The sequence below is a fragment of the Brachionichthys hirsutus genome, unplaced genomic scaffold (genome assembly GCF_040956055.1).
Source record: "Brachionichthys hirsutus isolate HB-005 unplaced genomic scaffold, CSIRO-AGI_Bhir_v1 contig_698, whole genome shotgun sequence".
Classification (NCBI taxonomy): Eukaryota; Metazoa; Chordata; class Actinopteri; order Lophiiformes; family Brachionichthyidae; genus Brachionichthys; species Brachionichthys hirsutus.
The window spans coordinates 1-127,704 of record NW_027180377.1 but is presented as its reverse complement, the minus strand read 5'-3'; the positions used below and the strand labels follow the sequence as shown (position 1 = coordinate 127,704).

Sequence of the window (127,704 nt, the reverse complement as noted above, 5' to 3'; positions counted from 1 at the left end):
TGCTGGCCTCCTTCACATAGACAGCCTGAGACCCAGAGGACGGAACATCTCTTAGTAGTCAAAGGTTGTTCAGTGGGCCGATTTAAATGTGTTTAGTTGATCAATTATGCATTCACCGTTGCTGAATAATGCTTCATATATTTAGAGAATGTTATAAATAATGTTTTCTTCGACAATGGATTATTTTTTTTTGTGGCAAATTCTAGAACTTGAGGAAAAGTACTTTTTTTTTTTTTTTTTACTTTGAATTGACCTCCCTTCATCATACAAAAACACTCCTGAGGCACTGCCTTTCCTCTTTTGTGCTTCTCTACCCTCTGAGGTCTTCATCCGTGCTCAAAGCCTCAAGGTCTGAAGTTCAGAAGAGGAGCCCAGCCTGTTAGAAAGGAAAAAAAAAAAGCAAACCGCTAACCAGAAGTAACCAGAGGGCCAAAATACATAACATCTCTCCAAAAAAAGAAGTTCAAACAATCTTCACCGACAGGCTTTTATCATATCAGATCTTAGAAAGTTCACAGGTTTTGTATTTCATACTCGAGGCTAACATAAAAATAGATCGAACCTCTCAAGACATTCAGATAAAAAGCAGGTCTCCGGACACCCCCTATATTGAACATTGTGCTGATTGGACTCTCTTGGACCAGCATTCATGCTCCCTTCAGGGACAAAACCACTGACATCAATCGCCGCTAGAATCTTTCTGTTCTACAGCACTGACGATTGAATTATTTTCAGGACAAAAAAAAGAGCAGAGTGTGTCGATCAGAGTCAAATTAACAAAACGGTCGTTACCCGATACGACGGCCACTTCCATTCTGCGGATATTGACTCCCAAACACTATTTGATCAATAGGACAACCAGCCATGAAAAGCCAAGTGAATATAAGTGACCTTCCGGCCTTCTTCAGCTGGGCTACGAATTGTGTCTATTCTTAAATCCTAGCAGCTCGTCTTCCGTTCTCACTTCAGCCCTCTGATCGCCGTCAAGTAGCATTTGCATTAGTTACCTCCTCTCCTCTTAATCCCTTTGTCTCAGCAGACGCCTGCGCCTCCAGATGATGAATGAGATGATATTATCACATTAGGTCAGCATGCATCCCCCCCCCCCCCCTGCAACATGCTTCCTGTGTTAGTCTCCTGTCCCTTTTCATTTGCCCCCTGTTTTCTGTCTTAACGGACAAAGCAGGAAAACAGTAGAAAAGAGAGGAGGAGCGGCGACTGAATAAATCATTTCAACCATTTATTATTAATTATCAACTGTCTGAGACCGGATTCTCCCCGGCGAGCCCCTACCGACCCCCCCCCCCCCCCCCCCCAGTGTTATACCCTTGCTCCTGTGCTACAACAGTTGTGTCCTACGGTGCTGTTTTTCTTAAGCCGCTTGTCTTGCTGATCTTACTGACTCTTCATTTGCCAATTTTTGTTTGTTTTGTATTTTTTGTTTTGTTTTCTTTGTTTGATCCTTGTTGGGTCTCACTGTCCCCCACCCTGCTCCGTCTCCGATTGGTTTAGCCGGATGTTCTTAGCCCAGCTCTAACCAACCAGTGAAGGGGTAGATCTAGTCAAAATAGGCAGTGGGATCCATCATAATGTGCACATTGTACGTATGAATCTCGTTGCAGATGCAGAATTGAGCCTCAGACACATTATAGCAGAAGCACCTCAATAGTCTACTTGAATTAGTCGCGGTTTGAAGCTTTGTGATGAAGTGGTCCGAGTTATCTGAGAGTGAAAAATGACACTGAAATAAAATGTTCGTCCTCCACGCATCTTTCGTGATTTTCCCTTTGAATAGCAAAACTACTCACTCGATCTTAACTCTCCACTGCGCCTCACTGAGCGTTACTCTGAACGCTTCCTGCATGTGCAGCATCATAGCTCGGCTGTTTCTAAATGGGGGAGAATTCACTAAGAATCAGCGGACGGTTGGTTTGATGGGTCTGCCTCTCGCTGCAGATGAAGGCTGCAGCTCGGCACTTGTTACAGCACATTCTTCTTCTTTATTTTTGTGATTTGCTGCGTCATGCTGCAGTGGAGCCTCTCGGATCCACAACGTGACACGACTTGCCGCGCCAGCTTTATTTAGAAGGTCTGAAGATGTGAAATAAATCCTTGCCCGGTCATCACAATAAATACCGTAACAATTAATATGATGGGATTTATTTTTTCTATGACTGGTTGAGTTTTTGAGCCCAGATAACAATGTAAATAAATGATTAATATGTAACTTGTATTATGCAAGTGCTCAAGATGAAATGTTTACAGCTGCATCCGTGTGATGGTTAGAGGAGGTGGGTGGACAAATGTTGATATATGATGTTAAGTACTTCAGCTTAGAATTTGCGGACAGTACATTTGAGTCATGCTTGGCGGTGCGTTGTGTTTATGATGAATAAAATCACCTACGTTTTGCAGCTATTCTGGTGTCTGTGTTTTTACATCAGGGTATCAGGATAGAAACACCTTTATATCGCCCTGGATTTGGATTTCACTCTCCTAATGCCTCATGTTTTTCATGTGGATAAGTTTCAGAGGAATTACATTTTGTTGATGAGAATTCTTGTCTTTTTGTAGATCAAACATACCTCGTGTGAAATTTACTGCTGCTCCTCAATGCCTTTAATGAACGAGCCCAAATGTTCATTAGAAACAAGCGTCTCGTGGTCGCCGATATTGATGACTGGCTCTTTTTGTTGGTTTTGTGTTGTAACTAATCAGACCAAGATGTTATTACAGGTAAAACTGAAACTCAAAAGGTTCTGTTCTTGTAGGAATTAGATTACATCCGTCCTTGCCATGTCTGTCCTGAGCCTAACCTCACATCCCACATCTGTTAGGTCACGTCTCCGTATTCTTTACCCACACAGATGAAAGCAGCCAAGATCAAACTACATATTTTTTTTATGGAAAAGGAAGGTAGTCACTAATTCGGGTGTGATGACCACGCACCATCAGAGTGTCGGCATAAAAGACCACGCTCCAGCTCCTTTTATGGTCGACTCTGGGATTCAATGACTCAGAGCCCTAATTTTAGCTTCAAAGGTGGCAACTGGTCAACAGTTTTCTGCATTGGCCTTTCATTTTATAAGACAGTTTAGATTAGTTATGCTCTACAGAGACACAGTCTGATTATCTTTTTCTTCGAGGTCAGTAAATAAATAATAATACCGGTAATACAAAAACGAAAAGGGAAGGGGAGTTGCATTGAACACAGATGCTAACAATCACACAGTCCCACCTGGGATCTGCATGGCAGAGTCTGTCTCCAGTTTCGGCGCTGACGCGGTAATCCAAGACAATCGCAGTCCAGTTCCACACACGGATATCCAATCTGGATGTGGAGGGGATTACAATTTAAGCACAATATTAAGATGCGTCACAATTAATAAATGTTATTTTATATATGTATATAAACTCTGGAAAATGTGGGATTGGCTCTGTGTAAGTAAGACTTTGAATGGAGACACATGGCAGTAAAGTATTTAAACAGAAGAGTTCCATGATTAAAAATAAATGAAAGTAAAAACAACCCAGAAAGGCTTATAAATGTGAGTACAGCCTCAGCAACCAGAGGCTCCCTTGACAGCCGTGGCTGCAGCTGTTGGGCTTCCTTTTTTTGGGGGGGGGGGGGGGGGGGTTACTTCTCTGATCAATGAGCCTTGTACACCTGTGGCACCTCACATGTAACCTTATACAGGATCACCCTTCATGAGGAGAGGCTGAACCGAAGGAAACAGTAAAAAGATCAGAATAAATGGGAAAAATTGAAAAATAATATACAAGAGAATGAAATCTAAGAATTCTAATTAACCAACAAGTTCATTTTTGAGGCATGACACAGAAGAATTGTTGTTTCCTAGGATTTTATGAAGACGTTTCTTGCATTAAGCTACACAACAAGTGCACGAGTACTTTATGCTTTATGCTATGGTTTAAATCATGCGGCTCAGTGAGTCACTTTTATTGACTCCAGGCCCTCGGGGACAACCTCTGTTCTTCACTGTTATTTATTGTGAATGATTTCTACTTAGCAGAACATGTTAATCAATATGTTCTATTGATTAGTGGAGAAGTAGAGAATGAGGTTTAGTTCTGTGTGTTTTTATGGGGCATGCCAGGTGTCTGTTCCAATGAGTATTATAATGCTGCATGAGAACAGCAAACCTTAAGAGGCGCTATTTATTCATTCTCCTATCTGCATCAGTTCAGGAGGTTATAGATTATAGATGGTTCATTTCTGCAAGGAGGATGGGTTTTCAGTATCGTGTTTGTTTTCCTGTATTGCAGGATTACACACACGTACACACACGTACACACACACAAAAAACACTATGTATATTTTCATAAAACTTGGAGGGTTATGTATTTAGACATTAAGAACACCGTTCATATTGGGATGGATTCAGAGACAGATTTAAGGAGTTTTTCTACATCTTTGAACAGCGAGGCATGAATTTAGTTTTATTCTGTCAATTGCACATAAACAACTTGTCTTGCTTCAGATTCGTGTTACTTGCATAATCTGCTCTAGAATAGAATTAGATATGTATATAGATGTGAAACGTTGTGTTTTTAAACATTGTCTTTTGGCACCAACACGTTGCTCAACAGGATAATTGATTATATTAATTTACATCAGTGTTATTTATTATTATTATTTTTATACAGTGATCAGTCTGCGAGCTCTTTGTTTGTTTTGTCACGCACTGTTTGGCTCTGGAAGAACAGACCGTTTATCTCCCTTTCCCGTGCGTGAAGCCATGAGGCCCATCTGGTGACGCGGAACAAGTGGCAATGCCAGAACAATTAATAACGTGCATTTAATCCGGCTTCACATTCACACATGCAGACATTAATCCGGCTTCACATTCACACATGCAGACATTAGTCCATATAAGAAGCGCAGGCAGGCAGCCATGCGCGTAATGTTCAGATAGAGATGATTATAATACATGTTATAACATTTGTGCACGGACCGATGTGATAATAACCCATAATGATAATAATAATAATACAAAGAGCTCTCGTCGCCGCTGAGGGATGACGTGGAGAGAAGGAGGCGGGGAGGGCGAGGCTTCCGAAAGAAAGCAGAAGAAAAGCGGCTTCTTGCAGCCGGCGCATGCACCGGAGATGTACCGGGGACGCACCGGGAGGGAGGGGGGAGAGGGAGGAGGTCTGAGGAGTGGCGCTTCTACCCCCCCCCCCCCCCCCTCCTCACGCCGCTGCTCCCGCTTCTGTTTCTCTGCATTCCTGACATCATTGTTTGCTGGTCTGTCCGCGGACTCCACATCCATCATCGCCTGCAGCCATGTCGGACTCGGAGGACATGACGGAGTTCGCCAGCATCGTGGAGCGGATCGAGCGCGGAGAGGTGAGTCTCATCCGGATGATCTACGATCCTCCGACAGCCGCGGTCTGCCTGTCAGAGCGGGGCGACGGCAGCAGCGCGGGGTCGGCCTGCACCGCGGTCTGTCTGTCTGTCTGTCTATCTGTCTATCCATCTATCAATCAATCATCGATCTATCTATCTATCTATCTATCTATCTATCTATCTATCTATCTATCTATCTATCTATCTGGTGCAGATCAAGATTTTTTTCTTTTTTCAATTTATTAGGAACTTGATAATAATAATAATAAAAAAGAAATTCAAAAATATATTTCGGGGTATTGCTTGATTTGATGTGGATCCAAATAACAATCCTGATTTAATTTGGTGGCTGCTGCAAATCCATGAACCTTAAGATACAGTTAAAGGCAAATATCTTGGTTTTTGAATGAAGCTTAATTGAATTAAAGGGGACTGTCGGCCGGCTGAGCAGCCTAACAGACTGATAGTTCCCCATGACTCTGATGCAGTAAAAATCGCCTCTGTTATGAGATTCTTTTCTGCAGTCTATGAACATCCCACACATTTTGTATTGTATTCTATTGTGCTGGATTCTGTGTCATGGCTTCAGGCTTAGGTTCACCTATTTTTAGAAGAAGAAACATAAAGTGTTTAATTAGAGGCCTCGGTGTTTGTAGTGCTGCAGGCCGATCACAGACTCCAGTCAATGCTGTATGTGGGACACTTGGCAGCAGCTGTATGGTGATACGGAGGCACTGGGTTACTCACTGAGGTGTGTGTTCCTGCATGCGTGTGTGTTTCCAGACTGACAGACGAGTTAAAACACACTCGCTCCAGCATGCACGATCTCCGGCACGCATCCATGCGTGAACTGTCTGCGTTTCATATGTCTGATGCAAAAAAGACTGCGCAGTCAACCGAATCGTTTAATTCAGATGATTCAAAATATAATCCGGCCTGTCTGCCAGAAAGAGAACTTTCACTTGTATCTTTGCAATGTCTAAACGATGGGAAACAAGTCAACATGTAATACTAATGAACATGGCTAACATCACATAGGAGCATTATGGTCCCTTGGGCATCCTTTTTGATCACATGTTGTCGACCATCCATCCATCCATCTGTCAAAAAGTGAAAAGAACGGGTCACTGATCTTTTTTAGAAGCTGCATGTTTCAGGCTTACGCGGTCTCTGGAAATTAACCACACATCGTATAAAATGTTACACAGACAAAAACTGGTTGTTTATACAATTTTTCAAGCCTCATACTTACTGTTGAAAAATTGAGAAATCCTTTGCAATGCAAATGATGCATCCATTTGAATTCCTAGCTGGTACCATCCCCTCTCCTGTGTTTTACAGACGTGGAATAAACCTTTTTCTTTTTACCTCTAGTGACTGAGTGGGTTTCCTGCCAACATGTGCAGGTGGAAAATAGAATGACTTGGCAGAGTCCTTTTAAATGACACCCCAAAAGCTTTTTATGGTCTTTGGTCGTTAACCAAATCACTGTGGAGCTGACATGCTAGCCCCCCCGTGTACCATAAAAGGAACTGCAGACCCACTGCAGCGATTAGCACGCCGTAAATTCCCTTTACTAATGCAGGGGTGCTGACATTAGTACAGGCTGTACGTTGAATAGGTTATATCGTACGCAGCCCCTTTTAATAACCAATGAAACCTAATACGACCGTTTTAGTACCTTACAGGTAATCCCCCCGACACCTTAACCTTAGACTTCTTTAACAGGATCTGCATCATTAAATGTGAAATTTGAGTTTTGTTTTACATGCATGTGCATCTACAGTAAGTACTGATATATGTTTATAGAACCCAACAAGTAATTGACTATAACTAAATCACTCTGCCATCCTCTAGCCTAGCGCTTCTACCTTTTGTACTATAAAACACAGTGTACGCACTTTCGTTTAGTGGAATGGCCGTAATTCATTCCCCATGGAGTTTCTGCTTTCATTTCCCCTTGTCTCATCACATTTTGTTTCTCAGTCGTGTTTGTACAGTAAAAAAAAAGGAATATAGTATGACAGTGTATTTACCTTCACAGTTAAGCTGATGCACAAGACCTGAAGACAACATAACAATGTTCAGTTATAGTGACAGTGCCCCCTACTGGCGGTTTTATGCTTTGATGGAGCCCTCAAACATTAATCATCACGTATTGTAAATCAACATTGGGTGTATACATTGAGGTTTTGGCACTGTCTCTGCAGCACGATGTATAAAGTGTACGTGCTCTTTAGGGAAAAGGGAATTACGCTTTAATTCATTGGCACAGTGTTCATCGCTGCTCTGGCTTAAATTCTAAACTGTTTTTACACTTTGTTCTGCTTTTACTTCGGTGAATGATCTGAATACTTCCCCTCCTAATCTGATGGAAAAAGAGTGATGATTGGATCTTAGCATGTGAAAGCATATATTTGCCATTAGTAGTTTAACAGATAAAAAGTTTCCATGATGGCAGATCAGTTTTTCATCTCTCTCTGAGAAGTCTTGACCTTTCTCAACTCACACCCATTTACCTGAAGCTGAATCTTTATCATCTCAGCTCCATGGAGAGTGCCATGTCTTTACCACTTTGTTTCTACACTGTGACCCGACACACGTTGACCCACGTTTTAATAACCCAGCACTGAATCTGTCTCTTGAATTATACACAACATATCGAGCTGCACCCGCTGTGCATTTCTATCCTGATTGATCTTTTGTTATTTTTAATACATTAGTACTTGGATCCACCTCAAAAATGGAATCGTCTCCTCCTCGGCTGTAGATTCATTTTTACACGAAGTTTCATCAAATTCCTTCCACAACGTTTTGAGATGTCATCACGCACTCTCACCAACTCTCAATGGTGGAGGGGTTAAAATTACGACGCGCATGAAGGCAGCAGCAGTTGCTATGGAGACCCCCCCCCCCCCCACACCCCTCCTCCTTGCGTCGCAGCAGAGCGTGGCAGGCTGCTGATTCACCACGGCAGCGTCACTATTTAAATCCATTCCGCCGTCGCTGTCGGCATCTTTCTCTTCTGCGTGCGTCCCAGAAGTTGAATAAAAAACAAAAAGCTAAAAAGCTCGGCCGGATTTGTTTTAGGTCTGTTCCCGTTTACTTTCTCCCCAGCATGTCTGCAGAGACGCGCCGTGGAAGCGGAGCCGGGGTGAGTGACTGGGGAGGGAGTAAGACGCCGTTTGGCTCGTTATCGGTGACCAGCGCGCAGCCCCTTCTCTGCGCGCCGAGGAGGCGAAACGTACAGAAAGTTTCGGCTCCTCTCGGGAAGCTGCGCGTCCTGCGGCGTGTCTCTCCGAGTCTGAACAAACAGCGCTGCTCGTCTCGTTTCTGTTTAAACCTCCTCCTATCCTTCGGGCTATCGCCTTTTATTCGCGTCTGGATGCGCTTCTTCTTGTTTTTTAGAGTTTACGCATGCAGAAGGAGGATACGGCTCATTGGGGGGTTTCTGACGCGGCACCTGAACTAAATGATCTAATCAAGTCGTGTTTGTTCGCACGTGCGTCGTTGGAAACTTTTTTTTTTTTAAAGGTTTTCTATATTTAGCCGAACTTAATCCTGGCTTATGTAATGCATCTGTAAGGACCGCTTGGCTTTATTGTGCGGGACATTATGCGGGATGAATATTTACCTGAGCCTGCCTACGGAAGCCCAGTTTGTGCGCCCCCCCTCCCTCCCCGCAGCAAAAATACAATAGTCGCATTAGAGGTCAGACAATGGGTCTGATTGGGCTGCCTTTGAAGCGTCTTATAATAGAAGAGAATGGGCCATTGTTTCTGGACAGCTGCGTCCTTTCTGAAGATGGGCATGCTGGTTTCAGACCAGTGGCCTCACAGAAACTATTTCGGAGTCGCCCACACCATCGATACCGTTTGCTATTATCGGTGTTTGATTATTAAAGCCTATTCCAGTTGACTTGCAAGGCAGCATGCAGACTCCACACAAAGGTGGATTTGAACCCAGGACCCTTTTGATAACGAATTGGGTATGTATATATGAGCAGCTGTAACCAAACAAAGGTTTGAATGATCGGGGACCTTCTAAAACGACTACCCCATTGGGTAAGGGGTAAAATGGGAAGTTACTTAATTACTTTTGAAAAGTACATGCAAAATGTGGAACATTCCAACATGAACACATTTCAACAGTGGCTCATCTTAATAAATTCTATTACAAATAATCTGTTTTTAATTCATTACTGCGAAGTATTAGACGACCTGCTTCTATTGCTGTTGGTACTAGTTAATGAAATTCCGCGCAGTCTGTCTTGTGCCGTATTTAAAAAATAAATTCTTGGAGGTCCCTAAACAGCCTCTTAATTTGCTTGTATGCCAACAGCAGAGCCATGTTGGCAGTGAAAAAATGTCAGGTTTGTACAATTTAAGTGTATTTATGGCAAATTTTGATAATCGTGTCTCATCACCAGGTCCCGATCAGGAACATCGAGCGGGAGTTGATCTGCCCCATCTGTAAGGAGCTCTTCACCCACCCGCTGATTCTGCCCTGCCAGCACAGCATCTGCCACAAGTGTGTCAGGGAGCTGCTGATGCTGAACCACGAGGACTCGTTCGATGGCGGTTCCGAGTGCTCCCTGCCGGGCAGCCCCAGGTCCCGGGTGCCTTCCCCCTCCATGGAGAGGCTCGACAAGCTTGTGAGATCAGGTGCGTCCCAGAGGAACAAAAGCTTTCTCTGGATTGAAAAGGTGTTTTCCTGGGATTTTTCTCATGTACAGCTCAGCTCGGCGCGTTTAATCCGGCTCGTCTCGTCAGGCGAATCGATATTTGAGGTAATGGAAGCTAACAGTCGGGTTGCACAGGAAATGCAAGTATCAAGGCTATTTGGAGACAGTAGTACGAGTTTGGCATGCAAGTCATGCCAACTTCCTGTAACTTGAGTCCGAGTTCAGTTTTTGGCACGGAATTCAGAAGGTGTCATCGGCTGCAGCCTGAGATTTATCTCCATAAAGAAGAGAGAAGGCTCGAAAATACGTCTGCAATGAGGATGCGTTCGGCTACGAGTAGAAACTGGAGAGGATTTCGGGACCAAATCATTGGCCAACGTTGAGGTTAAGGTTGAGCAAGCATAATTTTGGGACGTCTGCGAACATGCCCCAGACGAGCAAGAGCGAGCGAGACGACGATTTAACTTTAAACGCTAATTCTGCTTCTGCAAGCTTCATTAAGAAACCGCAGAGGAAATCTACAAGCTGTTGCTCCTCAGCAACATAAAGGCAATGTTGACAAGTGCTTCAGTCCTGATTGTGTTCACCATCTGTGTCTAATGGCCCAGAGGCATCAATTGCCCCCCTTTGATCATGTTAAGGGCTCAACAGGAGCGGAGAAGCCATCACTTTTCACTCCACTCTTAATCAGATAAGTGCATATTTTGTTCGTGAGTGAACAAAGCACAAATCTGTGTCCGTTTAGAGCCGTTTAAACTCTTAAAACCGAGCTGAAGAAAGAGTGTGGGTGTTCAGGGAGCTAACGTGTCACAACGTCTTTATGCTTTTGTGCTAAATGCGTGGCACTGCAGCAGCCAAGCTTGTGCAGGTCAATGTCTAACCCTTACACAGCCTGGCGAGACAGAAAGCTGCTGTTCTGATGTGAGAGAGCTCTGCGTACCGGCAGCGTCTGTAATGATGTAACTTTTGGTCACTTGTCAAAGCTCAGTAAGAGTTTGCGTTGCCCGACTTGACATCTTCAAGCTGTAGAAGCTATCGAGTGTAACTCTGTGTGCCACACAAATATGAAGATTTGAAATTCACACTGGGTTCAGTCAGGTCTTAAATCCACACCTTTTATTCTAAGCATGTCTGCAGGAGCTACAGTGGGGTGAAAACGGTTCTGGGAACCATTCTGCCTCTGTAAACACAGCCTTCCTTCTTCAGCCCCCCCCCTTCCATTACAACCTGAATGAGTTCATTCTTTACTGGCTGGTCTGCATCGGTTGATGCAGAAAATGATCAGATCCTGCTTTAGAGTAAATTTCATGCCTCGATGAGAGCACAGGCTGATTTCTGTATTCTCAGTCAGTGATTGTGAATAAGACATGGTTTTCAAGTTCATTCAGTGGCTGTGACTCATTCCCAGGTTTTGCACAATTGGAGCTCTCTTCAGGATTGCACAATAACATTTGCCGAATTAATCACCAGATTACGAAGCGCAAAATTCTCCGTTAGAATATTTAGAAAGTCTTAAAGTTCATTGTGAGCATACGACTTGAGCGACTTGCCCGACCAGCCTCGACACCGATCAGGTCATTGGTGGCCATGGTGACGCAAACCGTCCTTTAAGGAATGAACCAGGGATTAGGTGAAGGGAGAGAAAGGAAAGACTTAAGGGCTATATTTATCATGTGCAGCTCGGACAGGCCTGCTGTTCTTGGACTGAGGAAGACTTCATCACCGTTTTCTTCACTTCATTTAATTTTACGTTCCCAGGACTCAGAGTCATTATGCCTTGATCTTCAACAGCAGACTCTTGAATAGTGCACCCTATTTGTGCTGTGTAACTGCATGAACATTAGCCAACTGCTACACTAGTAGAAGGTAGCTTAGCTTAGGAGGTTATTGATGGCCGGAACGCAAAAGCTCCTATCTGCAAAATGATCCGGAAAGAGTAGTGGAAAACGTTCTCTCTGCACTTTGCAAGGCATCAATACTGAGTCGGTATCGTTTACACATGATACAGTATTAAAGTCTTAAATCAGTGGATTGGGCATTAAGTATCCTTAAATAATGGCATTCTGCAAGAAAACAACACATTTTCTTTTACTTTTCTCAAAAAAGATCCCGAAATGTCGACTTTAATAGAATTAATATGAAGAGCAGAGCACGATGGCTGCGTGACGAGTGCCACCAGAAGGTGTATCGTCCCCTCCCCAAAAAAAGTGTTATTCCTGCTATTTGGTCAATGGATTGAGCTCAGATTATTTGTTCATGAATGCACCAACTCTTGAGTGTATGTTCACGCCCAGTTTACAGGTTCGCGTTTCACTCGGAGCTACATTATTTATTCATTTTGTCCTTTGGTGTACTTTTTGAGTTGCCTTTGTCCCTGCCATGTCATAATGTTGAAAAGAAAAACAACCGAGCTTCACTTCACATGCTGCTGTTTCATTTTTATTGTTGGTCTCACCTCACTTCTCTGTTCATTGCTTGCAGCCACAGTGCGAAGGTCGTTTGGAAGTCGAGGTAGACGTGGGCGCCGTGTTTTGACTAGCTGTAGTAGTGAGTACAGTGTTACTAGAAACCCTAAAATACCTGCCTTTCCTTTGTTAGCCCCGTCGACACAACCATACAAACTCACACCACAAATAAGGTAGACAGAATTATTTTAGGATAGTTCTTCTGGGAACTTAAATTAATATCCATTTGAATAATATTTATCTGAATATTCACAAGCAGAGGGTCTAAAAATGTTCAGAGAATTAAATTGAATTAAAAAAAGAAAATGAAACTGATATAGAAGACTTTGAAAGATAAGCTAAGAAGAGGCAATGTTATATTAATCCATTTAATTTGGTTTGCATGTTTGGAAAAATTAGTAAAAGGGAATGATTTTAAAATATTTTTTTTTTGAAAGGATTAGTTCCAAAAAGGAAGGGAAAGAATGAAACTGGTGAGAAGGCGGTAAGGAAAGGACATGTCCTAGGATTTGAAGTGGGACAGGAATGCATGTCCTGTGCAAGAACACAAACCGGTCAGCCTACCACTGATCATTTTAGGCCAATGAAATGAGAAACGGCAGATTGCTGGCCAAGTAAAACAAAAGACTGACGACTATTATTTATTGACAACTTATTTTATACGTTCTCTAAATGTTTTTCAGAAATGAGCTTTCTATAATATTCTCTACAAAGATACGAGCAACCTGGAAGTTAAAGAGAACCTGAAAATTGGGTCAAACTAATTTAAATAAATTCAAAGTAACTTACTCAGAAAATTTCAATTGTATAATTTTATATTTTGATGCAAAATGAGCAAACGTTCTTTATTTAAATCTGCAGACACTTTAGAGAACAAAAATCACCATCATGACGAGTTGGTTAAAAACATTAGTGCTCAAGCATCAGGCGCTCCGTATATAAAACCTTTATCTTTACAATCACTCATCAGTTTCTCCAGATCCATAAATCAACGCACCTAAATACAATTTGCTGCGGGCATCACCTGTCTGATTTTTATTTTTTTTGCTCTTGACCAGAGAAGTGGAGTCGGCATGCACATTAGAACAGTTGATGACACACAAGAATAAAGACACACACACACACACGGTTGCACAGCCTTCACAGTACCTTTCTGGATACCAAGGTCAGATTTCCCCCTCGCATCCAACGACCGTTTCACCTTCATCGCCATCGTCGGATGACATTTCCCATCACGTTGTCAGACAGTTGGGTTCAGGTAAGAACGATAACGGATGTGTGGCAGCAATGCTCTGGAGTGCAAATTGTCAGATCAGATAGAATCAACCTCCAAGTATTAAAATGAACTTTACTGGAGTCATCGGCTGAACTCGCGTCACACAGCAACACATAACGCCTCAGTTTGTTTGCTTTCATTCCACTGCCCCCCCCCCCCCCCCCCCCCTCACAGCTGTACCGGTACATGTTTCATACCAAAATGCTATGTTGAAGTTATTTTGCTGTACCTGAGGAGTGTTTGATTTAATTTCCAGGTCCTCGGAAGAGAAGTGGAAATTCTGGCTTGCAAACTGAGATAAATCCAGCACTCCTCGTTTCCCCTGTCCCCCAAAAACGTGAAGCAATATTTATGTCTCTTTTGCCGTGATTTCAGTTTGTTGGCTGTGTTTCGTGTGGGGAAAGTGTTTGCGGCCCCCCCGTTGCTTGCATCTGTGATGAGCCCCTGTGTAAATGTTCCTTTCTGTCGGCTCCGTGTTACTGTTTGCTGCCTTGTTATGATGCCGCTGCATCACTAACAAGCAGAAACTCTGGAAAGCATCTTCGCTTGCAGAGGAGTTGTGTTGATTTTGGTGTTGATGCATTGAACTGGACAAGTGAAATTTAAAGATCCATTGCAAGACATTTCTGTTCATTGCCTTGGTTCTGCTTCTCACACCGTTCAGCTGCGTCGCTGGACTTCATGAATGCCATTAATTTTTTTTTTGATGGCCCACTTCTGTAAAATGTCATTATTTCCCTTTTTGTCCAGATCATCATGAGCACTTCAATACTCCTCACTCCTGTGGTAACTGTTAACTGACATTGTGCAAAGTATCTCTCTGTCAGCGCCATGGACCCCTTACTCTTTAATTTGCCCCGGTACATTTGGCAAGTCTCTCCCCCTGGACTTATTCCCCTGTACGGCCGCTGCTTGATAAATTGCCTGCATTGTGTAAGATTTGTGTCTTTATGGAGCAGTGGCCGATGTGGAAATGAAGCTCAAAGGGAGACGTATTAAAGCCCCCTTTTGTGATGCCATTATCAAATGGCAAAGGCATTTTTGGGCCTAAGATCATACTTGGCAGGCCACGTAGATGATGTAATACTGCTTTTGTGAATACTGACCCGAGATCTGTTGAACACAAAGGGGGGAATTCAAATTTTAAAAGCCCCTTTATTTGGCTTCCGTGGAAATAGACATGATTGGAAACTGGATGATCCAAGGCTTTGAATCTTTGTTGCACACAATCTTTTCTCACTCATCCTCTGCTCTCCTCCAGGCTCCATTTCATCCCAAGGGTGGCGCAGAGGTTCTGTGACTCCCCGTGTCACCACCATCCCGTGCCCCGGCTGCCAGCATGACATCGACCTCGGCGAGCGCGGCATCAGCATGCTGTTCCGCAACTTCACCCTCGAGAGCATCGTGGAGCGCTACCGCCAGGCCGCCCGCGCGGCCGTCGCAATCATGTGCAACATCTGTAAGCCTCTGCAGCAGCAGGAGGCCACAAAGAGCTGTATGGACTGCAAAGCCAGTTACTGTAACGAATGCTTCAAACTGCACCACCCCTGGGGGACACCCAAAGCTCAGCACGAGTACGTTGGTCCCACCACAAATTTCAAGCCGAAGGCAAGTACAGTCACTGCTGTGGGGAACGAGTAATATCAGTTTTAACCTAAAGAGACTCAAATGGTTTCCTCCAGTTGGACCTTGAACGTCTCTCACCTTGTCACAGGATAAAAAAAAAAAACGGTTAGGTAACTTTGCTTTAAATGGTTAAAAGTAGTAAATGATGGAGCAGGATGAAGATGATTAAGAGGAACACAAGCAGCTGGAAGATCCTTCTGTGATAGGTCAGCTTGACTCGCAGAACATTCTGTTGTAATCCCATAAACACATATACAGTATGTGTAAATCGATACTGTATTTCCTTGTGTTTCTGACTGAGCATAAAATACTATTAACATAAATGGGTTTATCGGTGGAGTGCTTTGTCACCTCCAGGCCATTTGTTGTTCAAAATGCTGCGTCAGTGAAGCTGAGTTAAAGTGCTGATTTCACATTCCATTAGCAGACGCTTAAGGAAATGGCCCACAGATACGTTTCTGTTTGGCTCATCTTCCTGTTTCAATTCACTTAGTGTTGATCAGCAAAGGCTCCTAAACATGCATCAGAGTGGTGTTGTGTGTGGTGTTGTGTGTGGTGTTGTGTGTGGTGTTGTGTGTGGTGTTGTGTGTGGTGTTGTGTGTGGTGTTGTGTTGTGTGTGGTGTTGTGTGTGTGTGAGAGAGTTTTAACTCCTTGCTCTGTAAATATCACAGGTGCTCATGTGTCCGGAGCACGAGATGGAGAAGGTGAACATGTACTGCGAGGTCTGCAGACGACCTGTTTGCCACTTGTGCAAGCTGGGAGGATCCCATGCCAACCACAAAGTCACCAGCATGACCAGTGCCTATAAGATCCTGAAGGTACCAAATGTAGAAAGTGATACTGTTTGTGGGGGGGGGGGGGGTGCAGCTCTGTGTTTGTGTACCTGGTCTTAATTTGTACAGCTGGCTTTGCCTTTGGATGCCAAAGCCCAGGAGATGAGTAATCTATCTGATTACTCGTCTTAGTTCCCATTAGCATCCTTTAAAGGCAGACGGATCCTCAGAGGTTCAGTGTCTGCATCTAAAAACCTGAACATTAGTGAAAGCTTTCTGATGAGGACCGTCTTTCCACTCGGTGAAGTTAGTGTTCAGTCGCTGTGAGGCTGTTTCACAATGAACCTTAAAGAGCTGTTTCTTTGTGCTGCGTCACCCACTGACTGGACCTCAACTCTCCATCTCCTGATGCGATATAGGTGTGTGACCTGTGCCTGTGCTGGCACGCTCCTGACATGGATAGCGCTTCTGTTTGGAACCTGAAACGTTGCCCTGTTGACACTGATTCACTCGTGTTCCACTGGGTAGAATTAAATTTCAATCCGTTTAAGGGTTTGGTTTAGCTTATATGGAGACACGCATTGTATGTCAGGCTGCTATGAATGCTCCAAGTGTTGCAAAAAAGCATGTCAATCCTTGAAAATGTATAACAACTAGTACGGCAATTAAATGTTGTCGCCATGAACACGATGGACGTGGAGCGAGTTGCAGCAGAATCGGTGTGAGATTCGATCTGCTGGTTTGATTTGACCCACAAACCACTTTAATATTTGATGTTTACGTTTTGCTCCCCATGATTTTCTCTGCATTGTTCTGTATCTTCAAATTGTCACATTGGATGCCATGAACACTCCTGGAAGGCTGTATCAGCCAGGAAGTGGTGTGGGTTTCGTTTGCTTTGAACCGTATCGGTTACATTGTGATACTAAGTCAGGGTTTGGCAGATCTAACAGCCCACACCCTGCGTCAAACATGCCCATGTCCATACATCCTCAATGTATATTGCATGTAGAAGTTTTCCGTCGTCATAACGCGGTGTCATTGTGGACGTATCGGAGCATCAAGAGCTTCCGAAACTCATTCACATTTAAACGCTGCTGTTCTTTTCTCTCACCAGGAGAAGCTTTCCAAGAGTATCCATTACCTCATCAGTAAAGAGGACCGGGTCAGGGCTCAGATTACAGATCTTGAGCTGCTCATCTCTCAGACTGAGGTGAGAGAGCTGACTGGCGCTGCTGCAAACCAACATCCCTGTTCACTTTATTCCAACAGTTGTGCAGTGCTCTGTGAAATGGAAACCATTTTCCTTTATATTCATTTTTTTAAAGTCTCTTTTTTTTTTCTTAAAACTCTCAACTGTAAAAACATACAAATTAACGTATTTCTCAAAATTCTTCTTGAAGGAAAATGGCCAGCTGGCAGAGCGTCAAGCCAGTGAACACTTTGAGCGTCTCTTTGAGACGCTGCAGGAGAGGAAATCTGAGATGCTGAGTTCTATCGAACAGTCACAAAATCGACGAATGGATCAGCTCAAGGCCCAGGTATTTATTGGGTACCTCCACCCATGATCACAACCATTCTGACACGTATAAATATAATTGATACTTGATTCCAACTCATAAAGACAGTATTCTAAGGAACAGGCCTGCTGTTCAGTACACAAAGCGTTCTGTTTTACTGACTGGAACTATAAAACGCTCCCCAGGTGGAGGAATACCAGGGCATGCTGGAGAACAGTGGCCTCGTGGGCTACGCTCAGGAGGTGCTGAAAGAGACGGACCAATCCTGCTTCGTACAAACTGCAAAGCAACTCCACATCAGGTAGAGCTAATTTATTACCGACATCTTGGCTGTAAATTTCAGTTATTTGTCAAATGAATTGACAACTTTAGTAAACATTCCCAGTTAAAATTACAAAGTCCAAAAGCTAAATACGATGTGTAAGAATGTGTTTTGTTTTGTTGTAATGAATCAAACTGAAATATTGTTACCATTTACAAGAGCAATGTCTTGGTGGATTTCGCAAATGGGAGTGAATCTGACGCTCTCTAAAATAAAAAATATAAAAACAATCTGATTATGGGGGTTAGACTGTCAGGAATACAAAGAAGTAAAGGTTCACAAACTTGATAGCATTTAAATTGTCATGCCACAGCATCCAGTCAAGTCACCAGAGTAATCTGATCTAAGTGGAATAATTGATCCCCTTGAGCAGCTTCGGATAACCTGGATACCTTTATTCTCTTGCGCATAATCCACTGAGGGAAAGCAGTTGGTGATGGTCCTGCGTTCGTTTAATGAAGTGTTTTTCTGTGAAGACGAGCCTCCACTGATAAATACAGTTTTGCTATTTTATGTCCGTCCCCTTTGTTTCTCAGGATCCAGAAGGCCACAGAGTCTCTGAGGACGTTCCACCCTTCAGCTGACCCCTGCTTCGATGAGTTTGTGCTGGACACATCAAGAGAAGAAACACTCCTCAAAGAGATATGCTTTGGTGGAGGTACAGCCAATCAAAAGTTCATTTCTCCAGATGCACCCATTCCTAAAAATGCGATGAATAAAATGGCAAGAATAGTTTAGAAATGTGTCCGGTTTCCACACATGGTGTCTCAGATGCTATGATGGGATGAGATGTGTGTTTTGTCTGTGCCCTGGAGCATCGAGCTCTGAAAAACAAAATAATTATCAGCCTAAACCGTCATTAACTGTCTGTGGCGTTTTCAAAGCCGATCATCTGAGCAGATACTATTTACACGTAGCACACAAAGGATTATCGTAAAACAGGGCGAGAATCTCTCTCATTACAACGAACATAGCAAAGCATGCATCTCCAGAACCAATTTGTCTATTGTTCTAAACTGCAGAGCATGTATTTCCACTCGCACCGATTCGATAGATTCAAGTCTGTTTGTGATTAAACTTTGAACCAGAAAATAGAAACTTAATAGAAACAATGTTTTATTTGAGTTTTTGGTTTGAATCTATAATACCTGGACATAAACATGATTCTGAGAAAGATTACTCAGTCTTCTTTTGAGGCTTCCAGTCTGATCTATTAACTGATACTAGTAGTTTTCCTTCAGACCATCTTCTAATCCCTGTGCCAGAGGAAACTAGCTAGTAATCTAACAATGCACCCTAAATTAAATCACCGCTGCAATGCTTTGGGAAAGTGCTGCGTACAGCAATTGGGCGGTCATATTGATGTGTTCTTAATCAAAGCATGAGGGATGCCCTTTGATTAGAGGAAGGATATAAGATGAAGGGCACTTACTGCAGTGTGTAATTAAATGAAACTCTTGACAGATGATGCTCTTGTATAAAATCCCTATAGCATAATTTATAAAGCCGTTTCGGCTCCTATACTGTACACCTGAAAGCTATGTTTCATAAAAAATAAAAAAGAGGCTGCATTTAGCTATAGGTCACATATTCCACTCACTAGAGAAAAGCATAATCTCCTAATTTCAAATTTGGAAAGTATATAAAACCTTTATTTTAGCTTTTTGTTCATGTTGCTTTATCTTCCGCCATGGAATAGATCCCATGTTATCTCAGCTGTGGGCTTTGACCCCATGCTCTGGTTCTTCAGAGGCTGTGGAAGACTGGGTTTGTCAAGTCTAAACCCCATTTGTCTTCCAATGCAAATTAGTTTCCTAAAATACAAAATTGATAACCGAGCTATTTTCCCATCTCCTCCAAAGCCAGTGCAGGAAAGAATGTGTTTTTGAGAAATCCGGCCGAAATAGACGCAAGAGAAACACGTTCTTGTCTTTGGGAAATGGGTAAAAACATGTTATTTCTTGCTACTTGTTCATTGATCAAGGACTTATCGGCGTGGTCACTCACTGCTGTTACTTCTCCCTACTTGTACAAGGGTGTAACAGTGGTTTAAGAAGGGAAGGAATTAAAGTCATGAGTATACTAAAAAGGAAAATATTTGTTTCTTAGAGACTGTCCGTTCGAGGATTAGGCAAACTCTTTTAGCCAGAAATTATTTTATGATTATTTTTCCTCCATGTCCCTGGGCAAAGCAATAAAAGGCACCCTTATAAAAGAAAAAAAGAGAAACATCCACAGATACAGGGTGTTTCTATCATGGCAATGGAGTACAAGAACAGGCGGCGAGCTGAAAGAGTACAACTCGTGTGCCTGGGAGAACAAGACTATAGGGAGACTCAGGATTAGTAAAGTGACTTTGTAAGTGTAGAAAGTACTGCAGCACCTGGTAACGGCTTCCGTAAAAAGACTGAGAAATATGAAATGCTACAAAGGGACAAATAATTTTCACGAGAACAATGAAGTGTATAAAAAACAATTCACGATCCTTGCGTGCAAAATGGTCTTTGGCGGTTCCAGTTGATGATGAATTTAACTGAATCATTCTAGACTGGCTGCTTTTCTTTTTATACAGAAGGACAAATAACAAGTGGTGGTGGAGTTATGTAGATGGATGGAGAGTCGGGTCAGTGCTTCGCCAGAGAGTGAGCTTCCATCAATAGGAGAAAAGACGATTCATAAAAATATAATGGACAAAGGGGAAATTAGAGGCAAAGGTTGGAGCAAAGTAGCGTTGGTAGTACTTTACAAAGTGCATCTCCGAGCAGCCAGTCGATGTGAAAAGCTCTTAACAGTCTCCGTTATGCGAGACAAGGTTTTCCATTGTTCCAAGTAGGCAGACCTGATCCTGACAAATCTGATCTTTACCACACTTATGCTACTGCATTGGCTAAAACCTAAGCTGCTGCGTTTAATTACTGTACTAATTATGCTTAAGATGTTTGCTTTAACTTGAATCTCCTTTGTGTTACGATTAATTTTCCATGTTTCTTTAGGATCTGTTACATCTTGCTTGTACCTAATTTAGCAGCATTAACATTAGTTGTGTGCTTTCCGTTCGCTCCAGACACTCTCACAACAGGAGGGCTGTCCTCTTGTTAACCCATGGCTCCTGCTACGTTGAAGGGCGACCTGTGTCACTGGCCTGTTTTACTGACTGGTTTTTGTGGTTTTGTTTCCTCCTTTCTACCCGTGTCTAGTTCTCGACCCTCCTCTGATTGACTTGTCTAATAGCAAAGTCTATAATGAAGCCTCCATCTGCTGGAGGCTCTCGGATGACCATCTACCTACTGATCACCAAGTGCTTGAATACTGCAGGTGGGTACAAACAGAGATGCACAAACGAGCTATAGACGAACCAACACGATTGGATTTTATCCTCCTTCTTCTTCAGACTTGGAGACCCAAGCCAGCCGCCATCCCTGGAGGACTCTGAGGACAACAGGGTCTGGAGGGCCACAGGCAGCGTTTACGGTTCCAGCGCTGTGGTGTGTGACCTGGATCCTAACAGCCTGTACTCATTCAGGGTTCGGAGCTGCAGGAACTCCATGTTCAGCCCTTTCAGCCCCGAGGTCACCTTCCACACGCCGCCGGCACCTGGTGAGTCTGGGAGGCACTGCGGCACAGCAAACGCGTACAGACCACTAACTTGCACTGACTCATCATATCAGCATCGCGTGCTGCGAGTGGTCCATCGGCATTAGCAGTAATTATTCAAGATTGTCATTGCATGGGTGTTTTATGTTATTTTATTTGCTCTCATGTTCGTTGACATTTTTTCCTCACAGGCTACGACATTAGTAGACATGCTTTTTAGCACGGTGGAGGTGTTGTATAGGGATACTGTATAAATGTCACGAGTCCTTATCAAAGGAACCCTTAGTCTAATGTAGCTATTGGCTATGAAGATTCCAGGTCAACTGGACTTGGAGAAAGAGCTTGAGCTTGTTTAATAATTTCTATGAAATTTCAACCCCAATATATTAAGAGGCAGAGATGGGGCCTATTGTATCAGAGCACTGTGCAGTGTGTGTCACAGCCCAGCTGAGGGGTGTGGCTCCCCCTCGCATGCCCTGAGGTTTAGAGGCCGTCTGAAGATGTTGGATAAGGGCCTGAAAAGTGTTTCGTCTTTATTTTTTATAAAAAGGAGCATGAACTTGTATTGCATTTTTCTCACAGCCTCCTTTTTATTGAGCTGTTTTCCCCCCCAAGGCGGCGGCTGAGCTCCGCTCTCTCCTTCATGTCTCAGAGCACATCTGAGTGTTTTGTTTTGGGCTTGAATGCAGGATGATTAATCAATGACAGATGCTCTGTTTTCAAAGCTTGTAGCACACACAGGGGAGGTAAAGAAACAACAAGTCTGTTTTTGTTCATCACTGTTAATATACTGTAGCCTTTGATCGTTGAAGGGGATTGCTCTGTATGGCTCGTGTGTGTGGGGATAAAACTGCATCTGTTCCAAATAAATTTTAGTCTTGCATGACGAGGTGAGATTCCGAACGAAATGATCATCACCCCCAGCCATCTGTTGAACTTGAATTGAAATCGTATCCTCCCTGAGGAAGCTGGCTTTTTGTATGTAATCACTACATTATGCATTGAGTGTAGGAGTGTCAGTTTTGGACCGGCATTGGTTAGCGTCTGTGGGTCTTGGCACACTTGCCTCTTGTTGTTTTCCCCTCCTAATGGCAACATTCAAAAATCATCGAACATGTGCATACATGAAGCACCAGTCTGTGCTAAGAGTTCTGAACAAGCCTCGTTATTGAATCTCCCACATTCCTGGACTCTAGTTTCCGTGGGACTGCGTGGTTTATTTCGGCGTGCAGCAGTGATGGGGTGACAATTCAGGCCTGGATGAAATGCAGGGGACAAAACACACACACAGCTTCTCGTGACACAGAATGAGGGACAGCTGCAGACAACAAATGTTTATTTTTCACAGCTGTGCTTTAACCTACTTTCACTCTTGATGAGGCATTTGGTACTGAGCAGTGCATTATTGAGTCCCTTGCATCTTTTCGTGGAACCAAAATGTTGACTGGATGATATGAAGCTTTTTTTTTTGTTTGATCCCATGGCTGCAGAATCTCAATGCCTGGTTGTGATCAGTAATGTTGTCTCTCTTGCAGTGATTGCCAATTCAACACAACGTAGACAAAATATTCTTTACAACACAATAATGGTAACACTTGGAGGGGATAGGCACAACCATCCAGTTACCCCCCTGATGGGGTTATAAGAGGCATTATATTGCTAAACCTGGTTTCCAGTTAATCCTGATGCAACTGCTGTTAATATCTCTGCACCACTACTACACAACATGTTAAACTGCAAAGATGTTGTCTGGTCACCCCAGAGGCAACCTTATAATATTATAATGATCATGGCCTAGTTGTTGGAGGGTTTTCAACATGCAAATTAACTGGTCTTTTCAGTGTGCATCTCAGACTGCATGAAATGCTTGAGTGGACAGACATAATCATGTCGGCCAACGGTTCATGCACCCCGGATTATGGTAATTGTGGTCGCATAAAATATTAATAGAATGGCGTTATAAATGTAAACGGTCGTTGCGCGCACAAAATGTGGATTGCAAGGTCTCGTATCCTTTCTGGGGTTGTGACAATGGCAAGTCGGTTATTGTGTAGGACTTTAAGATTGAGCGAGAGCGCCCTCGTGTGTCAACACCTCAGATCCACACCTGCTTAGTCCCCTTCAGAGGGAGGAAACCTCTTACAAGTGATTTATATTTGGTCTGTTTTCCCCCTCTTTCTGCCTCTTTTGTCTTCTCTAACTCTTCTATCCTCACATACAGCATTTGGTTTCCTATTCAGTGATCAGTGTGGCTTCAGCACTGAGAGGCTCATTCTTAACAAGAGACGGGACACTGTGGAAAATGTAGCAGGCATGGCTTTTCTCCTCGCGGCTGATCGTGTGCAGACGGGCAGCTACGTCGCTCTGGACTACATCATCGGGGACACTGGCATCACTCAGGGAAGGTATGCCGAAAAATGACACTGGAACGTTCTGTAAAGGGGTTGTCCAGTGCGCTTCAATAAGTTAATGTGTTCTTACGGTAAGACACGGGCAGTGCAACACACAATGTGGAGTCTCATGCTATCTGGATATCAACCATTTATTTGTTTGTTCTAATCCTAATCTTGTAGGATGAGTTGCCTGATTGGTGATTATGGGAACTACTGGGTGGGGGGGGGGTGCGCACAGAAAAGTACCGTAGTGCCATTGGTATTGATTTCCAGTTCTGAGGTGAAATGTGTGAATTGCTCTGTCCTGCAGACACTATTGGGCCTTTAAGGTGGAGCCTTCTTCCTACATGGTGAAAGTTGGAGTCGCATCAGATTCCAAACTGCTAGAATGGTTTCACAATCCCAGAGATACCAGCAGCCCAAGGTAAGCACAAGCATATGTCTCTGTACATACAACACAATTCTTACAATATTTATTTACTCTCCTGCGTCAGTCAAACAATCTCGGAGCAGCGCTAAGTGTGTTTGAGTCATACCTAATCCTGTGATGTAAGAGGAGAACCAGTTTAAACTCGTAAAGCGCTTAGTCACAGAGTAAGCTTGCCTGGGATGAAAACCGTTGAGCATGTTGGGAAGCCATTTTCTTCATGCAGCACCAGCTCATAAGTGTCATCCTATTTATGGCCGTCTCCTCCCAGGTATGACCATGACAGTGGGCATGACAGCGGCAGTGAGGACACGTGCTACGAGCTCTCCCAACCCTTCACCCTCCTCACCCTGGGCATGGGCAAAGTCTTCATCCCCAAAGCTTCTTCATCTTCCTCTGCTTTTGCAGCAAGTGCAACCGCACACGCCGACTATGGAAACCGAGTGCTTCCCATGCCCCAACGCTTGGGTGTGTGTCTGGATTATGACACGTGCCGGGTGTATTTTTACGACGCCGACACCATGAGGTGCCTTTACGAGAGGCAGGTGGATTGCTCAGGAACGATGTATCCGGCTTTTGGCTTCATGGGCAGTGGCAAGGTTCAACTGGAAGATTTCATCACTGCCAAACGACTGACCCTCTGAGGAGAGATGGCGAGTGTTCTTGGAAGAGTGGGTTTTATTGACTGTTGGGATAAGAACCCATTGGCTACTGGAGAGAGGAATGCTTATCATCAATGCACACATACGGAGGTCTTCAGAGGCTGGTATACTGCATGTAAAAGGTCTTCTCTACCTACCAAAGTCAAAGCTCCATCTTTTTAACATGGAACGCCTTCAAGCTTACACTCACTCTCTTTGCCATGTAGGTTTATATTCATAGATTATTTTATGTGAGTTAATGATGGGATAGTCTTTGTTGCTTTCACTTTTCTGTAACTGTGTTGAAATGTAGCAGCATATGTTTTTTTTTTTTGGTATTGGTGGACCTGACAGAGCCTTGGAGCTACTTTTTTTTTTTTAAAAGCTTATACCTTTGTGCCTTTATTAGGGAATGGCTTGCTGAGTTTGATCTAGCAGACATTGGTATTATGCAAAAGCATTGTGGAATTACTGAAAAGCGTAAATGCTGTCCGTGAGTTTTTACTGTTTGATCACTTTCACTGGTGTCACCGTTAATACTATCTGTAATGACCTATTACTCATTTACTCTTCAGCACTACTTTTCAACCTTGTCACAATTTTGATCTGCTGCTTTTGCACATGGTTAAAGAAGCCTCACGCATGATAATCTTTTCAATCACATTTTGATCACTACCTAGTTTGCTTCTTGACCTAAAGTTTTTGTAGACATGATCGGCACGTTGATTTCTCACTCTGGTAGTCGCGTGAAATTTACCTTTTTAACATGCAGCACATACTCCCTGGAGTAGTTCCTTTAATTTGAAAGCCTCTCAATTTTTGCATGACACTGAATGTGACTTTTTTTTTATCGTGAAACCAGCTTGGTATCAAAACACGGTTTTTAGAACATCAGTTTGACAAATGCAAAGTCATTAATAACCTAATTCCCTTCGATTCTGGTGCTTACGTAGGTGCGCAACTTGGCTCTGGGTCACTAGCAGCCTTTAAACATGTACACAGAGTGCTATCGTAAGACACTACTCGGTACCTTTTTTACTATCGAAACTACAGTTTACTTGCAGTGCAGGACACGGGTGTAGCACATTACTTTGTCTTTGGTGAGTTTGGCTGTCAGACACCTAAATGGTTAATTTTCTTTGATTAGTATATTTAAATTATTGGTGTGTCCTTTAAATGTGCCTGCAAATGGGCTCATTTCTACATTCATTTCTGGTTTCTGCAGGCTAAGAGTAATCGGTGTGTGTTTTCTCGGTTTTCTGGCCCAGACAGGGTCCCAGTCTGTCCTACCTCTATCTGCGGGGCCTGGAAAATCTTAACTGCTGTATGCTTCCTCACAGAAATGTGTTGGGTTAGTTTTGCAGCTTTGTGCATAATGGTTGGTTCAAGATCCCTGCCTTTTATTTAATGGCGGATAGTAAGCTGATCTTCACAAGTGTTTATTTTTACTTGCATGTACATATCAAGTCGAATAACATTCATTTTATTTGCGTAAAGCGAATCTCAATGTTGGCTTGTGTTTGACTGAAGGATTTGTTTTACAATTGGTGGAAACCGCAAATTGTTGTTCCTTATAGTACAACGTTTTTCTTATTTGTGGTGTCGGTTTGATGTAGAACAGATCGTGTGCTTTGTTTTTTGTTCAAACATTAAATAAATCATGACCTTTTGGCGGAGCATACATTTCCTGCAGGTTCAAAAATCAATTTAATTTATGCTCAAGTATAGGTTTTTTCTTCCCCCCCCGGTTTCTTCCTATTGGAGTCAAAACACAGATGTAGGTATTTATAGAAATGTGGTTTAAGGGTTGTAATCTCAAAGTACACAACTGCTTCACACATCAAAGCCTGCATTTCATTGGCAGATTAAAAACCAAATAATCATCAGAATTCTAAAATGGCACTTTAAAAATAATCTGGAGCATGTTGGTAACAGTTTGGCTCTGCAGGTGTATATAATAGGTGTGTGCAATATTTTTAAACAGGCTGTAGCATAGATGGACGTAGGCTTAGCAAGACAATTTGCACTGTTAAAAGTAAATTTTGTGTTTTCCAAATGGGGTTTTCCTTAAAACAAAGTGAATTGTTAACTTAGTTACATTTCTAGAACCTATAATTATGTGAAATCTGTTTCTCCCTGTGCATTTCCTCCAGAGGATTTGGATGTGGTGTGTAAGTGGGGTTCTGTATGTTTATACGCAAAGATGTGGATTTTTTTTTTTTTTGCTGTGCTACTTTCATTTTCTGTGAGTTCGTCAAATAAAACTAGTGTTTTTCAATCAATCTTGGCTCCAAATATTATTCAATTTTGTGCAGCTGTAAATTTATTTCCTGATCATTTTAGATTAAATCCTTATCTGGAAGAAATTGAAATGTATAAAAATGACTGCAAGTTAACACTGTTCATCTACTGAGGTTTCTTTAACTGTTTTCAGATAAAGCGAGAATCGGACAGATTCAATTACCGGTGTTTGTAATTGACTGACAGAATTATCAGTAACTGATACCAGATCTATGGCACATTGTGGCGAGGGTAAGCAATTGTGTTGCAGACAAATATCCTCCCGCAAAACAAAGTCCTGCAACTTGGGACGGCCGGTGACTCTAAATTCCCTGTGAATAATTGTGTTGGCCCTTTGATGAACCGACACCGAAGAGCATACAAAAGGAAAATTCACCCACTACGATGGGTTTCTATTGATCAGACGCTGATGATCAAAATCCGCTCCTTCGCCTGCTGGGGGATGCTATTGGAGGAGTGGGGGGGTGGCGTCACGCGGTGATCAAAGCGGAAGCGACGAAGGAGAAAAAGAAGCGAGTCCACGTCACTGAGGTGTGATAGCGCAGGACGGCTTCCGTGGGTTGTCCACGCATTCCCGTGTTGGATTAAATATTTAAATAATTTGACCACAAGTCGGAGATGCTTTGAGCGGCTTCAACAGAGGCACCGGGAATACGCTGAAGGTTACCGGCTTACGGTACGTGAACCTCCGCCTGCTGCTAGCCAGCCCGGCTCAAACGCCGGACGGTGCCCGCTGCAGTGCGTCCTCCGGGCATTCGCGGCTTGTATTACGTTTAATTTCTGCCAGGCTTCGTGGAATATCACCTCCAGTATGTGTTTGTAGGCGCAGCTAGCTCTAGCTGGGCTCCGTTCATCGGCGCGTTGTTGACATGCTGGTTGCAGCGCAGCTGGTAACGAGCGACAGCTGATCAATGGACGGAGCAGGCCCGGTGAACAGCTGCTGCTACCACCAGGGTGAAAGCCAAGTCATAGCTGTCATTTTACCGCGGTAAATACAAAGGGTAGATTAATTATTATTACATATGTGCAACCATTACTATTCTGTATTATTGGATTGTATGGCGTTTTACACAATTGGTAATTAGTGTGCCCCATCAGCATGTAACAGCAGTAATCCTGCACCTAATGGATTGCCACAGCCTGCGGGGCGGGCAGCCACCTCAGGCTGTGGACGATGCTTGTGCTTGCTCGAATCAAACCAGCAGGTAGTTAGGTTCAGGTCAGAGGTCAAAGGTAAGGTGACTTTATTTGTACCCAAAGGTAGAACTGGTTTACAGCAGTTACACTTTCTAACTGTAGTCTGCCGCTGGCCGCCGCGCGCCTGAGCCGGGGATCGAACCGCCAACCTCTCAATCATAGGACGACCCTCTCAACCACCGCGCCGCCGCCGCCCACCGTCACCTTACCTTTACCTTCACCGGGTCATCAGCGGCCCTTCAGAACTGCCTCCAGAATGCCAGACTCACAGTCCTGGTCGTGTTGCCCCGGCGGTGGGATTCTTTCGCCTGTCTTTTTCTCGTGCCTTTTTATATGAGTATAGGTTAGATCAGGCATGGGCAAACTACGGCCCGGGGGCTCTTTAATCCGGCCCGCCAAATTTGTCCAAATTCGCCGAGGTCTACATTTGGAGCCTCCAAATGACTTTATCTTTGTTATGTGGATTCATTTAATAGCACTCTTCCCTCATGAACTTCCGGGTATGCTAACGCTATGTTCTGCTCAACCTCACGTCTTCGCCTTGTCCTGTTTGCATTTGCTCAAAATGAAGAAACAAAGCAGCATGCAGGACATGGATGCAAAAACGGAGCAAACAAATAGGTCCCGACCAGAGGAGCGTAGTACTTCAGTATAGTTACAGCACAGAGCTTGCCAGGCAGTGGACTCAAATACTATATAAAATATTAATAATTCACCAATCAGAGTTTAAAATGGTGGAGGTCATATTGCCCATGCCTAATCTCGGTAGAGGACGTTGTTCTCCAGTCAACCATGTTACCTAATATGTGAAATCCACTTGCATGAAGAAGATTATTGCTTTCAACATCTGGTTACTGTTGTTAAATACCAAAATATCAACAGGCCGTTTGATGAGTTATTCACATCAGGCTGATATGTATCTTTTAGACTTGTGATATATTCTTAGGATAGCACTTTATTATCATTTCACGCAGTGATGCAATGAAAGTAAGTGGTGTGGTAAACGTTTTAGGTGCACGGTACATGCAAACATCCACATGAAGCCAGCATTAACTGACATTGCATTGTTAATTCATGATAAATATTCCTCACCTCACCTGTCAGTGACTTTGTTATTCGATTGGTGATCGTGTTAAGAGTTTGTCAGAGTTTTTTTTTTTACTGCTCACAGAGCCTGGCATGGAGAAGGCATGGGCTCAGAATTTCCTTACGAACCTTTTTATAAGGTAAACGGGCGCTTTCTATCTACTTTAATCTCTGTCTAATTAGCTGGCTGTTTTACTTTGTTTGAGCGAGGTCAGAATGCCATGACCTGGTCAAACGGCCGTATGGTGGTGATAAGAGGCGAAACAAAACCCAAGTACTGAAGTATTTGAATTAGGAAGTCTAACCTGCTGTATGCTTTTACTTTTCTTGCATGGACAGCATGAAGTGACCAAAGAGGGATCACGATATGACGTAATCTGTTTATTTGTGTGTACTAATATAGCATGAGCTAAAAATGAGCAAACGGCATTACTGTTTTAGCACGTGTTCACATTTACTTTCAAGGAGGCGGCATGCTTCTAAGCCAATTCAGTAAAGGGTGTTAAAGTAAGCTTATTACACAGAGATCGAAAACAAGGCTTCAGCGGCTCTAACAGGCAGATCCTGCAACGTTATTTCAGACTCTGTTTGGCTAATTGAGCGCGGAAACACTGACCAATGTGAGTATCCCATGCATTATTTAAATCTGCATCTTAATGTGTGGAACTTGTTTGTTCTCATAAGCAGGGGCTCAATAGTTACATTCAAGTTTTGCTAATTGTAAAACTGTAGAAGAAAATGTAAGTGAAGATCTTGTGAAGATCAACTTTTACACTCGGTGTTGTCGAGGGTAGAGAGTTAATATTCCCGATGTAGCTGAGCCACTGGCCGGAAAATAAAAGGATTGTCCTAACTTTAACCGGAGACTCGTATTTGTTCAAGACTAGATCTTTGCTTTAAGTCTCCGTTTTGTGTGTGAATGCTGAGCAGCATTGAGAAACCTAAATTACAACTGGAGTAATTGCAAGAGATTTTCTATTATTTAGTTTTTATGGATCGATCATATCTCTTAGGAATATGAGCCAGGTATGAACTACATGCTTGGATGTTAAGGGCTGTGATATTTTTCTTTTACCGAGTTTGGATTTTGGTGTGCAATATATGATCTAATCAGAATACTGTATACCTTTACGGTTAACAACACTATTTTCAGTGCATTTTCTGTTTTAAGTTGAACATGTGGCTGACTTTGATCCAGCCCCTCAGATAAGCAGAATCGAGAGCTGTTGAGACCCGGAACAGAAACGCAGAATTCAAATCATTTATGTTCCAAATGATTCCCAACCTTAGGTGCAAGTGTAGCGCCCAAAGGGTGCTAAAAGAAGACATTCACCCTGATGTTGTGTGGCAAGTGATAAAGAATTTAAGCATTTGCTGTTGTATCACTTGACTTCAGGGCAGCTTCTGTCCTCAGGCTGTGAAACGTCTCTGCTCCGACTCTGCACTCCTCTATAAAAGCGTTTTTCTTGTGTTGCGTAAAGGGATTAGAACTCTCATTTGGATTCTTCCTGTGTCATAGAAGGAGAAATAAATGAACCTGGAAGATGTAAGTGTCTGAATTATTAAATGCTTCATCACCAAACAGCAGCAGGTTCTAAACAAAATCTGTTCTTCTTGGCTGGGATTTTGTTTGGATACATTTTACACATGTAATATGCATTAAATGTTATATGTGCTTGTCCCCTTGCCTCTAGATGGGTGAAGCGGGCTCACGGCGTTCCACGCTTGTGTCTCGTCTGCCGATCTTCCGCCGGAGCAGCAGTAAGAGGCAGGAGTCCCTCCCGTCCTCTCCGTCTTCGGGCGGCGTGGGAAATGGCATCCACAGTTCTTCACCCTCCAGCACCAACTCCAGCTCTGGGAGCACTGGGAAGCGCCGGAGCCTTTTCCGAACTCCAAATCTCAGTTTCACTGCTAAGCGCAATAGCGAGCCGCGTGTCCAGCCTATAAACCTGAACCTCACGCCGCCACTGACGCAGGCCACTGACACCAATGGGAATAACCAGCAGGCAATAACGACATCATCGTCAGCGGGCGTCGGTGACGGCGGCGCGCCACCCAGGTCGCGACATTCATTTGGTTTCGGCAGCCACAAGAGGAAAATCACACGCTCTCAGACCGAGGACTTTGACAAAGCATCATCTTCCTCCTCCACAGCCAATCGAAATGTGTTTATAAATTGCATCAGCGGCTCGGGGGCCAGTGAGGGCGACGACTCCGGGTTCCTCGATGATTACAGTGGGGGCAGTAATAACAACAAACGGTCGTCACGACATAAGAAACAGCTTCTGCCCAAATCGTTTTCAGCTCACCATCGTTTCTCCCGGACCTCGGATCACCACAGACCCCCAGAAGTGAGTCTGGAACCTCCGACCTCCACCACCACCACCGCTCCGGGGGCAGCAGGGCTCACTCCAGGGTCATGGCCAGGGGAGCTGCTTGGTGCAGGTGGCGAGAGTTCACTCCAGTCTCCTATGATATCAGAGGACCGAACCACAGCCATTACCCCTTCAGAATTCGTCCATGTCACAGAGGATTCCGTGTCCGAGGTGGATGCTCTGCCGGCTCCGAGCCCCGGGTCTGGGTTGGACCCCAAGTCTGGGACTGTGTTAGATATTGTTCCAGCACCACCTGAAGCCCAAACCGCTCCAGAAAACCTCAACGTGACTGCCTCTCCTGACCAGGTAACTTGTTTTGTTTATTTTTAAGCTCTTTTATTGTTGATATGGAAGATGAAGATAAAACTTGTAAAAAAAAAAGGTTTATTTTCTACAAGCACATTAAAACACCTTAACAGCAAACCATTTTGTTTGTTTTAACAGGAATTCAATTTCAAAAAGATGGAAATGGTAGTGCAACAGACAAAACAATTACAGGTGTCCTTGTATGTCAAGAACAGAACAGAAGAACGTTCTTACCAGTAGAATCTGTGAAATTCGGCATAAAAATTGAGCACGAGGCATGAAAAGTCCTTTTATCGAAAGAGCCAGGGCATGAAAATGAAAACCTACGCATGTCTGCAAGCTGCTCTCCACATTTGACACTTTTGTGCTCACAACTTTTTCTCCTTCAAAGAATCAGTTCTATTTTATTGGTGGATTCCACCCTTGAGAGGAAATCATTTATCCAGTATAAGGTTGTGTACTGCAGCCATTGAAGAATAAATACGAGATGACTGCTGTCTAAACATACACTGGTGCTTAAGGACAAAAATATTCACTCAGTAAATAAGAGCAAAAGAGGGTTGTCCTTTCCCCGAAGCCAGTTTTATCCTAATGGGACCGCTGCCCTTTCCTTCCTTGTGAATGGAACATTTAAAAATGCTTCTCGTCCTTTTGCACACACACACACACACACACACACACACACACACTCATTGATGTCCTCCCTTCAGGTTTTCTTCACTACAGCTGAGTCCAGCACTGAAAGACCTTTACTCCCTGACACCAGCACAGCCAACAACACAGACTATGAGACTGCCATTTCTCTCTCGGAGCCAGAGACGGCCCTGCCCTGCCTGCCGCTGCAGGGACAATCACTGGAAGAGAGGAAGGGGAGAGAGGAAGAAAGAAAGGAAGTGAGGGAAGAGGTGTCTCCGGAGAAGGGTAAAGAGGAGGAGAGGAAGGCCGGTTACCACACGGAGACCACAAGTGAGAGCGAGGCGTGCGTTGTACGCAGCGAGGGTTGCCACTCTAACCCGGAGCAAACGGAAAAGAGGACAAGAAACATGCTTTTCGTGCAAGAAAGAGGAAGCTTCTGCGGCTGCCATGAACCCAGGTCCTCTCACTTGAGGAAACCACATGCAGGTAATAAAGGTCATGCAATGCTAGCATGAGTCACAGACTTATATGCACACACCCACAGAAGCACAACCATAAAATATCACACGCCTTTAAATTGTTGACCAGGAAATGTGATCTCAAAGTCGGTGTGACGCGTTCCCTTTCTCTGGTAACTCTCACTGTGATTAATCACATTGTGGTATTGACCCAGGAGCAGGGCTCAGATTAAGATTTCCCTGAATGTTTTGTGCGTCCACACGGCAATCACGCGGTCCTATTTCCTGTTCATGAACCACTAAGTCGTGGCATGAGAACTACATGAGCGCTACAAACAAAGATGTGATATAATTTATTATCCAGAGCAGCAAACGTTACTTTTTTGAAACTTTATATTAAGAAGTGATTTTGTGCCAGTTTTGATGTTGCACCATTCCATGACCTAAAACCACCAAAATATTTGTTTGCCTAAATTCCTTGCAGGTTTAATGGTCATGAATAATTATTCCATGGATGGCAACTAAATCTTACTTTCTGAAACTATATTCGAAATGATGTGATTAAAACATTTATATCCAATAAATAAATAAATAGATGTTAAAGACGGCACCTTCATTCATTCTCTCTCTGACTTTCTGCCTGTCTTTACATCTTTCCTGCAGCGTCTCTTTGCAGCAGCGTCAGCCCCTATCACGAGGTGATGCGAATGGAAAGACGTCTGCGGTCCTCGTCTGAGGGGGCTGGTGGACCTCGCATCCAGGGAAACACCAGGGATGTCCCAGGAACTGAGGGATGTGGTCTGCTTAAACAGAGAAACAACTCCTCATCATCCAAACTGGGAAGTCTGGTAGGTTGGAACGGGTGTGTGTGTGTGTGTGTGTGCGTTACATTGAAAAAGGGTTTTTAAATCATTGGGAGCTTGTCTCATCAGGGTCATCATTAAAACTGACATAAAGAACATTTTGCTGCAGATGATTCAAATGCTGTTGATATTCTTTTCTTTTTTTATGTTCTTTTTTATTCTGTTGTTCTTAACGTGGATTTAATGATGAGGAAGATTGCACTGAATGGTGTGTGCTATGAGGTGTGAAGCTGACGCTCCAAAAAAAAAATTCACGGAAGGTTTTTACTTACGCAGTAAGTGCATATGTGGGAATAGTGCAGCAGCTGTGTTAACAAATATATAATATTAGCACACACTTGAATCCAGCTTAAAAAAAGGCACTATCTGCCATTAGTCGTGTAATGACACTTAAAACTCAGCATGTGCAGGAAAATAATAATAGTTTCTTTGTAGGAACAAATCATTAAAGGAAGAGCCCTGCTTTTAAATGTGATGAAGAGAACAGATGAAAACTACAAACTCCTTGATGAAACACTATAGGAAAGGATGTAAGGAATCTTTCTCTCCAATGCCATCCAGTGCTGAGGCCTCTGGCCATTTAATTTACTGTCTGTGTTTCAGCATGCTCTGGAAAACATCAAATAAAGTTAAAAATTCAATACTTAGAAAAACATCTATAGGTAATTTTATAGCATCTTCCAGGAAAGGCTTTATCGACTATTGTCTGTAGGTTAGTCTTACGACGCACGAAAACGGTCTGAGGTAGGAAAGGTAGTTTAAGCAATCCAATTTATTTCACGAGGGACTTGAGACTTTGACAAATGGCTTACACAGTCTGCGCTTCCTGCTTGACATGCAGTACCAAATACCCAGTTATCTCTTTTCTTCCTCCGACCAATGATGGATTCTTCAGTAGCCTAAGTTAGGCAGTAACCCTTGATATATATATATATATATATATATGATTATTGTGACTACTTTAAGGAAATGGAGAGAGGGGTTTGCACGTAGCTCATCCATACTTTATACAACTTGGCTGGCTGTAGTGTCGGCTTTAAGGACATAGCAGTCAGGCTAATCAGACTGTACTACAGCCCATACTAAACAGTACTGTATACTTGTAGAGTGTAATTAATTGTTGCTGTATCATTACAGACCATATATTTGGTTTACAGTGATAAATGATGTTACGCTGTGTGTATTCCAGCTATTTGAGGCTCTCATTCCGGTTGGGTCTTATTTTAATGTTTTTTTTAATGCTATGCTATATATATTTTACCAGCATACACGGTGTTGGTTGCTCATACATTTCCCAGTGACACCTGTGATAATATAGAGGCAGTCTGGCCGAGATAAGAGAGAATTCCCAAAGTTACGTCTTCAGTCTTCGGCTGTTTTTGTCCACTGACATTGAGGCGAGCTGAACTGACGTGACAGGAGATGTTTGTGTGTAGTTTGATGGACGTAAACGGCAGAAAAGTTCAGCTGCAAATGCAATCCACTTTATTTTGACTGTTACTTATGCACGTCAGCGGTTGCATCGTCTTTTTGGACAATGACGGCATAGTGTGCATCTTGTTTTCATATCCCCTCGTCCGATTGCCGCCTGGTGAAAGCTACGGTATGTCTCGTCTGTTACAATTGCATTAATCACTCAATAGATAAGGATTCACCTCCAAGGCAGAATTTGTAATAACCACCAACAGAGAGCTGGGTTTAAAATGAAAAGCGATAAATTTGCAAGTAGAAGTATCGTCTGAATGGTGTAGTATATATTATGGTATGATTGTGTATGGTATAATATAATTTTATAAGTTGTCATGGAAGTATTGTCAAAGATCAATCAGGTATTTTCTTTCAGTCTAGGCTTCTCATTTTTTTGTCTCATGGATAATGCATGACCGTTAATAGTTATCAGCCCCTGTGATTAGATGAGCTATAAATGCTGTAATATAAGTACTGATATTAATGGTTGAGGGTGATTATATTGTGAGAACTTGTTCATATTCTAAATCTGTTAATTTGTATTAATAGGATGGAGGCTAATTCAATTGTAAATGTACCTGGAAATAAGGTACACTGCTTATCAAGTTGGGGATCATTAGCTCGCAGTGAGGAGGAAGAGTCTGCTGAACTCAAGGATTGGGATTTGATTATCTTACATTTTGTATTATTCATAAAGATTTCCCATCGGCGGTAATGAGGTTGAAGAGCTCAAAGATGATTCTTTAAATAGCTTTTTGATAATAAATATTCACAGTATTCTTTTCTGTACCCTTCAATACTTTTAATCAAGCGTGATCCAGCATTTGGAGAACCGTGGCCAGGAAACTCGAGTACTCGCATAGAATACATATATATCTTTTTAAATGTAATTTATTACACCTACTCTATGTAGTCAACAGAAATGTCTGCTTTAAAAATGCGTGCTCTTAAACGGAACATACAGATTCCAAAAATTCCGTCCTTACCAAGACTACCTATTGAAGAAGTAGACGTGATGGTAATGATTAAATGGAGATATTCCACTTGATATTCAGTCTCTTCTCATAATGGTTTAGATTTTAAAACAATATGGTTGCAGTACTTCATTTATTTGTAAATCAGAAGGTGGGGCCAGGAGAACAAGTCACAAAACGCAGCGCCTCCAGCAGAACGTACCGCAATTGGTGATAATGGTTGAAACAAAAGAAACTGTTATTAGAAACTGAGCGCGTTATTAATTTAGATTTAGCAATCAGAGCATTTACAATAATCACCGTTGATCAACGGAAGGGGGGGGGGGGGGGGGGGGGGGGGCGCTGTGTCTTTGCTGCTCTACTTTTTTCTCTTCCGCCTGTCGATTGCTGCAATGCAGGGGAAATGAAATGAGGACCTAAAGTTCTATTTGCAGCCATGAAAAGCAGGAAAACTAATAGATTCAGAGCTGCGTTGTATCTCTCTGTTGATCTAAGCTGTAAAATGCATCCAAATTAGGCAAATAGGCATCGTGATTTATGACTCATGACAGAGACTAAAAATATTACACAGAATTTGTGTATGGATTTTTCTAATGACAAAGAACATGCCAGATTGAGTTATAATTCCTGTTTCTACAAATTAATCCCGATGATTCTGAATTAAAAAAAAAAATATTTCACCTCAAATTTATGACCTTGGATTCCGCTGCTCACAATCAACAGAATGAACCACTGGGACATACTATTTCCCTCCCCTTCATCTTAAATAACATTGTTTGCTTATTTTGAAAAGGATATCTGCTTGCTCTTGTACCTATTTGTTTAAAAATATCGGGTGGTGTCAGCGAGACGGGGTTGCATTAAAAGCCAGATTTATTTTTATTTTTTTAAACTCAACAAACATATTTTCAATTTGACTGGACATTCAATCCTTTACTGCCTTGGGCACATCGTAAACACAATTGGCTGTGAAGTGTCGGCTGAAGTCAGAATGAAAGTAACTTGTTATTCTGTATATTTTCCGTCGCTACAAGGCGTAATACCCTGCTGCAAAGGCAAATCTCTTTTCCCTACCCTAAAGCGCTACATTTTTATTGTATTTTCATAGACCCTATGCGTGATTTCCACTGAGTTTGAGCAGAAAACAGTGGCCTTTCGATGGATGGAAACAACCTCTCGCCCCAGTTTTGGGTATCATTCTGCTTGGCAGTAAAGAGATGGAGCCATCTTTTAATGAGGGCTGAGACTGATATTATATCTATTAACTCAAAGATTATACTCATTCAGATCAGACATCCAAGGTGCAGAGGATGGGTTCTAAACTCGTATGAACACATTTCTATGGTTGGAGGGGCCCATTAAAATGGGTAATTCAGCCTCAAATGAAGTCTGTGTGCGCATCAGCATCACACGGTGTGCTTCCTCATTTCCTTTTCAATACTATAGCTATTAGCTTTAATGCCTGGAATGAGGTCTTCTGTTCAGTTGCACTACACTAAAACAAATTTCCAGCTTATTTCTTGTATTCGCTGTACTAAGTATCTGGTGAAAATCAGTCATATATACATTCACGTAAGGGGCATATGCTGTAGGTAGTGCCTTGAGGAACATCGACTTTATAATTCACACAATATGCACACTCACCGACTCACACACTCAGTCACACACGTGGTGAGAGGTGTGGTTGAATAGTTAAGAATGTCACTGAGCATCGAGACCCTTAGATTCAGATGTGAAAGGATGGCTGCATGGTGTGGTTGTGAGTTTTTTTTATTTTTCATTCCATCAACAGTGATGAAAGCTGAATGAAATTAGTCGCTGGAATTTCAGCTCCTGCATTCATGCGACAGTTGTGGCCCGAGGCCTGGTTATGTTTTCGGGTTGTCTGCACGTCTGTTCCATCCTTGTGAAACTGACATCTCAAGAATGACTTGAGGATATTGCCACTTGGTCAAAAGTCGAGGCCACTGTGACCTTGGAAACGAGTCTTTTCGCCCTCAGGATACATTTGGCCAAATCAAACGTAAATGTCCAAAGAGATAAAATGAGTGGATAATGGCTGATTTCCAAAAGGTCAACTACATTAAGACATCATAATGTGCCTTTAGAACTATTTTCTCGCCATCACTCAAATCCATAACTGTACTGCCAAAATGCATCCAAGTTTTAGAGCCTGTAGCTTCTTTGAATCGTTTTTTGGCCCGGCAGGCGTCAGTTTTTGCTACTTTCAATGAATCTTCAAATAATAGATCACGGGTGTCATAATCTTAACTTTAAATGGAACAAACACAGCTGTCACTAAAGGAGTTTGCAGCTCACGTGTGTCACGTTATTGGGGGGTAGTTTGTTTGCTCTGAGTAGAATTAGAGGTTGCAGAAAGTGTACGGCGAGATGGATGGATTTTTATTTGAATCACGACGGTTACGTTCCAAAGACCCCGCGGTTGAATGATTCTGTCGTTGAATGATTCTGTCGTTGAATGAAACCCCGTTTCCCGACAACTTGGCTTGGCTTTGAATGGTTTAATAGCCCTTACATAGCCTGGAGGTGATTTGGGTCACTGTCCCACTGGAAAATGAATGATGGTCCCACGAAGCGCAGACCAGATGGACTGGCGTGCCACTGCAGAATGCTGGTTAAATGGGCCTTTAATGTTCAATATATTACCAGCAGTCTGACCGGCAAAGCACTCCCACACCATCACACCTCCCCCTCCATCTCCCATAGTGAGAAGCACGCATGCAGATGCCATCCTTTCCCCTTATCCGTGTCTCGCAAAAACACACCAGTTGGAAAATAAAATGTGAGATCATCAGACTGAAGGACAGATTTCTACTTTTCTTCTTATTGGAATCCCTCTCTAGTGGTTCTGTTATTCAGCCGTGAAGACCTGACTCAGGCAGTCTCCACTGAGCAGGCGATGTTGAGATGTGACTTCCACTCGGACTCTGTGAAGCATTCATGGAGCCTCTAATCTGAGGCGCTGTGGTGATTTCTCAGCCTGTCTAAAGCTTGTCAGACAGGTTTTCTCAGGTAATAATTTTTTTTCACACCCAGGCACATTTATTATGGCTGCGAGTTCAAATCAAACTCACAGAAATATTTCCTACTATAATCTATTTTTGGGTCAAGAGTAGTCAAAATAAAACTTGTGGTCTAAGACCCCATTAAGTCTTTCTGTTCTTCACCTCTTCTCTGTGTGTGTGTGTGTGTGTGTGTGGCGTCTTATTTTGTCCTATTTTCTTTTTACAATTTTAGTTTTCATTATTTATTCCCAGTTACAATATTAATATTATACAATGCAACGTCATGTATGACCATCAGGTGGCAGCATTACTTGTGAAATTAAGATGATCCAAATTAACTATCATGCATATGTATATGTACATGACATCATAACACCAAGAGCAAGGAGACGTTGACTAAATGATTCCTGGTTTAAATTTTGCTGTTTCTCTTTAGGATGTTTTAAACTACCTGGGTTCTTCAGAGCTGGATGAAGATGATCTCATGCTTGACCTAGACCTCTCTGATGATCAGCGACATCGACATGGTAACTTTAACTTCGTGAAACTTGAAGTCTTTATGACGAATTGTTGTTTTGGGTTCATGTGGGAAAAACTTTTGAAAAGCTTTATCCGACTAAAGATTATTTGTCATATCAAAGTCTGCTCTTTTTATCTATTCTTCTCTCTAATCAAGTGTACATGTCTGGTCATATTCTCTTGTTGACACGTTTATTTTCTTCCTTCTTTTTCGCACCGCCTCTCTTCACCCACTTCTCTTCTGTCGGCCTCTCACTCATGCTCAGTTTCTTTTCATTGTCTCTGTTCCTTTCCTCTTTCCTTCCATTAATCCATGTCTATCGCGTTAAAACGTGAAACCAGTTCTCTGCCTGCTTCTTTTAACATGTTCCAGGACTTTGATGTGGCTGCCTCATTTACAGCGATTTATGTCTTGTGTTTTTTGGCATTTCAGTTACGCTCCTCCTGACATGGTTGAAATCTGGTTGAATTTTTTTTGCTTGTTCTGCCGTAGTGCAACATGAATTGGAAAATATATTAACCTTAACCTCCATGCATAGATCATATGTGACAACTTAGTTTGTATTCAGAAAAACCTAATAAATTCACATCTTTAATTTAATTTGCCATTTTCCTATCAGCAGACGTAGTAATGTGACATGATTGATCTCATTTGCAAGCACTCTTCGTATTTAGTCATTCCTCATGGGGTCATTATTGTAATTACGTAAAAGTGTTTTAAATGATTTAAAATTGCAGCTGTTTTGCGTCACTGCAACCCATCAAACCGGAAAAACTATTCATCTTTGGCAGTTGGTGGCTGAGTGTGCGTGAGTGTAAGCACAACCTCAAGTACGGTAACTCAAATATATGCACATCGAATTTGACTGTTACTATAGTGACAGGATGCATTTACCCTCAACTTGACTCTCATCTGGTGTTTTACTTCGACGATTATCTAACATTTCTCAGAGTCGTATCCTATAAATCCGTGGGTAGATTCATCTGTCTTCAGGCAACATTTAAGTCCCAGATGGACTCATAGGCCATTACAGCTGCAGTCAAATAAAGTAAAGTGTTCAGAAGCACTGTGGAGTAAGTACAACAGGATCTTCAGCCCTAATAAACTGAATTTTCTGTGGTTGTGCAAGTTGGAGTGGTTTGAAAGGGAGGGTCATGAGAGGAAGCCCCTACCTACTCACACACACACACAGCTAAGGCAGATGCAGAGCTGAAGGAAGGACCATTATTAATACACACACCAACACAAATGTGCATTCTTAGTCATTAGACCTAATGGTTTGCAGACTGTAGCATGAAATGAAATGTTTGATGAATTGTTCTCAAAGTCAAGCGTCTAAGACTTGTTGCTGGTGATGTAAGATTTCTTCCACAAACTCTAATTAAAGGAAAGGAATTCAAATGCAAGCACACCTACCTACATCCACCCGTTCAGGAAGACAGATATGATCCAAAAATATTCTGATGTTGCTCACATCATAGAATTCAACTCCACGGACACTGCCCAGAACTATTTGGCCGGACTGTATTAGTTAAAAGAAAAACTCTGAACATTCCAAGTAAAACAAATTTCTGTAGATGTAGAGCTGATTACAAATGCTTAGTGGTGTGCAAAGTTCATGTACTTTTTAGTCATCTCGATGAACTGAATGCAAAAAAAAAACTCCAAAGACTTGCCACTGCGAGTGCAATTTTCAGCGATCCGAGATGATCGCATATCAAAAATAAAACATGTCTTTTGACAGGTTTTGGAGAAGTAGTTTCAAGTAGGGCCATTGTAATTCTGCGACCATTGTCAGTGACTTATTATGTATAATTTACATCAAAGGCAAGTACAGAGAGTGACTGAGCAGTGTAGACGTGAGCTATGTGTCTGGCTCTCATCAATCCCTGCAGGAATAGGGCTGTTTGTTGCATCTTCACAGTTTTAGGTTTCCCACTGATGGTAAGTCAGTTACCCATTCACTCTCAAACGCTTATTGTTTATATGCGTGTGTGTGTGTGTGTGTGTGTGTGTGTGTGTGTCATGGCCATCACCTTTAATCACATTTTAGGGTGTCTTGAGATTTTTCATAATTCTGAACTGGCAGCTTGTCCGGGGTGTACCCCGCCTCTCGACAAGGCGGTTCGGAAGATGAATGAATGAATGTAACGGTTACATGAATACGTACATACCTACCGGTACACAGGAAGATATACAGTAGAGCTAGTCCTTGATGTACTCGTTTAACGACTACTTGGAGTTACGACGGGCTTTCAGAAATGTAAAAGTGTGTGCTTGGCAACAAGGAATCGCTGTTACAATGAGCGGAATGCATTGGCTGTGGGGTTGTGAGTGAGTACGTACATATGTACAGTATTTATTATTTGTTAGCCTTGCGGGTTATGGGTGTTGCCGGAGCCTATCCCAGCTTTATTATGGTCGAGAGGCGGGGTGCACCCCAAAAGTGTCGCCAGCACCATCGCAGGGACCTTTTGTCCGTAAGCATTTTTGGACCACACAAAAAGTCGGTCGACGGGGGTTTTGTTCAACGAAGAAATCGTTTAGCGATGGGGTCTTCCGAACTTAACTCCGTCGTTAAGTGAGGACCACCTTTATACACATTTGAAGACACACATCCATACAAAACACCTGCACGCACACTATTTTCTTTTAGCTCTCTCAGATGGGTTCTTGAAGCATTTATTAAAAAGAAAGCGGTTTGCTGTGTTCCTATTCCAACTGTGACTCATGCCCTGTGAAATCAGACTGGGACAATAAGAGAAGCACTGCTTTAACTAACACACAGATGAAGAAGTGACAAATCTCAGCTTCATCATCGAGTGTAATTCAGCAATCCATTAAATGTACCATTTAAAATTATAAACTTTTATTACTTAAACCTATTACTTGTGAATTTTAATAACTTTCCTTAGACATTTATGGCTTTAATTTAATTTGGAAGGAGAATGTAAGTAGAGATACTGGTTAGGTTAGATGTATATTTAGATGGCAAATGAGATTAGAAATGTACCGGTAATTGATGTAAAGATTGTATGTCTGTGTTGGGTGTGTGCACAGTGTACAGAGAAGACTCCAGCCAATCCCTGGTCTCCTGTCTCAACCTACTGCCCTCCCCGATGGATCCATCAGGAGACGCTGTCCTGGGCAAAGAAACCAATCAAAGGTAGATAATATACTGCATGTGACCTCTTGTTGTACACAAAGAGGAACATAAATGTGGCGTAAGAAGGAAAATGACAACACACACACATGAAGCGTGTGTGTGTTGGGCTTTGTTGGCTGGTTGGACGTAATAGGACCACAGTGATACAGAAAGGTTTGTAGAAAGATGGGCCGAGGTTTACTATTGGTCTGAAACAGAATCCCACAGCATCTAATTGGAGTGTATAAATTGCTCAAGGATGTGTTTTGATGCACTTGCACTTACTCCCTTATCCACTTGACCACAGGACCGTTTATCCTCTGTAAAGTATAGCCTAATTGCATTACAACGATAATCTTTTTTTGTGTGTGCTACACACTCCGTTGCCACGAGAGACATACAGAGCAAGGGAGATGGTTACTGTCTATTCTTGGAATTGCTGAGCTTGACTGTTCCATCTAATGCGTAACATGTTTTATGTCCCTTCGAGATGAGACTATAGGCTCCAGCACAGTGAGACAGAGCATATATAAATAAATAATTACTCCTCAAATGAATATGAGAACTGCATTTCTGTTCTCTTTCGTCTCCCAGTAGCCGTCGGCTGAAGGAGATTACTTAGAGTTTCTGTTTGTTTGTGCGAGCAGTATGGGTAAGTTCGGCTTTAAAGCTGACTGGTTTCGGTTGCATGTTTCTTCTCTTATCTCAAGAATCCCGATTATTCTTGCTGGACGCTCACAGAGAAATGAAAGCACAACCATTGATCTGGACAAAGTTGCATAACAGCTCTGCACTTGGGGTTTACCTCTCGTTTCTCCATGGTTGAGTTTATTTCATTTCTGTTCAAACCTATGGTTATTTCTTTTTCTTCATTTATTCATGTCTTCCCCTGAATGTACGGGTTATGATATTTTTCCAACAAAGACATTGTAGGTCAAACTGTGCGGTTGGTTTTCAGGCAGAGGTTCAAGGATTTTTATTACACCGACGGTACGCTACACCCTGATGAGGGTTTTTGTATCACTATTTACAATTTTTCTGAATAGACATTTTCCATGTCTAGACTGTGCCAGTGAGTCATGCAAGCTGGGAGTCAACCTTTTCAGCCGCAAGGTTTGTGTCAGACATTTAATTGGTTGTTTCAATTAAACTGAATTCTCTGCTTGTCTGTGAAAGCACTGGGAGGACCCGTCTCTTTCTTTGTCTCACACACACACACACACACACACAATTTGCCTGGCCAGTAATGGATGGATAGATAGATGAATGAATGGATGGACAAAGGAATAAAGGCTGTGTAGCTTCAAATACGGCAATCTTAGTTTGTTCTTCCGCTTTCAAGATGACCAATGAGAATTTTTTATTTTCTGTTCCTGATTTTTAGCATGCATTACTAGGGATGCACCAATCGATCGACCTGCCGATCGATCGGCACCAATTTCCTCAATTTTGCGGGATCTGCGATCGACCGATTCCTACCAATGAAACCGATCTTATCCACCGATCTTATCTTCCTCCGCAAAGGTCTGAAAGTCGGCCACTGTCCCCTTCTGCTCTGTCAAGAGATTACTGACGGGCCCTCTGCATTTATCCAGCCTTGGGAGAAACTGTCAATGCTACGTTAGCTCCTGCTAACTACCCATGGGGCTGCATTACACTGCTGACTATATGCTGCCAAATTTCAAGGGAAGAGATGATAGATTCTTTTTGTGTGGATCAGAATACTGATGAAAATTCCTATCCTTGGAAATACAATGTAAAGACGGCTGCAAAAGTATGCAGTACACTTACATTCAAGTCGTGATGTACCTGATGGATGACCTGATTTTCTTTTGTCTTTGATATGCTGCCTTTACAACAACCCACCAGTCTGCAAAAGTCTCGAACCTTTCATTCCAAGATGAATTCACTCTTAAAACTGTCGACGCATCACACAATTGAACAGCGTACGCACTGCTGCCAGTGAGACAAAGGTATGATATAGTAGGGCTAGAGGGAAGTGTGTGCTCACTCAACTTCTTCACCATAGTGGATGAAATTTGCAGGTGCAATGCAGCGTAGCGGAATATACAGTGACAAAAAATATTTTAGAGAAGGTATGGCTACGCTGAGCTAAAGAAAATAACTCTGACCAATTCAGTACAAATATTTGTTTTTTACAGACTCTTCTCAGTTGTTATTGCAAAATATGTGTAAGCGTCGCGTGACATTGGGAATCCATACCAGTGTTCAGCATATTTAGATTTCATTTCCTTGGTGGATAAAGGAATGGCGTCACGTTCTTAGCATAACGAACATGAAACTGCTGGTTGGGTTTATTTCTAAACGATGGCAGATTGAAATCTGATATCTTCTTGAATGCAGACTTTAATTTTCAAAAAATGATCAAATCTGTGAACCAGGAAGCTGAAATTGGAGCGAGAAGACAGAAAATAAATAAACAAATTTGTTCTCGCTGGGTTCGCGCTTCTCACCCATTCTCTCTCGTCGCTCTTTGTCTCAGGTTCCACATCCCCTCAAGGGGACACTGAATTGCTGGAGGCAAAGCAAGCTCCCTTCTGCGCGCACACACACACACACACACACACACACACACGAGTTGTCAGTCAGTCAGCATGTCCAGAGAGAGTATCAGCTGCAGGATACTGCTGGCGGTCTGACAGGCTGCACAGAACATCTGCTACACACACACACACACACCCTGTGCGATGTATCACAGTTGGGTGATTTTGATGGTAGGCATTTAGTTTTCGGTCTTTATTGCTTTGTAAACATTAATAACATTAATGGTGAAGCCACAGCAGCAAACACAAGTGCTGAATGTTAACTTGTATATTTTTTTTCATAGTGTGCAAAAAGTGTGGTGATGGGAGGAAGACTAGAAAGCTTTTGGCCTACATTCACAGAATTATGGCATCAAATGTTCCCTCCATTGCCTTGAACAGGGTGTACGAAAGCTGGCGAACAGAATCAAACAACAGAGACGGGGTGTACAATACCATGTCTGAACACATTGGACAGGAAGAGTGTGGGGCCCGTGGTGGAGCGGTGGCACAGCTGTGGGCACATGGAACGGCTTGCAGGGCTGTAACAAGCAGTTTGCCATTTGGGATTAAAATGTTGATTATTCTTTCAATCTGTCTGTTGGCTGTATAAAAATAAATAAATTAATAATGAAGGTCATATCTTTTAATGGCATGGATTGTGTGACATGAGTAAAAAAATATATTCCATTTGCTGTGTATAAGATACACGGTTAAAATCCTCATGTCTAAGAGCTAATAGCGAAGGGGTTCCCATCATTGTATAATATGAATAAATATAGACTTTTATGCATTTAAGGGTAAGGACTATGCAGTGTCTCTATGTCTATTGAACTCATACAATAATGAGTCTGCCTTGATGTCCAGTGGTTTGTAGAAAGGCGTGTCCCGTTTCAGGCCTGTGAATACTGAATATTTGTATGAAGTACATTGTTGGATCTGTGTTAAAAAGATATCCACTTCTCTCTCACCTCTCCTATAGGAAAAGACACAAAGGAACTTATATTTTTAGAGTTCGGATATAGATTGTCTGTCGCTATGGCAACAGCACTCTGCTTGTTGATTGCCCCCCCTTTCTCTTTTTTTATGGCTGATGATTACTATGCCGAACACAGGTAGTCTGAAGAGAAGACATACAAACACTTGTGTCCTTGTCTGTGAATGTGCTGTAGACATTTGTTAGTCTTTGTTCCCTTAAAGTGATCCCTGACTGTTTTGACAAATGGGTCTAAAAACACAAGAATTTACCTCTACTACGTAAATACGTGTACAAAAATATATACCGGTAATTATTTCTTATAAGCTATAAAATCTGTCCGAACAGTCGGGGATCACTTTAAAGCTGTGGCTAAAACAGTTACATATTCCTGCATTGGCATGGTGAGATGTAAATTATCACCATTTCTCTTGGATTTTTCTAAAACTAAACATGACTTTTGAATTATTCCTTTTATTTGTCATAATTCCATATTTTTGATCATATCAAATTAAATATATGCCGATTTTGCGAATGTGAACAAATAGCAGGGGTGGTCAGGGTGCAGCCAGAAAATAATTTTTCAAGGTTCAAGATGTTGTGATTAAGTGTGTTTGAAAATGAAGGGCTGCTTATGATCAGGAGTCTTGAACAGTTCCCCTTACCCAGGGAGACAGACAATTGTCTTATTTGTGAACAGTCTGTTCCCTCACTTCTGAAATCATGCTGCTGCCCTTGCTGCTTAGTGCTCAAACACATAGAAGGATGGTGAGCAATTTTCCCTAGTGGTGTTAACTGAGCACAGATCACTGCAGACAGGGAAGTGTGAGAAAGACCAAGTGCACGTGTGCTTTATTTTACTGAACAGAGGCAAACACAAGATGTGTCATCCTTAAAACCCTCTGACCTGAGCAACAAAATATTGCTGTGGTTGGCCATACTGTAAGTTCATGCGTATACTGATATGTAAATGTCAGGACGACTGTGGAGTGATGAGCCACGTTTTGATCGGTGTGCTGCCTTCATAGATCAGGCGAAAAATTCAGCTCATAACGAAACTCCACACAGCAATTGAATTACAGTATAGGGAGGGATGCTTCTTGTATCTGGCATTTACATATCAGTATACGCATGAACCTTATGTACAGTATGGTCAACCACAGCAATATTGTGTTGCCTAGATCGGAGGGTTTGCTTCCAAGAGCAAAGTTGTTGCACAAGGGAAATAAAGATGAGTGATAATTTTTACAATAAATTAATGACGTTTTGGCATGACCAGACACCAGATTTGAACCCCAGATAACTTATACAGCCACACATCAAGGTCGGCGGGAAATTTGGGGTCACTGACCAGTTGTGGGAAACATTCAGAAAAGAATGAAATGAAAAAAATGGAACACACTGTCTTCTCTTTCACTATCCATAGAGAAAAACATGGGGAAACCTATCCCTTAAAGTATTCCACTTGTAGACCATGTGTACTTTATAGTTTGGTATTGTTGCTTCAGGAGTAAATACAGCAACTTTAAATAAATAGTTGAACTCTCGAGGAAATATGCTTTTATTTCATTATCATACATAAATAACATAAAAAGATTTTTTTTCCCATTATTTTGTTGGAAATGGATTGATAATAAGCATATTACCTTAAAGACACCGCATTAAAAAGGCTTATTCATGGCCCCTGGGCACATTTCCATTTTTTAAAAATCCAAATCAGAACTTGTGTTGGTGATTATAAGCAGGGATTTATGTTAGGTTCACCAAATCCAAAAAACATCAGGACTAAATGATCCATAATAAAATAAGGGAATGCTGGGTGTGGAAACAGTTGCTGACCGGTGTCATTATTTTAGCACATTCCTAATAACAAAACAAACAACAAATAGGAAAAATGAGTCATCCAAAACAATCGACACCGTTTGTCTCTCTGAGGGGAAAAGGCAACCTGATCGTGAAATGAGGAAATGAGATGAGGAGCGAGTCATCGACAGTGTTTTGATTTATTTGGATGCTGCTGATGTTGTTATAGAACATCCTCGTAAAGCTTATCTTGACTGGGATGTTGCAGCCTAAGCGTACAAATCTACTCCCATGTTGTTCAGTTCTAGAAAATCTACATTCAAAATGCATCATCTAATAGTGTGAGCTCTGTGCTACACGTACGGATTAGCATTATGGGCTTGTCACAGGTGATTCACATTGCCAATTCAAGATTGGAATATATTATCATACGTGTATCACAGTATTACGGTATAGATTATGATTCTGTATCTGTAACATTTCATTTGCAAGTTTCAGAATTTGGGCTCGCAGGTTCTTGTAGCTGCAGGGTCAGGTGAAATATAAGGAGGCAGAGGTTTCCTGAGTAAATGGGACCCCAACACATTATAAGGTGATTGAAATTCTGGTCCTTTATCATCATGCCATTAGGATAACTAGCCTGAAATTATCATGTCCTTAAGTAATGAATAGAATAGATGCACATTAACAGTTTTTTCCCCTTTGGTCGTGCCATTTAAAAACCATTTTTAGCATGGATTTATTGATTTGAAAAAACAAACAAAAACATCAGTTTTTGAGATATAGTGTCATATTTGGCATTCAGGTTTTTTAGTCAACTGTCATTATTAATCATAATTCAGGCCTTGTTACTTTTAAATAAATTGGGCAAACAAATTAGTACATTAAATCACATTAGAGGATATCATGTTGGAAAAATAGCCAGGTATTTGTGCAGGAAAGTGTGAATATTCTCCTTTAGTGGAATGTCGCTTTAAGGCTTGAACACAGGATGGAATTTGGACAACGTGGCTTGGCGCTCTGAGATAGGAAAATGTACTCTGACACGTGGGACCAACATGAAGAGCTCTCAAAGCAACAACACATTTTCACAGTAATTAGGTGCCAAAGGTGCCTCCTTTTTATATTGTATTATGATGATACTAACTGGATACCAAGGCTCAGGATGAGAGGACATTGTCAGTAGGTAGCGCATCATCACCCAGAAGATGGATGCACAAGGAGAACCGGCATGCAGCACAGCTTTATGGCTAAACAAGCACAGGCTCGGACCAAAGGGAAGCAAAAAGGGCAATTATTTGAATCAGAAAGTTACCCCTGACCCATCACATTTCTTTTTATTGTCTCCCTTTCTGTGTCTGAAGACCTCGATTCACCATTAGATTCACCGCCTGGAGCTTGGCTTGTGCTCGCTCTTTAGTCACAGATGCACTTTATGTTGGAGATGAGTTTAATGGCAGCATTAAACACTTGTAGCCCCAGGTGCTGAATGCAGATGAGCAAAGTGTGTCTGTCAGATAGAGAAAAGGAGTGAGGAATGAGGGTGATCATTTTCCAATAGCTGTGGTGTACTGGTCTAATTTTCTGGTGCATGCATGCAAGTATATGCGTGACACATTGAATTCATTGCACACATGTACACAGCTGAACATGCCCACACACATATATAGGATACATGCCTCCATAAAGATATTACTTGTCAGTAAAAAAAAGTAATGAGGGAAAAGTTTTCATAGAGAACTTATTGCCTTTTCTGTCATGTCTCAGTATTAAAGAGCCTTTTATTGTTTCATAAGACAATCCAGTCTTTATACTGTTGATTGACGAGCGTGCAACCCGCTCATTTTCAATGCCGCTAAAGATAATACCCTTCAATTGCAAAAAAATCATCTGACGAGCAGTCATGAATTTGTCAATTCACACATTGTCTTAACATTATGTAAACCCAGACTATCATATGGGAAAGTGTGTCTCTTGGTTGCTGGCCGTGTGTGTGTGTGTTGAATATTGCTTGTGTGAATGGGGATTCTTGTAAGCGTGTGGAGCAATGCGCCGGTGCGGCTAACCAAAGGCCTGGTAATAAAACACTGTGCAAGTGATAAAATAATGAAAGTCATAAAAAGGCATATAATTGGCTTTTTCTTCAGGTTGGTGAAATTGATCACTTCTAACACTGCTGTCGAGAAATAGCTTCTCGGGTGACTCGTGTATGGAGAGACGAGTGTGAGGAATAAAGAAAAAGCAGAAAATACAGGAAAAGAGAAAAAGTTAGCAAGATGGAAAAATATAATGAAAAATGGAAGGCAGGATAGAGGAGGATTGTGGATAAAATAAATGTTAAGGACAAAATAAACTGATGACACAATACCAGCTTCAACCACTAGCTGGCGTTATACTACATCTATATAAATGCAAACCACGACTATTTACATTTATCTGATCTTCGAGCTCACATTTCTCCTGTTCAACAATATAAATGTGTATGCGAGAGCACGCAAGTTGTAAGAAAAAAAGGAAGGGAAATGGGGCAAGCGTGTCGGGCTATCTGCTTGAGACAGTGAAAAGACTGACGACCCTGTCTGTGGAAGGGCCTCCCTGCCTGTATAACATCTATCATCACTGAACAGACTTGTCTTAAACAGTGTCTTGCTCTTCCTTGTGTGTGTGTGTGTGTGTGTGTGTGTGTGTGTCTGTGCGCACATACTGTATATGTGGAGATAATTACCTGCATTGTGTAGTCTGTAACTGGAGTCAAAAATGTATAAGAAATATACAGTGGCACACACGAATAAAGGTAGCGAGAGTGTAACCTGAGTTTCATTCATTTGTTTAATTTATTGTAACACTTGGAAGGACAGTTGTAGCATTTGTGGAGCCCATTGCTGGCAGTACGTCACTAATACTACCAACGTTTTAATTGTTTTGTCTTACAATGTCTGCTTGCTATAGCAAATTAATTAAAATTAATTAACTATTTCATTTTGTTGCATGACGTGTAACATTGTTGTTAAATAAATATATGAGTGTATATTCTTTAACCTTGGTGTCTTGTGAATAGAAAAGGCACTTGCATATCCACCCATTTCCTTAAACTTGCACCCTTACTTATCTTCTACTACCAGGAATACAGTACAATTATTTAACAATGGGCCTTATTTTAGAGATTAGAAGACTAGATTTATTAATTTATTGAGAAGAAATAGAAATTTATTTATCTTTGAGCGAAAAGATCCAGAAATTAATGCAAAGTTGAATTGTTCCCTAAAAATTCATTAGTGCAGCCCCTCAATTGCTCATTCGAACCAAAAATATTCCACTTCCTGAAACAGTAACAGTAAATGCCTCACATAAGGGCACCGCTATGATTATTGTTTGGGGGAGGCGAGTGTTGTTTGAATCCCTCACCCACTCATGTTCCTTGTTATGGATTTGATGTGTACCACAGAAGTAAAATAAGAATCCGAACCAAAGCCCTCGTGAGCGCTAGTGAAGTGTCAGAGATATGGAAAAACAAAACAAAAATCAACTTTAGAGAGAAAACCAAAACTTTCTTTGGGCATTGCCACTGTGCCGCTTGACACAAGCTGTCAAAGAGAAGGCTTTATGATTGATCATATGTCATTTGGTTTAAAGTCAATTCATCCTGCCGAGATGGAAGGGCAGAGCAACACAGCGATAAATTGAGAGGGTGTGCTCTTACCTGAAATAACAGGTAGGAACAAAAGCTAGAAAGAATAAAGTTATGGAAAAGAACCCTCGTCTTCTTGACAAACTGAACTTACCTGTTCTCCGAATACAGAAATAGGAGAGAAATGCGGAGCATTCGAGGGTTACAGATTGATGAGTTGAAATGGATGACGAAAGAAGGGTGGGTGAAGAAGAATAACGCAAGAGGACAAACAGCCTTTTCAGAGAGAATGGCTTATATTGATAAATATTTCAGTGATATTAGCTTGTATTATTCAAAGAGCATTTTTCATAGAGAATTCACTGTCGGACTTAATGCTTCCCCTGCGTTGTTTATGTTGTGTGTTTTCAGGGAAAATCGGAGAAAAGGCATTTCATTTCAGCCTATTGTCCCTCTAAATGGCCATCAGTCGAAGTGAACATCTTAATGTTACAGAGTTCTCACTTTCAGTACCTCAGCCTGCATCTCTACTCTGCAATCTTTACCTCACCTCTTTGTCTTGATATTTATGCGCCAAACTTGTTAGTTGTCTCTGTGGTTTTCAGACAAGATGTTGGTACATCTCAGCTACCCTTTTGAAAATGTCAAATAAAAGGTGAGGCACAGTCATCCTCCATGCCCTTGTGTCAAGAATTCTTGGCAGAGAAATGTTCAGGCAGGACCTTTCTTTGTGGAATGAAGTCAGCCGGACTTGTAGGAAAAGCTTGAAGACCTTTCACCTCACATCAAAGAGTCGCTGCAATCCAGTTATATAAGTTTCAACTACGGTACGCATTGGGGGAAGCCTGAATTTAATTTCAAAATATACAAGTAACTTTTGTTGTTGTTGTTGTTGTAAATGAGTGGTTAGCACTATCTCCTCTATAGCAAGAAGGTACTGGGTTTGAATCCCATCTGAATCACATGATCAGTTTGTTTACCTCATTTCTAAGGCGGTGTCGGTGTTATAATTGTAGAATGAAGAGTTAAGATGTTTAATTAATTTCCTAATATATTTTAATTCTTATGAACACTGACAGCTAGGCAAGATGTTAAGGACCAAATTAAAACATGAGACGAATAATTATTTTTGACAATTTTGCAATTACAAATCCTCAGAGCCTGATCTTTGTTTTGGGACTATTTTCATATCTGGTGGAATATAAAGTAGCTTTAGGTCACGAACAACACTCCTCATGTTAAATTAAAATTCCCAAACAGAGGTGTAATTTTGGCACTGAGCACTGAATGACTATTAAGCGTTTTATCGATAAGGTCAGTGATTTTCCTTGTGACGCTTCGATTGCACTTTAGTGCTGCCTGGAAGGCAAAGAAAAATGAGGGTTTCTGTGACATTGATCATGTTTAAAGTCCCCCCCCCCCAATATCTGTCCTCTGCTGTACTAAATGGGTGTTGAAGGTGAGACAAAGAACAGAGCCCACGCACCAACAACCAAAGACAAACTACGCCAGACACTTGTTTACCATTTAATGGAGTGTGTTCTCAAATAGGACAGTTAATTTAAATAGGGATCTGGTTTATCTCCCCCTCATCTTTCTTTTTTGTTCATGTGTGTCTGAATCCAATCCCAGACCACTACCGAGGAGTCACAATGGAGTGGAGGAAGAGAGAATAACATTGATTTGCAGGTTTGTTAAACATTAGTGCTCAAGCAGTGACATATGAACTTGTCTATTTTGGAAAGGTCTGCCCAACAGCAAGGCCTACTGTGGTAAACAACGACAAGCGTTGTTAATTAAAAAGGTGTTTTTAATTGTGCACTCGCAGACACGCAATCACACAGACAGCAATTTATTTCTGCAAAAGAATCATTGAGGTCAACAATGCAAATAATTTAATTAAGGAAATGTACAAAATATATTAGAAGTAGAAGGAACAGAAAAAGCAGCTGCAACCGAGCATAATGAATCAAAGCTCTTGACAATGAAGTATCTTTTTGAGTTGATAATCAGGATGAGGCAAAGGCTTTGAGGCTGGCTTGATATTTGAATGTGCTATTGTGTACGTGTCACACATGCAGGCATTTGTATGTGCTTTCATTTTGTCTGTGTTAGTTTGTATTTGAGTCTTATCGCCTCATGTTTTCAGTTTTAGATCATCTTAAAACAGACTTATGACAACATTGAGTGTTCATTAAATGTGAGTAACTCGAGGCTCCGGTGGAGCAGCTGCTGTGCATTCTGAATGTGGCAGGTCTTCATCTATTTCCACCCTGCTTTGTACGAAAATGTTCTCTTGTATTTGTTCTGCTTAAAAACATGTTTGGCCATTTTTTGCACATCATACACCATTAAAGGATTCTGAGAACCTTTGGGATACTTAGGAGCAGGAGATATATGGACATTACCACCTAATTTGTCTTCAGATCCTGACTTGACGATATTATTTCAAATGTTGCAGTTATTTCAAACCCTTAGCTCAGTTTCCGTCCGTCCATCCATCCATTTTTAAAAGTTTGTTTTTACTGGTTAAATCTGTATTTTCATTGGTTTCTGCTTGGGACCTATGAAATGAATGTCTTCACCTAATGGTGTATTGAATGCATGACTTCTAGCCTATAGGATGCTAAATATTCATTATTGTCAACAGTTAGGGACTGCTCATCATGAGAGGGGAAGGGGTGCTGTGAAACTTGGGAGGCACTTCAAATCACCACTGGGGGAGTGTCGGGGAACGTCTTCCTGACTCAATGAGAGATGCAAGTTCTCTGAAGAATTACAGACGGCGTGTGATGAATCAAATCTCTTCACTCGCATGCACCATGGAGGGAAGACTTTCTGAGTGTTGCCTAACAACAATGAGGACATGTCGGCTTTTATGCCCTTTTCATCCCTCTCCCAACAACAGATGCATAATTTACAACCCTTAGATCTTTCACTCCCTCGCTTCTTAGAGAGCCCATCAGTCTTAACCATTTGTGGAATGTCCTCCAGAGTCATTGATCTGTCTTTTACTATTTAAATACCCCTCCAGGTCAGTATGTTGTACTTAAACACATCATGTCACACTGTCTCCCAGAACTCCAATACATACATTTCTCTCACATGAGTGACGTTGCTTTTTATTTTGCCACGGGGGGGGACATACAACTATAAATGGTTGTATTTTGTAGTTATTTTTAGTGCACAATATGTGATTTATTGCTGTATCATGACCGGACTGGCTGGCTCCTTAATCACTGCAGGAGAAAAATGTTTATGCACATGGAGACTTCTTTCCTCACCAACATTTGTAATTGACATGACACCAAGCAAATCATATTTGTTCTTCTCGAGAGTTAAACCCACTTTGAAACGCTCTGGATGTGAATCACTACAAATAAAATCGCGACAGTAGTGAACACTGTGGACAAAGATGTGGGTCCGTTGCTGGTTCAGCATTGAACTTAAAATGTCTGTCGCTTAGAGCTGGTAGTTTACCTGGAATAAACAAGCTGACAGTGTAGAATCAGAGCGAGGGGGAATATGGCGCTGACTGTATTGTTGGTTTGGTGTTGGACTTGTGTCACCCATGTAGTTTTGCATGCACTTTCATTTTAAGTCTGGAAGTACCGGTACATAACTTAACATGATCGATTTTTGTTAATAACAACTCATGCATTTGGGGTAAGCCTGAATTGAATTTCAATTGTCCACTGTTTTACAATTTAGACAACAAAGAACAGCGAAGACGGGCCAATGATCAAGTTTTCACAACAAATAATAACATTTCTTAATTGCTCTACCTTTTCTTCACTCCACCTCTCATCCAGGGAGCCCATCCGTCCAACCAGCCTGCTACCTGCTGACTGGAGCTTTGGACTGGCTTTGGGAAAGGAGGATGAGTCCTTACCTCCTGGGCTGGATACCCTTCCACTGAGACTGATGCAACAGGACTGCACTGCTGTCAAAACTCTGCTCCTCAGGTTGAGACGGACACTGCAGGAGGTGGGATGGGCACACCATCAAAAGCATAACGCTTCTTTTTACCATGCAGCACTAAATGTATGTGACCATGAAAGTGCATAAGTTTAGTGCCAAGACAGGTTGACATTTTGTTTTATGATGCGCTCTTTTATGTCACGCTTACATATCCATCTCTGATGTTACAAGGTATACACACATCAAGCTGTTTTGATTCAGCAGGCAAATAGTTAAATAGCATGAAACCAAAGTCGGTGAACAAGAACAGAAAAGTTCCCTGCTGACAAATACTTCACTCCCTGTTTTAATCAATATTATGTCAGTGATATCACTGGATGCTTTCCTGCCTTTATAAATCTGTGTTATGGCTCTCTTTTCTGAATTTAATCAACTCTTTGGAGAATGTTTAAGCATTTTCCACCATTGGGTGAAGGCACACATCCTCACTGCACAAATTACTGTGCACTTTAAATACTTTCACCTGCTTAAAGCACAAATGCTTACCTCAGGCTATGAGGTCATCTCGGTGTGAAAGTCCTGTAATCAGTGAAATGACATTTACATCATTATAGACATGATTATAGCTGCAATGGTAACTTAGTAAAGCACTGATAAGTTCCAGTAGCTGCGACTCCAATTGTGGAAACCATATTGATAGCAACCCTGTGCAGTATTTTTCACTAAGGGGCTACTTCAGACCAACATATAAAGAGAACATAATCGTTGTAAATGTAATTCACTTGCTTTATTTGGTGTAAAAGCAATTTTCAGAGCTTGACTTGTTTAGATTCCCTCACTGTACACACTTTCATTATAAATTTACAGGAATTACCTTGCAGCAGTTTCATCTGCAAAGCATGTCTTTACAGGTTTTTGCTATATTTTGGAATGACATAAGTTATTTTTATCAATACATCGCTGTATAATTACATGTATGTATACAGTACGTAAACTGTAACGTTTGTGCTCAATGACATAGATGCCCCATTACTGGAAAAACCTCTGTTTCTGCTGATGTGTCTTGACAAGGCATGTCCAAAGTCCGGCCCGTGGGCCAATTACGGCCCAAGTTCAAAACCCGTCTAAAAATGGGATACTTTTGACCCGCCAGACGGCACGCAAATTAAGCATGTGGTTCCTATTCTCAACTCATGGAGGCAGTGTCGTGCAACAGATGTCTGTCAACTGCCATATACCTTCAAAGAAGAAGACCTTTAAAATGGACCAATCATAGCCCACGCTGTGTGATGCAAGCAATCTTGCTTGGGAGGGGTTGTCACTCCAGAGAGCTCTGCAGGTGTTCGAAGCCAACACTTAATTGCCCGGATGAAATGTTCTCTAACTCTTCAGTTGTCTTTGCTACGCTAAGTAGAAAAAGGAAAGTTGACAGTGAAGGCCGCCGCTTCCAGGAAAGGTTTAAAGCTGAAATAGCTGCCTAATTTGCCATGATAGTGTTTCCTTCTTAATACTAATACATGTAAATTCTAATACAAATGACAAGCTATCTGGGAGCAATTGTGCTGATTAATCGAAGGAGCTCAAATACAGGCTGAATATGTAGGTGAGGCAGCCAAATGAATGGCACACTGGTCTATTTTGGTTGGCATCACAAAGCACCTAAATATGTTGCTCTTTTGTAATCAGAGCGTGTTGGTTATTACACAGAGTTGTGTTTTACAGAGTTTCTCTATGTTTCTGCTGGATTCTCTGAGAACTTGTATTGTTATGTTAAATACAGCTTCAGTAGAATCAAATATTTGGAAATTGTAATGTAGTGTACATGGGTGCCTGACCAAATTTAACAGTATAATAAGACCCATACTCACAAATTTGAATTTGTGAAAAGACCTTTAAAAATGTAGCCAGACCTTCTTTAACATGCCGCCGTTAGTGCCTCTAAACTAAGATAAAAGCTAGCTGTGAATTACAGCCCACAGAGGAATATGTTTGGCTTTCTCCCTGCCTCTTTACTGTTTCACTTCTCTGTTTTTCTCCTCCCAGGGCCAGTGTGGGAGAGACATGAGACATGGAAATGATAAAAATGATAATTAGTCGAGAGAAACATAAACTAGAGTGGTGATGGAGAGACTAATGGAAGTGCAAGAGAGAGAGAGACTACACAGCAGCAGATCATGAATATGAAAGAAGATACTTTGCCCTCTTTGCTTGCTCTGCTGTGTCATTAACTTGCAAATTCTGTTACCCTCCATCAGAGGATGTTATCCATTCTTCAGCGGGGGGAGGGTGACTCTGCATGTCTTGATGCATTGAACATTTGCCTGACCTTCTCATATTGAGCCCCATTGTTTTGTTCTTTGCTTATATTTACCTAACCTTTGGGGCCCTTTAATTTCTATTTTCTTGCCAGTGGTAACTTTGTGTGTAACACATAACACTTTACAGTTCTATCATCCACAAAGCAACTGAAAAGATTTAGAATTTTTTTCCAACTGTTCACGGCTTGTCCAGGGTGTAGCCCACCTCTGGCCCGTAGACAGGTGGAACTTTGGATAAGCGGCCATGAAGATGAATGAAATAGTGAAGGAGTCTGTTGTTGAAATATCTGAAATCGTTTCTTGATAGAAATGAAGAAAGATGAGATGAGAGAGTATTCAAACAATCTTTCAAAAATCTTTCAAGTGCAACAGCTTTAAAAAGAGCTAACTTATTGGCACAGGATGCACAGTCACAGCTCGCTGCTGCTGTTCACAGTGCATCTTGTTAGTCTTTGCAGCCGATGAATCAACTGATATTGGTGGCAATACCTATGCAGAGAAGAATGCATGTTACTGGTTACAGAAGAAATGCTTACACACGGTGTTTGCATGGTTTTGATGCATGTTCCTAAAATGACATGGGAAGACGAGAACAACGTGAAGACGATATCCTGCTTTGTTAATATGAATCACGCCCAAATTACCACATCATGCTCAAATTACCACAACTTAAATTTACAAGAAAACAACTCGGTGTCATTTGGCAGCAGCTCATACTCTATACTCCTGTTCCAGTAATGAATCAAGTTCAGGGTGAGAGAGATACGTCCTCCATTGCTGAATTCAATAAAAATCTCATTGGATACATTTACAATCATTTTAACATCTGCAACCTTTTAAAACAACTTCTTCATCTCCACAAATTGCATCTGTTGATCTGCTAGCAAATGGATGAAGGGAAAGGTTTACAAGACAGTGGTGAGGCCAGCCATGATGGACGGCTTAGAGACGGTGTCTCTGAGGAAAAGACAGGAGGCGGAGCGAGAAGTGGCAGAAATTAAGATGCTGAGGTTCTCCTTGGGAGTGACCATGTTGGATAGGATTAGAAATGAGACAATAAGAGGGACAGTGAAGGTTAGACGTTTTGGAGATAAGGTCAGAGAGACCAGACTTTCATGGTTTGGACAGACAGGGACTATATCAGTAGAAGGATGCTGAGGATGGAACTGCCAGGGAACAGGGTGAGAGGTCAACCCAGGAGAAGATACATGGACGTAGTGAAGGAGTACATGAGAGTGGCTGGTGTTGGTGAGGACGATGCAAAGGACAGGGTGAAGTGGAGAACGTTGATTTGCTGTAAATTCCGATATTTATTGCTTATAGTATTTCTCAAAGTAGCGCATTTTGGACTGTTGCAGACGCTCCGTCCTTCACTGATTAATGCATCTTGCAGCAGATTACCCTGTTGGCTGCACAGAGAAACATTTTCAAAATGTCACTTTCCATGTGTTCATTCATGTTGCCTGACACGGTGATCCCCATTTATCAATGTCAAACACCGATTCCAGCATAAATGTGATGCTCCCATTTGTTACGAAATAAACTCACGGCATGTGGGCAGGGTTGTGCTCCATTGGCACTTGCACTGTCAGGCCCAGTTAGCTTGCGCCACTTGTAGCCACTTTGTTCGGCTCACTGACCTTTACCTCCCAGCGACTGCTTGACTGAGGGCAGCTGTATATTCCTGCTATATCTGCTAAATATTTTCAACAATTTATTGTTGTTAGAAGAAAAGCTACAGATACAATAACATTTATTTCAGACAGCGGAATTTATCGCTGTAGTAATTGTTACGCCAACATCTGGCAAAGCTTGAGTTAAAGATGATGGAGCCTGGAGCAGTGTTACAGAAGCAAGCGGTAAGGATTATGTTTCAGGTTAACAGCAAAAACAGCAGATACAGAAGGTGGTTAATGTGCTATCGCTCAAAATCAATACAATTTTGGGTGAGCTTCAACTAAAGTCTGCAGTTTTATTTGAACACAATAAACTAAAGCCAAAAACATTAACCTGTGCAACAGAAATGTCTGATCAGAGGTGGAAAATCTAATTTACTTATTGAGCATTTAGATGACCAAAGATGACCCACATTGCTCTGATAACTACTAACTCAAATTTATACTGGAAATAATCTCTTCCAAGAAAATGCCACACACATTATTGCTTGCCTGTTGTAATGCCAAAGTTTTACAAACTAAGTAAAGAAAACCACGCCAAGGTTACTTTGAATTTGTGGTGAAATACAAAAAGAAACAAGGATATGGAGGAGGCGGCCGGTATAGAAAGACTAACTTGGTATAGAAAGGCAGCACAATTTTGGCATTGCAAAGCTGGACAAAAGCTGAGTTTTCATCAAGATTGACAGATTTATGTTGGTGATTGCATTGAGGTGTCACAGGTGGGATTATGAATATCAGGCACCGGAGATGATGTAACTAAATTGTAAGATAAAAAAAGTAAGACTATGGATGATAACCTGGATTTTGAAACCAGATCTTGAAAAACCTGAGACTTGGTGGACTGCCAGAGGGCATAGACCGACAACACCCACGCCCCATGTTAAAAAGAAGTCACTTTAATTAAATCACTCTCAATTGATTTATTGGTGCTATTGGCAAGGAATACTATGACTCGTCTATCCTCAATTGTTGTTCAGACAAATGAGGGACCATAAAGCACCACCGAGAACACTAAGAAGGAGGTTTCCAACCTTCAAGAACCAATTTTTGTTGTTGCACAGGCTAAAAAAAACATGTGGTGTAAGGCTATGCGATTATTTAAAAAAGTACAACCCTACAAAATAAGGAATACACCAACTGAGGAAACACTTTGACCTGGTCTCTTAGCGTTGACATCGCACATGATTTACGTTTCACCCTGTGAAGTCTCACAGGGTGACGATTTTAATACTTTAGGAAGGAGTAAGAACCCATCGTTGATGTATACAAGAAAATATTTACGCATATCAAGATCTCAGCTTACTTTACGTAAAGAAATACTGTATAATGGTTATGGAAAAAACATTCACAAGGGAAGTACCCAGTCAATGGATAAACAGATGTTTTCATGCCTCCCATTAAAGTCTAAACAGATAATAACTTTGCACTTTATCAATTATGCTAAGAATTTATATTTGACAGATGTTTGTTTTCCATCCGTAAGAATTGGTCTACATCCTCTTGTATAATGTAGCGTCTGCTAAAACAAGAGGAATATTTTCGAGTTTCTTTCTCTCTTTCTCTATATTGGATTGTGTTTGAAATAGGAATAAAAATACTGTGGGGGGAAGAAAGAAAGTGAATAACAGGATATTGCTGACGGTGCTACCTTTCAGTTAAAAGCCAAATGTCAGTGAAAAATAGTGGGCAATATCATACCTGGAGTTATCTGAAGGTTTTCTTGATTAAATTGTTTGTGAATGTGATTAAAGAGGTCTATTAAACTACAAAACATGCTTTCTTTTCTCAGACCATTCATCATCTGTGGACATTTAGCCTAAGGGTGGTGCAAGTCATTAAATCCAGGGGATGTGGGCAGCTTTGTCTATTCTTAAATCTGAAAGGCTTTTAGTGAACCTCTTGCAATTGTGTATACAGTTGTGTGTTAAGGCTTGTGGGTCAGGGGTGACCTTAAAGATAATGCATGTGTGAGTGTGAGGGAGGGAGCGAGAGCGAGAGAGAGAGAAAGATAATTGATCACTGTTGGCATATTACCATAGACCACCTGTAATTCTGATGGGGAGGTATATTCTTCAAAACGTCAGCCAATAAACCATCAAATTAATGCTTTGCATAGATTTAGTCCCTGAAGATTTTCCCAGGGCTTCTTTCATAATGTTGACTGTGAGTCAAAAATATGTACCAACAACCACCATCTAAGTCTAAATATCATTAAGATTTTGAGATTTTAGTACCTTTTGATATTTATGCATGTATGTGTTTTTTTTTCTTTCCATTTCTGTTGTTAAAAATTGGATTTCATAACTCAAAAACTAGTCAGTAGCTTTTCCATGAAACTTTATACACACACCTTTCATGTAGGGCAGGGAAAATGTTCAATCATTTGTATTTTATCACTAAGTGCTACGACTAGCCTGTTATGCGTTGGGCTTTTTTTTGCATCATCATGATAATACTTCACTCAGAATTGGATTCCTAAATGCTAGTAAACATCAAATTGCCTTCTGCTGGAGGGCCCAAGACCTTCAGTCATTTTCATTTTAGTAATCAGCCTTTATTTCCTTTTTGAAACAGACCCATAGTCCAGAAACCAGAGTATTTCATGTTATGTTTATCCTTCTCTCTCTCTCTCTCTGCAGAGCAACGAAGCAAGTCCTGCCAGCAGCCTCCAGTCCCTACCCATTAGCCCTTGCACTGAAAAGTCCCTTCCGTTTAAGGTGAGCAGACCAGTTGAAGTTGCTTTATAGGTGTGTGCGCGCAGCACTGAACTTGTGTGTTTGTGTTTGAGAGAAACCAAACTTTTACGCGGTGGCTCGGACTTGCTTTTCATTCAATAACATATCCATCTGTCAAGAGGCTTCTTGCTAGTCTTTCAAATTAGGGGAGTTCAAGGCCCGTATCTGCCAAGAAATTCTAGAATGAGGCTGAATGGTTGAAGTTCAAACCATTTCAGGGTTGTCCTTACGGATGATTGTCTGATTGATCGGCGGACGACAGTGCTTTAAATTCAAGCGGGACGCAAAATGTGTATATCTGCATAATTTAGTCTGCTCTCAAAAGATTCTATAAGCTTGACTTTACATGTTATGCATTAATCCTTGTGTATATGTGATTTATTGGGGAACTTTGATGCATATTGTTTACAGCCATCTGCAAGTCTTTAATTCTTTGTGTTTATAATTGCAGGAATGCGACATTTCCTCAACATGGCTGTTTTGTGTGAATAACCTTACATACATTTTCAATTGACAATTTGCATACTTGGATGTTCTGGGCAGTCGATGGTTCAGTATAATGTGAGCGTAACGGTTACATGCTATTAATATTTAGAAATGCTGATCACACACGTGAGTCAGATAGAATAAGATGAAATAAAAAGACCGCCAAGCTCAAATGCTACACCTAACTATTGTCATAACTTTGCACACAACATTTATGAGTAGCTTAGTTGTTCTGCTTCAAGGAAACTTCCAATAAAACGATACAGCCCCACAGCTGCTGTTTACAGCTACATTATTAAAAGAGACCAGCAGCCTATTTGAGAAAAAAATAAATAAAACTATTTAACTTCCATTAATCATTGTTTGTTAGAATAATGAACATCCTTTTTTTGTTCCCCACACCAGCTTCTAGGAATTTTAAAGTGACCCTATAGGGAGAAAGTGATGAAAAGACAGAGAGGTAGGGGCACCGATGGGCCCTATATACCCCCCTCTGTCAACTTAGTCCATCAAAGCTGTGAGCTCTAGATGCGATTCCTTAATCTCTGCAGGTGTGTGACTCTGCAGGAAGTGTGTTTCTGTGTGTGTTTGTGTGCAAGGCTTTACCAAGGGAGGGCTTTTGTCAAGCCTTTCTCTGGGATTTAGTTGGGTGGCAGCAGAGTTCTTGTTAGACTGTTAGAGTGAAGAGGAGTGGAAGGGATGAGACTGTGTTTTATTGAACTGAAAGCAGAGTCTGATGTTTTTTCTTCCCCAACTTTCCAGACAATATTGTCCAATTAAAGATAACACAATCCAGTATTGACATAGTGTAAACAATTATTGAGTTTATGGCTGTTTACTGAATATTTGTGCATGTACATGTTTTTTGTTACACATTGGGAGAAGGGGGGGGGGGGGGGGGCAGACAGAGACTGTTTATCTGAGTGTATGCTCCCTTTATTGACCTACATGGAGTATTGTGGCAGCTGGATAATAAGGAATTATTCCAAATGTAGTGAGGAGCGCAGCATGCAGACGGCGGTTTTGGCTCCAACTCTCCCATGAAGGAATGATAGACAAGAAGATGGACCGACTGGGAGGGGGGGGGGCACGGAGAGGGAAAACAAATCAGGTCAAGGTTTTGATTAAACAGTCTGAATATAAAGACTTTGCATGTAACCCATAAACAAATCAATGACAAAATATTCAATAATTCAGTCACACAAACGGAACTAAAGGCTGGACTTTCTCTGGCGGTGAATAAATATGTGCTGCTGTGTACAGATCCTACTCTAATGAATGTCAGGGTTGAGGATCTTACTGTGTTACGTTCTTACAAATGAGTTTTGAGAACTTTCTTGAGAATAGGAATATATACTGTACGAGAGGCGGGGTTGCACCCTGGACAAGCCGTCAGTTCATTGCAGGGCCACATACAGACAGCCTCAGGGAGAACATACAAACTCCTCACCTTCTTGCTGTGAGGAAACGCGCCACCACTGTGCCACCGTGCTGCCCGCATGAGAACATGATTATAAAACATTATTGATGATTTTCAAAAAATAAATCTCAAATCTGTGCACTAGATTAATAGAATATTAATATGCCAAAGTTATTAATACACAATCAACTGCAGGCCTGTAAGCAGATCAATGTATCTTGTGGCTTTTCAAATGTATTGCTTATTTATAATTCATTCTAATTATCTTGAGCCTCTCCTTTTTGATGCAATGTGGTTCAGTAGGAGCTTGTGACAGCGGCTTTGAGATTCATATAAAGAGTAGATACAAAGCAGCAAGAGTTGAGGTTAGACAGCAGATGGAAACAGGTAGATGAAGTATACAAGTGAGTCTGTGTATATATTTAGAAGAGAAAGAAGGAGGTGGAAAGAAAAGGCTAACCTTTTGATAGAGCTTGAGGCAAGGGAAAAAAAATTGTAATGCTGAGAATAGGATATCCCTGTACTTGACTGAAAGATACCGGTAGATTGAGAAATTGAAATGTGAGGGAATTAGGGAGAAAGAGATTGGAAACAAGTGTGCATGCTACAGTTGATGTGCATTCAGACAATGCATTGAATTCAATGACATTAAAAATGATTACTCACTAATGGAACTAAACAAATTAGCATAGGAGTGCAAGAGCTGAACATGAGCGGAAAAAGGAGGGGGGAGTGTGAGGAAGTAGAGGGGACGAATGGGGCGAGGAAAAACAGGGTTGTAAGGAGGGGCAAGAAGAAGAGAATTTCTCCTGGCGCTCCAGAAAACGACTGCGGGTGTAAAAATAATCTACGGTATCCACTTGAGAGGCTGCAGTGTCACAGTGCGCCCTAGTTTAATCTAGACTCAGTGCATATGACATGATTTTTGTTCGATTGTGTCCCAGTTGAAGTGCTCTACTGTATTTTAGAAGGCAGAAGTAAAAATGTAACATGATGTGTTGCCAGAAATGTGTTCAGATCTTTTGCTAATTTAAAAAACAGCAACTTATGTTTCTAATTATTATTTGTATACATTTGTTTTCAGCTGGCAAGAGAAACCTTTTTAAAAGTGAAATGTTCATCACTGTTTCTGCAAAAGCAACAAAACGACAGGGTTGTAAAGATTCCAGAAAAAGGTTTTGTGGGGATTCTAAAAATAATCCTGATAACTAAATATCATGTTTTAATTTATTTTACAGACATGTACAAACATGTAGAAATTGGCATTGTAGAAAAGCCCAGAGCACCAAATAGACTATTGTCTACGTCATCTGTCTTCTCTCATCTTTGTTTTTTTGTTTTTTTGCGTCTCATTTAAGATAATCTTGTCTCCTGACTCGATTTCAAGCTGCAAAGCAAGGATGTCCAGATTTCCCATATCCTGGCAAAAAGTGCATTAGTGTGTGAAAAGTGTTTGATTCCATGACGGTTCTGCCTTGAATTCCATATGTTCTAGTAAATTCAAGTTCCTTCATGTTCGTGTTTCTGAGATAAAAGTCACCGAGATGAAACGGAAACGCTTAATGATGAAATGTGAATAGGCGGCGTCGGTGTTAAAAAATTAATTACACAAGGATGGCACCTCAAAAAATTAATTACACCTAGATTCTAAAAGTCAGTTTAATCTGATGCTGTTGCACAATGACTGATCTGCTGCATTGTACTTGGTCAGTTATTGTCTTGTCATGTCAAAAGCTTTGTTCAAATATTGAAAAATAATAATAATCTGGGACAAGTGCTGACTAAAGGATGCCACAACCAGTGGAAAGACTATTGACACCAGAATTAGTCATATAAAATAGATAAATGTTACTTCTCCCATAATAGTTTCGCTATTTACTGTAAAATATCTTAACTCGTATCAGAATTATTTTAGAAGATATGCATTGTCCACCAGTATGAATAGACCTGGGTAGGATTAGTCAAATGGGTTTTTTAAATTTCAAAAGATTTGTAATCCAGGGAGAACAGAAAATTAATCCTACTTCAACAATCCAAGTATTCAATCTGGGATCTGACACTTTTCTTTTTCAGATCCAAGACGTAGGTAACGGCTGTCTTTGTGCCACCAGGATCCAGTCTTTTGGAGTTTTTACAACAGCGTTTGATTTGTCTGTGGGTTCCTATCTCTGCGACATGAAATGCAACAGAACTAGTCAATGTCTTTGCATTTGTTTAACCTAATTTTTAGTGCTTGTGCTATACTTAATGTCCCCCAGTGATAATTCTTCACAAGGCAGCTCAGTTCTACCTTGAGGCCTGTGATGTCACTTTTCTTTTTCAAACAAACTTGCATGTTGCAGAATTTGTGCGACAGGCTGTCTAACTGTTGTCAGCTTTGCTGCCTTATTATTGCTGATCATGAGACATGACATGGTGTTCAATTTATGCGTAATGCCTACAGCATTGCAGCTCCTCATGCTCATGTCCAGAGACTCTTTTCTTTTCTTTTTAAAACTTCTGAATCATGGATACTTATGAAGATAATAGATGTATACATTTTGACGTTAGATTTTACCGACATCTGATTTAAATCATAAAGACACTTGGTAAAAGGTCATGATTTTCATGATACTTTCACAAAGGCATGATAACACATCCGTGTTTGCAAATTGCATTTTTTTTATCACCTCTTGTCTTTTTTCTTTTTTAACACGTATGCTGTTTCCCTCGCCCTCCCCTGTCAGTTTGCATAAATGGCACGCCATTGAGTTAGGCAGACGTACACACGATAAAGCAGTAGATAAACACAGACAAAGCAGCAAATAAAGACAGACTTCCATACCAACATTTGGAAATGTAAGGCTGGCTGAGTGTGCACAGGTTTGTTTGTGTGCACGTCTTTTAGAAGACTTATTCGCTTTAGGTGCTTTAGTGCATTTTTTCCCAGCAGAGAACTCATATAATCACAGCACACACTGGTGTGGTGATGGAGGCCATGTCCACATGTTGATGTCATTTCATCTGAAACTGTGTAAAAACTACAGTGTGTGTATGATATACTTTGTGTACAAAGTACTGATAGAATGTGTTTCCTTTTAGATCTTCTAATCAACTTTGCTTTTAGTTAAGCTACATTAAACCAAATGTGCTTGCTCTTTTGAAACAGCTGCTGAAAACACTAGAACTGCCTCCCTTTGGGCTTAAGACCTTTAAATAGCAGCTACAATCTGTCTGTGTCCATCTGTCCGAGCACACAAACATACATTCTTCTTGTATATGAGGTTATTATACCATTTTAAATCTCTTAAAACCTTTAAAGCTGTCTAAATCGGTAACAGGAACAATGGATTTTATTATGTTGTTATTCTTCACACCACTTTATCCAATTTCAAGTAATAGGCCATTTGGTAAATTGAAGGAAAATGGTGTAGAAATAATATCCAAAAAGAAATTCTCAAAAGTGTTTCTTTTTCTTTTTTTCCAAAATAAGACGAAGGCAATCATTTCTTCTAACAAGGTAAATTTCAATTCATTTCCATAGGCTCTCCAACTTGCTGCTGATTTTAGACAGAGTGGCCTCAACTTTTATACAAAATGGATGCACTCCAATGGCTTCCATCAGATTGATCCCCTCTGAGGCCATGCCAATCGTATTAGAAATGAATTTGAATACCCTACTTTCCCTCCACAGCCTTTTCCATTCAATTCAGACGAGAGATTGGTTGGAATGCCACCTTAATGGGTGACCAAATGCACATTGTTGTGCCTCTTTCAACGATAAAGCTAAACCTATTTTCAGGTTTAATGCTTTCCACGTTGTAAGAGGTAAAGCAACTTTGCAAAGGTATTTTGTCCAATTGACAGTTAGATACCTTCGCTCTTTTTTTGTCGGCCATACGCTGAGGTCAAGTGAGCGTCCCTTGTTTCTTCTCATAGAACTTTGCATAGCTGAGATGAATCATACTCCCTCACCGTCTTTTTAATTACCTTTCATTATTTCTCACAAAAGCATTATGCGCTCAAGCTCTGACCTGCAACATCCACACTCAATGAAGTTGACTTGGTTTTTGTCATAAGGCAGTTCTGTACACGCACACACACACACACACACTGGACAAAAATGACTGTTTTTAACTCATCTGGAACAGACTTTGGTCCTATTCAGATGAGATTAATTTTAGAGGATGACTAATTGACACAGCATGTTGTCGCTTTTTCAGCCTATCCAAATCTCATGTTAATAATATCTATGCTCTCTCTGTGCATTTGGTAGAAATAAGTATTGCTATTTCTAGTACTGCTGTTTATGTGAACCCAAGTTGCATTGTTATGTTAGAAATCATTGAAAAAGTGGTGCAGTGCTCAATTCTAAGGGATAATGCCCATGATCCTTTTTCTGTTTGGCTTGTACGATCATGAAACAGATATTTATTTCACTGCCAAGCTATTTTTTCCCAAATATTTTAAATTATATCAATAGAATAAGAGTGTAGTCATTTTAATCCACCTTCACATGTGGCCTCTCAGAACAGGTATGAACACCTTTTACTCTTTGGGTGGCCAGACGAGGTTGAGGTTTGTCTGGAACTTAATCTGAATGATGATATTATTTGTTTTGAATTTGTATTGACAGATAATCTCTGTGATTCATGACGTGTTTTTATTATTTTTATTTTTTGAACTGAATCATTTTCTTAGAGCTGATACGTTTCTTATTCCTTATTTTGACAGTGTTATTAATGACTTTATTCTTAAACTGTTCACTTTTCTGATTAGAGTTGGTGTGATGATCCGATGTTTGCATCAGAGAGGTCATTAAAAGGACGGTTGTCGTGGCGATATGGTTCCCTGTGGTCTCCGTCTTACTCTTTTTCTGTCCTTTAGCTAGATGGCTCCCTGTGGTCTCAGACCATCATGCTCTGCCTCAGGCCCTCTCTGTCCTCTCCTTCCCGCTACCTTCCCCCCCCCCCCTCCCTCTTTTTCTTTTGGTCTTATGTTCTTCAATAGGTAATACCCAACCGTCCATCTGTTTGTCCTTTGGTTCTCTCCATTTATCACTCCTTCTGCTGTTCACACATTTCTTTCATCTGTTTCTCTGTTTTTTTTTCTTTCCTTCTTGCAGTGCCAGTCTTTGTGCATGAGTCTTATCTGTAGGTTTTTCAATTGAGTTCAATATTTAAATGAAAACTGATCAACTAAGTTGATGGTCCAACTTGAGCTGGTTGTTTGACAGTCTGGGTAAGGTCTGAGGAGGACTTCACAATAATTCACAATAGAAATCTGGTTGGAAGATTTTTTTTTCTGTATTCACTTCAGTGTTTTTGTCATTTTAAATATTTTTATTTAAGAAAAGCAATCACAGCAAAATTATACTTTGTGAACACCAAATACATTTTGCTGTAAGACATTTTTATTTTGTTGCTGCTGTGTAAAATTAAGGTTATTTTACTTCATATTACTATTAGCATTATTATTATTCTCCTCCCTCTTCGTTGTTGCTCCTCTCAGTCTTCTCTACAGTAACGTTCCCTGGCCAAACAAGGTCATATACTCTGGGGCTCCTCAATAGAACACATTAGTAGTGCAAGGAAGAGATCAAAATCCTGCATGCACCACACGACAACTTTATTATACTCACACACAATAACAAGAAAGAAACCAAATGCTCATAAATGGACATAAAACACTTGCATTTACACATAAACCTTCAAAATGGCTTCATGGATACATTGTGCCCTCTGTAATGTGTAACACACCATCTCTTTTGTTGTTCAGGACCCCAACAGAGAAGAGGCCTTGCTGCAACAACTGAAAGAGAAAGATGAAATCATTCACAGACTCCAGAGTGAACTGGTAAGGTCCACTGATAGGTACAAATATGAATGCAATACAAAATGAAAATGTTTTCTGCACTGTCACTGTGTGTACCATTTGTGTAGACTAAATAATTGTGATTACCGGTACTTTTAATCATTGCACCAAATCAACCTTTTCCAGGGACGGTGCTTAATTTGTCTAAATGACTTAATTTTATCATCTCACTCTCACTCAATATTATGCTGATAAGATAAAAGCAAGAGAGAAGAGCAAGCTGACCACAGAGAGTAAAATTATGTAATAAAAATACAAGTAGTAAAATTAACCATATTTATACAGGATGTGCAGTGTTGGAAAATTAAAAACATGTCCAGTAAAACATAATGCTTTTGCAGTCTTTGCAGCTGCTAAAAAGAGAAGCAATTCACACTGAAACTTTGATAAATGGGAGGTTTGCACCCCTAATGTTATCTCTGTCAGTTTCTTTTTCTTGCTCTCTATTTTTTTAAAAATTAAAATGAATAATTGAGATATCTTTGAATGCTTTTAGAATTCTGTATTTATTTTATGCCTATAAATTTAAAACGAATGGCCTTTGAAGCACTTTTCTTTTAATTTCCCCTGCAAGAATTAAATAATGTTTCTTTCATAGAAAGTTTAAAACCACTTCAAAGTAAGTTTTACTCTTGTTAATAAATTAACAATCTCATGTTGATCTACATACAGCAGAGGGTGGAGTGATAGGAAGGAGAAAAATCCGGGGTGGGGGGGGGGGGGGGGGGGGCATTAAATGTTGAATACCTTTATGGATGGCTCAAAGTCACAAATCACACAATGAATATGTCACAACTTGGCACCAGGGATCCCATTTTAATCTCATTTGTTAGCTTAAGCATCCTGCTTAGTATATTAGCAAAGATGAGAAGCACCGAGTTATTTCCATGGTTGCATATTTGGAATTGCCAAATCATACTCATGAATTGTATGATTTTTACATTCAAAGAGTATTGTGTTGTCTAACCCGTCTCAATTGTTGGATTATCTGCAAAAATGCTCCATTTGGCAACATTGTTTGTCATCTACAAGTCTTTAATGCTCTATCAAAGCAGTGTAGTGCAGACATTATGCCAGGCCTTAGCGGGCTAATGTGCCAGCTTTATGACACTGCTGTGAGATGTCACTGACTTGATGCTCATTTGGCATCTGTTTGTTTGATCGCGTTCTGGCACTCTCATTTTTCAATCTAATTTTTCTCACTCGGCCTTTATCTCACGCTCGCTCTCCTTTGTCTCTTGTCCTCTTTCGACTGTGATAACACACTGTCCCCCCCTCCTCCGTCAGCAGCACCTCACTGTCATCCTCTCTCCTCTGTCTGCCTATATTCAGCATTGTGTGCACATAATGCGGAGTTCCAGGCAAATTTGTATTCATACTCAGCCTTACCTGAGGACTTAAAAAGGCCACCCAAGCAGCCTCTCCATGAAACACTGCTGGGTCCAGACTTACCCACTATTTACACTTTGAGATTGTCCCTTATCTGATGATGCCCTCTTCAAAAATGGAGCTGTATTCGTTAATCTGACAAAAATGTGCTCTGAAGATCGCTGTGTAACACAATCTACACATGGACACAAAAATAACTTGTTAATTGCAGAGTTTATTATTGTATTTATCTATTTATCTCACCCTGCTGTCTCTGAGGACATGACTGATTGTGCTGAACAGTATCTTACCTTTATCAACGTTTAACATTTATAAGAAGAATTAGACGTTTCCCATGGTAGCAAGTTTATTTTTTTATTTTTTTTAATGATTTATTTGTATTAGTATTATAAGTCGGGGACTATTTCCAACTGTAGCTTTGGAGCAGTAGAGAGTATTTATTTCAGAATATGATCTACATGAGAGTCAATCAAAATAAACTGCAGTTGTCATGGCAATGGAAGAGCATTTCAGCCTCTGCAGCTGTGTGGCTTATTGAAGTGTTTTTAAATGTTTTTGTAACATAATAAAGGCTACGTCTGATAGGAATGAGATATAATATCGGGCCACACCAGAGACATAAAGCACACAAGAATCAAATCAATGTTTTTTTTTTTTTTGCCTTGGATTTGTTGATAATAATACAGATACTGAATATCACACGAAGTCTAAGAGTGAATACAGAATACACGGCCTCTTCGGCCTCCTCATTTTTACCTGCACCATATGCGTTTAACAAACATAAATTCTGTCATTCCTTCAAATTCTAGTGAACATTTGGGATGTTTTGCTTATAAATATGTGTAAAGGTAAATTTGCGTCTACGTGTGAGTGACTTATTGGGGTATCTTACCTATGTTAAGGATCAGGAACAGGGAGCTCATCCCCACAGCTCTCCTCATTTGGCTTGCGTCTGTAAACCTGCCAGTAAAAACCTATTAATTATTTCCTAGAGGGATGTGCTGGCTGGCTGGCCATCACTACCTGTCACTTTTTATGAGTTCTGCCTCTTTGCTGTGCATTTTGTTGAAGCGCCATACTCCAACTGCAACATCCAACTGCAGAGTCTTCTTTGCCTTTCATGTAGCCATGACTAATGAAAACCGATTTTTATTTCAGTCTGTCAGCTCACTGCTGCCAGACAGGACTCTGTAGCTTTGGGCTTCGAGCTGTGGTGTAATTTTCCTTTTTTTTGCCCTTATGTTTAAACATCTATAATACCGTACCTTAATGTTGCTGATTATTTTAATCAAGGTTAATGATTTTTTTTCTGTGGCTCACAGCCGCTGTAACCTGTTCTAATCCCCTACCCATGAGCAGCAGAGAAGGTGGGGGGGGACATGTCAGAATGATTAGTGACATCATAATAAAATGCTCCCCGGTGCTGGGTTCTTCTCATTCAGAGGACTTGCAACCAGCCTTTTTAAAATACTCTGAGGAGTCGACAGGTTCTTGGTCAAGGAAAAGGTGCAGTCTTTTGAAGGACAGAGGCAGCACTACGCCGATGTCTGTAAATATGCCAAAGGAAACCTATTAATAATGTCCTAGAAGGGCCTCTCTAGCAGGCCGGCCAGAACTTGCTGTCAATGTTTTTTATGAATTCTTCTCCACTGATGCGCTTTGAGGAGTACTCCTCCAGTATTTGGCCGTAGAAAAGTTATCCTGCAATTCAGCCCAGTTTTATGACCTCTTAGCGTTCCGGAAGAAACAGTGAAGGGGAGCTGGGGATTTTGTTTCATTGAGGTTGTTTAAAGTGGAAACCCACTATACTAAGTGTTGTTAGCAGAGACGCCGTACGCGTCTGCTGGGAGAGCTTTTGTTTGTTCTGATTTATTCGTATTTTAATGTTCTTTCTTTATGCGATTTTGGACACGGCTGAAGGGTCTGTGTTTGTTTTGTACGCAGGACAGTGCCAAAGCTACCCTGAAGATGAAAGACTGCCAAATGACTGACCGCACAACACAGACCGAACACATGGGACCAGAGGTGAGACGCACACACCTACTGTTTGTCACGCACGGAGACACAAATATAGCATTCTGCACTTCTGGCGCTGAAAATATGCTCTGGGTAAGAATGAAATTTCATGTCGCGAACTAAAGCCCTATTTATTGTTGTTGTAACATTTCTGGTTATGCAACTTTATGCTGAGTCACAGCCTCCATCCTTCTCGGTTTTCTTTCCTAACTTTTGAAGAACATTTTCTCACACTGAGCTCTAGTCTAATCCATCTTACTCTCCATAAGGACGTTGTACTGCAGTGACATTCAAATTATAGTCCACTACCTGCTGCTCCAATTCCCTGAGTGTAAGGAGAGACTGCTGTGCTGCATCCTACCTGCCTAGCATCCTCAGCTGACATGGCCTCTTTGGCTTCCCGAGGAACTGACATTATGGGAACGTTGCGGACTTAATGGATGATTGTCTAAAAATGGCTTCTTGTTATGAAACAGGAGTGGAGTTTAGGGTCTGTTTCTTTGTTTCTTGGAAAACACATTTTTTTCCATTTCCTCCTCTCCTCACAAAGTTCTTTTATACATTTGACGCTGCTGTGTATTATGTTGGCAAGAAACATTGCTGGAGGGTGAAAGCTGTGCCATTGTGCAAGCAAATAGCTGCAAAAGTCACACAGATACATACAAAGCAGAAAGGATTGACTTTTCTTAATAAATGAATGTATGTATTTGCACTGAAATAAAACTCAACCTCTGTTGACTTTTATGGCACAAAACACAGAATAACTTTTACACCGCTGCTATTTTTAAGTTTAATTGTTAATTGCTACGGAGACATCGCGCTGTCGCCTCACAGCAGGAAGGTCCCGGGTACGAATCATATCTGTGTGGAGGACAGACAGACATGTTCTCCCATGTCTGCATGGGCTTTCTCTGGGTTCTCCAGTTTCCTCAGGTCAAGTTGCTTGTAGTGTATGAGTGTGTGTGTGTGAGTGGTTGTCTGCTCTGGCGACATGTCCGGGGTATATGGCCTCTCACCCATAGCCAGCTGAGGTAAGCTCCAGCAACACCCGTGACCCGTAAGGCGGACGGATGGATCATTTCATTTTTGCACCATTTATTTATGGTTTCTTGTTCCTGAACACATATGAAGGCAAATACAATCTCCAATGTATCTTCCTGTGTGCTATCTGCGATTACTGACTAATACTGATATATGTGTGAGGATATGTGAGTAACGTATTCTATCATGCAAATTTGTTTCATGCCTATGCATAAGGTGCGACAGACAGAGTGAGCTTGTTTTGTGAAGCAGCCAATGGTTCCGGCTTTAGACAGAAGGTGCTGAAGGTGTCAAAGCAAATTTAGTCTAATAGTTTTACGCAGACATTATAATTCACTCAGTGTCGTGTTTGTTTTTGTGCGATGTTTCACATCTGCACATTAAAATTCTGCACACTAGCACAAGATGTACAGAGTATAGCTAAACTAATGTATGTAGTCACTTGTTCATTGTTCAGATGTTGTCTGGACTAAAGCTTAGAAAAACAATGGGCTATGTTGTTTAACCTTCTGATTTACCTCCGTGAATTTCACCTTGATTTACCTCACCAGGCGGGTGTCTGTCCTTGATCCCACTGTGTATACGAGGATAGATTTAATCTTTTTGAGATTCACTTGATTGTGTCACCTCTTTGGCTTGATTTATTTTGATTAACGATTGGCATTCAAGTAGTGCCAATATGTCTCATCTACTGCGCAGGTGGAAAACAGCATAATATTACCATAGCAGCCATCCTATTGGTTATTTGACAGAGGAGTAGTGCAAGCCTTAAGTGCCCTTGTCATTGTCTTGGAGTGTAAGTATGTTGAGGTATTGTAAAATTCCCCAAGTACGTAGTGTCTTTTCAGGACCACAACAACCTTGTCCTAATTATAAACAACGTCCAACTTTAGAAGTCTGGCTAGTTTTCCACCGTGTGGCATCAGTGTCTCTTATAAAACTGGTACCTGGCCATAGAGTCCTCCATATGCTCAGGATCCTTGAGAAGATGGATTCTTAATTAGAGGAGCAGCTGGTTGCCCGCTAGCAAGCTAGGCTAGCAGCACAGGTGACTTAACTCAGCAGTAGCTACAGCATGTGCAGCCTTATTTTAGTCTCCCCCTCCCTTCTCCCGTGTGCATGACTGTGAGACAGAGGGACTAGTGCCTGATAGTGAGTTTGTGGGATGTGCTGCAGCATGGAGCAGGCCTATATAGGTTAGTTACCACAGTGCATCGAGGACACTCGGCAAGCAACAGAAAAGGTGTCCACAAGTGGGGCAGCTATTTCTACTGTTTCTGCTACTCCACAAGGTCGACCAGCTCTCTCATCGCACTCTCTTTCTACCTTTCTTTCCATCTTTTGTGGAATGTCCTTCTGCTTTCAGATTCTCCGCTCTCCCTCACCTGCTTTTGTTAGTTTTTCCCCTGAGAGTGTGGAAGTTTGCTTTCAGAAGTTTTCTTATCCAGGCGTCGCATCAGGGATTCTCCTGCCCTGGTTTCCCAACCATCCGACACTCTGTCCTTAGGATAGCTCATGTCATGTCCCACTGAAATGCTACTTCATGTCAACTTGCTTCAACATTCCGTTGATTCGTCTTTAACAGGATGACCTTGTGGGTTGGGCTACCATGTGGGATGTCTAGGAAGGTTCATGATTTCATGCCTTGCTCCTCTTGGTCACCCCCCCATTGCTCTCTTCAATGATTTGCATTAATTTTGAGTTCATATTATATCACAGCATAATTAATCTTGTTTCACAGTTGAAGAAAAAGGTCCTAATGCATCATTTTGTGTTCATCACACACTGTTTGTTGTTTTCCTACTGTATTTTTTTTCTCTTTCTCATGTTGACATTGGCTCTGGGCTCTTAATCTACCAGATACCATTCTGCTTCTTTATTTATTCAGCCAACGTGGTCGTATGCAGTTGCCCTTGTCTGTCCATTGGTTTGTATCTAATATGTAACAGTCTCCTCAAAAACCAAAAGACAGCATTCAATAGAATGTCTGTTTTAGCGACTCTAAATGTGTACATTGCATAATTGGTTTCTCAAGTTTGCTGACGTTTACCTTTTAAAGCACATTTAAACTTGATTCTCAAGCGGCTTTGCTTACATTCAATTACGATAGAGGTAATGGCGTATCAACATCAGTGCAAACTGGAGAGTTTCCAATAGTTGGGACATCTGGGCCACTTTTTGGGGACCTGTCAAAAGTGCAGCCAAGCTGAACCCAGACATGCACCTGAAGCTGACAAGTGGCAGTTAATGTGCGAGCCAAACACAATGTAAAAATCTAGGCCGACCCCCATCTACCTATTGTGCACTTAAAGATCTCTCCACTTTCTTTCAGTGAGCCAATGTAGACTGCTGTTTGGGTGAAAAGGAAACTAAGAAAGTATAAGAGAAAAGAAGAGGGTTATAGCGAAAAGGCAAGAAGCTATTTTCTGTCCCACAGAGACTCTTCAGAGCTGGAGGTATGGTGGCTGTTTTTGAGGGGATTGAATCGATTGAAGCAAGCTAATTTCATGGGCATTCTTATAAGAAACATTTTATAGAGGGACTCAAAGCTCTTGATGTTTAGCTCACTATTGTTCTCTTTCTCGCCCCGTCTTTCTCACTCTATGACTGTCATTTTTTTTATTCCCCATAGATTTATGCAACTTTACTTTTTTCTATCCTTCTGAAAAGAATGAGGAAGCGGAGGGCATAGTTGAGGATTCTCATCGTATGTTTGTTAGGTATCACATTTGAATGGGGAAACATTTACGTCGATCATGCAGATTGTTCCCCCTTTGATTTATATTCCATATCCTCCTCTCACCATCTCAAAACAAATATTCTGAGGCTCGAAGAGCTGTGAGTTATTTTGTGTGCAGAGGAATAAACCTCTTGGGGATAGATGAGGTCATTTCATAGAGAAAAATGAAAGGAAACAGGTTTGAGTCCAGGTGTGTGCATAAATCTTATTTGTTAATGATTGGGGGGAGTTTATTTTCCATCTTGTCCTTATTACTGAAACCATGGATGAAAGCAATGACACCATTTGATATTTAATGGCTGCTACTATCCAATGGACGATATGGTCAAAACCTTCTATAATGGTATATATAATTTTATATTATATGGTAATGTAACTGCATGATAAAGTCAAACCAAAGTGTAGATTGCTGAACATTAGCATTTAATTTAATGTCCTTTGTTTGATGTTCTGGTGAAAGTGAAAGAGAATCGTTTCCTTCAAGTGTCCTGCTGAAGCCATTAAAAACCAGACGGAGCCTTTTCTAGCAAAACTTGCTTTGACAGTAACAGAAACGGCTCCTAATTTACAGTTAGCAAAGGTCTCCTCTCACATCAAAACATCCTCCACTACAGTTAACTAACTAAACAGAAACAATCAAGTGAAACTGTGTGTTTGTGTGTCTGAGTGAGATAGAGATACAGGAAAATACATCATGCTCAGGAACGATTAATGAAATTAAAACGCTTGTTTATATATTATGTTAGGTGTGGTGTGTTCATCATTCGAATTTTCTGCCAATATTTGCCATATATTCTATAGCAACACTTAATGACTAATGCCTTTGTGGAAAAATAATTAGGAAAACATGTGTACAAACTAAAGCAATGCAACCATTGACTCTTTTACTTTGCTTTTATTGTTGCCATTTTTGTCCGTATTGATCCAGGTGGTCAGCGGAAAGGAAACGCTTTGGGTCTGGCTTGTCTGTACTTATTTCCACCGACTATTGTTGCACATGGTGACGTAAACCATGTTCAGCAGACAGTGCTCAAACAAACTTGACTGCCCAGCTACTGGTTAATGGAGCTGGGGAACCCTGAATCAAAATATATAATAGCATAGATCATATGAGCCTGCATCATCATTGCTTCCACATCTGTGCTAATTTAAGCAGAAGGATGCAGAGTCCAGTGCTGATTGTGACCATAGGTCTGTAACTCCTATTCCTGTAATCTAGATCATTTTGTGCAGCTCGACTGAGTAATAGAGCAGCTAAGGATGGATAGAAGAATACATTTTTATTATTGCCATTGCATGCTGCACACAGAGTACACACACATCACGCACACATTGCTGCTTTTCTACGGAGTTGCGAATACAATACAGTTATCAATGATGAGTTGTTATTACACTTTTATTAAGGGAATTTTTTTAAAGATTTAATCTATGAAGTTAAATTTATAGCTTCTAATAGGCAGATTTATTTACCTACAGAAGGTGTGCAGGTCCCTCCTTCCTCCTGTTTCACTGGTTTCAGGCGCCAGTTACATAGAGAGGGTTATAAATACTACCCTGTAACACTCAGCAAGAAAGCAAGTAAAGAAATTGATTAAAGTTAAAATATTAGTCATAATATGTATGAATATGCACTTAAACCTCAGCTCCTTAGTAGAGCTTCTTATTGAAAGACACATAATACTGTCGATTCCATTAATATGCAGCCAGCAAAATGTAGAAACCACATTAGAATTAGACGCCTGGAAATAAATTACTATGAGAGCAGCAGGATAACAAATTATCATTTAAATGCAAGTTTATTGACCAACTGTTTTCTCCGGTATCTGAAAGGCAAAAGGAGTTTTCTAATCATATTTTATGCTCCTTTTTTCACAGCATTGGATCTCAAAATAATTAGTCAAAGGGCTACAGCGTCGCCAGCTGGGACATTAATATGACTAACATAGCTGATAATGTTGAGGGAAATATAATGGAAAGACTGATATCTAAAACTGCAGTTCTGTCCCAGAGTTTCTAAGCCTGGAATTGGTTTTACAGTAACATTTGCAGTGTTTGGTAAAGAAATTGGGGTGTGTGCGCTCATGAAGAACAACACTTCATCAAAAGACTAGAGGTCTTGATACCCAGTTCTGACATGTTACCTTGGCTTATATATATTTAATGACGTATGACTCGCATTGAAATAATATATTTGATTTGTCCATCTAGTCTAGTGTGAAGACAGCCTAAGGCAAATATACATATTAGCCTTCATAATGAAGGGATATTTGTTCTCATTTTCATCAAACCTAGTGCCATTGACGCAAAGCGTTTTCCACCATTCTACGGAAAGGCGAGGTGAATGACACATTGGCAGATTTTAAAATGAAAGAGAAGCTAGCAGACAAGTACTGTCGCCTTGAGTGTTTGGATGCATGCATGAAAGTACGTGAGTTGCATGAAGTGTGTGCTGGAACAGCGACCACACGGAAAGCCAAATGAAACTTTTTGAGGTGCTTCATACCGCTGACACTCAAGGTTGCACAGACATGCTTTCAGCTATTTATGCATAATGAGAAATGCTATTCTCTATTTGAGGTAAATTTGTGATTATTGTGAAGTACCCCAACGTAAAGTATTTCTTTATCCTCTGATCTAATAACAATCCCTCTTTGTCTCCAATTCCCTCTTGTTATTGAGTGGGCTTCAACATATCTTCTGTTTTCAGGGCATCAAGGCGCATGGGAGCGCCACATTGTCATCAAGGAGACAACTGAGTGAGTGTCTCTGTTCTGATATCCCCTCACTGGACGTGACTGTGTCTCGTAGTCACCTACCTTAATGTGCAGAACTAGACAGGTGAACAGAGGGTCTTTGTACAGAGGTTTGATTGATCTACACTTGTCCATGACCTGCCTAAATTCTGATCTACAATTGTTTTATTTCGCAAATTAGCAACTAGTGCGTATTCCATTGGTTTAGATACATTTAGTGTCTGAATAATTTGACAAATACTGGTTTTGATATTTGTTACTGTCTACATTTTGTAAAGAGATAAGTAGGAGTAAGTGTCTGAATGTAAAAAACAATGATGCTGTAATATCTGCACCTATTATATAGTTTTGTGCATTTAAACATAACGTGCTACAGAAGCCAATGGGAGTTATGTGAAGTGAAATAATAGTGGATAGATTAGGCCAGTTTATGTGTAAATCAAACCTTGCATGGAGACCCTTTGAGTGAGGAATCCCACCTGCACTGCCTTGCCCTGCAATGTAGACAGAAATGCTGTCTATTTTCCAAATAATCCCAACCCATATTGAAAGGATCATTTTTGTATTTTACCGGTAAATCAGAAGGAAAAAGATCTCTGCTCAAGCATCAGTGATTCGTATAGATAATTACATTTTTTTATTATAATTCTACGATGCAGATCATTTGAATCGTGAGTCGGTAAAATGAACCTCCTCCTCTGTAGTCCTATATTCTGTATTCATACGAAACAAACAACTAATTATTAATTAGCAAATTGCTCTTTATTGTTCTCACTGTTTGTTTTTTATCGTTCAGTGTTTTGACTTGACATTCAGAATTTGTGAGAACTACTTAGTCTATTACCTGGCTCCGGCCCACCTACCTGTAGTGCATTGTAGTACAACTTTGAATGCATGCTTTAGAATTAAGAGCACCAACATGTGGATGCAGTCCCAGAATTCCCTTTAACCTTTGTCATTGTCATTGCACTATAAACTGTCCCCAAACCTTTCCTGGCCTAGTTGAGCTGTCCAGAAAGCTTTAACATTTCCACACAATCATATTCCTATAACATGTGCACACAATCATAGACAAAGGCATTCGTGAATGCACATGATGACTACACTGCACATGCACACCCACAAAATGGGCAACTCTAATATTAACTATAAATCACAAAGGAGCTGTTAATGCAATTTGAACAAAGTTGTGTGTGGCATGTGTGCATCTTTCATTAAAAGGCCTTTCCCACGTTTGAAGGTTAAGGGACAAAAAGAACCATTTGAGGTTCATTTGTTTTTGCTTAATTCGTGCACGGGCACCTACACGTTTCCATGCCTTTGTTTTGTTTTACATAAGCATCAAGATTTGCTGCAAGAAATCCCTTTGTGTGTGTGTCTGTGTTTGTGTATTGGTGATTCTCTTCCCTCATTAAACTCCTCAAGGACTGACAATAATTCTGTGCTGTTGAATTATTAGTCAGTTTCTGACTGATTCTGAACCTAATCCTTATTTGTGTATTCAGCAAGGTGAACTTGCAACCACCGTCGCTGATTGCTGAAGCCACAAAAGTCCCATGATGCAGTTCATAAAATGTCCACTATAGATACCTGTCAAAAAAAAGACTGCATTTATTGTAAAGTCAATGGTAAATGTAAAGCCGTTGCATCGTAAAGCTGCACAGACACTATATCTAAGCTACAGTTTTGAAACTGTGAAGTCATAAACTGTTCCATTAATTTGGAGTGTTTTGTGGCACCCCATAAAGCCTGGACACAGGAGGTTGTTATGAACTCTTATGAATTAAATATAATTGTAAATACATTGACACTGTGTGATTAAGTGCCTTGTAAACATACCTCTACGTTTGTCGGTTGCCAAGCTAAGCTGTGTGAGTGCATGTGATGGCGGAGTGGGGGGGGGGGGGGGGGTGCTCCACTTTGTTCAAAGCAAGAGGAAAGGGTAGCAGGTGGAGGAATGAAAGAGTGTGTGTTTGCAAGCCTGCCCAGTGGCACAATGAGATGAAAGATAGCTTTACCCAGGTGGAGGTGGCATGCTGTATAAAGTGTGTGTGTGTGTGTTGCACACGTCAGTTCTCCCTTCTGAAGTTGAATGTGGGCTCCCTATTTTGAGTTTTTCCCGTGTGTGTGAGGATCCGTTGTCTGCCTTAGACAAGCATATGAGCTGGTGGCTTTGTGTACATATTATGTGAATATGGTTTCTGCTTGTGATGGATGTCGTCAGGTTAATGATGGATGCATCCAACTGGCCCCTGCCCCTTGCAGGTGGTGCATTAAGGAGAAGGCCGGCGCCAAACCACTCCCAACAACCAAACTGCACTGCCATTTGAGAACCACTGAGATGGGAGCTGTTTGTGTGTGTGTGTGTGTGAGAGAGAGAGAGAGAGAGAGAGAGAGGCTAGCTTGAATACTGGCTAGCTGCCAGAACACTTATCTATCTCTGATCCACAGCGCTACTCACTGTGACTCCTAATTATAGAGCGAGACACATATACAAGCTCTCCCGTGAGCCATTCACATTAATGAGGTACCTTCCTAAAGAAGAACCCCCACGCCACATTCCTCTCCACTCTTTTGATAGAGGCCACCAAGATCACCAGCATGCCTTAAAGTATTGTACCTGGAATGAGACAATTGGACTTAAAATGGCAAAAAGGACACAGGGAGGTACAATTATTCTTTGAGAGCCAAGAATTTAAAGAGAAAATAATTATGCTGTGAGAGAGATGTGTTGTAAAAATGCAGAGAGAAACGAACACTGTCATGGGGCGCAAAGAAGATGACAGACGGAGACGGACTGCCAAGAAGTGAAGAAGACAGCAGATAGAGATCATGATCAGGGAATGGACGACAGGGGACACGGAATGGCTTGTGAAACGAGCAGAGGAAGAGGAGAAGCGATATGGAATATTTGTTCAGTTTACTTATTGAGATCATGGATGCATGATGACAATCTCCCTGCAGTCCCTCATGCTTTCACTGCTTTCCCCCCCTCTATTCTTCTCTCTCCCTCCCTCGCCTTGTTTTCCCAATCTGTCACTTTCTTCCCACTCTCTCTGTCCTCCGCCCTTGGTCATATCACAACATGGAGGACATGGCACTCAGTCAGATTCTTGGATCCTTCAGGTTATACAGTACATTACTGGAATATTTTGTATCTTTATTGGGGAGGTACTCACAAAGAAATGAACACGGAATGCGGCAGGTGGCTTTTTTTGCATTCTTCTTTGTTTAGAGTTGCACCGTCGCATTGCTGTTCTGATTCTCGTGAGAATGCTGTGGTAAAGATGTTTATCAAGTGAAGCACATTTCGACTGATGAAAGAGGAAGTGGGTGCAGTTTCTACCATACATTGGTAATTTTCACGATAATTAGCTATTATTTATTGTTATTTGACGCTTTGTAATAAATTCAAAAAAGATTTATATCGTGGAAAAAGTGACTTCATGAAAATAGATTTTCTTAATGTTGAACTCTGCACCGAAGGAGAAAGTTTTTCAAAAGCTCAAGGAACAGTAATTACCGTTTTCCATATTTACTGCTTAAAACTTCATGATGCATTCACAGTGTATTTAGTTATCTAGTTTGCCCCAAAATGTGCTGACTTCCTATTATGCCCTCGAAATATCTTCATCAAGGTGAATCGACTCCTGTTACCACCCCTTTCTTCTCTATCCAGTACTGACCGATAGAGAACAGCAGTAAAGGACAGGACAGAAGGGACCGTGGTGGATACTGCTGTGCGCCATCTAACCCCACCTAGCCCCAGGGGCTGCTTGAAGGAGGAGGGGTTTGTCAGCAGGTGAAAGTATGGCTTTGTGTGCAAAGAAATAAGAACAGAGAAGGAGAGAGCATGCCTGTGTTTGTGTAGGAGCCTCTGATCTGTGGCCTCCTGTACGGCTGCCTCCCCCACGGGCAGGGCAGAAAAGCAGAGGGGAGGCGAGCACCTAGCTGAGCACAGATGGCCGCAACAGACAGAGACGGTGGCGGAATAAACATGTTAATAAATAATTATGTGAACAGTGACAGCGGGTGTACACCAGGAGGATGGGATATGACGAGACAGTAAATAAAAGTAAATCCAGGGAGAAGTAATGGAGGACAAAGAAAATCAAAGGGGGCTGTTGAAGACAATGTGCTCCAGTTAAAATGAGCAACTGTTGCTATTATTGTGCGGACCAGAAGCCATGTCAGATTTTAAACTCTCCACAGGCAGCTGAATCTTGAGATGCTATCGGAAAGTGTTCCGCGACCACTGAAACGCTCAGATGCGATGTCCTTTAGATACTGTGCATTCAAAGTGGAGGTGAATAACAGATGAGAGCAATCACTGTTCAAAGGCTCCAGGAGGTACAAACTATTCAGGGTGTGTGTTGCTTTGCTAGTGTGGACAACCTGCACACGTGCATTCTGGCAGAGGTGTGTGCCATATTGCGGACCTATAACTGCTCTTATCAGTAATGAAGAAAGGTCCTTTATGCCTCTTGGCTCCGTCTCCTCTCCTTTAAAAAGACTATCTTCCTCTCTGTCGCTCTTTTTTTTTGCCGCCACCTGTTTTTCTTCCCCTCTGTCATGTTTTCTCTCAGTTATTCCCTTCTGCTCTTCCCAACTCTTCAGCTCTCAGCACCAAACACCTCATCTGTGGGCAGATATTAATTTATTTGAGACATCGGTTAACATACTTAGAGTTTAACTGTGTGTGTGTGTGTGTGGGTGGGTGCGCACGTGTCTGCATCCCTTTAGATATGTTGTAATAGGTCAAGAACAGATTCACATTTTAAGGTGGCATCAGGATATTTCCCTCTAACTTTGGTCACTTTTTCACTCCTATTTTCACTCTCAGTAAACCATGCTACGTAATATTTTCTTGATGTATTCAACTTGAATAATTGATTAACTCTGCCTATGAGGGTTGGAGGATGATCATATGAATATCTTTTTTTATGTCAGTTTGTAAATAACCTCAGCATGTAGACCAGGTAAAGTGACATCATCAAAGTGACATCATTGTAGTGTAATTGCCCATGTAGCAATTGATCCACAGATGATACACTATCACTTTATGGCAGTTTATTTGCAGACTAATTTATACAAGTGGGAAATTTTCTATTTGAAGGAGAAATGCTGTCTCACTTCTCTGACATATTTTATTCAAATCAATTCTGTATTTGTAGCACAAGCAAAGTCCATTGAATAAATCAGAATCAGAATACTTTATAGATTTTCTGCACCAACATTACGGACATACCGCTGAACAAACACAAGTAACTAATTACAGCTCATCACATGTAGTCAGGGCTTGTGGTCATTTTTTCTCCTCTCCTTATCCTGTTGTCTTGGTCTTTGATCCTCCTCTCAGCTGCCACCGTTCTCCTTTTTCTCCTTTCCAGACCTCCTACTGTCTTGTCATCCCAAGTCCTGCTTCCTTTCGTGGCTTCTCACTTCCATTATCAGATCTAAATTTCAGCAGAATTTACAGTTTTTTCTTCTTCTACTTCTGATGCTTTTTTGTGTTTTGCTGTGATGTATGTGTTTCTCTTGTTGGGGATCAGCTTCACTGGGGTTAGACTGCTGCTGTGATCTGGTGTGAACCTTCTTCTTAACATACTGCTGTTACATCTATACACCACAATCCTCTTAGATTGTATGATATCCTTTTATGCATGTGACATGCACAAATGCTGTATAGTTCAAAAAGGCTCTCTTACTGTCGCATTGCATCTCTTTATGCCACTGGCTGACATCGTGAGTTCAATTAGTCTTTTGAACGCGCTTGAAAATCGATACATTTTGCTAACACATATTGTTAAGTTGCTTCTTTTTGAGCAACTACTGAAGTGTTAGTTCAGTTTTCTGAGTATCCAGCTGTCTTCTGTAGTTCATTTAAAACAATACACACTTGTATTGTTTTGTGTGTATTCTATGTGCCGCCTCACTCATCTCATTACGCCATCTCACATGTTGTCTCCTCTTATGTTTTCTTTCATCCATACATGTCTATCTCCAACTGGAAACAGTAAGCAGCATGGTATGACGGAGGAAATAAAACAGGTATGGGTTCCCTGGGTTCAGTCGAACTACAAACCCGGGTCTGGGCACTTTTTCTTCATCATTCAATATAAGTTAGACCTGTTATGAAAGGCACCATCTTTGAAACAAGACATGAAATCCATATGAATGTGTTGCTCCTTTGTAGCCATTATTATTACTATTTCATTTCTTTTGTAATCGACTGATCTAGTCTGGCAGGTCATAGACTATTTAACGGTCGGTTTGCCCTCCAGACAGGGATTAGTTAACCACTGGCCCGGGTTTGTATGTGCCATCTGCCATCTAGCCATCATTTATCTAACCATTCATTGCATAGCCTGTTTCCTTCTCCAATCAAGACAGCTGAACATTTGATTTACTTTCACTATGGTAAATGTGACCGCATGGGTGTATTCCAAAGCAATCTAATTCTATATGGGTTTCAGTGCTCTCAAGTGACTCCCTTATCCCTGCCAAGTCTTCTTTCCTCCTCCCATCCTCCTCTCACTTCAAAGGTGGGTAGATCGGTATAGTCTAGCAGCAACGTGTGTGGATGCAGAAAAATAAGAGGAAAAAGAAAGTAGATAAGGATAGGATTAATAGCCTAACAGCAACTGTATTCTATTGAGACAACGCTTTCTAATCCTTTATTGATGTTTGCAATGATTTAGGAGCAATTACTAATGATGAAGAAAAAAATGAATTAATCAACCATTTCATTTCTCATCTGAATATCTCATGTCAATTTAAATTGATGAAATGTGAAAACTCAATTTTGCCTCCTTTGATGTACCGACAACAGCCATAAAAATCAGCATGCAGAATATTTATTTATTTATTTCTAATCAGCCTTGATTTGTTGCCCGCCCCCCGCTATATGATTTAACTGCTTCTGACAGGTCATTCATATTGAGGGAAGCAACAGGTTGACCATTTTGACTCATGGCTGGTGATTTGCTGAGCTGTGATTTTCCCTGCCCAGTTGGCACAGATCTGGTTGCTATATTTCATGACAAGTCATATTTGTCATTCTCCTCTATCTAAGTCTTTGTTTGTTGCACGCTGCATTTTATGCATTATGTAAGGCTTATATAAATCTTTGATGTATGATAGGTGAATAATCTTCATAGCCATTCCTCAGCCTTGCTTTTTATTTACAATGTGACTCCGCTACTTATAATAACAACAACAGAAGACACTTCATTGATTGTAGGTCTAGAATTTATTCCACATGAAGTTAATTTGTAGGAAGCTGGCACATTTCTTTTAAATATCGGAATGACTATATGGTATTTTATAGAATTTAATAAATACTGCTGTTTCTATCAGGAAAGTGTAGAATGATAAAGACAGCAACAGCAAATAATGAGTGATAATGTGATAGTGAAGTGAGTGTTGGCCCTTGTAGCCCTCACTTACTCCTGACTCCTCATCTTTACCCACCCCTTCTTCCCGATACATGGGCTGATTGATGTCCTGCGGAGATAAGATGATAGATTAATGATTTCAAAGTGTTTTGGAAATTAAAAATTGATTGATTGATCAAACTTTGCCGTTAGATCATAGCGCATAATTTCATCAGCAAGTTTGTGAAAAATCTACACCCGCATGTTCTTGATTGCCGTCACTGCCAATGCATCTTTGTGCACGACTTGTGAACCCCTATTTCACCGTCTTGTATTAGCCAGAGTGAAGCCAATGTGATTTTCTTTGAGAGTTTGTGTTGGTGTGTTAAAGTGGGAGAACAGCTGGTGTGTCTCAGCATGTGAGGGTCTTGATGGAAAAAAACATGGGATTATCCTTGGAGCACAACAGGAAGCTGCTTAAACTCTCCTGGAAACTAACCAAGCACTTCCTTTAGCTACAGTACACTTAACTGGGCATGAGGGATTCATGCTGTTCCCAGGTATGTGCTCTATCTAGTTATGTACTAGAGTGCTTGACATTTTGGCTAGGATGGGTTATATCAAGCTCATTGCAAGTATTTTTAAATATGTGATAATCCCTATGTAATTGTATTAATTATCTGGTGTGTGTTTTGTTGGCAATACTTTTGTCACATTCAGGAACAGCCGGGCTTCTGTACACTGTCAGTCTTTTGGCAGGCACATCTTCACCACCTGAACATATGGATTGCATGAAGTTGGAAATTAAATGTGGTGGCAGCTATCACAGTCCTGATCATAATCCATCACCATACCAAAAATTAATGAATATATTAAATAAACAGTATTCAATGATCAAATTTCCATTCTGATTCAACGTAGCAGATACTGCTGTCTGCCATGCAAAAAAATAAAAAAGGGTTTTAACACAATATGAAGTACCGGTAGTCAGGCTGTAAACATACTATGAATGCCTACAGGTTATATTTGCAGATAACACTGAATGATGGATGATCAGACACATGCTGTCCTTGTATTAATTGCCTATGTGCTTTCCAACCACCTCTTTGCCCACAAGCACCTCAATATCTGTTTCAGAATTCTGTTTCTACATATTCTTACCATGATTCTTCATAAAAGAACCATTGATCAGCAGGCTAATTTCTGGGCTCACGTGCTTTACATTTACCAATGTGGATGTGTGTATAGAGGGCAGGATATTATAATGATTCACATGCACACCAAATTAACAAACATGCACTTTAAATATAGGGTTATGTTGCCTGGTAGAGAGAGGGAAGGGCAGGAATTCAGGGAAGCGCAGCCATTGATGTAGAGAGATGGTAATGATAGCGGGCTGATGGGGCCGAGTGAGAAATGGAATTCAAGAAAAAAAGAAAATTTGATAAATGTATAATGAAGATTGATTGGATGGAGAAATGGGGCCCCGCTGTAATGTTCTCAGTCACATGAGAAAATCTCATGTACACATCACATATATCATCATAAAGAAGAGTTCCTCACAAGTACACCCGGCAGTCCACCAGTATGAAGTTATTAAGCATTCCATTAATCATAATTAATATTGCCCAGTATGTAGCACAAAGTTTTAGAGCAGTGGGGAAAACGTAGCCAGCCAACTTCAAATAAAGCACATTGAATAGAATGTTACCAATTTGAAATCATCTGTTGCAGAAATCTATCATCCAGAAAACAAGAGTGTAAAACACTGAATGTATTGAAGGAAAGAGTTTAATTAAAGCACAAAACACAAGGCCTTGTTGTATTTATAGTTTGTTATTCCTGTTCAAATACAAAAGCAGCACTCTGGGCACCAAAGAACAAGACAGAATGGAGCAGATTGAGCTGTAAATCAGATGGGTGAGAAGATGAACTGTTAACTCCCAGCTCGTCTCATTGCTCATCACATATTTCTTAAATAGTGAAAACAGTGGCACAGGAGAGCAATAGCTCACCAAAGGAGAGAAAAATTAATATTGTCTTCTCTAAAAAGTGTGCGCCCAGTGCACCTCATCTGCAGTGTGCAGGACAGATCAAGTATAAAATGCTGTAAACAACATCAGTTTGTGTCTTCCATCTCTGTAATCTAATGTAATTATGTTAACTGGTCAGAGAACATGAACCTATTCCTTCTCATTCAGCATTCTTATATAATGACTATGCATTTCTGTCATAGACCATATGCAGACTAAGATGCTCTCAGCACAAGGACTCCGGGTTTTATTAATTAGCAACACCTCACATTTTACGATGGGATTTGTTTTAACTCATAATCTTGAGCATCTGCATGAGCAGGGACTTTTAGTTGGTCTTTTATAACCATTATTTTGACCTTTGACCATCAGTTTAAATAAAGTATTTTGGTGAACAAGAATTGAAGGGCCAAATGTAACAATCCACTGATTTATGTGGAGACGGCCCTCACATCGATTGTTTTTCTAGAACTGATGGCCATCCTGAAGGAGGTGGAAGAAGGATGAATTTTACAAACTACAAAACCAAAGAACAAACAGGTTAAATTAGAAGAAAGATGGCGTAACTTCCCCCCCCCCTCAAAGGGTCCCAGCAGAGGGTCAATTCACAACTGAGAATTATAATTAGGCTAATCAGACTTCTTTTTAGAGTATGTTGAAGGACCGACTTGCTATTTATTTCCAAGACAACAATATTTCACCTACAATCTTAATCTGCAACAACTCAGACTCCACCAGACTCTTGTCACGTACAAAGTCACAGAAACACAATTAATAAACGGGGCAGGAGATGAGACGAGACTTCAGTACTTTCTTTATATTTTTCACTCTTGTTAGCACGTCATTTTATTCAGCCAGCAGGTGCGCATGCTCCCACACCTGAACTGAGTCTGCGACCACACCCAGCGCTGTCCACAAGGGATCAACAGGGGGATATATATATATTTTTTAATGTCTAACCCACAGACACCAATTGCATGAGAGTGTGTGGTATTTGACTGGAAGACTATGATGTACAAATGGGATATTCATTTTTTTATGCACCATAATGTACTTCATTATTGGGTGTACATATATGTTTATTTTACAGTGACAGTCTTTCATGGATAGTGCAATGACCATATGCACATTCCCACAATATAATTCTGTGTGCTAACAATATTTCCTTAACGTTTTATCCTTTACAAAAACCGAAGAGAGTTTAAAAAGTGGAGTTCAAAACTGAAATGGCTGGTTGCTCTCCTTAAAGAACTGATGCCAAGCTGCTTTGGATCTTTGAAAATTCAAGATGAGATCTGTTAGTAATTCTGTCTTACTCCATTTTGAACTCCTTCTCTGTCTGCTTGAGGTGGGTGGATAGATTGACTTATCTAGTATTGATGCAACTCTGTGTAAGAGAAGTAAGACAGCAATGCAGCAGTGGTAATGATAAAGTGTAGGATGATGCCACCAAGACTCTTTTTCTGTCTTATTTTGTTTTTACATTTTTTTTAATTTATCAACGTGTTTGCGTAAACGAACTGCATATATGAATGATGCAAATAAAAAATTTAATCAGGATAAATGGATTCATAAATGTTCCGTTCGATGGTTGGTCATCGAATGGAACATTAGATTTAGATCATGATCAGGGGAAATGGGCTTGATTGAGACGGTACTACTTTGAGGCTCCTATCAATCCGCAGGCATCGTCTTTAACCTCAACACAATCTGAGGCATGTTCCAGAACTGTCAGAGCAACCGGTCTGGACGTCATTCACTTGTCATGAACGAGTGATAGAAAGCAAAACAGGGTAGAGAGATGGAAATGAATAATAATGAATAGAATGACTGACAGGAGTAACTGACAGATATTAAGATGTGTGACGCTGCAAAGTGGAGGCTTTTGTTACTGTTTCATTTTCTAAAGCATATTTTCAGATTTTTTTCTTGCATGGTGGGCACGCACACTGTCCTGTCGACTGCCTTGCACTTGTGAGCATGTGAAAAATTGGACCTTTCATTTGATGAGAGTTGGAACCCATACAGAACTTTAATTACATCTCTCACCTCAATAGATACATTTGAAAGAAGATGACTGAGAAGCGATTTAGAAGGTGCTTAATATAATGTGCAAGGAGATATCTTGCATGTATATATATACTAATATAATTTCCCTCTCGGATTATTAAATTATTCTGATTCTGATCTTGTCTTTTATTTGTTCTTAATTTAGATATATTTGTACAGATTTGTTTTTTTGTGAAGTAATCCCTTCTTTTTTTTTTAAGAGGTCAGTCTTTAAAGCCTAATTACATTTTCTGTGATTCAAGTTTGGAAACATTAACACATGATGAAAAAGTCCAAAGGGGATAAATACTGCATCTGTATGCGTACAAATGCTTGTGAGATTCTGCAGACTGAGATGAAAGGCCTTTCGTCTTTGAAGGGAGGCCCATATCAGAGCTCTCTACACTGCTCTACATACAGCTTGAAACCACAATCCTCTTTGTTTCTTAAAAAAATAAAAATAAACTTGGCTTCGTATATTCATATGTTTTATTCTGACTCAGAGTGACATGTCATGCTTCGCCGTCTTGCCACATGTTGCCTGTTTCTGTCTCCCGTTTGTCTTCTGTGATGACAGTTTTTTTCACATTAATTCTTCATGCCTCTGCCAACGTTTGACTGTTTGAGTTTTTCAATCTTATTCCGCTTGCTAAAAAAAAAACACAGGCAGGTCCATTAAGGCGAGTAACAGATTTTATATTGCCCTAAAGATTTGCAAGATACTGAAATTGTTCATATTATTACCCTCTTCATTCCGCTTTATCACACAGACATCCCCAAGAGTTGGATTCAATAATTTTGAACGAATTAGTGACGGAAAACAAAAGATTATATTTTCCCACTTCACGCTATGGCAAGTAGATAAATAAATTACAATGAGGCTTTAGAGAAACATCCAAAAGGATGTTGATATAAAACAGAGAATCAGAATACTTTCAGCATCTTTACACAATATACAGTAGTCATATCACCATACAGCTGAACGTCTGCACACTCAGGCAATACACAAGGGGATGCACACTCATACACAATAAACCATGATTCAAGCTATTAAAAAAAGCAATTAGCTTGAGCTCCATCTATGAGAATCTGAGTAAAGGCCATGGGACTTAGATATTAGTGCAGGACGGGAAGCGCTGTATAGAGGAGGTAGTAAAGGAGAGAGGAAGCGTCGCAGAGTTGGAGTCACAAAGGCTGAAATGATTGCTGACAAAAATATGGAGCGACAGAGATATGATCAAAACAGGTGTCTTTCAATTGGTGGAAAATTTTGATGGGAGGCCAATGAAGGAAGCGCACACAAGACGCAAAAAAATATTTAATCAATATGAATAACAGATAGCACTCAGACAGAGAGGAAGACAAATTGCTCGTTATTTCCAAAACCAGTTAAAGCCGGTTTCCCTCCAGCCCCTGCATTGGGAAGTAAAATTGAAAGTATTCTTATTCAGTGGCACGTTTTCTATTATTCAGAGTTTGTATGCACTATACCTTGAAGATTCCTTTTGTTGTAGTTTGGCACCTAAGGTACAAGTTGGATATGCTTAGATTGTTAAAATTCCCATTCAATAGAAAGAGGAGATACAAGTCAGCAGCCATGGATATGTTACATTATATCAATTAGTTCATGTTAGTTGGTTGGAAAACTAGGAAATAAATTACAATGTCAGTTTTCAAATGATTTATTATATAACAACCAAATCATCTCCTCCTATAGTCTGAGTGCAGCTAACAATTTAGATGGGTACATAATCATATTTTGTATAATCATGTTATATAATATTTGGCTTCTTATACAAATAAAGTTGTTGTTTTTTTCTCTCTCCAAACACGTTTTTAGTTAAACCAGTACATGCAGTACTTGTTGTTTTTATTTGTCTGCAATTAGACCTTGTCATCGAGCACGCTTTAAAGTTCCACAAATTGCAGACAGAAGCAACTTGTCCTTCTTAATAAACAAAACAAAAACAAATGTGTAGGAATGTCTACATATAATTTGCATTCATTGTGTTGGCTTGTGCTGTACTAACTTTGGAAACCAGGCCAGTAGCATTCATTTCCTCCACCGATTGGAGCGTGGCATCTTGTTTCAAACATGAGATGCGATATTTCATTCTCTCCGCTGTATATCCCCATCTATCACATGAAATCCAATTACATGACTCCCATTATCCTCTTTGAACATGGTTAATCATGAATGGACTGTCAGAAGCATGGGCATTCCGAAGCATGAACACACACACACACACACACACACAGAGAAACGTGTCTAGACTCTGGGGATTATCTATTTAAAAAATATAGAATCAGACGCAAATGCTGGTGAGAGATCTGGACCTGGACCTGGAAGCTGGATGCTGTTGCTGCATTATTGCTATTATTTAGCAGGAAACTTTAGTCCTTGCTTGGGATATGTGTTTGCTTTTTTAAACAATACAACAATGCAAGAAGACAACTCTACATGTTCTTAAAATGTGTGTGTTGCATCTAGTCAGATGACGTGAAGGGACAGAGGTTTTTCTAACTCACACAGTGCATTGATCTTCAACCTGCAGCTTCAGTGTACAGTAGATAGCCTCTTGCAGCAAGTACACAGTCACTCAGACATGCATCAAGATGTCTCACAGGCTTCCAGACGCACGCTCTTTCAACACAGGGTGGCTGTACAGGGCCTCCGGTGATTCGGGGACAGATTCAGGACACTTTGGGTTCATTAGTCAAACCAAACTAGGGCAGATACCTTTAGAACTTCACTCTTCTCTCCTTTCTCTTTCTTCTCTTCACCTTCTCCTTTTCTTCCTTTTCTTCTCCACTCAGCTGTATGATCTTTTCCCTTCATTTATGAGAGTCTCCTTTTCATGTGCTGCAAACATGAGGCCGTCTGCAGCTCGAGCCCTCTCTTTGTTCTTTCCCATCGCCGCCCCCCCCTCTCTGGTCACCCTCCCTCGCTCCTACACAAATGTACGGAGACGCACTCGCACTTTGTCTCACTCGCCTGTGACTTGTGTGGACACGCATGCCGTAGCTGTGAGTTTGCTATGAGACAATTTGCTGCAACATTAATGAAACCATAAACTCATATGAATATTGATGAGCTATTCTTTTGGAATCTGCACATTTTGGATGGCCCAGAGGCAAAGTAGCAACACACACACACACACACACAGAGATGTTTATTCTTTTGTGTTCAATGTGTCCGACACAAACGTTTCTATGTACGACATCTTACTCAGCTTACTTGTACCTAGCCTGTGTGAGAGGTTAAAGTGAAGCTGTCAGAAAACCAAAGATCCCTTCGTTAATATTTTGGAAAGTCTGCTTGCTCATGTCTTAATGCTAAATATGAAGCTACCCGCGGACTTATCTTAGCACAAACTGGCACTTGGGTGGGGTAAACAGCTAACCTGTCTTTGTCCAGCTGTAACGAAACCGGACATATCTATAGCTCGCAAATGAACACAATAGAAAGCTGTGGATTTATGGAGGGTTATCCAGTATGAGGGAGTATTTCTTGGTAGTTGCAGCAATTCCCTGGAGTCTTGCTGTCATTCTGAGTCTGCTGTCAAACAGCGTGGTTTCCATCCCTTTCATCAAACATTATCCATCTGAGAAGTATGACTGTTGTCTGCCTTTGTGTGCGCTTTATGTTTTAGTGTGGGGAAATTATCTTTTTGTGCTCGGGGCTATTTTTGCATTCATGCACCAAATTGTAATCTCTTCAAAAGTCAAATGTGGGTTGTAATTTGTTTTCATGAAAGATAACAAGACTCAAACTCTGTACAGTGTTTATACATACGATCAGAAACTCAAATCAAGGAAGTCGACCTCGCTTGAAATAAGTCGACCTCGCTTGAAATGATCGCTGTGTGTTTTCTGGTACTGTCCTCAGAACTTCAGGGAAGTTTAATGAACTTTTTGAAATGTCGCTGCTCAAACTTTCATAACCCTTTGTGGCTCTGCTCGATTGTGCATGCGTGAGTGTGAGACTGTGTTTTTCTTCTGTTTCCACAATTCTCTTTCCGCAGCGCTTTTCAGGGATGCAATGAGGATAATTAATTATAGAATGAGTCTTGTTCTTACCATCTCTATCTTTCCTTATTCCTTCTCTTACATCAATACTGCTGTACGCACATTAACCTATTCTCTTTCATCTTTGTGTTTTCCCTCTGCCTCTTTCCCTATTCTGTCTTCTTTTTGCTGCTTGTTTCATAAGTAAAAGACCAAGACAGATGGACAGATTGTGTGTTGGACTTTGAAGGCCCTCAGATTCTCTATGAGATGTAGAACTCTCCAGTGTGTGTGCCTATGCTTTCTGATTGGACGCACAGGTATTACAGCCGCACAAAACAAAACTACGATTACACACACGTGTAGAAAACACAACACAAACCTAAAACACAACTTATTCATCTTGAATACCAGGAGTGACAGCTGACTGTCACACCCACAGGTGTATGTTTTCTTGTCTTAGTCCTGTCCCTCTTCCAATCTCTCTGCCCGTGCTTACATGGTTCAGTGGGTTGGGAACTGGAGGGTTGCTGGTTCAAGTCCTCGCCCAGACAAAATACAGAAAGTTAATTGGTGGCTGGAGAGGGGCCGAAGGGCCTTTGAATTGTTGAGAGGGACATTTTTAGGGAATACATTACTTTTGTTGTGTGTGTAGTACTGTGTGCAGCATGCCCAATGACAAGAATGAAGATTTCCTCTTCTTCAAGTGTTTCTATACTTGTTTTTATTAGTTGAAGAGCATAAAAAGCGGTTTGAATGAATAAACATCACACACATTTGTTAGATATATATTTTTAACTGCTTGGCTTCTAAAGTTCTGCTCAAATATTAATGTGTTATATATCTCAGTCAGATGTGATAATTTGACTCATTTGTGCCCGTCAGACAACTATACAATTTTTTTTTTTTACCACAGGAGCTATTTTTACATTTACGTAGATGAATCAGAAACAGAATACTTTATTAATCCCAGAGGGAAATTCTATCAGCAGCATTGCTCCACTCAGCAACACCCAATGGCTGCCGCTGCTGCTGTTTTGTGGCTCTGCAGATAGTCTTCACATTGAGGTTAGGTAGTTTGTGGCCACTGAGCAATGGACAGCAATTTAAATTTTGGCCTTTAGTGTAGCCACTGATAATACGGCTAAAAATGGGAGTCAGGCCAGAAAACAATAATAGTACTAATCCTGAATGTATTCTAAATATCTCTGTTGATTCTATATGAGAAAAGATGCAATTATTCAGAACAAAAATAGTTAATTAAAACATAATTGCAACAAAATAACTCATGGAATCACATTTTCCATGTCCAGCCTCATTTGGAAAATTCTGGATTCTTCCTGGGAGTTGTGCAACAGCAATTCTACTCACTTTATATAGTGTGTAAATGTACATGAAGTTCTACCCTGAATAGTAATGGTTCCACTAAACAGTTCACACTTCGCATGGTGTTGTTGTTGCACTCGTCCTCTCTTCTGCGAAGCTACTGTGCCGGTGTTGGGCTTCTCTGTGCCGACTGAGATGGCACTCATGAGGATCTGTCTTAACAATCTAAGAGTAATGGACAAGCGTATTGGTGTTTACATGACATTTATTTTAATAACGGCCTCCATGGTATTTGCGGCATCTAATTGTCTTCTTCTCTTTGCACTTAATGGAGGGAAACAGAGTGTGTGTGTAAACACTTATTTTGTGAATCGAGGCGTTCTTCCCAGTCGACCGTCGTCTGAGCCAACAATAGCTACCGATGACTGCGGCTCTGCTGGTTCTCCTGTCGGTCGTTTTAACTGCTTCTGTGCTTCTTATTACGCAAATAATCTTGACGGTCTGCACAAATAATGTGGGGACACTGTTATTACTATTATTTAATTTATTCATATCTGCAGGCACAGATAAACAGAATGTGAAGTATTGAGCCCATGTACATTATTCCTTAAGCTGTTTTACAAGCATCCACTTCTGGATTTAAAATCCGTGTGAAGACTCATTTAATGGGTCGACTTGCTGTATTTCGTCTGCCCAGGCAGCTGCATTCTGTTTACCTGCCATTCATCATAAATGTCTCCAGAGGCATACTTGTTTAGCTGCAAGCACATTATAACTGCCAGTGCCTTTGTTGGGGAAGTCAGCACTATGGGCTGAATCAATGAGACTTTGAAGTTATAAAGAATATATACAATCTCGAGAAATAACAAGTTACTACTTTCTGATATAAAAAAAAAATATGGTGCATAAAACAAAGGACTATTTCAAAAGTGAAATCTACTGCGGGCTGTAATGACCAAAGTTAGACGAGTTCAGCTTTAGCTACGTCAAGCCGACTTCAATTGACTCAAAAACAGAAAATATTTTGTGCATGGATTCATCATTTCTTCTTCTTGGAATGTTTTCTGTTAACTGGATCTATTTTGAGTCCTTCAGAAAACTCAGAATTATAAACTTTACATTGGCATCGCAATCGATGACAACTTTCTACGTTCACACTTTTTTTTCTACTTCTCTTTTGCTTTTATTTAAGCTACAGAAATCTGCTTGGAGAGAAATAAGGTGGAATAAAGTTAAGTATTGGTACTTACAGCACCAAAATATGAAAGTTAAAGAGAGTAAATGGAAGCCTGTCTAATATTATTTCACTGTAATTGTGGATCACTCCACTGTGAATGGTTTTCACCGAAACTACTTTCTAGCAAAGAAATGGCCTCTCTAAAAACTGTTGACATTGTCTTCTTTGTTTGTTGTCTGAGCAAATAGTCACTTGTTCACTGTTAAGTGACCAATTGGGACTTGTTTGTTTATGTGATTCAAGACGCATTATGCACATGCTGTTGAACAAGCCCACAGTCCAGACTTACAGGACATGCTCACTTAGCCATGATGAACAGGTACCTGGTAATTGGCTGATTTGGTTCATGACCCAGAATGCCGATGAAGCTGGGACACAGATGTGAAATGGTTTGAAATGAGGGGAAGGGGGATTTAACTGGAGGTGTGTTAGACTATTGTAACAGTCATAACCAATCAAATCATTCATTCATTCTCTTAACCGCTTTGTCTGTTACCGGGTCACGTGTCGTGCTGGAGCCTATCCCAGCAGTCAACGGGCGAGACAAGATGCCGGTTCATTGCAGGGCCTCACACAGACAGACAATCAGCCAGAGAACCCGGAAAGAACCCACGCAGACACTGGGAGAGCATACGAACTCCTCACAGAAAGGCCCCGAGTCTCATCAAACATGAAGATGTGGCCCACAATGTCGAAACAATATCACGTATTGTGGGAATTTCAACAAAAATCTCTTTTGTAGCAAAGGTGTTTTCCTTGATCTCCAGTTTCAAAAGCAACTTTTATTGTATTTGAAATCATGTTCAAACTTTACGATGTAACTTTTGTTTTTTTTTATCACATTAAAAACATCAGCGTTGAAGAAGAAAGAGGAATAAGTTCAACAGTGAAACACATTTCCCATTTTCATAAATGTCACCACAACCTCATTGGTGGATCCTGCAGAGCAGGTTCTTGTTTAATGTCTTACCTACATGCATCAATGAAGGTCTGCCTGTCTGTTATCTCGAGTGAAAGTTTGCTGCAGCAAGACAGTCACAGTTGTTCTCATTGCGATGACACAGGCGGGAGCTGCAACATAATCATGATGCCTTGTGGACAGCTGATGGAAAATCTACTTATTTATTTTCATTCTTTTGACATTTCCGGTGCTTTCTTCTCTTCAGCCTTCATTCTCCGCTATCTCTCTCCTGCCCACCTTTCAGATTTCTGTATTGTTTCAGCTCTTCTGGGCGGCTACACAGAACAAACTGAGAACCCAGGAAAGTACCTTATCTTAGCCAAATGACAGAAGGGTAGTTGGGTCGCTATGTGTTTGTGGTAGTTAATAATATTGATAATGAGGGTTGATGCATACTTCTAAATATGTGTGTATTTACTATAGTGTGAGCACAGAAAGGCATGGGTGTGCATGAATATTAGTGATCAGTCAGTACATATACATATATGTATGTGTGTGTGCTGCTGCATCTGGGGGAGGCTTTGATAAACACAAGCAGCAAAAAGGGGTTTTGGCTTCCATCAGCTTCATGCTCCATCAGCACTCACCATCGGGTTATAGGCTTCATTGCGATTACACACAGAACGACACACACGTAGACACACAGCCAGTATATATATACATTTTTGTGAAGAGGCTTGAATTCACTCGCAGCCACCACTTCTGCTGCAATTCCGGAGCCCTCCCACATGGCGTGTCGCACTGACAGTGCTGACACAGTCACAACTACAATCTGCATTGCCTTCCATGCTGTCAATCTCTCCCATTAAACTCGAGCTGTCATTTTAGTTTTGCACACACATAACGTCACATTAATGATAACACAATGTGAACAACACTGCTCAGTGCCTTTGAATCAAGTAACTTCACAATATGTCAAAAACAATTAAACTGAATGCAGTGAAAATGTTTTTCGTGTTAAATTTAAAAAGTGTCGACAGATATCGAGGTTTATTTGTTCAATGGATGTCTAATAGCCACGAATGTCCACCGAAAAGGTAAAGGGTTTATTTAAGGGTAACTGATGATGGTACGAAAATAAACATTTTCTAGGCTGTAGTTTTGGTAAATGGTACAGCGACATGCGAGGAGGAGAATTACAGTTCTTTCAAATAAATACTTGTTGCACATTGGACATAACACTGTAAAAACTCAGTCAGAAGGGGTGTGATGGATGGACATTTCTTTAAGAGTGTTACCTGGAGTCCAGAAAGGATACTAGAGTTTTTGAGAAGTTTCTTCTGTGGAAGGAGAATGTTGGTTGGTGACAGTCTGCATTTTATTATTATGATATCAGTATAATTTCTTTCTGGACCGAGCTCATAACTCAAATCAAATTTTTCCCATATAAAATAACTGAAAACAATAAAACTTTTAATTGGCAGCCCTCCTCCGAGTTGAGTCACAATCCTGAGAACCAAATATAGCATCTCATAATTGTAAAAACAGTTCTGCTTTTTAAACTTGGACTACCGTAGATACTGAATAATTAAGTACATTCTAGTATATGCTCATTCTCACTGCGAGTGTGTACTTTTCTTTCAACATTTTCATCATAATTAAAAGAAGACTAAAATGGGAGAGGAAGAGTCAAAATGGTGTCCCTGAAGATTAACGATTCAAATCGGCTATTTGTCTGTCGCTGTAAAGGTGAATGGATTGCATTTGGCAGCTTTTTATGTCCAAGGTGACATGGATACATGGATGCGTGAAGCTCAATGGGTGATGCTGTGGTGTTGTGGATAATAAAGGTTTTATGACTTAAATCAGGAAACCAATGCCATTGAGTCAAAATAAGCAGCAGCACGTGACCAGCATGCAATTCCGAGCAGTGTTTGTGGAAGATTAGAAAAAAAGTTTGTGAAAGCTTATATCGGCTTATATATATTCTTTAGTTTGTTTTGTTTTGTTTTTTACATCTGCTATTAAGTATCCCAGATTAAAATATGTCTTGACATATTTCATTTGGTTTGAACATTTAGTCTATATTTTATTTGGACTCATGTATGACCGTTTAAATAGATGTTCTTGAGACATTAATTTCTCAAAAATAATTAATGTTAGTCTCCAGTTCACAGCTTTCCCTCAAAGTGACTCCATCATTTTTTCCTTCTCGCCGTATATCGATGCCCCTCCCTCCCTACTACTCACCACTATCCCCGTTTTATAGCTGACTCTAACTTTGTAATTATCTCGGTCTTTCATCCCCTATAACTTTGTCTGTTCTGTCACCTCTTGCTCTCATTTGTCTTTTGTTCCTCTCACACATCCGATTGTCAACCCTCGTATTGTGCTCTCCTCTTCTTCTCTCTTCCTTGGTTGTTTTACCTTCATGTTACCTGCATTCCATTCATCCCCTTATTTGTTTGAACCTCTCTTCTTTAATTCATTAATTTTTACTTTCTTGCTCCCTTCTCTCCTTTCATTTCCCTCTTTCATTTCCTACTCTCATATAAAGCCTTTTTTCTGTCTCACTTCTTTCTTATGGTGCCGGGTAGTGTTTACAAAGCACATTTGCACAGGCTGGTCGATCAATGAGATGAGTATGTGCGTGCACACAGAGCTGATGGGGATGATAGTGGGTGAGCAATGCCAGGCTCTCAGCGTATATGCCCATCAGAGCCACCCAAGGAACCTCATTAGAACTCTTGGCCACAGCATGACACTGGCTTTGATACTTGCCAGGCTGCCTTGTTCACTCTGGGAAGAACTTGAGATTCTGGGGGTTGTTCACTTCTTAACACTGACAAGGATAAGTAGTGACTATAAGAATAACTGATTTCACTGAAATTCAGCAGCTGCAGTCTTAGGCGGTGATCATTTCAGATGCCTCGGAGCCAAGTTGAACTGCAACACAGCTGTGGGGTGGCACAGTGGTAGTGGTGTCACTCAGAAACATATTAATGACTGTGAGATACACCCAAAAGCTACCGTACACACTGCAGCTACGCTCAGGAAGCTGACAATTAAGGCTAGAATGTCACTCAGTAGAATATAACTCCGTTTCAAGCACAATCAAACCAATTCCAATTTCTGTTTTTAAAAGTCTGTCAAGTAGTTTTTCTGCTATCCTGCAAACATACTAACAAACAAACAAAAGCAGACACTTTGACAGAGGTAACAAACAAATCTCAACTCTAGATGAAGTGCAAAGTGCTTGAACTAATCTTCCTCTAACTTATCTGTAATATTAGCGAGTAATAAACAAGAACAATGTGGTTTGTTTATTTCTTTAGCTGTTGACATTTAAGTTGGTTGTAGATCACTTGTGAAAAGGAATGTCAATGTCGTAGTTCAATTATTCTTGTCCGTTCAAGTGAAGAAAATATTGGTCTCTTTTGCATTAATGTTCTTATCAATGCTTTCTGAAGCCATAAAGCAAAAAACAGTGACTCCTATGCTCAATAATTCACTGCAAGTCATCAGAGGACACTGTGAACTAATTAGCATTTTATTGTATAGCTTTTTACCACACCAGTCCTGCCCTCACCAGGATCTCCACATAGACTGGGGCTATCCTTTTAGCATAAAGTCGGAACTCTGTGCGCCGGACAGGAACCATGAAACCGCTAACATTTGTGTGCACCAACCTCAGGAAACCAAAGCAGCTGGGCTATTAGAGAGGTATCAAAATGTGCAACACTGGTCAACATACCCCTGAAATACTCCAGTTTATTGAACACGTGTGAGTTCATGTGACGGTTTATGTTCTGTATGGTTAGAGAAGCTGAAGTTTTTGCCACCAGGCTCTTGCTGCAACTAAGTTTATTTTCTTTGTAGTGAGATGGGCTGGAGATGTCTCCGTCTCAGACATTGTAACGCATTCCTTTAGCCGCACTGATGCACAGTAGAGGTGTCCTGTCTAAGAAATGTGTAAGTCTAAATATTTATTGAGTTGTGTACACGTGCACACACACACACACACACACACTCCTGTCTTGTAAGATGCAGCAGGTTACTTCGCCTGGCTGCCATAACTCAATATAACATCGGTTCAATGCAGATCATTTTGCCTGAGTACAGTGACAGCATCACGATTGGTAGCATTGCGAGCCGATTATCTGTGCAGTGCATCACCGTAGTGTCCTGCCTCTGAGTGAGTGCCTCCAGTAGGAACATCGAGAAAGGAACGTCACGCCAACTGCTTGGCATTTTGCTGCAGTCTGGGCTGGACTGACATCTGCAGCGACGTAAGCTCAACTTTTGCCCTCTGCGTCTTTTTCAATCTCAACCCCCCCCCCCCCCCCCCCCCCCAACCAACCCAACCCAACTGTCACCACACAAAAACGCAAAACAATATCTGCCATCTTTCAACCCTCTCTTTTGCTTTATTCCCCCCCCCCGTCTTACTCTGGTCTCCAGACAGTAGTAGCATACCATCAATCCTCCTACTGTCAGGGTCTGCTCAGCCCTGCCTGCCGGGGGCATACTTAAGCAGCATGTTACATAACGAAGAAAGAGTGAAGGGAAAAGGGAACGGACAACAGAGGTGGAGAAGTTTAGAGATGAGAGAAAAAGGCAGGCTGGGAAAAGAGGGCGGTGTAGAGGGAGGGAGGGGAAGTAGATACAGACAGGGACAGAGATCTGTCTTTGTGGTTAAATTATGCAATTAAAATTATAGCAAATTATACATAGTAGAATTCTTGATTTCACACATTCAGATTATTTTGATAGGGATAGTTAAGGATCACCTTCACAATTTTTAACATACCGGTAATAAAACACCGATATTGAAATACTCACGCAGTAAAAACCTCTTCTATCAAGACTTAGAAGAGGTTGTGTGATTGTTTGATTGTCCAAATGTCAACGTTTCAAATTAGATTCTTTTGTTTTTGTTGCCAGCATAATCATTATTGATATAGGCCAATCAAAAGTAATGTACCCAGGTATGGGATGATCTAATTGCGCCACCATGTGCAATCTGATCAACATCTATTATATTGCCTAGATGTAGCTGAGATAAATTTTTTCCTATTCTTTTATAGCTTTTAGCATTTTAATTTCAGCAATTTAGTAATTTCATGGATGGGCGGATGGACAGACAGAAAGAAGCCAATACTCTTTTATGTCTCAGTATTGTTTTTGTGTCCTATCCTTTACTATCCATGGTAATATTTCTGACCGCTGTTTCTATTTTCTTGTTTCATGCTGTTGTGATTTTTTTGGCTTCCTATAACATATGAGGTAAAGGAAATTCAGCATAATAATCAAAGAGATTGAGACAGCAGAAAATGGGATCGCTGTATGGGGAAATAGTAGAGGCAGAGACGAGAAAGATGGATGACTACAACAAAGCCAAAATAAAGAGAAGGACATCGCTATAGGCTGTACAAGAGGCATCCTTCTTTTGGAAGTTGTACAGTGATGAAAATCAGCGAGTTCAAAATAGAGGTATGCCATGGCCTTGAGACACGGGACCCGTCTGCAACATCGCCCTTTGTTGTTATTGATTGTTACACATTTATGTTGCAAAATGCCAAAGGTGATGTGGGAGACTGTTTGAGTCTTTCACTGCTCCACTTTCAGAAACTCATCCAAATTCATGTACAGCAATAAAATAAGCCATTTCCTTTAGATAAATGTAGTCCGAATGAAGTGGTGTTGTTTGGGTTCCCACATTATGACTGCAACATGTATCATCTAAATAACGTTTAGGGTACCATCCTTCACCGTAATCAGAATCACTGAGTTTTCCAAGTTTCAAAAGACCAGAGGAATTCTTTGTTCATGCAGGCGTATAAGAATACAAACTTTACACAATTTTATCTCGCTAATCTCGCTGTGAAGAACTGGAAAAGTCAGGGGTCCATTTCTTTTCAGCCCCGTGGCCTTCATTAATATTTGATCTGTGTGTGCAGGAATACTGAGCCATGGTGTGTGATTCATGGCAGATACAGTGGGGGTTTGAACACATTTGCACTACACCTGTTTTGTTCTCTAAAGCTACTTCTAATTTGGTTCGCGAATCAGGAATCATGAAGTCCGTGTCTGAGAGGCTGAACAAAAGCGATGTAAAATACGTAAACACCATGTATTTCTGTGGTAGAGTATTCAAAATCGTACAAAATCAGGAATTCCTTTTCACCCATGGGCCCTGTAATCGGCAGTAATCAGTTGCCCCAACCGTGGTACTCTGACCGGCATCATCTTCTCCCTACTTTTCATAGCTTTTTACTGATATGTCATCAAAGAACTGGTCATTTGACATTATGTGGATGAAGTCAACTTGACTATTACCGGTACTCTAAATTTGCTTTCACAAGATTTTCAGTAGTGCATGAACAAAATCTTGCAATTATAAAAAAACAAGAGTTCGTCCATTTTCAAATCCCCTGTATACAGATGGTTAAGATTTTTAAGGATCTCCTTTATTCCATTACCATATTGCTGTGTTCTTCTCTGTCCAATAAAAACTAAGGTTGCGGGAAAGGGCTCCCTGAAATCACTCTAATTTACCTGTGTGTGTGTGTGTGTGTGTGTGTGTGTACTTGTGTGTGTGTTTGTAGGGCTGTGTGTAACAGAGACTCTCCTGGATGTTTGCATACAGGCCATTCTATCACTGGCTTGCCTGTTTGCCGCAGAGCTTGTACTTGAGAAAGGACACCCGAGTTAGTAAATCAGTCCTGATCTATCGCTCTCTTTCGCTCCACACCTTTCTGGCTGCTCTGCAGTTGGTTCTAATTTACCTTTTCTCGCTGTGTTTATAATCACCTTTTCGCCCGTCTCTCATTTGTTTTCTTCTGTCTTCTTGCTTTTTTTTATCTGTTTACTCACGTTTCAATGCCCCTGACCCTTTTCTCTCTCGTCTGTCTTCCCTCCTTATGCTCTCACACATATGCCCGCCCGGCTTTACCCCAGGCCTTGGTTGTATTTGATTTTTCTCTTTACACTTGGATGAGAAATATCTTTTGATACCAAGCATATGTCTGTACAGCAAATCCTTTGTAGTGCGCCTGGTAATTATTTTGTTCAAAGTTGTCTACCAATTTGTATTTTACTGTTCTCACCTTACCTTCTGTTGTTTTCTCAGATTTCTGAGGGTGGAAAAACAACACAGTTTTTTTTTTTGGTTTGTTGAAGATTAGCCATTTAGCCTTAATTAAGCCGCCCCAAATAAACCTCCACAGTCATAGTAGATATTCAATGATGTGGCAATTCCCTCATGGCTTTTCACAACGCTGCTGCTCTGTACAAAGTTGGGCTAGGATAGACATTTTTACTCCTCTTAATTAGATCAAGGAATCTGTCTTGTAGTGTTCAGCACCCATTAAAGCCCATTAGAAATCCTCAATCTACTCCCTAAACTCTTTAAGCTGTATCGGCAACGCCACACTGTTTGATGTTTTGGCAGGGTGCTGCTGATTTTCTTCTCTGTTGAACCTGAAAGGACACGGAGGCTGAGCTTTTGAAAAGCTGATTGCTTGGTTGTAATTCAGAAAAATAAGAACATATCAAATGAGCATGTCAGGAACTGTCGGGGAATCAGACGCATGTAACATAAGCATAATTTTTGTCAACAATACTTGCAGCTGAATTCCCCTATTAAGTCTTACGCAACAAAAAGTAATTATGCTATGAGAGTTTGAGCCTAATAGTATGACTCACTGACCATGAAACACTACCACAAGTTAAATTCTAATTATTGGTTTGATGGATGCAAGAAAAATTCTATTTTGCAAATAGTGGTTTTCTTCGGGCCCAAACAACTTTTGATGATGCGTCAAATCTAACGAAAGTTGAAGCATTCCCTGGTAGTTCCATCCTCAGCATCCTTCTACCGATATAGTCCCTGTCTCTCCTCTGGACATGTCCAAACCATTAAAGTCTGGTCTCTCTGACCTTATCTCCAAAATGTCTAACCTTCACTGTCCCTCTTATTGACTAATTTCTGGCAGTTCCAAATAATTATCTAAAATATTAGTTGGATCCAGATCAGACTTTAATGTGTAAAAATGTTTCGCATTACAAGTACTATATACATTAACACCATGGTTAGGTGAATAAAGCGAGCAGTTTCTCTTAACCTGCAGTAGAAAAGAATAACTTAAGGACATTTTGGAAACAGATGATGATGATGTGGCTCAGTGTCAAAATGTAATGGTTCCTTAGGCCACACCCTACCTCATCTAAATATGTCCATAACCCCATGAATAGTCCGGATAACAGAGACAGATTCTCACTAGTAAAAACATCTGGTAGCGTCCTTTGACTGGAATGAACAGCAAGATCATGAAACGCTCTGCTTCATCATTAAAGAAAGTCTATGTCTTCATCCTAAAGATAAGTTTCAAAACACCCAGGTGGATTCTGTTCATTTATTTGTTACCTTCCTAAGACTTTATTATGTATTAGACCGTTACTATTTATCATATTTACACATCCCTGTACTACATACTTGCCTTAGACTAAATTAGATCCCAGCACAGTCGCAGCTAAATCCTCAAAGATTTCATACTTTGAAATGCAAAGAAAATATCTGGAAATAGCTCCTCACATTAGCATATTAAAAGTTAGATGGTGTTCAGGGGATGGAAAAGATTGCAAACCTTCGCACAGACAAAAAAGAGAGTAATGCTATATTAATTTCATTTTGAAATTTACTGCCTTAATACATAGTTATTAATAGTGTAGCATGTAGAAAAGTGTTTTTATTTATTGTTTCACTTAGTATTTACTTTAATCAATCATGATAATTTGTTCTTTATTATCTTTGCTACATATTTACTAATTTCAAATGTACACACTAAACACAAAAGGAGGGGGAGATGGGGCAATGCAGGGTGTGAATGATCAAAAAAAGCTTTTTGGAAAATATGAAATGTTGCTTCAATCCGTAATTTACCAGAAACAGAAAACGTAGGCAACTAAGCGAAGTGATATTAAAATAAGATTAATATCAAATTAACTAACAAGCCACATCTAAGTTGTGGTGTTTTTTTTTGAAAGCTCAGGGTATAATAAAGCATCAAACTAATGTTTAATCTTTGCATCTTTAATTTGATTTCAGAGGGACAGCATTAGCTCATGAATAGGAACCGTTTCATTGAATTAGCTCTGGTGCTGTTAGACGGTATTTCTTCAGTTAGCAGTGTCCCAGCTAATTACATTTCTGCCTCTCATACACGTTGCTGCCGACGACCTCAGTACAGTAATTGCATTACATTTGATATTAATTTACATACACAGAAAGACAGACAGAATGATTGCATTCACATGCACGGTGGAAATAAGAAACGCATGCATTTGCACACAAACGTGCACTCAGTATTTATATGAATGTAAATACACATCCTTATACGGCACCTGAAGCCACCTCATACAATAAAACACTCAGAGATTGCTTCACTGATTGTCAACTCAGCCTACTCTCCAGAGTCTCAGTGTCAGAGGAGGCTGTATTCCTTTAGTAGAGAGTGCACACTTGTACCCGGTGTGATTGTGGTATTGTGAGGAGAGAGAGCGGGGACAGTTAGGAGATATGTTGCATAAGGGGGTGCAGTGGAGTGTGAAGGAGAACAGGTGGCCCTCATTTCTGCCATCTAGCTTTACATGGCATCTTCTCGTTGTGTGTGTGTGTGTGTGTGTGTCCCCGTTGCTTTGTGAGTAGGGATTTGTGCATGAGTACATATCTTCATACATGCGTATAATAACTTGTCTTGTTTCTCTCTTTGTTTGCATCTGCTCTGTAGCGATCGGGTTCTGGTTGGTTTAGAAACAATTAGAACAAGCTGCAGGAGCTCAGAGTGATCGCTCTCATCGCTCTCCAAATGCCACCCAATTAACAATATATACTGAACACAAAGCAGTGCTCTCTCTCTCTCTCTCTCTCGTTTTGCCTGTCTCACTATCTGTCTCGGAGTCTTTGTCTCTTTCCCCCTCTCTCTTTCTTGAGACATGTTCACACCTCATACACTCTGGCAGGCAGAATAATAATAATAATAATAATCCTCATCTCTTTCTTGTTTCTCCTTGCATTACTCTGTTAGACCAATCATCCAGCCCGGCTGTCAGGACAAGGCAGCAGCATCCTGCCTCCAAAGGACCGAAGGGTAGCGCGGGCAGCACTCGGAGGGGACCACTCTAGCCAGCACCTCCACCGCTACCATCCACCGCTGCATGGCCGGCCTCCACCCCCTGAGCGACTCCCCGTGGGGGAGGAGCACCACTGTCATGGGGTCTTGGCACAGTTTACAGCCCCTTACCCTGCTCCACATCTGGCTCCGGGCTCCTCCAACCCATCCTCTGCCACTTCTGCTATGTCACCCCAAGCTTCATCTACTAAAATAGCCCAGCTTCAAGTCTCAAATCAATACCAAGGCTCTGTTTCAGCTGCTGCTACTCGTACTGAAGCTCCATCTTTGTCCACTAAGCAGTCGGTGTGGGTGTCCTCCTCTTCTGAGTCCTTAGCTCAAGGGGTAGGAGGCGGAGTCCTTCAGTCCTGCGGAGTAAGAAGAGGAGAACGCCATCCCCCGAGCCATATCCCTCGTGCAGTTGGGACTAGCTCCTCCTCGAGTCTCCTAAGTCTTGCAAGCAGAGGGAGCCCCTCTCCAAGCATCTCCCCTCCACATCCTACTTCGTCCTCAGCCTCCTCTTCCTCATCTTCTACATTTATGGGTCGTTTAGGACAACCACCTCGAGGCCCTCTGTCTCTGCATAGCTACAGCCGTAAAAACGTCTTCCTCCAACATTCCCTACACACCTCAGAGCTGCAAGCTCTGACACAGAGAGAGACTTGATGACACATAAACATGAACACCGTCCTCAGCACAAGCAGCCATATCGACTTAAGGGACAAAATGGGTGACTTTATAGGGAAACTGCTGTTCCTTCGATACAAGACCCCCCCGTCCCTAAAAAAAGAAAGCATCAACCACACGTTCTTTACAGTCCAGCCCATGAATTTGATTGCTAAAACACACTCATATGCAAGGGCACACACACACACACACACACACACACGTCAGACTGCATGGAAAAGGCACTCACCCGTCTATCAGAACTCCCACGTTGTGCCATGCTGACAGTTTAGATGTGCTTACGCCCACGGGCACACAAAGTGAATGCTGACTCACAACTCATATCACACACATACACAATCTGCACAGATAACATGTTGTTAAAGTGAACTGAAATTGGGTTATTCATGTGTGGTTATTGTTAAACGTTTTATTTATTTGTTAATCACCTTACGTTTTACCAGGTGACATCATGGACTGCTGAAGGACCCCTGGGAATAAACTAAAGGATAAACGCCGTACTTGCCAAACATCAGATTATTCCTTGATATCCACTGACAGATACGTGTAGATGAACATCTACACCATGACTCTGTGACTGCATGCTTTTTTTGGATTTGTAAGTCTGAATGTTGATTCTCTTGTTTATATCAGGAAGGCACTACATTGATCATAACCTTCATCCTTGGCCACTTTTTACAGAAACACATTGTTGTGATATTTATTTACAAAAATAAATGTACAATATCAAATTAATGCATTACAGACATTGAAGTCAGCAATTTTAATCATTTTACATTCTACTGGCCAAAGTAATTAAATAATAAAATAGCAGATTTTTAGATTTTACATCCCCCCCCCCCCCCCCCCCATTACCATTGGGAAATAGAATTTGTAGTGTGGCATCTCATATCATCAAGGCTGGTCCAATAAACATGAATGTTATTGGTGCTTTTGCTAAATGAGTGTCAAAATCTAGGTTTTAATTTTGATTATTTTAATCAATCTGAATAGAGTTCAGTTCTTTGTAGAGATAAAATTAGCAAATATTGCACTAAACATTGTTTACTTGAGAAAAAAAAGAACAGGCATGACGCAGTCCAATTTAGTGAGATTAACACAAGTGGATAGACTCGCGGCCCTTTTTTTAGAACCTGTTAAGTACAGGCCAGAGGTTCGCCGCTGCTGCTGTCCACAGAATATATTCAGTTTTGGAGAAGCTGTTGGCCTTGTCGATCTCTAAACGGCACTTCCCTCGAGGGAAGATGTATAAATCGTGTGTCAGTGTGTGTGCGTGAGCGAGTGTTGTAATACACCCCTCATGAGTCAGGGGTCTGGTCGAGGTGAAGAAAAGCCTGAAGGAAGACTGCTCTTCTCCAAGTGTGGGAAGCTGCAACCCTCTGGTCTGCTTAACTTGCACTTGCACATTACCTCTCAAACCACTTTTTTATTTAGCATTGTTCCATCCAGCCAAGACTTATTCCCCTTTTATACCTCGATATTTCCCCTTTCTGCTCCCAACCTGACTGCATAAAAGCTTAGTGGTTCCTCATGCTCCTCTCATTTTTAATCTGTGATCTTTGTATCTTGCTGTCACCTGATGTAGTCCATCAGAAACTCTGTTGGAGTGCTCTTGCTCTTGGTCATTGGGACCTCTAGCTCAAAATGATTTTCCAGCTGTAATCAGGAATTAATCATGCGCGTAATGAATCATATTAGATTCCTGGTCAGACGGAATGTGTCAGGAATGTGTCGTGTGGACTGAGTTTAACGTTCCCTGCTTGGTTTGCTTTCAGGTGAACTGTGATTTGTCGCTGGATGACTTCTTGAGATCTGCTCTGTACGTCCCTTATCAGTGGGGGTGTTTGGCTCAGTCTGCGCTGCCCACTCGTATTTTATTTTTTCCTCCCAACAGCTGTGCTCCTTTCAGTCGTATTAAACTCAGAAAACCACAACGGTAGTTTTTATCTTGCGTATCCTGAAAGGGGAAACCCCACGGTGGAGTTTGGCAGCTCAGACACTGTTTGGAGGTCTTTTAAGCACATTAATGTACTCCCAGACAACATTTGTAAGAGCAAACTGATATTTAATTTCACCGCAGGGAAACGGAGGTCAGAACAAGGATTTCTTCACATTATTTAGGTCCCGTGTTTCATTTGTTGGGTTATTTATTGTTTTATGCCTAATTTGTATTCCTTGCCATAGAGCTACTTTCGGAATGGAACATGGCACAAAGAAATAAATATAATCATGATCATGATTATTCAAATGCAATCATGATTGAAGTGACGGTATAACATCGCAATGTCATTGTCGTCACATATATTACGCTGTCTTAGCGTTTCAACGCACTTACTGTATCGTTTCTTTACAATCACTGTAATAATGAAGTTGAATTATAGAATTGTATATAGATTATTATAACTGTTGATGTTCTCTGATAATATAATATTGGTGTCCAAATAAATGGCACTTAGGGTTCACGTGCATTGCTGTCACACAGTATGTTAAACAATGAATGTTAGTTTCATTGACATATGTCAACTGCAGTCAATAGTCTGAGCCTTTACCAAAGTGTTTCACGCTGAAGTTGCGTATCGGAAGACTTGCTAGATTGGAAATGTAACGGCATGTTAACTCGCTTCGAGGTGTAGGGCTGCCGATTCAAGAGGGGCACTTTGAAATCCAGCCTTTGCAATATGATTGATTCTGCTTCAGAAGACTCTGACAGGGATGGCTTTCTAAACTTTTGTCCAACGGAGTCAGAGAAGTCGCTGATGATGATAATCTTCTATAGCGGAAGTCACGATGTTGTGTAAAACTATCGAATGGGCTTGTACTGTGAGTCTCTGACGAGTTCCCAAATAAATTGATGGGGTGGGGGGTAAAAACTTAATTTTACACTGTCCTTTTAAACTGTTTTGAAATGTTATCTCTTTTGAAAAAACACTGGTTGCTGGGCTTATTTTTGCTCAGAAAACCTTTGTGTTTCTTTTTTTTTTCTTCACTCTGTTATTTGTTCACATGAGGAATGTTTTATCTAATGATTTTTCCCCCCACTGCCTCCTTATTGCTGTATTTTACTAAAATAAATTTAATGACGACCTAGCGACCTGGAGACTGTTTACTGATTTTACATTACAGATGTTTTTGAATGAATATGACACTCATTATGACATCATATATTCTGGTCTTGGTCTCACAATAGAAAAAGAATATAGGTTTCCCTAAGCCGTTCGTAACACTGCATACAAGTAAAAATCTTTAAAATGTATGTGATTTTGCTTGATCTATGCAGCTTTTAAAGAGGTGCTGTGGAAATCCATTCAGTAATCTCTGCATATTTAAGGTAAATGACCTTAAGTAGTCTTACTGTTACATACTGGAAGCGTAAAATTACCATAGACTGTATGTCTTGTGTTAAACTCATGTATGGAACAACTAAATAGAATCTCATACAGAATTATAGGCAATTTTGACACAATCTTTTTATGGGAACAAAGAAGGGCAAAATGTATTTTATTTTCCATCCCAGTGTTTGATGCATGCTTTGAATATTCATATATTTTGTGCAATTTAAAGAAAGATGTGCTGCCATGTTTTGCACCAAATGCAATTTATCAGTGTCTTTTTTTTTAGGCACAGGACCACACCATCGGGCAAGGTGGGAGCATCATCTCCTCGGCTGATGTAATAAGGCGTGTCTGTGAAATGACTTGGACATAGTGGTGCAATGACAATTGATTCTGCCTCCACCAAAGTGGAGCAGAGCGATAAGCAGTGAATCAGTGAAACGTGGGCTGGGTAGATTTCACTGTGCAGCTCCAAAGGGAAAGAATGGAAAGGCGACAATAAAGAGAAGAATCTGTAGCGTTTCTGTGGGCTGTAAGAGGCTTTAGATGCCAGCAGGTGCAGATAGAAGTCTGTTTACCTCATTTGACATCCCCTCCTCCATCCTATTTAATGGAGGTTTCATTTGGCAGTGACCATAAAGTATGGAAGTGTTTAGAAAATCAATTAGGTTAGAATGAGTTTTGTGCGCATGCTGTGTGGGATGCAGACTTTGACTGTTTACCCCTCAGGGAGGACCTGTGCATGCGTCTCATTTCTGCACTCAATTAGTGTTGGTGATATCAGACTGGCTGACTGGAGCACACATTCACTCAAACTCACTGGATTAAGAGAACCAAGGTTAGATTCTAACTTGATGTAATTGATGGGGCCGAAGGTCAGCGAATCAGTAAACCCTCTACTGATTAACAGAGCTTTGAAGTTCACACAGACCAAGCCATAGGTGGGAGGTGTAGTTTAGCTGCTGTAAGATTAGCATTAATGTGTTTATACAGAGTAGAAAAACAGTTGCAAAACATTGTAATGATGTCAAATGTCAACAAATCTTGCTTTTCACTGTTTAATCTTATTGCAAATTTAATATTGAGTTTTGAATTAATAATAAAACAACACTGGTAAAAAACAAACAAAAAAAACTTCAAACTGGCATTCACGTAATTTTACAGGTGTGTGCTTTCTCAAATGTGTGGAGAAGAATTCACTCAATGTTTAAACAATATATGGAATGAAAGACAATTCACGAAATCTCTCGAAGCAAAAGTTACTGATCAGTAGGTTTTAGTAGGAAACTAAATGTGGAAAATAATCACATCGGGAATAAGGGAGTGATAATTGACCATTATAGAGTAAGATCAGTAAGATCTATATGAGGGGTACTTTCCTGCTTAACAAAACTGAAATGTAGGAAAAGCAATTATGTCAACAGCCTTATTTTAATTGTCTATTTGAATTAAAAAGAAATGAAGAATAGCTGTATGTTACAGAACAATGTTTCATGAAGTACATTATCACACAATAAAATCACTCTTTAAACTGAAGGGAGGTTTGTCTCAGTGACTCCATGGGTCAACTCTCGATTAGATTGCTCTCTGTAGATCAGTGACGGCATAAATCAATGCCAACTGGCACAAAAGATATATTCACATGTTAAATTACTAGAAATTTTAACTGTGAAATTGCGTAGCTTGAAGTAATGATATATTTGGTGAACAAAGTGTGTCATTTTACCACCCTCTTGCTGTGTGCGCCCACTTCTCACCGTGCGCCCTTCTGTCTGCGTGCATAAGTCAGTCCTTAGCAACGAATCTTTAAGCTCTTCTATTCAGTTTTACTACAAACCCATTATCGGTAAATATTGTTATTTTGAAGTGAGTGTGTGTACTAAGTAATTACAGGTGAATGATGATGTGAGAATCAAACCGACATTTTGCGCCAGTTATTGCCGTTATTTTGTTCTGAGCGTAAAAGTGAAAGTGTGACTCAGCAAACAAGAGCCCACATCAACCTGTTTGCAAATATATCGCATTTAACCAGCCTCAAAGGAGAAGCCGAGAAAGGTTCCTGCCAACAAAAGAAGAAGAAAAGTTCGACCCTCGGCAGTTCAACTCCTCCTGATGACGAACTCCTGCATTAACTACAGCATTTCTGCAGCAATCTAATAATCATGTGCCACAGAGGGAACCAACGAGGTTTGGATTTTACTTTCTTTAAAATGCGAGCGCACCGAGGGCGGACATTCTGATGACACGCGTGTCTTGTTGGAATTTGGTTGAGGGTTTAACTTAATTAAACAGGGACTATTGGGACTTGGGGGAGGTATGAACTCTTCTGAGGGGCCTTGCAGTTCTATTATGAGACTCATATGCTAGAATGTACCTCTGTAATAAACAATAAAAAAAACTCAGGGAACTATTAATTATTTAACCATTTAGAGGCAAGTTGCCTACTAATGTTCAAGCATTGAGCGCAACAGATATTACTGCATCGCATTTTGTCTTCTGAAAGGCACCCTCGAGGATTAGTAATCACATTTTGTCCACTGTAAGGGTGCCCTGCAGGACAATTTTGTCCAGTGGAAAGGCACTCTTGTATATTGAATCCTCTCAGATGGTCCATTTTCATTTACCATCAAAGAATCCACTTTTGGGAAACTTTCACTTTTTAATTTTAAACAATTATCTAAAAAATGATGCAGAGATTTGATGGGTTTTTTGTTTGAATTGTTTCATCTTTGAAACCATTTTTTGTTGTTGTTGACAATTCTGATCATAAAAAGCATCCTGTCATGTGCAACAGGTCTGCATGCTGTGGCTGTTTCTATCCAAACATTCTTCATCTGTTAGCATAGCTAGGTTTTTGTTGCGTGATCGCTTCCAATAGGCCGCTGGAAGACTGCCACTACGTGTTGGCTCAGTGTTCTGTGACAGCAATGTTTGTGTGTAACTTTACTACTCAATTAAACTTGATTCTTTATCGCTGTGAGTGACTTTTTTGATTCAAACCGTGTTTGTCATCATGATGAATCCTGATCATTGGTGGATTTAGTTTCATATAGTATGCTAGAGCTCTCCTGTCACCGTGCCATTTGTCAAAATCAGCACGGATGAGTTGGATCCATTTAGCTTTGTGCCCCATCTGCTTCTCTCTCTCTCTCTCGCTTCTCTGCTCTCCATCCCTGCATATCTGTCTCTGTCATTATCCCATTCTGTCTCTCTCTCCCCCCCCCCCCCCCCCCCAACCCCTAAGTGTCCAAAGCAAACTTGATTATTGTGCTGCATGGCCAACATTGCTCACTTGCACTCAACGCAGCGTGAAGACAAGCACGTTTGTAAACAGCTTTGCATAAAGTTACACAGTTTAAACCCACGGACGTGCTAACCCTAACCTCAACAATAAATAAACACATAGTTAAATAAATAAATAAATAGGCTGCCGCAGACTGTTGATGATGATGAATCAATTTGTTATATTTAATCATGAAGTTTGATCTTCACAGTAAATTTAAGCTTAACACAACTAGTAGAGTGCAAGCCAAGGCTAATAGCCAACTCCTCTTTGATGTGCAAATCTGCAACCTCTATACGTGTCGGTTTATTTCCAACAGTATTGTTTATGAGAAGTCCCCACACTTTTATTTTTTTTTAAAAGATAAGAATTCAAGGATTTCTGAAGGACTTTCCAGGTTTAAGTCATTCTAATTGTCTGGTCTGGTAGCGTGATTTTGAAGGGGTCAGTTTTACAAACTGACAAACTTTTTAAGCAGCAGTAGGGCGGCTAAGGGGAGGACTTTTTCTACACGGCGAGAAGGAACATCTGACCCGGCCGCAGGGACGCTGCACGGCACCGCAGCGTAGCGGGAGAGCTGGGTCAGGACGACCGCCGGTACAGGGCGGACGCTGCAGGGCAGGAGCTTCGGACCAGAGTTCCGTCCGAGCGGGCAGGACGCGGAGCGGAGCGGAGAAGTTCGGCTGTTCTTTGGCCCATGTTGCACCAAGACATATTCGTTTATTTTTAATATCTATGTTCTTTCAGTAAGTTATAGAATAAGTAGCAAATGCATTGTTTTTGTGTGACTTTTCTGTTGACTTTGACTTTTTTTGGCATCACTGCACATTTCAGCCGCTCTTCACAATTCAATTCAGTTTTAAATAGCTGTTTCTTTTCTTCTGTCAGCCACTGACAGAAAGAGATGCCCATCTGTAAGCTCTTGGCAAAGTTAGCCTTCCTGTGATGCGGGGAGGAAAAATGACAACTCTCAACATGTCTTTTGTGGACTGTGATGATTACATCCCGCATGAAGACTCTCGGGCCATTTCACACATGTGATCCAATGTCGTCCTTCAGTCTTCGTCTGCAGAATAGATGAAAGCGTGCTGCACTGAGCCAAGATCTCACTGACGTGCACAGCATAGGAGTCGCATGAAACACACATCTAAATATAAAGACGACCCTTGCATTTGAGATACAAGGTTGCTTCCAAGAAAAATTTAATTCTCAAAGAATTCAGAGGAGCAAAAGGTCCACAGTTATGTAGCACAGGGAAATATGTTGGGAAGAATCCTATCCGTCCTGTGCAACATGACGTTTGTATGTGATGAGTAAAGAGAGATCTGATTTTTTTATACCACACAAGTAGACAACATTTATGTGTCGATCTGTCAGAACGTGTACAAGTCTAAGGACTTTCAACGGAAACAAGACCGCAAGGGCTTTTTTGAAATGCTCCTCTTAGACAGGATGTTTGACTGTACTTGTACTGTAATACTTGCTACTGTGTGACTGTACTTGTACTCTAACATTCTATCTAATAAATATATTCATCATCATCATCAGAGAAGAGATGTTTGACTCTCTTGTCCACAATGCTTAGTGCTTGAGGGTCGAGTCAGCCACTGTCACAGACAAGGTGTGTGGGTCCAGATGTTTTTACAGGGGGGAGGGGGGGGCAGGTTGCAGAGAGCCTCCTCACGCATCAGAAGTGAGAGCTCAGTTACACACTGACATTTTGGAGGAACTTTTCAGTGACCACTGGATGAAAGCTGCATCAGAGCATGATGACTCCATGATGTATTGTGTATTCCCATTGGTTAGTTTCACACACACAAAAATAGACGGGTACCCAAATCCACCAATTACAAATTACAAACGGTGATTGGCAGATAAGGTTTGTCTTGCTGTCTTTGATGCCTCGTATATTAAAGTATATCGCTGCTAAGGTAGGACAAATATCCATCTCCTCATTTATATAATGTAATAAAATTATAAAATCTGTTTGACACCCAATGTCAACTTTTTTGAGGATCTTTTTCAAGGAAATCTGACATTAGCTGTCCTGTTGTAGTTTGTTCCCTTATTAGCTTGGGTTGCATATGGAGTCACCAGCTGCTCCTTATCACATCAATGCCTTTACCAAGAATGCTGATGCAGGTTAATCTGTTTGACCACCTCGGCGGAGTCAGCAGTTCAATGACAAAGATGTGAACCGTCCGTAACTGCTTTCCCACTCTTGAACGCTACTCGTTTTTATCTGTCCTAGAACAAGGCCATGCTGGCCTCTTCGGCGCAAGCATCTGGCGAGCGAAGCAGAATCTCTGCAAACTTCCCCACAGGGAATGCGTTTATGGATTTTGGTGGTGTAATGAAGGCCACACACAGAATTTTGGCAATTCAACTGCAAAACAAAATGACTTCCAGCAAGCTTGCAGTTGAACTGACATCCACAAAACGGATCCACTGGAGACTGAGTGCGATGATGAATCTTTACCGACCTGACAGAAGGCTTTCAGTTTGGACATGCTCACGTTTGTCGGACCTGTCAGCCTGCAGTGCCTTCCTCCGCTCCTCCCTCTTCGGCCCTGAATGGAAAAGAGAGATTATCCTGATATGGCTCGACATCTTTACACAGAGGCACCATTTGATTCTCCGCCGTTCTGCTGTCTTCCCAAATACAGAGGAACACTTCACAGATTTTGGCTGACATTATCCGAATGGCTTTTGTGTGTGCGTGTGTGTGTCTTTGAACTAGACAGTTGGTGTAACAGTTGGCATGGTTTTATGCTAACATACTCTGTGCCCACTCGATGTCTCTGCTTTTCAGTACTGGACGACCATGCGAACAACACGAGACAAATTTAGCCCGGGCTTCTACATGCAGCAGATGGTAGGGTATTATGGTGACGATACTGTTAGCCAGTGATGACTCCTCCAGGCGGCCCACTCAGCATCTCTGCTCTTTTTCTCCTCCATTGTGATTCAAAATACTAAATGTAATGGGCCTTTTTTTTGTGAGAGAAAATTTGCACACTGAAGAGATTCATTTCTCCACTGTTCTCTTTTCATCCTTCTGCCCTCTCCTCCTTCAGCCACCCACCATGTAGCGTCTAGCAAAGCATATTTTTTACTGCGAGGCATTGTGTAATTTCTCTCTGCAAAGATCTGAAGACAGTATTTTAGAAATTTGTAAGTCCTTCCTTCTGAGGAAGACTTTGAGGACTTGGCTGTCATCAATCAAGGCAGAAACACACATTTCTTGTTTCTACCTGGTTAATTGTAATTTGCAGACCCTTGTATCAAAAATTGTCAAATTTTGAACAAAGAGAAATAGTGGAATAATAAAACAAGGAATAAAACAAGACGTATGGGTAGATTTTAAAGACGAGGGCAGAAACCGTATGTCATTATCCACTAAATGGTTAGACCCGCTCTTGAAAATGAAATGAGTGAATTAATAATTGAATATACAGATCAAATTGTAGAGGATGAATTTTCCTGAATAAATATTGCATGCAGGAGATTTATTTTTGTTCCCCAGATGCATTTCAGTGGAAATGTTCGTGAGACGGCAGGGTGGACAATGTTTCTTACACTGCAGCAATTAACATTGGTATTATGCAGTTTACTATATGGATATGTCCTTTACCACTAAATGTACTTACTATATAGCACGTAGTATCAACATTCTGCAATAATGGATTAATATTCTTGCCTTTTTATGTATCACATGAGATGTTTTATGAAATATTTCGGTGCCATTTTGCCAAGAGGTATTTCATGTTCTAAAATTACCTAAAATTAGTCACAAAGGAAATTGTGACTAAATTGTGAGTTTTATTACATGAGCTCAAAAAAGAAAAGATAAAAAAATCAGGAGACAAACAGAAAGGAGATCAGTGTGGTTTTAGTTAACAGTGTGTTTACTAACATAGATTTACTGTGAAGCTTACAGAGAACAGAGGTTTAAGGTGACTTTATTTGTACCCGAAGGTAGAATTGGTTTACAGCAGTTACACTTCAACTGTAGTCTGCTGCTGCATTTTGTTAATGCTGAAAAGCATTAACAAAAATCACTGCATTTGGTGCATATGTTTTAAAATGCATCGACGAAAAAATACGAAAGGGAATAGAAAATATAAATTTGAAGACTATTCGGGCTGGAGATCCTTCCTTAACCAAATTTCATGGAATTCAGGTCAATAGCTTCTGTGTGAATGCCAAATACCTTTTTTTTTTTTTTTTTTGGCTTTTGCTATTGACTCTTGATTGTAGCTGCTGGTAGCCAGAGAATCAGCCGCTTGATTGTCATCACCTGACTGTCAGCGCCTGCGAGCATGGAAGCCGAGCGATTGCTCCCGGAAAAGGTAACTTCAAGCTGGTGCTCTGCAAAACCATTGCTGCGTGCGTTTTAAGTTAGTATTTTGAGAAAGATGAAAGTAAGCGAGGCATTTCAAGAAATAATCTAACAAACAAAATTACTTTCTGCGCATGGCTTAGTTTATTTTAAATGACCTCAGCCTTCATAATTAAAATTGATGTCCACCAGCTACAAATAGCTCCTTTTTGTATTCCCACTGAAAAGAAGTAAACAAACGCCACGTAGCCACTCATATGGACGGTAAAGGAAACTGCTGCATGTGATGATCATTAGGGGTCGATGGATTTTTTTGCATTTCAAAACCAGTACAGCAAATGTTCGGCACCAAATCTTTCTGAAATGTTGGGAAGGTGTCTGTCATATTTACATCTTTTAGGTGAGACTGTATTGCAGTGCAATTTGTCAGTATGTGTGTGTGTGTGTGTGTGTGTGTGGTATACAGCTGCATCACCTCTTCAGGGAACCACAGCAGTGACAGCAGGCTCATTTGCTGCATAATTATTGAAGGGGTTGTTGCGACTGGGAGGAAAGGACGCCTACATACACACATACACGCACGCACACGAACTGTACACACCCTGCTTCTTGTTTAAGCCAATTATGCAGGCCAGTAACCTGCCATATGGCTTCTGCTAGTTTAGAATATGTATGTGTGTGCGTATTTGTGAATGGTGTCATTATAACACAATATCAGATCAAGCTTAAGGCCCCAGACAAGAGGAAAAACAGATAATGTTAATCAGCATCCTTCCGGGATTTCAAGATGGATGTAATGTTTATTTATCAGTTCACAACCTTTTTTGATCAATTTCTCATCCATCATCTTCGAGAGGTGTTTATGAATACAGAGAAGCTGGCAGCGGTGCAATAAAATAGCCTTTTAATACATTAACAATGTCTTTGCTACCACGGTCAACTATTATGGATGAATGGAATGGAAAGTTCACGTTGCTTCGCTGAGGAGAAAGATAACTTGAGAATTTTGTGATCTTTTCAAAATATCTGATCTGTACAAAAAATGAAAACGAGGAACCGTTTAAAAACAACAACATTGCGTGACAGGGTGAATGCAATGTCTAGTTCAGATATTGATGTGTAAAAATATACACGTCTCTAGCCTGAACATTAGACCGCCTGCCTAATTCAACCTATTGCAAAAAAAAGAACGCAGAAACTTTGGTTTGATTTTAGATTTGATGCCACTTGTAGTTGTAGGTTCAAGCTTCACAAGCAGTTTTTGCCACCATGTATATTTAAAGTTGCAGTTCTCCTCCTTTTAATTTTTAATATCTCACTAAGTCCCTCATCATTCCATTACCGGTATTTCATAAATATCTTCATAAAATTCTTCATTGAAATGAGAAGCTTTGCCAGAAGGTGCTGCACTGCCGGCTGGTGATCCGTAGTTTGAATATAGTGTGAAACGTCCCACAACCAGAGAGTCTTTGCATGTAAGATATTCACTATAAAACAATGTTGCTTTTTTTGGGAACCAGCAAATCATCACAAAACTTAAAATAGATTTTCTCTGACGCATTAACATTTTCTTTTAGCATTGTTTTAAGAAACGAGGAACTAAAATCAGTCCTGACTTGAAAAGACGGCAGGCATGCAATGTTATTTTAAAGCAGGGAGATGCCAACTGTACTAGAGTATGTAACATAGTACAGAACAGTAGTAGAAAAATATGACCTGATTAGTCTGTAGGTCCAACATCCGGCGGTTTTGCCTCATTCTAAAGTCAGCATGGTTTGGAATGCAACCAGAGTCAACCTCAGTCGAATGCCAGAAGTAAAATTACGCCAGTAAATGAGTTTAAATATGGTGTTTTGACATACACACCCATCTATTTTTCCACTGGAGCCCAAAACACTGTGTAGAAGCGCACCACTTGGTGTCTTTCACTGAAATTCTGGATCCTACGCAACAGCATGCATGGTTGAAGTTGTCGATGATTAATTTAAGTGAATTAATAAGCGGCCTTGTGAAGATTGAATGAACACAATGCAACAATCTCACATGGGGCTTCCCACTCATCTTTGTTTTACAAGCAAAAATGTTACATAACAGAGTAAAAATACCCAGGAGTTTACTACAGTGCTCCTGTAATACTTTCTCTTATATAGGCAAGCTGTAGTTGAGCCTTCAGTCCTCATTTGGTACAAAGTAGCAATGCAGCAGGGTTTTATGATCTGCTGCAATATACACGGGTATGTAAGCTGTAAAAAAGAAAAGAAAAAGGAAGTTACACGTGTGTGAATGAGTTGTGTTTTTTGTCCTGCGACCAGTTAATTACTACCAATCAATTCTAGACTGTGTTTTGGGCAAACAGTCTGGGCTGAGCGTATTGACAAATGTCTTGGACATCAACAGTTTCAATGCCAAAAAGCTGCTTGGTGTGAATTCTTTCTGCTGTCTGCTTTGATCTCGAGAGAAAAGAGACGGGTGAATTACCTGACTCACTCACTTACTAAATTTTTGTGTTTACATTCTGTAAAACCTGCTGAGTCTAAAACCTGGCAGTCTGTGCCACACACACTTCACTGCTCCTCACCGCTATCCCTCGTTTCATCAAACCCAGTGGCATCAACTGCAATCAAGAGTGCACATTTAGGTGCATTGGAACGACGTCAAGGTGTCTGGAATGCTTGTGAGGACTCTTTTTCCTATAAAACCATGAGTGAATGTCTCTGTTCTTCATGCAATCACGTCAGTACAAATTAATCTGTCTGAAGTAACAAAGAAGATTCTACTTGATTAATAATTAATTAGTTGCTTAACGGATTTTGAACAAAGCTTGAATCACCCTGTTCTTGGTATTGAGCTCTGTATTTAATGCAGTTATGTTCAAGGAGTGATGGACCAACGTGTGTCGCTCAGTTCACATCCCAAAATCAACTGTCAGTCAGTTTTTAATCAAAGACCCAGAGTAAAACGTTTGACTGCCTGTTGTCAATTTTAGCTCAACAGTTGGTTGATATTTGCATGAATGCTTGTCTCTAAATTTCCCCTTTGGTTATAAACATAAAATAAAAATTCTAATATAAATGGCCATTAAAAAATGTTCCAGAATGTAAGATTGTATAGTATTAAATTAAAAATCCTGCGGCAGCAGCACAGCAGTTTAATAACAGCCCTGCAACAAAGGGACAATCCTGCGCTTGGGGCATGAATTGATACAATTCACACAAAACTTTTTTATCACTATTGACACCAGCAAAAATAGTAATGCAATAAAAAAGAATGAATGCATCGTATTTATTCCACTTAATATTTTATCAAAAATATAGTTGTTTTAGGAGTCTATTAAAAACACTGAAAATAATCGAATAATACACTCCAATGACACAAAGCTGATTTTAGGATTCTGTGTCTCATTGGCTGTTTTTTTATTTTGTGTGTTTATTGTTGACACCTTTAACCATAACTGAACCAAATATGTTGCAATTTTTCAGTGAGTGATCACAAGGATGTAAGAGCACAGCCATCTCCCAAGACCCGAAGCCACCTGCACATTAGATTTTATACGTTCTGGTTGAGTGATTTGACTATTTCTACTGATGCCAGTGATTAGAAAGATTTGTCTCTGTCTGCGTCCCCCTCACGACTTGCATGGTGATGATGGAAATATAGTGGATTCTGTGGAGTTCAAAATGAAGTCCCACCTTTCTACATTTTTTCTGCTGCTTCACCTTTTTCTCTCCTTAATCCATCAATGCCTATCCTATTCAGAGTTAAAGGCATGCTTCTGGAGATTTTTTTATTTTTTTAACCTTTTTCATGTCTCCCTTGGTGCACTGAAGCTGTGGGCAATCGAATGAAAGACATCAGGAAGCACAGGGTGACACAGTGCGAGTCTGCATGTATTTGATAATGATGGCCTGTTGGTTCAGAAGTGTGTCACCATCTCGGTGGCAACAGAAAGCATTGACATGCTCTGGATGTTCTTTGAGTCCTGCCTGCTTCAATTAAGTGCCTGCTGTCTGTGGCTTTAGAGCCTGGGGCCCCGCTAATCTGTGTGCCTGTGTGGTATGAATGAGTGATTTGGTGTCTGTGTGTATTTTGTCTTTGTGAGGACTCTCTCTTGATGCGTTTAAACCTGTTAGGTTTGCTAACTTCTTCCTTTAAGGCTGTCATTCACCTAACAAACTCTCTTTGGGTTCATCTCATTCCCTCTTGTCCGAACAGCCTGAAGGTCAAACGGTCAGCTTTATTGTTTTCAAAGGTGTAAGTATAAAATATATTTAGCAGATAAGTATGCTTTAGTTAACACAAGGACGAAGGAAACTGTAAAAATAAAATAGATATTTATGTTCATAACGTTCACAAAATGAGCATCCTGAAGATGTATTAATCAGTTACGATATAACTGATTACCGCACAAAATGTAAAAGAATAATAAACTATTCCTTGCTACATTTTCTTTTTCCTTCTTTACATAGTTGACGGATACAATAATGAAGAGATCTTTGAAGTGAAAGTATGAAACATTTGAAATGAGAACTTACATTTCCTTAGAATAAGTTAGAATAAATAATATTTATCATAATAAATGATCTATTCTATTCATTCCAGTCGGGGCTTTGTCAGACGTTACGGAGTGGCGTTTAATAGTGAGTACATGATGGAGTGGGAACAAATCCTGTTAATAAACATCATACTGTGTGAAACTAAGTTAATTAATGACAATTTTTTTAACCCTTTAAATCCTCTTACTTTCTGTTTACCTCTGCAGTTCATTTCTTCTCTTTGTATTCAGTCTTCTTTTTTTAAGTGTTTAACTTACCACCCATAAAACTTTATAACTGTCTGCCTTTGTTTTTTTTTGCAGCGATCAGCTTTATTTACTCCTCTGGCGTCTACGTTTTTAAGGTGAGTGACCTCAACACAACGCAAATGGCATGCTTGAACTTAAATCAAATTGCAGCAGTGATCATGTTGATGATTGAATGTATCCAATGTGGTTAGACAGACTGGTATTTCTTTTCCAAAAACTGGCACCCCCCAGCATTTTAATCACTATAATGATTAACACTGGAGTGCTGTTTCGTGTTATCGGTTGCATTTAGTCTCTTGTCAAGTTGAGGGTTGGTGTTCTGACAAATACACCTAATATTGCGGGCTACTTGTACACCTACTTGTGCAACTGCCAGCTTGGTTTCTGTCTTGCAGCTTTTTTCCTAAACCTCTGCCCAGTGAACAAAAAGAAAATCAAGTCTGAAATTCCGTTTTCTCTGATCTTTTGCTTGGTCACTCTCTCATTGTCTCTCCTGAGCTTGCTCTGTGGACCTTCCATCTCGATATCGGTTGATGCTTTTGACTCATATTCTGACATGTGCCATCCAAATTCCAGTTCTGATGCGCATTCCAGTGCCGGTCCCTCCCGGCATGCTCCGCTTCCAACCTGAACACCTTGTCCTTCACAGCTTCCGTTTCCACAGCATTACCACCTCCGCTGGTGCTTCGAGCTGCTGGTCTGATTTGGGCAGTGCCATCAAGCTGTGTGGCTAATCGAGTTTATCAGCCGCTGGCAGCAGGTAGTGTTTGTTTTAGTAATTGACAAAAGCTAACTCTTCATCAGGAAGCTGTAAATCACTAAGAGTTCACTAAGCTGCTGGAGAACATCAGAGAAGAGTGATGTGGCTTAATGTGTGGGATTTGGCCACACGAAAACACAAACAAGGAAAATTGGAAATTTCTTAGCTGTTCTTGAAAAACATTTAAAAAATGCACTTTGGTGTATAGTGTGCACAATTTTGTCACAATAGGGTTGAGGTGTCAAACGCAGTCCGAGGTCAAACTAAGCCTAAACACTTTATTGATGTAACAACTAAATATGGCAAAGTTGGTTGTCCCTATGTATCCAGACATATCAAAGAACTCCCATCATGGTCTCAAAACATTTATTCTCTCAAAACCATCTCCCTGGACTTTAACCCTTTAAAGCCCGCACATATGAAGTAATCGTCAGAACACTCTAATTTATTTAACTTTTGCAAAATCCGTAATTTTGTCATGCAAAATACAGATGTAGAAGTCTCAACATCCTGAAAGGCCCATGTGTATCAACTATGATACGTTTGGCGATAAAAGGGTTAAGATATAATCTCACGGAGAAGCTTCACCTCAGAAGCGCCTGCCCTTGTGCACCGTGCCGGTCGTTGTCTGATTGTCCCCGACGTCCAT

The 127,704-nt window shown here is 40.8% G+C and overlaps 2 protein-coding genes across 2 annotated transcripts; both read left to right on the top strand.

The window, feature by feature from the left end:
• The first annotated feature begins 5,308 nt into the window (after positions 1-5,308).
• Positions 5,309-25,096, top strand: LOC137914274 (E3 ubiquitin-protein ligase TRIM36-like). The gene is made up of 14 exons (XM_068757879.1): positions 5,309-5,371; positions 9,801-10,035; positions 12,537-12,566; positions 15,058-15,404; positions 16,095-16,241; positions 17,314-17,409; positions 17,600-17,737; positions 17,902-18,017; positions 18,575-18,696; positions 21,236-21,353; positions 21,430-21,635; positions 23,854-24,037; positions 24,336-24,449; positions 24,724-25,096. Exons 1-14 carry the CDS (start codon positions 5,309-5,311, stop codon positions 25,094-25,096), a joined length of 2,289 nt encoding a protein of 762 aa, XP_068613980.1.
• A 6,275-nt stretch (positions 25,097-31,371) lies between these two features.
• On the top strand, positions 31,372-110,516 carry LOC137914282 (serine-rich coiled-coil domain-containing protein 1-like). The gene is made up of 10 exons (XM_068757887.1): positions 31,372-32,358; positions 33,069-33,480; positions 34,116-34,300; positions 40,219-40,309; positions 43,363-43,468; positions 56,210-56,384; positions 62,955-63,032; positions 70,714-70,791; positions 74,143-74,223; positions 109,767-110,516. The coding sequence occupies exons 1-10, from the start codon at positions 31,372-31,374 to the stop codon at positions 110,514-110,516; spliced, it is 2,943 nt and encodes a 980-aa protein (XP_068613988.1).
• The last annotated feature ends 17,188 nt before the right edge of the window (positions 110,517-127,704 follow it).

Excerpts from the sequence above, each read along its gene's own strand:
- LOC137914274 (XM_068757879.1), top strand. The coding sequence starts at position 5,309 with ATGTCGGACTCGGAGGACATGACGGAGTTCGCCAGCATCGTGGAGCGG. Across the intron at positions 12,567-15,057 it reads AAGGTCGTTTGGAAGTCGAG|GCTCCATTTCATCCCAAGGG; the intron begins GTAGACGTGGGC and ends GCTCTCCTCCAG. Across the intron at positions 17,738-17,901 it reads TGGATCAGCTCAAGGCCCAG|GTGGAGGAATACCAGGGCAT; the intron begins GTATTTATTGGG and ends AACGCTCCCCAG.
- LOC137914282 (XM_068757887.1), top strand. The coding sequence starts at position 31,372 with ATGGGTGAAGCGGGCTCACGGCGTTCCACGCTTGTGTCTCGTCTGCCG. Across the intron at positions 33,481-34,115 it reads CTTGAGGAAACCACATGCAG|CGTCTCTTTGCAGCAGCGTC; the intron begins GTAATAAAGGTC and ends TCTTTCCTGCAG. Across the intron at positions 63,033-70,713 it reads AAAAGTCCCTTCCGTTTAAG|GACCCCAACAGAGAAGAGGC; the intron begins GTGAGCAGACCA and ends TTTGTTGTTCAG.